This window comes from Homo sapiens, chromosome 6, assembly GCF_000001405.40.
Source record: "Homo sapiens chromosome 6, GRCh38.p14 Primary Assembly".
Lineage (NCBI taxonomy): Eukaryota > Metazoa > Chordata > Mammalia > Primates > Hominidae > Homo > Homo sapiens.
In genome coordinates this window covers 57,866,182-58,010,360 of record NC_000006.12, presented here as the reverse complement: position 1 = coordinate 58,010,360, position 144,179 = coordinate 57,866,182, and the positions used below count along the sequence as shown (strand labels likewise).

General features: G+C 39.4%; 3 long non-coding RNA genes and 3 pseudogenes across 16 annotated transcripts in view, besides 3 other annotated features; 5 read left to right on the top strand and 1 right to left on the bottom strand.

Annotated features, from left to right (window-relative positions):
• Nucleotides 1-36,673: 36,673 nt before the first annotated feature.
• On the bottom strand, nucleotides 36,674-48,813 carry LOC101927293 (uncharacterized). Of its 4 annotated transcripts, NR_187654.1 has the most exons (5): nucleotides 48,619-48,813; nucleotides 48,113-48,180; nucleotides 44,618-44,844; nucleotides 38,705-38,766; nucleotides 36,674-38,267 (listed from the first exon to the last, which is right to left on the bottom strand). It is a non-coding gene; the product is annotated as an uncharacterized LOC101927293 (long non-coding RNA). The 4 variants fall into 4 exon arrangements; NR_187655.1 differs by lacking the exon at nucleotides 44,618-44,844; NR_187657.1 differs by lacking the exon at nucleotides 44,618-44,844 and having other exon boundaries at nucleotides 36,674-37,222.
• GAPDHP15 (glyceraldehyde-3-phosphate dehydrogenase pseudogene 15) lies at nucleotides 41,623-42,765 on the top strand (annotated as a pseudogene).
• Nucleotides 48,844-48,893: an enhancer, noted in NCBI's record as "active region_24711". NCBI's record gives its function as "activates an Ori minimal core promoter by ATAC-STARR-seq in GM12878 lymphoblastoid cells {active_cell/tissue: GM12878}" and the evidence as "EXISTENCE:reporter gene assay evidence [ECO:0000049][PMID:35858748]".
• Nucleotides 48,914-49,013: an enhancer, noted in NCBI's record as "active region_24710". NCBI's record gives its function as "activates an Ori minimal core promoter by ATAC-STARR-seq in GM12878 lymphoblastoid cells {active_cell/tissue: GM12878}" and the evidence as "EXISTENCE:reporter gene assay evidence [ECO:0000049][PMID:35858748]".
• On the top strand, nucleotides 48,915-64,527 carry LINC00680 (long intergenic non-protein coding RNA 680). 6 transcript variants are annotated; one of them, NR_132995.1, is made up of 6 exons: nucleotides 48,915-49,040; nucleotides 49,137-49,209; nucleotides 51,250-51,333; nucleotides 60,350-60,502; nucleotides 61,293-61,443; nucleotides 63,184-64,527. It is a non-coding gene; the product is annotated as a long intergenic non-protein coding RNA 680 (long non-coding RNA). The 6 variants fall into 6 exon arrangements; NR_125727.1 differs by having other exon boundaries at nucleotides 61,293-61,488; NR_132994.1 differs by having other exon boundaries at nucleotides 60,350-61,003; nucleotides 61,293-61,488.
• Nucleotides 48,915-90,480, top strand: LINC00680-GUSBP4 (LINC00680-GUSBP4 readthrough, transcribed pseudogene; annotated as a pseudogene). Of its 3 annotated transcripts, NR_132997.1 has the most exons (9): nucleotides 48,915-49,040; nucleotides 49,137-49,209; nucleotides 51,250-51,333; nucleotides 60,350-60,457; nucleotides 61,293-61,443; nucleotides 80,070-80,257; nucleotides 83,851-83,935; nucleotides 85,770-85,944; nucleotides 90,442-90,480. The product of NR_132997.1 is annotated as an LINC00680-GUSBP4 readthrough, transcribed pseudogene, transcript variant 1 (transcript). The 3 variants fall into 3 exon arrangements; NR_003660.2 differs by lacking the exons at nucleotides 60,350-60,457; nucleotides 61,293-61,443; NR_132998.1 differs by lacking the exons at nucleotides 49,137-49,209; nucleotides 60,350-60,457; nucleotides 61,293-61,443.
• Nucleotides 71,849-72,757: an enhancer, noted in NCBI's record as "H3K27ac-H3K4me1 hESC enhancer chr6:58263882-58264790 (GRCh37/hg19 assembly coordinates)". NCBI's record gives its function as "activates a minimal SCP1, AML or CMV promoter by ChIP-STARR-seq in naive H9 embryonic stem cells {active_cell/tissue: H9 hESC(naive)}" and the evidence as "EXISTENCE:reporter gene assay evidence [ECO:0000049][PMID:30033119]".
• GUSBP4 (GUSB pseudogene 4) lies at nucleotides 73,432-101,808 on the top strand (annotated as a pseudogene). Of its 2 annotated transcripts, none has more exons than NR_132999.1 (5): nucleotides 73,432-73,474; nucleotides 80,070-80,257; nucleotides 83,851-83,935; nucleotides 85,770-85,944; nucleotides 97,319-101,808. The product of NR_132999.1 is annotated as a GUSB pseudogene 4, transcript variant 1 (transcript). The 2 variants fall into 2 exon arrangements; NR_133000.1 differs by lacking the exon at nucleotides 97,319-101,808 and adding an exon at nucleotides 90,442-90,480.
• A 41,842-nt stretch (nucleotides 101,809-143,650) lies between these two features.
• Nucleotides 143,651-144,179, top strand: part of LOC101927268 (uncharacterized) — a 10,820-nt gene continuing 10,291 nt past the window's right edge. Inside the window, exon 1 of the long non-coding RNA XR_007059623.1 lies at nucleotides 143,651-144,179. This exon is cut by the window's right edge and continues 134 nt beyond it. This is a non-coding gene — a long non-coding RNA (uncharacterized LOC101927268).

The window sequence follows — 144,179 nt, the reverse complement described above, 5'->3', positions numbered from 1 at the left end:
GAGATTTGGGTAGGGACACAGCCAAACCGTATCGGACAACTTGGTTTTGGGCTAACTTGGGGAAAGGTCTAGTCCTCAGAAAGGTAAAAGAGCACATTATCAAAACATCCCATTAATGGCTCAAGACAAACTTAGATTGCATTTGAAAATCATTGGGCTTATATTCTAACTGTCTTACCTGATTATTAGCTTATTAAGTTCAAAATGCATCTATTACTAGTCACTTGGTGGAGAATGATGTAGCTAAAAGAAAAATCAGAAGAAGAGAAAATTCTTTTCAGAGAAATAAAATGTATTCTTTAGCAGCTTATTTATTATATGGAATAAAAATCATATAAACAGTGATCTTCCAACCCTGTCCAAAAAGTTACAGGAAAGAAGATTGCTGAGGACTAACCACCTTCCTGTAGGCTTTCTTAGGTTGAGTCTCTGCTAAAAGCTACAACTATGGAAGGTCTCCTACTCCACCTTCAGCCAGGGAGGATTGAGGCAGCACCCATTTACTTCTATTTAACTACAGGCAACTTTCCTCTAGTTCTCTGAAGCATCAGTACCAAAATCAGAAAAGCAGTGAAATTTTCAATGTACCTTGTAAAATAACTTTTTTGGAGCTTTGTCATAGTGATGGTTTTTTATACAAAAACCACACTAGGAAATAGTATCACTTGAAGTGATCTAACATCCTAACCACAAAGCTGCAGTATTAGAAACTTCTGGTTTGCCAGGGACAGTCAATTCACATTAAGCTGTTGAAAAGTATAGAAAAGATCCCTGGGGCCCACAATACCTTTACTCTTCTTCTAGACACCCCACTAAACTACATATCTGGCTCTCTTGCAGTTAGGTTAAAACTGAATCATTGATTTCTGGCCAACAGAATGAGTGGAAGTAATATATGCTATTTCTATATCTGAATTATAAATATATCCCAGACAAAATTAGTCCAGGCATCAGCAAACTATAGCTGACAGCTAACTCTAGGCTACTGTATGATTTTGTAAGTAAAGTTTTAATAGAACAAAACTACAGCTACAACTGCTCTTCCATGACAATGGCAGATTTGAGTAACTGCAACAAAACCACATGGCTCACAAAATTAAAGAAATATTTACCACCTAGCACTTTATGGAAAAATTCTGTCAACCCTTCCTTATTACAGCAATAAGCAATATCCATTTGCAACAACCTTTGAAGCCATATTTAAAGACGATGTCCTATATGAAAGAAGCTTGAATTCTTAAATGACAGTGTGGAACAAACTTCTCCTACCCTCACTTTATGTGAGTAAAAAATGATATTTTGTCATGTAATGCCATAGAGATTTTAGAATTGTCTGTTACAGCAGCAAGCATCACTTTCCCCAGAAGATCGCAAGGCTATATGAATATGCCTATGTGCTCTTGACTAATCGTTCTGATTGTTAATTGGCCTGCAAACTGGAAATATGTCTCCTTATAATGGAATCATTCTGAAAACATCTTCCTTATCAATGCCCATGAAAGTATACATACTCCCATAATCTTTAACTACACAGGACCCAAACTAGCAAGTGATTTGAAAAGATACAGTCACATCTGTATTCTCTGCCCCTGCAAAGGCCAAAAATTCTACTGGCTTAAGACAGGACTAAGAGAGCAAATGACTATCAAACTCTCTAATTGTCAGTGTGGACTCATAGTTTCTGTACATTGAACAAGACTGTGGAAGTGAATAACTTCAAACAGGAACATTTGACACCACATTTCCCAGAACAACTGTTGACCTGGAAAGGCCACAGAGAAAAGATGTTGATGGCTGTAACCAGGCCATAACCCGTTACTGCCTGCATAAAGCTCAAATGTGATAGGTAAGGACAGGACCTTTGCCACTGTGCATATGGATTTCCCTATTCAGAAGAACACCTGTTCCCCTTCTACAAGGCAAGAATTCCAAGATTGTTAGACCCATTGGCTGTTGTACACTTTAAAACTGTAATGTGGATCCTAAGGGTAGAGAAGAGAACATTTTAATCAAGAGCCAGAGATTTCTTGACTTGGGGAATATGGAAGGGTAAAACACATAAAATGCTTTTTAAGACTTTCACTACCTCACTTCTGTGCAGCAACTGTAGCAAGAAAAAAGCACAAGATCACTTTCAATGGAGCCAAGTAACTCTTCTGACAGTGGGGCCCCAGTAAGAGGTTATCCCTGAGAATGAGTTCTCAACAGGACAAGTGTGTCTTGATGATGAGAACAAAATCCCTTCTGTAATCTGGTGCCAGGAAGTTGGAAGGTGAACCAAAGCAGTCAGGAGGATAAACACATTTTAGATTTTAAGTTGTCCCTTACTGGGTGGTTTTGGCAAACAAAACAAGACAGAAAAATGGGAAATATGGCAAAACAAACATGAAATTGTGCAATCCAAAAAAGAAGGAAGCAATTCCAGATGCTCCACAGCCTGTACTATTGAATACTGTTAAATTATTTACAAACTCTCTCCAAGCCTGGTTTTCAGCAGGCATGGTATATGTTATGTACACATCGTTATCTCTGAATTGGAAATGCTAATGCAAGCATATTGGATTTTAACTAGAATTGTACTTGTTAAAGGACATATGAAATTTTTTTCTGTGTACAAGTGTCCTTATAGGAAATCTCTTTAAAATGTATTTTTTGTAGAGAGCATACATAGAGAAAAGTAATATTTTATCTTGACATGGTTTTGTGGTGATTCATGTAAGAAATCGTTTACAATCTTTTAATCTTACTAGGAGACTGGTCATAAAATCATGGCAACGCAGAAAACACACAAATAAACTAGCACTTTATATCAAAGTATGCCCCCATCATCACCCTCCCCCTTGCAAAGATCACTTCCCACTGCTGTACAGGGAAAGAAGAGGTGGGGTTTCTGTGAGTTCTTCCTATACTGCCTGCTCCACGGTCTTTGCTTACCAGTGGGGCTCCCCCTGACAGTTAGAGCACCACAGAGGACTGACATCCCTCAGGCTCTTGAGACTGAAGTAGCTCCTTTGTTGTCTCTGGGGAGCGGATGGGGGCCAAGTCACATTCTTCTTTACTCTCACTTTATTCTTCCTTTTTTTTTTTTTTTTTGGGGGGGGGGAACGGAGTCTCGCTCTTTCGCCCAGGCTGGAGTGCAGTGGCGCTACCTCGGCCCACTGCAAGCTCTGCCTCCTGGGTTCACGCCATTCTCCTGCCTCAGCCTCCCGAGTAGCTGGGACTACAGGCGCCCGCCACCATGCCCAGGTAATTTTTTGTATTTTTAGTAGAGATGGGGTTTAACCGTGTTAGCCAAGATGGTCTCGATCTCCTGACCTCGTACTCTCACTTTATTCTTAACAACACTATTACACATGGCTGTACAGGAGAATTCAACATTACTCAAGGGTTGGAGAAATGAAAAGGAATTATGCCTACAGGAAAACTGAAAGTGTATAGTAAACAACTTTTCCCATAATCCAAAGGAAAGACATCTGAAGAAGTAAACCTTCCCAGGACTCCTCACACAATCACATCTCACTTGTGACCTTTCTCTGCTGCCCTGACATCTGTACCTTACCACCTCCTTCTTTCCATTCCACTCCCAAACCCACACGTGGCTGGAGACCTATCTGATGGGAAGGTCCTTCACTGTATGCCCACAGCCATTGTTTTCAAACCAGATGCACCTATTTCTCCCAAACAGTGTATTAATTCAAATCAGATTAATTTGGTCTAGAATAAAGTCTTCGAGGGCCTCAGCTGTGCAGTAGGTGGTGGTATCTGGCATTCTACGTCTGAAGAAAAGGTTTGAGGAATGAAGGACTTGATACAAAGAGGACACTGCAAGTCTCATGCCCTTCAAAATTTCCCCAGCAAATGAGTTTCAACTACCCCTTTTTTATTTTTCCACCTATTTAAGCACTTGTTCACCTACACACACAAACACATACACAATCACAAACATACACAGACCTCTTTATAAAACAATCATTCACTCTCTGAGAAAGTACATGCTAAACAGTAGAGTCATTTTTTTCTTTCCTTTTTAAAAAATATTTCCCCTTGATGTCAAATTGTGTCTGCTCAGACCTGCTGAGAATATAAAGCAGCCATTGCTCTACTGTCCTTCTCTTAATAGCTGCTTCCTTAATAGTACAAAGACTGGCCTTGGATCAATTTTGAAGTTTGACAGCAAAAAGCAGACTGGGCCTGATCCACCTTCATCTGCCTTCCAATCAAAAGACCCATGAAAACAGAAAAAGATGTGAAGTCGTGACAGAATTTAAATAAAGGATATCAATGAAGGAATTTCCCAGTTTTGGAAAGAGTTTATATCTAAATATAAAGCAGATGAATAGACCTGAGAAATGATTAGCACCTAAGTCACATCTACAGCACTTTCACATCTAGAGATAAGAGGTGGGAAAATGCTTCTAGACATCCCTAATTTGTATAGTTGAAACTGCAATTATATTCCACACAGCCTGAGAATCACTGCCACTCCCCACCTCCACTTTATTCTACAAAGAAGCTCCTTGCCCAAAGGAGCTTTTATATCCAATCAAGAAACCACAGCCCTCAGTAATACAATACAGGGCAGTGTGCAGCGTACCTCAGATATGATGCCAAGAGTACAGCTTTGGTGGTCAAGAACTGTCATTCCATCAGTTGACAATTATAATAAAGGCAGTATGACTTAGCAGTTAAGATTATGAATACTAACGTCAGAAAGATGAGAGTCCTAGTCCTAACTCTTCTACTTAGTAGTTGCATGATGTTGGGGAGATTATCTAAACTTCCAGAGGCCCTAAATTTTTATTTGCAATATGTAGATAATGCCTCATATGACTGTTTTGCAGATAAAACTATTTAAGAATTTATCACAGTGTCAGCAAACGTTAAACAATAAATAGTAGTCAAGAGCAAGTAGAATAATGAAATAGAGCACAGAATAAAAGTAGAATAATGAAATAATGAGCACAGAGTCAGGAGCCTGAGCTACCCTTCCAGTGAAGTGTGACTAGGTTTTGGCCAATAGGATGTGAGCAGAAATAATGTGAACATTTGGATCATGTACTCAAAGGAAGGCCCACCTCTTTCCTTTTTCCCTTTCTGCTGGACATGGTAGTGAACCATTTTGGATCATTCAGATTAGGATAACACACTACAAATAGTAAATCAACAAGATCTCTATCATTCTACTCCAACTTGATTGCTTTTTAGACCTAATCCTCAGTTGTCATTCTGAGACCACCTGCATTTCTCTCCTTAGTTGATTCCTTTAATTCCTAGATCTCAAGTTCTTTTCTTTAGTTCATGCCCTCAATTTACTTCATTAAAAAAGGGTACATGGAAGGTAGGCCTTCTGTGACCTTGTATGTCTAAAAATGTATTTTTTTCTTTGTGTCAAATGATAGTTTGGCTAGGTATAAAACTCTAGGTTGAAATTCATTTTTTGTCAAATTTTTGAACATTATACTTCACTGCTTTCCAGCATTTGATATTTCCATTGAAAAGTCTGATACATTCATTTAATTTAGCAGTTAATAGTCCTCTTCCATTAGAAGAGTAATGCCATTCTTTAGCTGTGAGAAACTACGTGCTTTTACTCCTTTTTTTCTTTTTTCTTTTTTTTTTTTTTTTTTGTGATGGAGCCTCACTCTGTCACCCAGGCTGGAGTGCAGTGGCATGATCTCCGCTCACTGAAACCTCCACCTCACAGTTTTAGCAATTCTCCTGCCTCAGCCTCCTGAGCAGCAGGGATTACAGGTGCCCGTCACCACGCCGGGCTAATTTTGTACTTTTAGTAGAGATGGGGTTTCACTATGTTGGCCAGGCTGGTCTTGAATTCCTGACCTCAGGGGATCCGCCCACCTCAGCCTCCCAAAGTGCTGGGATTACAGGCATGAGCCACCACACCTGGCCGCTTTTACTCCTTTTCTAATGTCCTCTGTTAAGCTTTTCTGTTCTCTCTTTCTGAAAGCCTATTATCACAGGAGTTCCTGACAGTATTGTCTGTAAGTCTGGCCTTTATTATAGCTCATATTTTCCAATTATTGTCTTTTTAGTTTGTTTCACATTGTGATATTTTTTGAACTTTACCTTTCAATTCTTCTCGAAATTTTATATTGATAACATAACTTTGTTTCTCAACCATTCTTTATTGTTTATAAGCATTGTTTTTCATTGCATGTGGTTCATATTTATGGATTCAGTATCTTCTTAAATTATCAAGTTGTGCCAAACTCTTTATAAGGATTATCATATTATTTCCTGCAATCACTCTCTGAGGAATGAAAGATAATTTGCATTATTTTACAAATAAAAAATAAGTTTAGCAAGATTATGTTAATTTCTTAAGATCAAAAAAGCAGAAGTGGTAGAATTGGAATTCCCCCTTAGGTAGTCTGACTTCAGAGCTAACAACTTCATCTTTAACCATAACATTATAATGCCTCCATTTTCTTCATATATCCTGTAGCAGGTTGAATAATGGGCTCCAAAAGGTTTTTATTTCCTGATCCCTGGAAACCATGAATATGTCACCTTACACAGCAAAAGGGATTTTACAGGTGTGATTAAGTTAAGGACTTTGAGATGGGGGGATTCTCCTGGATTATCTGGGTAAGCTCAATATCATCATAATCCTGAAAAAATGAAAGAGGGAGGTAGAAGTATCTGAGAAGAAGCAGAGTTTGAAGTAATGTGACTGCTGGCTTTGAAGGTAGAGGAAAGGACCATGAGTCAAAGAATGCAGGCACCCTCTACAGGCTGGAAGAGGCAATGAGACATATTTTTCCCTAGAGCCTCCAGAAAGAATGCAGACTTGTGAACCTATTTTGGACTTCTGACCTCCACAGCTGTAAGCTAATAAATTTATGCTGCTTTAAGACATAAGTTTGTGCCAATTTCTTTCAGTGGCAATAGGAAACTAATACATAGATCTTGCACATTTTTTGTTAGATTTATTGCTAGATGTCCTAAGCTTTTTGGCTATTTTTTTAAAAAAATCCTTTCATCAATTACATTTCTAAATTCCACCTCTAAATGATAATGTTTGAAATAATTTGAGTTTTGTATGTTGATTGAATGGCAAGTGTCATAGTCCACTTGGGCTGCTATAACAGAATACCATAGACAAGGTAGTTTATAAACAACTGAAATTTATTTCTCACAGTTCTGGAGGCTAGGAAGTACAAGATCAAGGTGCCAGTAGATTCTGTATCTGGGGAGAGACTACTTCCTGATGCATAAATGGCTGTCTTCTCATTACATCCTCACAAGGCAGAAGGGCAATGGAGCTCTCTGGGGTCTCTTTTATAAGGGCACTCATCCTATTAATAAGTGCACTAATCCCATTTCACCAATATAACCTAATCACTTCCCAAAGGCCCCACTTCCAAATACTATCACATTGGGGTTAGAATCTTAATATACAAATTTTAGAAGGACATAAATATTCAGTGTATAGCAACAGGACGCCTTCCTTAATTCTTTTAGAAGCCCAAATGATTTTTGGTTGAAATTTTGTTATTAAAAATTAGGTCTAAAATTACTCATAAATTTTTATCTTTCTAATACTCATACTTTTTTGTTCCTTTGTGTCTTTGATCTAGTTATTGATTACTTCTTGTTCTAGTCTTTGGTTAGGATCACCTGTCTAATGTTAATAGTGATAACTTCTGATTTTAATAACAATGCTCATGATATTTCAACTTTAAGTATATTTGATGGACTTGGTTTGCTTATATATTATTTAAGCTATTTGTGCTTATGTTTGGAAATAAAATGAGTCTTTCTTTTTTTAAGTTATTCTCAATCAGTTCTGTTATTATTGATATTCAAATCTTACTGAATGTAAAAGCTTTCTATCTCTTTCTATGCCCTAAAAGAATTCATTAATATAAATTACCTGTTTTCCTATTTTAGGAAAAACTTATTTTAAATACTTTTGGACCAGGTTCTTTTTATATGAATAAATTTCTGACTACCTTATCAATATTATCAAATATTAATTTGTTTTATGTGGTTTCAGTATGACACTGGTTATTCCCTTATATTGTTCTTGGGTTCTTGGAGGTGGGTAAACCAACTAAAAATCTATGGACACAGGAAAAAGCTAGGCATCCTTCATCACCACTGCACTGAGAATTCAGTATCTATATAATATGAATCTAAGTGTCTTTAGGTAAAACTGATCATACCAGATTCTATTCTCAACATGTCCAGCTGAAGACATCTGCTTCCTAATTTTTTTCACCAGTTCCAAAGTTTTGTAGATAGGCAAACCCAATCAGCTGTTGTTCTTTTTTAGATCAACTGTCAATTCTATCTCTGGCATCTCTGGCTCCTTCCTTCTATCTCCACTTTTTAAATTGCAACACTCCCATCACCTGCAAAGATTTTTGCAAGCCCCAACTTGATCTCCCTAATTGCAATCAATCCACTCTTTACACACAGCCTAAGTGAGTTTTCTAAAAAATTAACTCTCATAATACTTTCCTGCTTAAAACTCTTGGTGGCCCTCCCATGCCAAGATTGGGGTAAGAGAAACCCCTAGCCTTGTCATTTGAGGACTAAATTTCCAAGCTCATCTCCTGCCTTCTCCCTGCCATAAATCCACTTAACTTTCCCTATAGGCAGATTCTCAGCTTTCTAAACGCTACAAACATTTTCCTACCTGTTGGCCTTGGTTCAGGCAGTTTCCTCTGCTTGGAAGGCTCCTCTTGCCAAATCCCATTTGGGAGACTTCCATTTATTATTCAAGGTCCAAGTTCAATGCTTATCTTCCCTGTGAAGCCCTATTAAATCCTCCCTCTGACCCCTCCTGAGTGAATCTGTCCTTTCGCCACTACAAAATATCATATATTATTATTTATTAAGTGCCTCACTCTACCCCTCTCCTACAACACCTTGGAATGGAAGCTCTTCAAGTACAGAGCGGACCTTACTCCTGTTTGTGCTTTGAGGCCTAGCACAATGTTTAGTATATAAAGGCAGGTCAATAAATATCTGTACTGAATATTGTTAACACTTATTTGTCATGTGTAACGGGGTAGGAGAAGGAGAATAACTCAAAGTTATCATTAGAACAAAACAACCGTCTTCTCTGAAATATCTGGGGGTAGATTACCTCTGATTTCTTTAGGCACTCTCTTCCCCAAGGCGGTTTAATATTAAGATGGTAGCTCACTGGCGCAGCCAGGCAGGGGGAATGGGGAGTCAGGAGGAGAGGAGTGAGTCTTGGAGCCAGACAAACACAGAGGAAGGAAGCAGAAGGCCTGGGGAGGACTCAGACCTCCCGCCACACAACAATAAAAGCTCCTGGAACAAATTACTCCTGTCCTCCCTACCCGTCAACCTTCCCAGCAATAATTAAGTACTATTTAATCTCTGAGTATCACTGAGGAAGTAAGACTCCCAAATTATTACTAAACTTCACTTCAGTTCCAAATGTTTACTTCTAAACATTTGTCAGAGTTGCTGATGTATGAAGTGACAAGTTGTTCTTCATCTTCTGAACCTCTGTTTATTAAAAAATAAAAATAAAAAACCTGTCTCAGTAAAAAGGAGACCTAAGATAAGACAAATAGCAGGCATTGATTGGGAGAGACCAGGGTTTACAATTTACTCCTTTTTGAGTTGTAACTCATTATATGATGGGAGATTGAGATAGGTCAACCTCAATATACAAACAGCTATAACATAAGAGAGACTGTGAAGGTTTTAATATAAAAACTATTGCACTAGATTCTCCCCTTGCCATGCCAAATGGAACACACACATTCTCACAGAGCTCCCGTGTTAGTCTTCTTGGGCTGCTATAACGTAAACCCAGACTAGGTTGCTTAAACAACAGAAATTTATTTCTGGCAGTTTTGGAGACTGGGAAGTCCCAGATCAAGGCGTCACGAAGGTAGTTTCATTCTGAGGCCCCTTCTCATGCATTGTAGGTGGCTGCCATCTCACTGTGGGCTCACCTGACCTCTTCGTTGTGCATGTGGCAGGGAGAGAAAGAGAGCAAGCTCCCTGGTGTTTCTTCTTACAAGGGCACTAATCCTATCCCAAGGGCCCCACTCTCATGACCTTGTCGAACCTTAATTACCTCCCAAAGTTTCCTTTTCCTAATGTCACCACATTGGGGTTTAGAATTTCAACATATTGATGTGAGGGGGACAAAAACAGTCCATAATAGCCCTTAATCTGCAAACAGCATCTACCACCTTACCTGACTTGAGCACTGTGGATCACACATTCTTCCCTAAAGTACTTCCATTAGTTGCATTACTTCCTTGATTTATGAGTATATAATAAGAGATTAAAGAATTATCTATAGTTCTTTTCCTACCATATATTGTCTTCGCTCCATTTGAACTGTTTGCTAGGCCTGTCACACTGCTACTAGCACAGAAGTTTCTTTCAAATTAAACAATACCACTTCTGATTCCTAGAGACCAGTACACTCTACCTACTCTGTTTATTCACAATTATCAGCATGCTGGTTGAACTGGTTCAAATGATACAACAGTGGCTATTTCTACCCTGAAAAAGAGAAGCCAAATATTTGCAAACACTCTGCATGTAGATATATAAAAAGTCTACCTGTGGTAGAATGCACCATCTTCCTAAGTATCACAGAAATACATAGTATTCTTGGCCATTAAAAAGCAACATGTCAAAATATTCTTATGGAAAACAAAAATGGATTGTTAGAGATTCTACAGGAATCATATTTTTATTAGTATTTATATGAAAGTTTTAAATTTCCTAAAGCTGAAAGGTAATTTATGTTTGGCTTATTTTTGGAAAGGAAAAAATATTCTTAGCTCTTGTAATGAGCCGAGAAGAGACAAGATGGAAGGGAAATTGGTGAAAACAGGGATGAACAGAAGTGCAGCCCTTTGAACTAAGCAGAGAAACAAATCCCACAGTACTGCAACATAAAAAGAGAAATCCATCATTGACAAAAGAGACTGTCTGAAGACACTGGTCTCCTTTGAAAGTCTAGAGGAGCGGTTTAGAATAACAATCATGGCCATTGCAATGACTACAATTTGTGCATTATAAATGCTATGTTTTTAATAAGTTCTTACATTGATATATCTCTTTGTTAGAAAGATCCCATTTCTCCCCAGGTAATTTTTCATGTTCTTCTCCCTGAACATAGCTCCTTTTTCTAACAAAACAGCCATACCCATATTAATGGTGCAAAATGGATCAGAGTAAAAAATCAAATTGTGTAACTTAGCTATAATAGTTCTGTCCCTGTCAACTGAACTACAATCGACCTTGGAGGGAAAAGGGGAGGTGTTACATCCCTAAGGACGATCATTCAAGCTGGAAAATATCGATGGTAGAGGTGACAACACACTGAAGGAGACAGAAGGAATAACAGCTGCTTGTTCTACCAACATAGATACCGGGTAATTCATGGTTCAAACAGTAATGTCAACCTCCCAAGACAACCATGAGACATGGCAAGCCATCCCCTTGCAGAATGAGAGTAAACCATCTTTATTTCCAAAAGCTTTGTAACTAGAAGTCACTGTGACTGGTTCTTTAACAAACCCGCAACTTATCTACCCAAACGTGTGTTGCTTTTCAGAGGAGTCCATTGGGAGCTTTATATGTCTACTGTATTAGAGACACCATTATTCAAATAACTTTGGGATAAAATGGGCGAGACATTTCAAGTGGAAGGGAGAGCAAGTGCAACATAAGTAGTGCTTAAAGAACGCCAAGGCCAATACAAGCAGGTGAGTGGGGGGAAATTGGTAAAAGAAGAAGGCACGGTAGCAGCAGTAGCACACCTGTGTGGCCTGTTAGGTTATGAAATAGAGTGGGAACCCACAAAAAATGTTTAACTAGGGAAGTGGTAAGACACATTTAAAAATCGCTCTGGCTGCTGAGTAGAGAATAGATGGTAGGGGGCAAGAGTGGCAGCAGGGAGATCATTTGTAGCAGTGCAGGTGAAGTCATGGTAGCTTCAAGAAGGGGAGCAGTGATGGAGGTGGTGGAGAGTGTTAGATTGAGTTACACTGGGAAGAAAAGGAACAGTAGATATGAAAGAAAGTAAAGTGTGTAAAATAATAAATTCATCATTATTCTTTCAAACATTGAAGATATGAGGTTAGAAGACTCTGAATCTTGCCTTTTTTAAAACAAATATTTGCCTCTACCCCACTTAAAGTAATAAAGTCATAATTTAAAAAATACTGTTTTACATTCAAAGTTAGTATGCTTAGCTCCAATTCTCTTAAAATTCAGAGTATCCCTTAATTCATTTATTCTACAATTACTGGCCACTTACTATATGTATGATGTTATGCTGAATAATAGAAATTAAAAGATGGATAAGATACAGTACAGTTCCACAGCAGTGCCAAAACCACACAATTGTTATACCACTCAAAAGTTTAAACATACATAAACTCACAAAGATCTCTTCGTGTCAAATTTTATCCCTCCAAACATATATATTTTCCATGTAACAAATCTATATACGTTGCAGTAAGGAAGATAATCATGTGAACTATTGGTTCAGGTTCAGTGTGATCCCATAGCCTTATGAGAAAGGAACAATTAGGGGCACCAGAGCAGGTATGATCAGCTCCACTTGAGTGGCTGGCAGAGGTATATCTTTGAAGAATCCATTATGTTTCTCCGAAGACTTCAGTGTTCTCATCTTTAAAACTGAGATAATACCTGCCTACCTACCTCAGGAGGTTGTTATATGGTGCATGTCATCTTTTCTATTTCTGTATGATCATCCAATAGTATTCCAATTGTAGAAATTCACCTAATTTATCTCCTCTCATAACTCTCAATAATTATTCCTTTCATTATTACTTAGTAGCTTGACTCCCCATTTAAAGAAAGGTTGAAAAGGGAAGATTAAAGTTTCAACCTAGTGCATTTCCACATTAGCTATCCCTGTTCACTTATATTTTAATTCTATATTTGAGTTCCAATATTAAATATTATATACATATATGTAATGCCATTAGATTTCAAGTTCCTCGAGGTAGGAATTTGATTAATTACCATACAGCAATGGAGTCCATATCTAGAAGGCTTAGCATGTATTAAATAATAAAAATTTCAATATCAGAAAAAATTAAAAAGGGAAGCCCAAACTATTAACACTGCACCTCAGAATAAATTTTCTATATAAACAGAAATGTTGCATTCACTTTTCTCCTCATTTACATCTTTCAAATATTACTTATTCCTGTCTTAAAAAAAAGAATATAAATGTTTGGAAAATTAGTCTTTGGAGACCTCCATTTCTGGCCAAGATGAAGTAATGCTTGCCTGAAACAACCCCCACAAAAAAATCCTAGATTAAATAAATGAAACAAGATTTTAAAAACACTGGACAGGAAGGAAAAAAGGACAGTGATCCCTGAGAGACAGCAAATAAATGAAGCCCTGCAATTGCCTCCAGTTTACTGACTGAAAGAGTTTTCAGGCCTCAGTAGAGGGAGGGGGAACCTAGCTTGAACCTGATATACTCTGAGTTGAAGAGACATAGTTGAGAGTCCAGGGAGACCAAAGAGGCAAGAGTTCATAGGACAGAATATCAGAAAGGAGAGAACTATATGGAAAGAGAAATGCAGACATCCACAGAGGGTGTCCTGGAGTATTCCACTAAGTATTGATCAGCACTTGTGTTTGAGAAGACTACCCAAGGCTGGGGAAAGAACCATTTGAAATGATTTGAAGGAATGTGCCAGGTGCTAACATAGGACTGGGAATAGTGCCTGTTCACAACAGCCAGATCCCAAAAAACTCACAATTCATGGAGCATTAGGTAGAATATTCAGAAGGGCCTTGATTCAGTGGTGGGAAATAGCCCTAGGTTGAACATTAATCCAGATCCATTTAACAAATCATAAAAATAAGACTTGAAAAGATCAAATTGTTTCCAAGTAAATTAACTGCATCTCAGAACAAAGCTCAAAAAGAGTTATAAAAACAAAAAATATATATCCCACATCTAAAAAGACAAAATTTACGATGTCTGGCATCTAATTCGAGATTACCATGCAAAGAAGCAAGGAACTACATAACAATGAGAATCAATTGGCCAGAATTGACACAGATGTTAGAATTATTAGACAAGGACACTAAAATAATTATTGTAACTCTACCCTCTATGCTCCAAAAGTTAGAGACATTGAAAATATTATAAAATCAAATCCAAATCAACCTTTTTCCACAGATGAAAACTACAATGCTGAAGTTGAAAAATACAGTAGAAGGGATTAAAAGAAAATTCAATATTGCAAAACAAAGGAACAGTGAACATGAAGATATGGCAATAGAAACTTTAGAAAATAAAATACATAGAAAAAATATTTTTAAAAAGTAAATGAGTGAACTTGGGACAACTTCAAGTAGCTTAATATATATGTAATTGGAGTCATGAAAGAACATAATAGTGAAGGGAAAACAGGAAATTTCTTTGAAGAAATAATGTTTGAAATTTTTCTCAATTTTATGAAAACCATAAACCCACAGATTCAGGATCTTAACAAGCTTCAAGAACAAGAAACATAAAGAAGACTACAAGCACATCATAATAAAATTGCTCAAACCCAAGAATAAATAAGAAATCTTAAAAGCAGCTAAAAGAAAAATACACATTACTTATAGGGGAACAAAAATAAGGATAACAGCAGATTTCTCTTCTCATAGTCACAAGAGAATGAAAATGCAAACTACAAACCAGGAGAAGTTATTTGCAAAGCAGCTCTCTGACAAAGAACTTGTATCCACTATATATATAAAATATTCAAATCCAAAAAATATTTTTTTAACTCTTGAAACTCAATAATAAGGAAGCAAACTCAACCTGAACATGGAAGAAGATTTTTGCATACACTTCACCAAAAAAGATATATGGATGGCAAATAAGCAAATGCAAAGATGCCCAACATCATTAGTCACAGGAAAATGCAAATTAACCACAATTGGAGACCACAACCCACTTATTAGAATGTCTAACAATTAGAAAGACTTCTCATACCAAGTGTTGGCAAACATTTAGAGGAACTGGAATTCTCTATTACCACACTATTGGTGGTAACGTATAATGGTACCACCATTTTGGAAACAGCTTGGCACTTTATTAAAAATACATGTACCATATACTCCAGCCATTTTACTCCTAGGTATTTTTCAAGAGAAAAGAAAGCATATGTCCATGCAAAGATTTATACACAAATGTTCATAGCAGCTTCATTTGTAATAGCCATAACAATCCAGACAACCCAAATGTCTATCAACAGGTAAATGGGTAAACAAACTGTGGTATATCTATACAATGAAATACTACTCAGCAATAGAAGAGAAATAAACTATTGTGAATGCAACATGGATGATTTTCAAAATAATTTTGCTAAGTGAAAGAAGGCAAAAAGATTACATACTGTATGATTCCATTTATATAAGCTCTAGAAAATGCCAACTTAACTACAGTAACCACAGAATAGCAGTTGTCTGGAGAATTAAATAGGGTGGGGCAGGAGAAGGGATTTCAAAGGGGTATAAAAAAGCTTTGGAAAATAATGAAAATGTTCACTATTTTGATTGTGCTGATACTTCCATGAGTGCACATATATGTGAAAATGTACCAAAATGTTTACTATAAATATGCGCAGCTTATTATGTGTCAGTTGAACCTCAAAAAAGCTGTTAATATAAAAGTAAACATAAATGAAAGAATTTTTTATTTAACTTATTTTAATACTTTAATTTTATGTGTATCTGATGTGATGATGATTCTAAAATAGCATTTTAATCTTTTTGATTAACTCAACTCTTTTGGAAAATAAGTAAATGATTTTATATATATATATGTATACTTGAGACACCTATCTTTGAATAATATATGCTTAAATATATTATGTATAAAACCTTATATGCAAGAGCTCAGGAGTTTGTGTTTCTTTTTAAGAATTTTGTCATTGCTTAGTTGATCTCCTGCATGCTTTAGGATTTTTGACTCGTGTTAAAATTATTCTTGATATGAAAAGGTTTCATACTGAGACTCCCTGGTGGACATAATAATGAAGTTTGTTTAGTTGATATGTTTATTTTTTTCCAACTTTACCAGTGCACTGACCCCCAAGTATTAAATCTCAGCATGAATATGTTTCTAAGTTACATTTATACAACATAGTCATCCATAACACTTCAGGGATTTTATATTATAGTGTCAAGGTTATTTTCTCTTAGCCACTGTAGTTTTTCATAATCACTGAGCCCTAACATTATGGTTGCTGCTTATAAAAATTTTCTCATCAAGGTTACATGCAACATGAATATTATTAGTGCAAAATATTTCTTGTAACAATCCTTTGTTACCTTGTCTTTCCTTGACCAATGAAAATCTATACATGATCTGTTTCTAGCTCATAAAATTTCCAAATACAACATTTACAGATTTAAAAACTTCAGTGAGAAATTTTCAAAAAAACATTTCTCTGAACTTTCAGTTGTATATTAATCAATATAATACTAACCTCATTTAAAAATTAGATCTTATTAGTATTACTTATGTTTGTTAAACAATGGCTCTTCATAATGCCTCACCTAATTAAAAAAAGGAATGAAGGTATTATTTAACAAACATCATATCACAAATTATAAGGATAAGCCACATTAAAATTCAGAGGATCCTAGACAAACACTCAAAAGTAGAAAACCACATGCTATAATGCTTTTTATTTCTTGTTAGAAATCAGACAACACAAGTTTTCAGGAGTCCTGAAAATTGATGTCTTTGCCTCAGTGTTCTTATAATAGTTCCATTTTTAAAGTTTTGGTAGAGTTTGTAAAAGGTAAATGATCCATGTCTTTTTGTCAGCGGCAGGGGAGGGTATATAAAAGTATTGGTATGATTAGAGTTGCAGTGGCAAGAGGGTCTATTGTTGAAGATCATCTTTGTGACATTATTTTATTCTTGCTATGAGGATTCTGAACTTTGTGCATTTAGATTTCATCTAACAATTCAAATAATTAATTCTAACAGGAAATATCTATTTTACTTTCCAGCAAAACCATGATAGTTCAAACACATGAGTTTAATATATGTAAACATTTTTAAAGGGGGAGTTAAAAGATCTCCTGAAATACGATTAACTAGGAAACATCACAACGGATTGATATTAATTTTTTTTTTTTCTTACGGCAGAGACTCACTCTGTCACCCAGGCTGGAGTGCTGTGGTGCAATCTCAGCTCACTCAACCACCACCTCCCGGGTTCAAGAGCTTCTCCTCCCTCAGCCTCCTGGGCAGCTGGGACTACCGGCATGCACCACCACGCCCAGGTAATTTTTGTAATTTTAGAGATGGGGTTTCACCATATTGGCCAGTCTGGTCTCGAACTCCTGACCTTAAGGGATCCGCCCACCTCAGTCTCCCAAAGTGCTGGGATTATAGGCATGAGCCACCGTGCCTGGCCAATATCACTTTTTAAATTAGACCCCATTATATATCAAAGCCCTGGTATTTTTAACTTCATTATGGTAAGATGTACTACTTGATGTTGATATTCCGGGTGGCACAGACTGAGGTCCCAAATATAACCTAGGAGCAGGAGAATATTAAATTCATAAGGTAAAAGGAAAATTAGATAGATTTCATTGCATAAGAAATCTAGAAGTCAAAAGCAACTACAAAAATCCCTGATTTGGCCGGACGCGGTGGCTCACGCCTGTAATCCCAGCACTTTGGGAGGCCGAGGCTGGCGGATCACGAGGTCAGGAGCTCGAGACCATCCTGGCTAACACAGTGAAACCCCGTCCCTACTAAAAATACAAAAAAAATTAGCCGGTCGTGGTGGCCGGCGCCTGTAGTCCCAGCTATTCGGGAGGCTGAGGCAGGAGAATGGCGCGAATCCGGGAGGCGGAGCTTGCAGTGAGCTAAGATAGCGCCACTGCAGTCCGGCCTGGACGAAAGAGCGAGATTCCATCTCAAAAAAAAAAAAAAAAAATTCCCAGATTTTGTCAGTCAATGTTCAACACAGATAAATTATGACTCTTCCAGAGTCAAGCAGGGCAGATATTAGGCAACTTCTGGTATAAGAGCATAAGCGTCAGGAAGATCTTTTGGTCTTTGAAAAAGATTCAGTGAAAATACTTCATATATGTTTAGTCATCATAAACAGCTAAAGAGTTTTGGTAGTGTATGCACATCACTCATAATAGAGAAATACAAATTATACCTAAAATGAGATACCGTAGGTTATATCAACTGATAGCAAGTTTGATGCTGGTGAAGGTGTGGGTACACTGCTGATAAAAATATAAATTTCTACAACTTCTAGGGAAAGCTGTTCGGCAACATGTGTCAAAATTAAAAATGCCCACATCCTTTAACACAGCAATTCCACTTCTAGTAATTTTTCCTACAAATCTACTCACAAATGTGTAAAATGAACTATTCATTTAATAAATGCCTAGTGAACACTAATGGCACACCCGCTCTTGTTCTACACACTTGGGATAGAGAAGCAAACACAGTAGAGAGACTCATGAAGCTTACATGTGTTGGGGAAAGAGCCTTTAAACAAATAAATACATAATATGTCAACTGACGGCAAGTGCTATGAAGAAAAATAGAATAAGAGGAGTAGGGAGTAATGAGGAAGGGATTCTGCTTTATGTAAGGTAGCAAGGAGGTGACATTTAAACTGAAACCTGAGGGAAATAAGGAAAGAAGCTCCACAGACACCTATGAGAAGAGGTATTCTAAATACACCATCATCACAGGATTGTTGGTAAAAGATTGAAAACAATCTAAAATTATCAATAGATGCTTGATTAAATAAATTATATATTATATACATCACATGTACATATAGGGATATAGTATATAATATGATATATGCATTTTGTATATTTATGTATAAACATAGAGAATAAAATGATAAAATGGTGATGGAGATGCACTGACTGGGTAGCTGGGGGCCCTGAGTAAAGGTTTACTTTTCACTGAATCCTCTTTGCACCTTTCAAATTTTGTATGTCATGCACACTCTCAGTTTCATATACAAAACACCATCTGGCATGGTTCATGTTAAATAAATGCCTAATATGATTGAGGTAAAGACATCTATCCTGCTTAAAATATTTCTAGGAGTTGTGGAAATACCAAATGATAATATTCTACAACCAAAAAACGCCTGGGGAAATTTATATACAAATACATGTCACATGTATTACACTAAAAATGTATCTGGACTTTCTGATAAAGACAGACCCTCTGATAAAGACAGACCCTTAACAAGAAAAAAAATGGTACACTTGGAAAGAGCAGTTCAGATAACACATCATCATCCATGTCACTAAAAGGGACTGAATCTCACAAATCCATTGTATTTTGTCAAGTTTGTATGAATTCATATTACCACTTTCTCACAAGAAAAGAAATTTTATGTATTTCCTTTTTCTACATTTTAATGTAAAATGCTTATAAAACAAAGGCCTAAAACTGAAAACAAATTCAGTTTGTTTTGTTTCACCATGTGTACCTACATCTGCACGGAAAACAAAAAGACCCAGCTCTGCAACAGCTTCCAAATGCTGAAACATTTTGTGAGACTCCATAGAAACAATGTTCTTACAATCCAGCTAGATCTGTTTTTCGTGCTGTCATTTCCAGGAGCAACAAGCAAGACCAGGGATCTCCTTGCCCTTGCTCCCTCATGTTCAGATCTGCTAACTGCGGTGCAAGCTGGGAAGGAATTTTGAGGATGAAAATTTTGGATATAATGTTGATTTCATCATTGAAACTGTCAGGATAACAGAGGGATGCTTTCAGCAAGCCAAAAAAAATAGCACAACAAAACAAAACAAAACAAAGACACCGACACTGAAATCAGGGTCCTCATGAAAACCAATGCTAAAATAAACTCAAAACATTCAGCCTGTTAAGTTCAGCCTAAAGCTACCTCCTTACATATTTTATGTTTGGCCTAAAGTTTTTCCATATATAGTGCACTGTAACCTAATTGGATGTATAAACAGACTGTAACCTACTCTTGTACCAATCACCAAGTTTCCGACAACCAAAGGCAACCAACTGTTCAAACCATGTTCAAATATGACAAATGCCAAGTTGTAACCAATCCAGCTGTTTCTATACTTCACTTTTGTCATTTTCCTTTTTCTCTTCATAAATTTTCTTAGACCATGAGACAACACCTGAGTCATTCTGAGCCTCTTCTGGTTTGTGGGGGTTACCTGATTAACCAATTTTATTCTTTGTTCAATTAAACTCTGCTGAATTTAATTTGTGTAAGGTTTTCCTTTTAACAAATTTCTCTGCCTTTTTCTTGATTTTTTGTAGAATTATTAATTTATAGGGAAATCATGGATTTGCTATAGACAGATAAACAACATAACAGAATATAGCTTTAGTTATAGGACAGATTTTCAATATTTAACTGATAGAGCTTGCTCCGCTGACTTCTTAATGAGTGGACACACCACATCCTGATGTCTGTGATCAAGAGGGCAACATGACCAGAGGCCCATGTTGGGGAAAATGACAGCATTCTCAAGAAATGCACCCTAGTGGTGGCTACAAACCAATGGACTTGGATGCCACTACACTCCCCAGTACACTTTACCAGTGTCTGACTCATAGGTCCCCCTCCACTGCCAATAAATTCAGCCTAAAGAGACTCCTCTACTCTGAACATCTGTAGTAAACAGAATTTCTGAGATTCTATTCATCTTAATTATTTTCATGTCTCGTGTAAAGAACTGTAAAATGTATGAAGGATATCATGGCTGGGGTGGTGGTAAGGGGATGATTTTGCCAAGGTATGCTATTGCAGTTTGGAGCAGCATTAGCCCCAAAGTTATTCCTTGTAATGCTTAAGGGTGATATTAAATTTAGACTCATGAGACAAGCATTTGGAGGCAACCTCAGAATTTTCTGCCTTTACCACTTTTATACTGTTGTTATGTGTATATTCATCTTTCCTAGTGTTTTAGCAAACAAAACATGCCTACAGAGTCTTCAAATCAGTATAATGAGACACATACATCTTAAAACATGTTCATCTTCCTTCAGTTACTGCAAGCCACATGAAAATAAACCACCAAAATCAGTCTGATATTTAAAAAATAGTGTCCCTTCCATCTGTTTTTCAGAGAACAAAGCATAGTCGTGTGATACAATTTTCTATAGCCTGGAAACCAGAGAATATAGTCACATGAGTAATATGTTCTAGTCCAGATCTAACCCCAAGTCCTTTGCAGATATCAGAAAAGTCAGTGAATTGTGAATGGCATATATCACCGTCAACTTTTACAGATAATGAACATTACTTTATAATAGTATTAGCCAAAACTGCTATAATATTTTTATTTCATTGAATCATTACATAAATACAAAGATACATGGGATTTGTATGTGAAGGGAGTGAGGGGACAGAGAAACTGACAGGAATGAAGGGATGCTTTGCCTAGGAACAAATAGTTGAAGATTTAAAAGGCTTTACGAAAGTATTCCTCTGTTATCCTGACAGTTTCAATGATGAAATCAACATTATATTCAAAATTTTCATCCTCAAAATTCCTTCAACAGCTTGCACTGCATTTAGCAGATCCGAACATGATGCAGCAAGGACAAGGAGACCCCTGGTCTTGCTTGTTGCTCCTGGAAATGACCCCACGAAAAACAGATCTAGCTGGATCCCAAGATCATCATTGCTTTTATGGAGTCTCACAAAATGTTTCAGAATTTGGAAGCTGAGGCTGTGCTGAGTCTTTTTGTTTCCTGTGCAGATGTAGGTACACATGGTGAATAGTAATAATCCCCATGCTGTAAAACTAAAGTTGTAGCTTTTTCCAGACTCTACTCTGTACAATTTGTTTCCAAGACAAGTGGAGTTTTATACCTTAAAAGCCAAGAAGATATAGTGGAATTTTTATGGATGATGATTCGTCTTGGGTGCAAACTTTGAGATCCTACAAAGCAATTGTAGGATACTTATTAATAAAAGATCAGGATAAGCTTGTTGGATAAAATTGGAATATATTCGTATTAAGATCTAAGCATGCTTACATCCTTATTTTCAATTAGAAACTACCTGGAGGTGGGTGGAATAGTCAAGCCTGGTTTAAAGCTGCTAAATACAATGTCAGTTTTTACTTAATGTCCAAATGTTCAGATTTTAGGGTAAATTTGTTGAGAGGATGTGGAGAAGAGAAAGGTGGCCTCATCTCTTTATTTGAGAATATGAATAGTTTTTTAAAAAGCATTAAGATGTAATGACTAAATGTAACAATAATAATGGCTATCATTTAAAATTACTATGTGCCAGGCATTAAAAGAAACTTTATATACTTGATCTCATTGAATTATGCAAGATGTATATTATTAACCTTGTGTTACATGTGAAAAAAAAATGCCTTTTAAATATTAACTAGCCCAAATCCATGTAACTTCTAAATGACAGAGGTAGACTTAAACAAGGCCTTCTCTTTAAGCACTCTGTAGGTGTCATTGGGAACAATTATTAGAAGGCATGGCATTTGGTAAACGAATCCAGGCACTATTTTGGCTATTTAAAGAATAAGTCTTACATCTTGGAGGAAATAAGCCACTTATTAGGTATTATCTGTATCAGTCCTACTTCTTCATCTCCAAAATAAACAAGAACAACTTCCTGGATGCATATTAATGTTAATTTAAGGAGATTCTCTATCTCTATGAATGACATCATCTGGAAGTCATACTGACCTCACCCCGTGTTTAATGAGGCCATCAAGTTCAGTTATTTTCCCATGCAAATGTTCTCATAATCATCTTTTTATTTCTATCTCACTGATAATCATCAGTTCAAATTCTTATCATTCCTCATCTAAATTATTCTTACCATTCTTTCATCCATTCTTTTCACTGCTGTGAGAAAGTCTTTCCGAAAGCCTAATTTGATTAATTACTTTTTAAAACTTCTACAATCAAGCATACACATAATCTAGCAACTCCACTCATAGAGGTATGCATACATATGTTCATCAAGTGGCATTTACTAGAATGTGAGTAACAACTCTCTTCATATTAGCTAAACATTACAGACTGTGTAAATGCCCAACCCTAGAATGGATGAAAAAAATGGGATATTATATAGCAATGAAAATAAACATACTAAACTACATACAAGCAAAATGTTTGTACATACAAACATTTAAATAAAGTTCAGAAACATGCAAAGCTAAGCTAGGCTCCTAGAAATCAAAGCTGTCGTTATCTATGGTAGTTGGGGATAGAATCTGAAGGTGGTGCTGGCAATACTGCATTTTCCTATCCGGATCCGGGTTACCTGGGTGTGTTCATTTGAACTTTTACATACAGTATTCACACTTGTAGTACATTCATTTTTCTTTATGCATGCCATAGGTAAATAAATAGTAAACAATAAAATTTTAAAAATTATTTTTTAAAAAGATCTAAGCTTGCTCTCTTTATATCAAAAAGTTTACAATGGTGATACAGGAAAGGACAATTGACAACAAAAAGGAAGTGAAACTTATGACAAAGAACAGTAGCTACCGGTGAGAGATCATCAGCTGGGTAACTATGGGCACTGCCGTAAATGTGGCTACTGTGGATTAAAAAGCCAGACACAATAGAGACAGTGGCTCTCATCAACAATTAACTGTTAAGTGACTGCAAGGAATGCAATGAAAAATCACTGTGTTGTGTTCAAAGAGAACACAGTAAATTCTGACCTTATACAAAACAGCCTACTTTTACAAAGCAGAAATAACATGTGGCCATGTGCAGAGAAGAAAAGTACAAGGATCTGTCAGAACCCAGATTACACAATGCCCATCATAAATTCAAAACCTGTTTATTGTTCTGTGAAGAAATCTCTTCAGAATTGTTTAAATACTCAGGATCCAACTCAAACAATGGTGCTTAGGGATGTGAGTTATAGAACCAGGCAATTCTCACTTTATTAGTAAATCATTACAGAAAAAGTATCAGTCTGTTCTTCTAGGTTATGGTATCTGTTTTGTGCCAGACAAACACAAAAATATTTTAAAAGCAATCAAAACAGTTAATGCCAAGTATTTCACCTTTCACCTTCTCAGAGAACAATTTTGACTTCAAAATAAGATTTACCTGCTGTTACTATATCGCAAAAGGCCATTACTACTTCAAGATTTTTCTGAACAGAGCAGCAAAAGAAAAGCATCCACAGAGCAAGATGTGCCTTATTGTCCTCCCAACACATTCTCTGGGCTTCTCACTTTCCCGTCCATGAGAAGTTTTCATTGATTTGTCATTGAGTGCTCCCTGGACTCCCATGAAAGCATGGAAAATGTGACCATATGTTTCAGCTGTGCCCTTGGTCGGGGAGCTGCTGACACCTTCATTGTCCAGCCTTCAAGATTCTTTAGTACATTTTGTATCTTAGAGACAGATGTTATTTTAAAGTGATTGACTGAAGCAGAGCTTCTGGGACTAGAACAGGTGTGATTTGTGTACACATCTGCTCGGTCATAAAATATTGGCAAGTGAGTGGAATATCCAGGTTCAACGCTGCTTCCCAAAAGCTCTACACTGCATTTAATACCCTTCTAAGACAGCAAGATCAGGGAGTGAAATATTCTCCCGTTGTAGACAACAAAAATTAAATCATCCATGTTCTGCTTACAATTTATCCTATATCCCGAATTTTTAATAAGATTAAGTCATCTAAATTCATCTATTCTAATTTATTCATTTATTTAAACATGCTCATTCTGTTTTCTTCTGGAACCCATAGGCAGGGATGCAAATATTTAACAAAATTAACAACTCAAACCACACATAAATGTTCCCATTTGCTTTCATCATTCCCTTAGAATAAGCCTCTGAGGAATAAGTATAACATTTCTTCTTAAGGAGGAAGAGTATCTCCAGAGAAAGCACACACATGCACACACTTGCAAACAATGAGAAGTCCATTCTATTGATACTTGTTTCTCTTCTTTGCTCTTCAGCCTAAAGATATGTTTTAATAAATATTGACCAGTTTTGAGGTGGGGGGTCTAGGAATACTTCAGTATTGTATTCAGACAACCAGATCTTTGCATTTCAATAGTATTATATTAACACGTATTCAGAGAAAATACATTTCAGCTCCATTTCTATAATTTTCCTTACATATTTATATGCAAATATTTTCTCAGGCCAGGAAACAAATTACCAAAAGAAAAATCACCATGACTTTTACACTGAGACATAAGTTCTCCTCAGTTTCTCTCTCAACAAGGACAATATTTCCACTGAGATAGGTTGTTTATGGAAAGACTTCCTATTCATTAGAAAATCACTCCTTGGAGGTTATCTTCATATTTGGCACCTCCAAGAAAAGTCCACACATAAATCATTTTATTTTAAGTAGTTTAAGGCAAAGAAAATGACCTAGCTATCACCAAATTCCTCAAATGTTATTCTTTCCCTAGACCCACTGTAAATGTTTGTTCCCCAACTGTCAGCCAAATCCCCAGTGGGCTTCAAATTCTAACTGAAATTACCAGGTGTTTCACATTGTAATTCCCTAGCAGTTTTGAAACGTATATAAAGCACTGAGCACAGTAACACATGTAAGTTAAGCCAAGAAAATGTTGTGGACCAATGCCCAAACAGAACTGTTGAAAGATAAGGCCCTCCCCTGCCCTCTCCCAAGGGCAACGTAGTACTGTCGCCCAAGAGAAAAGGATGCCTTAAAAGATCACAGGTAAGAAGGTAGGAATATGAAGGCTAGGGAGAAGCTGTTATGCTCAGATCTCCATCTCAGACTTCAAATGGTGTAAGGATCAAGAAGCCGCTGAAGACTAAGAGTATCTTCTTTGGCACTTCCCCAGAGGTCCAGTGAGTATTCTGACCAGGACTGTGTTAAGATTCACTGTCCAGGCTGTCACAAGAATACTAACTGGGTCAGGTTGGTTACCAAATCAGGTGGCAATCATATCCCTCTTTCCCCAGCCGACTGAGAAGAGTCGCCCTTCCCTTTATGTCCCCATTTCCATGTGCCCCTGTGGGTGATAATTTGCTTTTGACGAAGCCACTGATCCATGCCTGTTCACAGCTGCAATAAACTTGGTGAGCCAGCCTTGCTCAGTCTTCGCCTGGATCCAAGAATGTGCAGCCCTAAACTTGGATTTCAGGACATTACACCTAATGCATAGTTGGCCTTCGAAAAGTCAAGCTCCTTTATAATCCACTCCCTCTCCTATACTAACTTTGATATGATCAAAGTTTACCCACAAAAGCTCACATGACTCTCCACCAAACCTTCTGCTTTCACTATTTTCCCCCATTGACTTCCTAATTAATCCACCTGTCACAAATAAAGAGCTTCTGTGGTCTTTCCATTTGAATCTAGAATATTCTTTATGATCATAAATTCCCATAATATTCATTCCAAAGGTTAAAAATAGCATGTTGCAAGGACATTGAACATGAACCCCTTTAAGTTACTTAGGCAGCACATTTAATGCCTTATCAAATGTTTTCCAATCCAGAGTCATTAGGCAAAACAGATGGTGCTATGATCCTTCACAAAACTATGTCTGGCATTTGGGCCCACTGAAATGGTTATATCAGACAGCTTGACCTCTGAATAATAACTCAGGCTCTATCTGCAGCCCTGAATTCCCGTGTGTGTGTTCTACTATTCTGGTAAATGCAACATGTCCAGCATCATCTTCCTTGGGAAAACTAAATGCAGAGCATATTTTTATCAGTTTTCTCTGCTCCCAGCTTCTTTTGCTCCATCCTCTTAATTATACCAACACATTTTAAATTTCCATAAAATATTATTTCATCAGTTATCCCACTGCTGAATATCCTCTAAAGCTTTCTGTTTCCTTCAGGGCAAAATACATGATTTCTCTAGCTAAGATGCTCTGTAATATCTCTCTCCAATACCTATCTCTGATTACTCCAAAAACCTTTCCTACACTCTAGATTGCTTATTATTTCATTATTTTGACAACATGTTGAGCTAACTCTCCATTTTTTCTTTTTTTTTTTTTTTTTGTGAGACGGATTCTTGCTTTGTCGCCCAGGCTGGAGTGCAGTGGCGCGATCTCTGTTCACTACAAGCTCCGCCTCCTGGGTTCACGCCATTCTCCTGCCTCAGCCTCCCCAGTAGCTGGGACTACAGGTGCCCGCCACCATGCCCAGCTAATTTTTGTTGTATTTTTAGTAGAGACAGGGTTCCACCATGTTAGCCAGGATGGTCTCGATCTCCTGACCTTGTGATCTTCCAGCCTCGGCCTCCCAAAGCGCTGGGATTACAGGCGTGAGCCACCGCGCCTGGCCTAAGTCTCCATTTTAAGTCTTTGATCATGCAGTTCCCCTCACATAGAAATACTTCTCCCTTCTTTTCCAGATAATTCTTGCTCATTCTTTAAAAAGTAACTCATTTAACATAAGCCCACGGGGGTCTCTTCCTGACCATTTCTGGCTCTTTTGACCTTCACCCACCTACACCACTCATTTTGGCCATTTATATATTATCATCCATTCTTATATACATGTTTATGTGTATAATCTATATTTCTAATTATATCGGTTGTTCCTAGAGAAGAGGTACTGTTCCTTACATTTTTCCCCTTAACACTGAACATAGCAGCCACTTGACAAATACTTAGAGAAGAATGAGCAAATTAGCCAACGTGCAGTTTGATTTTATATGAAGTAAAGAAATGGGAAGAAGTCAGATTAATAGTGATTCTTGTTGAACCCTAAATCTTCATTGCTGAATGTCCGTGTTTAACTCCAAATCCTTAAACATATTGTAAAAGCCAATCAAATATGAAATTACTCCACAGAAAAAATGTGAGAATAAAAGCATTACTAGCACCAGTTTCCATATAAAAGTCTGAAAAAAAACCCTAACTTTGGCTTATATATCACAATAATATTTCCTATATATTTTATACAGAAATTAGATTCAAGTAAATATAGAAAGTATATAGTAATTTGTATATTAAATTACTGTGAACAAAATAGACAAAATGGCGTTGGGACAACTGGATAATTTTGGAAAGAGTCCATATTCATAGCATGCATTATAATAAACTCCAAATGGATCATCTATTTCAATGAACTCATGACTTTAATAGATTCTATCTATATATAAGAAGAAACATATATTAAACAATTGCACATGACCAAAATAAAAATTCTGGAAGCATGGCAGACAGAAATTATTTTGTTAAATGTATTTTCATGTCAAAAATATAGTTTCAGCAGGGCGCGGTGGCTCATGCCTATAATCCCAGCACTTTGGGAAGCCGAGGTGGGCAGATTGCCTGACGTCAGGAGTTCAAGACCAGTCTGGCCAACAAGACCCATCTCTACTAAAAATGCAAAAAAATTAGCCGGGCACAGTGGCAGGCTCCTGTAATCCCAGCTACTTGGGAGGCTGAGGCAGGGAAATTGCTTGAACCAGGGAGGTGGAGGTTGCAGTGAGCCGAGATCATGCCACTGCACTCCAGCCTGGGTGACAGAGTGAGACTCCACCTCTAAATAAATAAATTAATTAAATTAAAAGTTTCTAGTTTTTATGGGCGACAATTTCTAGTTAAGTCATCATAATATGTAAATGTGAAAATAGAAAGGTCAGAGAGATCTGTAAAACAGAAACCATTTAAATTTTTTCTAGTCTTTTGAGAAACATCTAATTAATAATATAGAGCTTAATAAAAAAAAAAAACTACATGTTTACTATATACAAGGCCCTGTGCTATGACCATTCTCATTTAATCTTCTCAACAAATCTGTCAATTAGATACTGTTATTTCCATTCAGTTTCCCCGGAAGAAACTGAAGCTAGAGAGGCTAAGTAACTTGCTCCAAGTCACACTGCCAGTAAGAAGCAGAGCAAGAAATGGAGCCAGCACTCCAACTGCACTGCTGGAACAATCAGTGGTGTCACACAGTTTCCTTGTCCAGGCAGGTGGTAGTGATAATGATGTATGATATCATGATCCGTGACGATCCATGGTTGGAAAGTGAATCCTTGCTTAACTCAGAGGAACAGAGGACCATGTACATTTTCAAAATATTAAGTTTTGACTAGAATCTATTTTAACATCCTGGCTTTATTGTTCGTTTCAGCATCTCTATTACTTTATTCCACAGATCTAATGGACTTCCAACCACCTATGAAGAAATGGGTTAAGAACCACTCTATAAAGAACTGGGTTGAGAAACAGAAAGCATCCCTACTGATATTTCAATCCCTACTGAAATGTGAGATAAAAATAGCAGCTATAAAAAGAAAAACAAAATCCTCAAAAGGCCTGTTCTCTTTGATAAGGTGTAATACAATGTGCTTCTTCAAACCAACAGATTGAAAAGAAAATTTCAAGTATTCAAAGGACCATATTTGATGTTCAGTTGCCATATAAAGCTCCCAGAAATGGAATCTTACACATATTAGAGGGTGACCTTAGGGGAGATAATTTATTCATGGATCTGTGTCTTCATCTACCAAGTAAGAAGACAGATGGTTTCTACTTACATCATTTATTCCTTTATATGCTCGTACATTTATTTCTTACATTTGCCTTAATTTATAAAGAATCTGACATAATAGCATGATCTATGAATATTATTTACATATAAATGGTAATTTAATTATTTAATAATACTATTTATTTTTATTCTCTACTTTTTATTTTGAAGAATTGCAAAGCTATAGGAAATTGAAAGAACAGGTCAATGAACAGCATATATCCTCACTTAGATGCACCAGTTGCTAACATCTTCTCACATTGCTTTGTCTCTTGGTATCCCTCTCTTTGACAGACATGTACACTTCATGAAAAAACCACTTGAAAGTAAGTTAAAGATATTGTAACACCTCATCACTACTTACATCTCATGAAAATCTCAAGAACATTCTTTTAAATAAACACAATACCATTATCATACCCAAGAAATTTAACATTGATACAATATTTTCTAATACACAGTCCATACTCAGATTTTCCTGATTATCTACAAAGATATCCTTTATAGCTCTGTTTTGTAATCTAAGATCCAATCAAGGTTCACACATGCTGTTTAGTTTTTATGTCTCTTTATTCCTCTTTAACTTAAACAGTGTCCTGCCTTTAACTTAAACAGTGTCCTGCCTTTTTGTCATTTCAGTGACTGTCATTTCAGTGACTGTCATTTCAGTGTTTCATGACGTTGACATTTTTTGAAGAGTTCAGATCAATTGTCTTAGGAAATGTCCTACAATCTGGATTAGTCTGAGGGTCCTTGTCATTATTTTCTGGATATTCAATGTTCTATAATCTATCATTGTCGTTTTTTTTATTTTCACATTGTCTCAAATTTAGCCAGTCAGGTGGTCGTTCCTATGTTCTTTTGACATCTTCCCATCACTCTTTCAGCAATTCCTTGCTTTCTGGCACAAGATGTTTCATGTTCATCTAATGCAAGACCTGGAATCATGTAATACTCCAGGGAGTCCTGCCCTTTTGATGGGAACAGTATTTGGAAACTAATATAACCTTGTTTGCAACGTGTCACTGCATCCTGGCCCTTTCAGTGGACAGAGCTAGGAAAGAGAATCTATTAAAGTCATGAGTTCATTAAAATTGATGATCCATTTGGAGTTTATTTAAATGCATACTATGAATATGGACTCTATTTTTTCCAAAATTATCCAGTTTTTCCAAAACCGTTTTATCTATCCTGTTCACAGCAATTTAATATACACATTTATATTTACTTTCTATATTTAATTCATGTATATACTGTTTTCTGTATATACTGTCTCTGTTTCTGAAGTTCCTATCTCTTTTTTTTTTTTTTTTTTTTTTTTTTGAGACAGAGTCTTGCTCTGTCGCCAGGCTGGAGTGCAGTGGCGCAATCTCAGCTCACTGCAACCTCCGGCTCCCTGGTTCAAGCGATTCTCCTGCCTCAGCCTCCCGGGTAGCTGGGATTACAGGCACACACCACCACACCCAGCTAATTTTTGTATTTTTAGTAGAGACGAGGTTTCACCATGTTGGCCAGGATGGTCTCAATCTCTTGACCTCATGATCTGCCCGCCTCGGCCTCCCAAAGTTCTGGGATTACAGGTGTGAGCCACCATGCCCAGCCCTGAACTTTCTATTACTTACAATGGTCTATCTATTCATGTGCCAGTATGTTCCGTTTTTCAATTTAAGTAAACTTACTCAAAAAATATAAAATTACTAATAATTTATACTGTACTTTTGCTACCAACATTCAATCTGACATTAAGACTGAACATGTGAAAACTCGAATTTGCAAATTTGTGAAAACCAGCTATTGCAGAAGGAAATATGTATGGTCTAAGTAGTTCAGTGATTCTCAGGATGTGAGCCTAGGATTGTCATTATCAAGAGTACCTGGGACTCTATGAGAACTGTAGAATCTTCTGTCACACCCCAGGATTCCTGCATCAGAAACTACAAGGAGCTGGGGCCAAACAATCTGTGCTTCAACAAACCCTCTGCGTGATTCCAATGCACATTCAAGTTTGAGACCCCTTAGTCTAGTTTCTCTGGACTTTTCTCTTCATTCAATTCTATGCCATCTTTCTGTCCAAGCCTTGGTGTCCCTTTGTGGACACCCTTTATAAGAATAGTCATTTCCTGAGTCAGGAACTAGATGACCATCTATATTCTTGATTGACCAGCAAATTTAAACATCTCCTCGATATCTTGATATTGTATGTCCCACTCTCCCAAAGTAGATTTATAAATACTAAATTTCTCACACTTTCTTCTCCCTAGTAAGTGGGCAATGTGGCCCAGGTTATGCCAACTAGATGCATTTGAATGAGAACTGCATGTGGAAAGGGCAGCCTGAAGCAATGACCACTTGGGAAAGCACAGTGGTGGGGATATCCAGGACTTAGGGAGCTGTGACAGAGCTTCTGTAGCCTTTTTAATGCCAAGTGATTTTTAGTCACTTTTTAGATTCACCTAAGAATAAAAAAAAAAAAATCCAAAGACTGTAAGTATTAATCTGATAACTCAGTCAAAATCTGAATAAACTGTCATTCAGAACTTTTACAGCTCAGAGCCACTAAAATATGTGAAAGGTCTGAAGCAGCTAACTTGAACCACCTTGAGACCAGTAGTCTCACCAAATGGTTGGGTATAGCTCCTGATTCCATTGTTCCCAACTGAGTAGCAAGCATCAAGTCTAGTTATTTGCCTCCAGTATCATATTCTTTTGATGACAGAAGCTTTAAAATATGTTTTAATATACATTTCAATAATTCTCACTGCTTTTATTTTTTAGAATATTTACTCTGTATTTACTTTTTCCACATGAATATTTTAGCATTTTATTTTTAAATTTCAAATTGATATAAAAGTTGCTTAAATAATACAATCTGCCATATATACTTTATCCATAACAAAAATTACAGGTGCTTCAGTTAGCTCCTTCAGACCTTTTGCATATTTTAGTGGCTCTGAGCTGTAAAAGTTCTGAATGACAGATTATTTTGATTTTGATTGAGTTATCAGATTAATAGTTATAGTGTTTGGAAGTTTTTATCTGATTCTTAAGTGAATCTAAAAAAAGATTAAGAATTGAAAAATGATATATCAAAATTAAAGATAATTTTTATTAATCAGACTACTCTAACAGAATTATTTCCATTTTTGCTTGATACCTTTCAACCTTCATCTACATGCGCCTGCATTTTTTAATGTAGCATAATATACATATCTCTAGTTTGCATTGTTTTCATTAATTGTATCAAAATTTTTCTCCAGGTTGATGTGTAATCTACATAATTGTCATTTGGAAAGATTGAAAATATTCTGAAATGTGTCAACATTTATTACATTCTTACCTATCACCAGTCACTAAATTTTGTTCCATGTTTTGTATCCACAACAACCTGACCTTCCCATGGCCCCACCCAAGATAATAATTTTTCTAAATGCATCTATTAAACCCATCCATTTCTACTTTTTCCTACAAATAGAAATGTATATACTTCTGAGCTGAATTCAGTATTATTTTGCATGTTTTTAAACTTTATCCCTATCCAGTACCAAAGTGTATGTATTTCCCTACAACTTCAATTTTTCACTCAAAATTATGTTGTAAGGATAATCTGGGTCCTCTAGTTTCCTAATTTTCACTGCAATATGTCATCTACTATTTGATTATATCATAATTTATACATTCTTTTCTTGTTGAATACTTCGGTTGTTTATAATTTTTTGCTATTACAAATGCTATTATTATTCTTGTAAATTCATCGTTGTGTGCTTGTATAGGAGTTTCTCTAAGGTATGAATGTAGAAATAGATTGATGATTCATAGGATATTGTATCTTTAATTTTCTAGTTATGGCCATATTATTGTGCAAGGTAGTTGTTCCATTGTATTCTCCCACCATAAGTTCTGATACTCTAATAATAGGTATCCTCTGACCTGTAATGGTTTGCCAATCTGACGGATATTTCATTTTGATTTTACATTGCAATTTCCTAATTACTAGGGGAATTAAGCCTGTTTTGTATACTTATTGGCTATTCATGTTTCCTCTTCTGAAAATTGCGTGTATTTTTTCCCATTTTTCTGTTGGACTATATCAGGGTTTTCTGATTAATGTGAAGAAGTTTACATATATTTAATTTTCCCCCTCAGGGCCAGTCTGAGACAAACAAGTGTCTTTTTCATCTTCCTTAACTATCAGTTGCAGATGTTTAGCACATTCTTTCACAGAAGATCTACCACAATGAATCATTTTATCGTGAAGCCTCAGTTCCAGCTCCCCATCCCACACAGGCCCAAGAATTTGTCACCTATTCACTATCTCCAAATTCCACTCTAAACAAATGTCTTCAGAACATTCTGGGCTTGCTTAACATTCTGGTTTTCTAATTCATCTTTTTGGCCCCTGTGAAAATTTCCTACTTTCTTCCAAGTTCAACTATGCCTTTCAATGGATAGTTGTATTTTATCTAGCAAAGGGTCTCGTGATATCTGATTTTCATTTTGCTGTAATTTCAATTCCTGCCTTTTACATGTGTATCCCATGGTGTAGATGTACCATAATATAATTATTTTCCTGTTAATGCACACTTAGATTGTTTTTAATTTTTTAGTATTAATAGAAATGCCTCAAGAATTCCTGTGAATATATTATTGTGCCTACATAAAAATCCTTCTATTGCATATATTTCTAGAAGTGGACTGGCTGTTTCAAAGCATATGTGCACTTTTAGTTTTCTCATCAAAAAGCTGGATAAATTTATATTTCCAGGAACACTGAATGATAGTGACAGGGTTTTCATAACCTTAACAGTGCTAAATCTTACCAATCTTTATCTGGCATTTCTATTAATATTAGTATTATTTCTTTTTCTTCTTCTTCTTCCTCTTCCTCTTCCTTTTCTTCTGCATTGGCTATTGATAAGCTTTACTTGTATTTTTATTGTATTGTATGTATTTTGTTGCTTTGATAAGGTAGTTTTATTATCCAGGTATTAATCCTTTTCCATAATCTGATTGAAATATTTTCTTCCAGTCTATTTTGTCTTTCAACTTTATCCATAATAAACATCTTTTTCATACAGAAATTTCAAATTTCTGTCACTTCAAATCTAACATTTTTACCTTTATTTCCTTTTATTCCCCAATATAATAGAAATATTACATTATATTTTCTTTTGATTTTTTTAAGCTTTAAAAACCAATCCAGAAGTTGATTTTGTGTGATATAAGACAAATATCAAAGTTGTTTTCAAATCAATAATGAAATGCCCCAATATGACTTAACGCGCTGTATTTCCCTCACTAGCTTGAAATAATAGTCATATATATATACACACACATACACACACACATATACACACACTTATATATACTCATATATATCGATATATCTATATAGATATAGATATAGATATAGATATCTATATCTATATACCTATATCTATATCGATATATATGAGTATGTGTGTATGTGTGTGTGCCTGCATGTTGTTACCGGCGGTTCTTTGTCCTTACAGCTCGCAAGATGGTGGCGTGCCGCTCCAAAGATGGTGGCAAGCCTTTTGTTGTCTGACCTGGGGTTCTTGGCCTCACAGATTCCAAGGAATGGAACCTTGGGCCATGCGGTGAGTGTTATAGCCCTATTAGAAGCCATGGGTCATGGAAGAGAACAGTGGAACCCAGCGACTAGTGTTCAGCTCAATTAGGACGAACCTGGGCACTTAGCCGTGCAGGAACAATGGCGAGCCTTTAGCCTGATCTGGAGTTGCAATGGGCACCTCACTGGATCAGGAGCTCAGCGGACATCCTGCTGGATCCAGATGGGTGGAAGTCAGTGGCGGGTCTGCGACAGCAGCAAACAGCAGTGGTGGACCGTGAGCAAAAGCTCAGCTCGAGCCATAACAAACACAGACCAGAAGAGTGTGCAATTGCAAGATATAATAGAGTGAAAACAGAACTCCCATACAATGGGAGGGGACCTAAAGGGGGTTGCCCCTCCCTGCTCGAATGCCTGGGTTGATATCCTAATCAGTGCCCCTCCTCCTGTGCTCTCAGGCAATACATGATTTGACTATTTCTTTACCTCCTGCTTTTAGCCTAATTAGTATTTTAGTGAGCCCTCTTTCCTACCTGACTGGTGGGGTGCGAGCTGAGTTACAAGCCCTGTGTTTAAAGGTAGGTGTGGTCACCTTCCCCAGCTGGGCTTAGGAATTCTTAGTCAGCCTAGGAAATCCAGCTAATCCTGTCTCTCAATGTGATATAAAATTTTTTACTCTGGTCATTTAATTGACTTACATTTTCCTAAACCAATACCATGCTGTTTTGATTTTTGTGACTTTATAACATATTTTGATTTCTTGTGACTGTTTTGATTGTGGTAAGACTCACATCAAAAGAGGTGCCTCCTTTCAAAATTCTCTTGACTATTGTTTAGCATGTCCAGGTAGATTTTAGAATCTATCTGGTCAAGATCCTCTCAAAAGGATTTCATTTTCTTATTTTCTAAACAGACACACAATTTCCTTAACCAAATTGGATGCTTGAAGGATCCTTTATGATTCAATTAGAAGTTCTAAAAATTGAGTCCTCAGGAAGAAATAAAAAGTAATAACAGCAAAACACCCACCATGATCGCTTTTCTTTCAAAGGCTTAATAAACATTATATAATTTCTTCCTTTAAACAACCCTGCTAGGGATGTTTTAATAAACTCATTTTAAGAGTGAAGAAACTGAACTTGGGGGAGCTTTATCTGCTGAGAGACTACCCAGCTAGAAAGGCAGTGAAGCAGGGATTACAACTGACCCTCAAGCTAAAACACTTAACCTCTAGTTTCTCTTCTCTCTAGAGCAGCATTTCCCAAAGTGCTGTGCCTGGACCAGCAGCAGCAGAATCACCTGAGAATATGTTAGAAATGCAAATTCCCTGGCCCACCTGGACCTAACAATTAATAAACTCTGGGAATGAGATCCAGCAATCTGTGTTGTACAAGCCCTTCAGGTGTTCTGATGCAGGCAGTTTGAGAACCACTGATCTAGAATCCAAAGGCTGAGGAGTAATAAGAGGGTGCAAGAAATACTGCATGGAAAAAAAAAATTAAAAATAAACACAGAAAAGAACAGCACTCACTGAAACGAATGAGAAGAAATGCTACAGACATTCAGGGTTTATTAAATGACTGCTGTGTTGGCAGTAACAGCCACTACATGGCATTATAAGAAATAAAACAGAAAGTGCTTAGCTAAAAGGTGTCCTTTATTCTTTTCAGATCAGAAAAGCTGAGAAATCATTGAAGCAGAGTGTATAAAAATCTAAGATCTTTCATCCCATTTCTCTGAGACTTATGATCAAGAAATGCATTAGCAACTCTTGGCTAATACACAAATGCCTGTCCATATGAATTTTGATCTCCTTCAGAAGCCAGACCATAAAAACGTCTGAGCACCTGAGTGTGGAAGAAGCTTGGAAAACCCCTGAGAAGAAGAAACATCCTGAGACATCACAGAAAATAAGAGGAGATTGTCGAGAAAGAGCAGCCTACAATAGCAGTGCAGCTGGAAGGCTGAGGAGACAGGGTGAGGGCCAAGGGAATGAGGAAAGACTGCCAGGGTGGACGCTGGGAAGGCTGGGCCAGTAGCACCATCTGGGGTGGTGAGGTGAGCCATATGCCCTGTGCATTTGGGGTCTACCACAGCTGCCTCTGTGATTAAAAAGGGAACAAAAAAATAACCTTTTTATTACTATTTTTTGAATTGGATACATTTACCATTATTTGCAGTAACATAAAATTTGTCCAAATTTTCATTTAGTGAAATTAGTGCATCAAACCAGCTGGATTTGCCCATGCAAAGAGGACTTGGTGGGTTCAGGTGTTGGGCTCTTTGTAAGAATTATCTATTAATTAAGTGACTAAAAATAATTAGCCTTTTGGTTGGGTATCCTGTCAGGATTAGGGATAAATTCTTGGAGAAAACTGACTGTGAAAGGCACAGGCTTGGATTGAATGCATTCAAAATAGTCCCTGGGTCTTTCACTGGATAGTGAGATGCCTGCTTGGCTTGGAAAAATTCAGCCCACGAGATTTTCAAAATCACTCTATGAACAGGAAGACTGTTACTGACGCAGATCTTCGCCATCCTCTTGGAATTTAAAGCAGCATTTTCAAGGTTTATTATTCGTATTGGTTTTAATAGGATTCTTTTATGAACCTTTTTAATGAGGAGTATTCAATTATTGCTTCCTGAAAACATTGCTATGATATCAGATTCCACGCTGTGAGGCCTCATTTGGTTAATGTGTATGTGATCTGAATGGAAAATAAAAGAACTGTTAAATTGCCATTTCTTTCCTTTACTGTATCAAGCTTTCTTTCTGCTGATGTTGGTGGTTGGTGGATGTATGCAAACACTCCATCTTTCTAGTTTGGGAAAGCCACCGGATTTAAAAAGAAAATGTACTTAAATGTAAAAATCCATATAATGTGATGTTTATCAGATAAGGCCTTTTTCAGACTAAAACCTTCTCTCTTTCTTTTAACAAATCAGAAAGGATTGGGCAGAAGTTTTCTAAGCCCGCGGGATGATTAATTAGAGAGGGTGCCACTGGCAAAGCTCAAAAATGTGAAAACAAATGTGCACATTTAATATGTAAAGCTCAATCTGGAGTTTAAAACTGGATGCAGCAACTTGAAGTATGTGCCTCAAGGCATGGCTCAAATACTCCGCTGAAGAATCCAACTCATAACCCTGAAGAAAGAAACTCAAATTGTTAATCCACTTTTAATCACCAATCAGGAGAATCTTTGCGAATAGTTGATAAAACAGACCAGCATGTGACTTGAGTTGAAAGTGTTACATGCCTTTTATGCATCTTTAATTACAGCTATGAAAGCTCTCATGAGCTCATGTACTAGTATATAATATTTCATTTTTAGGAATGATGACTAGGAATGTTCAAAACAGAATTAGGAGGTTCTAGAATAAGGCCATCCTTGGCATAATGGTTGGAGCAGGGAGAACACATTTATCCTGACAAAATCAAAACTAGTCATCCACCCTGATATGCAATGCATAATAATCAAACTTTGAACTTTTATGTAGATGGAAGCATATTAACCCCTTATCACCCAAATATGTGCTACTTGCTACCAAACAACTTCCTATGTAACGTAAAGTGCACTCACAGAAATTCATTAACTTCCACGGAGGACTTTGGTGTTTCAGTCTTATATATGCTAGCACCATCCTGTGAGAGAATGACATAACAAAAATTAAAGAACAAATAATACTTTATTTGAACAAAGACTATACAGGAATTATATCTGCAATAGGTATATTGATGTAAGTAAACTATTTCAAGTTCTGAAATGGCAAAGCACCATGCATCAGCCATAAAGAAGTAGTTTGTGGGGAGTGAGAAGAGGGTTCAGGCATTAAATTTCTTGTAGGAATTAATTAACTAAGTGACCAAAGATAATTAGTTGGGTATCCTGTCAACATTAGGGATAAGTTCTTAGAGAAAACTGACTGTCAAAGGCACAGGCTTGGATTATATGCATTTTAAATCATCACTGGGTCTTTCATTTGGTAGTGAGGTGCCTGCTTGGCTTAGAAAAGTTCAGCTCACACGATTGAGGTAGCCAGATATGTGCCACCCCCATCCCTATTCCTCACCTCCACTCACCTGCCCCATCCCCATTCTTTTCTTTTTTCTTTTCTTTTCTTTTCTTTTTTTTTTTTTTTGAGATGGAGTTTCACTCTTGTTGCCCAGGCTGAAGTGCAATGGCATGGTCTTGGCTCATGCAACCTCCGTCTCTCGGGTTCAAGTGATTCTCTTGCCTCAGCCTCCCAAATAGCTGTACAGGTGCCCACAAACATGCCCAGCTAACTTTTGTATGTTTAGTAGAGACGGGGTTTCACCATGTTGGCCAGGCTGGTCTCAAACTCCTGACCTCAGGTGATCCGCCATCTTGGTCTCCCAAAGTGCTGGGATTACAGGTGTGAGCCACTGCACCCAGCCCATCCCCATTCTTTGATCCTAACAGTTGTCGTCTTCTCAATCGAAGGTAAAGTGCTATACCAATTCAACCACAAGGTGTCTCCTAGCCTCAGTACCTCCTTCCAACTAGGGTGCCACCCTCCTTCTGTATAGAATTTCTGGCTCTAATGTAATATAAATGGCAAGTACTATTGGGTTTTTTGCTATTATTATTGTTATTATGGTTATTATTGTAATTGTCCCCTGATGGGGTTGAAGAATCTCAATACTTCCCATTGTAGTTCTCTTCCTCCTACTGAGCTGGAGATTACAACCTCATTATACCAACTTTTTATTAATCACCAAAGGGATTCTTTCGTATGGGGATATTTTTATTAAAATATGTTTTATAACAGCCTGATGATTTGGTTAATATGATTACCCTACTTAAATTGAAGGAGAGGGATCTGAGGCCAAGAGATGCCATGTACTCTCCTACCGTTAAAACCAAGTTAGAATTTATATTCCCTGAGTTTCTTGCTAGTAGTCAAGACAGCTATAAAATAAAAAAACACTGCCAGCCAAAAAATACTTATTCTGGAGTAAGGCAAATTTATATCAATAAACTTCCCTTATTAGTTTCCCAGAACATTGCACCTTAGCACTCATTCTTCAGCTACTAGGCAATTCTATTGCCATTGAAAAGCCTCAACAGGAAGGGAAATGCTCCATCATCAAGAATGTGGCCCAGTTTAACCAGCCTTTATTGAACACACACCAGTAAAAAGGTACCAAGCCCATGGATGTGCAATTTTTTCAAAGATGAACAAAGCTTATCTCTGCTCTTAAAAACTTTTCAAGATGGCCTCATGTTTTCATTTTTCCCAATATTGGAGCAAGTCCCTCAAATTACTCACCCAGTCTGTTAACACCTGGTACAAGCACCCTTTCAGGTAAATAGGCTAAGGGATTGCTATGATCCACCCATCAGCCTCTGGGACACTGATCTTTATCATATTCAAATCTCTGAGCTCATCCTTTATTTTTCCCACTTGGTCTAGTGACAATAGGAGCAACCAGTCAATCTCATTATACTCATTAGTTTGCCAAAAATGTTAGAAAGTCTCATATAAACAGTCATTCAGATCTTTACTTCCTATAAGTGGTTCAGAGTATCAAATGGTGCTATTTTGTATATCGCTATCACCAGAGTACAACATGTACTATCAATGCTCTCTTTACTGCTGGAAATAGAGTTATGAGAATCTCTAAATCTAATTACATTACAGAGCCAATTACAAAACCCCAGAACCAATTCAGAAAGCTCATTCTTAAGATTTTGTTCCTCTAGACTCCATACCAAAATGTGTATTAGGGTTCTCCAGAGAACAGAACCACTAGTGTGTGTGTGTGTGTGTGTGTGTGTGTGTGTATGCGCACGCATGTGTGTGGGGAGAGAGAGAGATTTATTATAAAGAATTGGCTCATGCAACATGAGGGCTGACAAGTCCTAAGATCTGCAAGCTAGGAAAGTCAGCAGGCTCAAAGAGAGCTGATGGTATAGCTCCAGTCCAAGTCTGAAGGCCCAAGAAGCAAGAGAGCTGATGGTGTAAGTTTCAGTCTCAGTCCAAGTCCAAAGGCAGGAGGAGACTGATGTCCCAGCTCAAAGGGAGTCAAGCAGAGAGAGTGAATTCTTCCTTACTCAGCCTTCTGTTTTTATTCAAACTTCAACTGATCGGATGAGGCCTGGGGACATTGTACAGGGCAATCGTCTATACTCAGTTTACTAATTCAAATGTTAATCTTATCCAGAAATACCCTCACAAACACACACAGAAAAAATGTTTAACCAAATATCTGGGCACCCTGTGACACAAAATCAACCATTACAAAAGATTCATCCACACTAGTTTACAGTTTACCAATTCTATCATCTCTGTGTTCTATTCTCTGAAGAGCAGCTGAGCATAAATTCCCCCAAATGTTAATATTACAAAAAAAAAAGTTTTAGATTGAAACGAAATCAAATCAAGCAATAGTTTTGGATGCCAAATATGCAAGATGCATACTAGGCACCAACCGTTCTTCCGTGCTGTTGCAATTATATAAAAATCATAAATATAGGCTTTCTGCTCCTCCCATTCTATAGACAGTAACATCTTGTGCAGTGCCAGCCATGTCCCTGAGACACGAAGGTTGAAGTGAAGGCCAGAGTAAACGGATTTGGCCTTACTGGGTGCCTGATCACTAGTACAGTTTTAACTCTAGCAAAGTGATTATTGTCACCATCAATGACCTCTTCATTGACCTCAGTTACATGGTCCACATGTTCCAGTATGATTCCACCCATGGCAAGTTCCACGCACCATCAAGGCTGAGAATGGGAAGCTTGTCATCAATGGCAATCCCATTACCATCTTCCAGGAGCAAGATCCCATCCAAATCAAATAGGGGGATGCCAGTGCTGATTATCTTGTGGAATCCACCAGCATCATCACTACCTTGGAAAAGACTAGGGCTCACTTAAAGGGGTCATGATTTCTCCCCCTTCTGCTGATGCCCCCATGTTTGTGATGGTTGTGAATCATGAGAAAAACAAAAACAACTTCACAATCATCAGCAATGCTTCCTGTTCTACCAACTGCTTAGCACCCCCAGCCAAGGTCATCCATGATAACTTTGGCATCATGGAGGGATTCATGACCACAGTCCATGCCATCACTGCCACCCAGAAGACGAAGACAACCTCTCTGGGAAACTGGGATGACAGCTATGGAACTCTACAGAACATCACCCCTGCAATTAACTAGTGTTACCAAGGCAAAGTCATCCCCACACTGAATGAGAACCTCACTGGCATGGCCTTCTGTGTCCCCACTGCCAACATGTTGGTTGTGGACCTGACCTGCCATATAAAGAAACCTGCCAAATATGGTAACACCAAGAAGGTAATGAAGGAGGCACGGAAGGGCCCCTCAAGAACATCGTGGGGCTACACTGAGCACCAAGTTGTCTCCTCCAACTTTAACAGTGACATCGACCCTTCCACTTTCGACGTTGGGGCTGGCATTGTCCTCAGTGATCACTCTGTCAAGCTCATATTCTGATATGACAAGGAATTTGGCTACAGCAACAGGGTGATAGACTTTATGGTACACATGGCCTCCAAGGAGTAAGAGCCCCCTAGACCATCAGCCCCAGTGAGAACACAACAAGAAAACAGAGGCCCTCAGCTGCAGCAAGTCCCTGCCACACTGTCCTAGACCATCAGCCCCAGTGAGAAAACAACAGGAAAAGAGGTCCTCAGGGGCTAGCAAGTCGCTGCCACATTCTGTCCCTGACATGCTGAGACTCTCCCTTCAACACAGTTTCCACATCAGACCCCCTGAAGAATGGGAGAAGCCTAGGGAGCCCCACCTTGTCATGTACCATCAATAAAGTCCCCTGTACTCAACAAAAGAAAAAAATCATAAACATAGTGGCATTTTACCTTCAGCCTGATGTTTTACATCCTTTCTGTTTAACTACATATCTACTCAAATAACACACTGAGGTAGCATAAATATATGCCCCTTCCAGGAAGTCTGTACATCCAGTTTTACTCCAGATGCATTTTCTTATGACTGGATTCTCTTTCTCACTGTTCTATAAACTCTTTGAGTTCCTCACTCAATTTTAATCACTTTTAGATAGGTATTCAATATGCTAAACAGAGATGGGCAAACACTAAATGCAAAATTAAATAAATAAGTAGTTTTATTACTTTTATGTATATTAAGTGTGTAAAGATATTATTAGTTTTTTACTTCATGTTTCATGTCATGAAGAGAATGTGTCATCCATGAGCTTAGGCTTCAAACAGCTTTCTTGTTTCTGTTGTTGCTTTTGGAGCCCAGTCAATGTCATGAGCAATGTTAGCCCACAAAGTTAATTACAACAGAGCAGATACCAGTAGTCTCAGTACAGACTGACTTCCACTAACCTATTGTTATTGAGTTCTCAGATATATAAGCATAGATCAGCCAGATTTGGCTCAATCATGAGAAATAATAAATAATTATTGTTTTAATCTGCTAAGTTTTGATGTGGTTTTTACTCAACAATAGCTGATTGATGGAGTATGTCTTATTGATTCCCCCCATATGTACACTTCTTCCAAAAGTTATTGTAGGGAGTCATTACATACTGAAATTACAGAACTACATTTATGTATTATCATGTTTACTATGGCTAACCAACCTATAAATTATAGGTAAACTTAATGCATTCTAAATTATTCTTATTAACAAGATGTATTATACTATATTATATATTATCAAGTTATTAGATACGTCTAATTGCATGTTGCATAGAAAGATTTTTTTCATACTTTATGTTCATCTCCACTTGACTTCTTTGTAGTTAAGTTTTCTTCTGTCTGGAAGCTTATTTTTTTGTCTTTAACTTCCTTAACATTAACATCGATAATGTAGAGGCAGTTTTGTTTGTTTTATTTTAATCCATTGTCTTTTCATCATTTTTATTTAATCATTAAAAATTATTGACTATTATTTCTTTAAGTTTTAATTCTGAGACTAGCAAAACATGGGATGTGTCAACACTACTTCTCTATGTCTTCTGACTTTACTATGATAGTATCAATCATTATACCTTCTCAATACTTTCTAGATGGTTTTTCCAACTGGACATTCCAGTTCATTATTCACCTCCCCTTCCATGTTCTCTCTACCTTCATATTGTTATTTTTTTCACGTTACCATATTCACTGATATCAGTGAAGGATGATTTGCTCTTAAATAAGATTTTGCTGAACAAAGATGCAGTGAAGGGAGATGCAGTCAGGGACATCTTTTCCAAGCCACCTCTGAGCCCGAAGCTTATACAATTAAAAAATATGTGGAGAATAAATACACATATTTTACCTTTATGAATTTATTGCACACGAATGGTCATGAGAAGACTTTGCTAATGTCGCATCCGGGTCTTTGGAAAGCACCAGTGCAAATGACGAATATACTAGCCTAAACTTTGGTAAGTTGATGTCTCTGAATAGAACTTGAGGCTTCTATTTTTCCTCTATGACTGACTCTAAGCATGTCATGCCCGAAAGTTTACTCACAGTTTTGTTCTGAATGCTGAGTAAGGCCCTGCGTTCATCCCACTTCTGTATCTCTAGGCAGCACGTTAGTATTCCATTCTGAATTGATGAGAAATTGAATCCATGGGGTGCTTTGCAGACAGCATGTAGCCGAAGAAAACAATAGTTTTCTTTCCTTGGTTTCCCTTTGCCAATAAGGATTATTTCCTTGCTGAAACAATGTTGCTAATGATGTTGTTCTGTGTAGCCTATGTATTTTGGAGTAGAAAAATAATGTAAGACCCCCTGGGGTGAAATTTTCCTGCACTGAGGTCAATAAATAAATAAATAAACCTGACAAACATACATTAGTGTACAAACACTAATGCTTTACTGAAACTGAAAAGAGTCTCTCCAAAGACTTTAAAGATGCTGATATTTAACAGATAACAAAACTATTTGTTAAAATTTCAGAAGAGGCAGTAAGAGTGATCTATTTTCTGATTAATTAACCCTATCTAAAATATAAAATCCAGATTGAAACAACAAATCCAGGGTTACCATATTCAAAATGAAATTTTGCTCTGGCTTAACACTCTTAACATCATATAGAATATAAAATTATCTTATCTGTTTTTACTTACAAGCATTTGCTCGCACATATTGATATACATATCTGGGGAAATTACACCACCAAAACCTTCCACATATAGAGTAACTACTTTTATAATGAAATGATAAATTATATAGTATTTCCATTTTAATTACAGAAAAGTTTCTGGGGATGTGTTGCCATGGCTAGAAATGCAACATCATCTAAGGCATAAAACTATAATCATTTCACATCTTCTCTGGGTCACCATAAGATTTTCTGTATACTATTGAATCTTTGTGCAGACAACAATCTTGGTGCAAATTAAACCCCGGGGATAAGTAGAAGGGAGACTAACATCGCTCACCTGAATGATGCAAAGCACCGGTGACATTGTGGACAGTATTTAGGTAAGGATGTTTTTTTCCATCCTTGTTTTTATAAACGAAAACATTTCCATCTTTCCGTCTTTGTGAATTGATACATATTGATTGTACATATTTATGGGGTTCATGTGATGTTTCGACGCATGCATACAATGCATAATGGCCAAATCATGGTAATTAGGATATCCACTACCTCCAACATTTATTTCGTGTGTATGTGTTGGGGACATTTTAAGTCTTTTCTTCTGAATATTTTGAAATAGGCAATAAATTATTGCTAAGTATAATCACTCTTGTGTGCTATTGAACACTAGAACTTATCGCTTCTATATAACTCTACATGTGCACCCATTAACCAATATCTATCTTCATCCTGCCTCCTTCCCAGCCTCTGTTAACCATCATTCTACTCTCTACCTTACTGAGATCAGACTTTTTAGCTCCCACAAATGAGTGAGAATATGCAATATTTGTCATTCTATGCTTGGCTTGTTTCACTTAACATAAGGACCTATTGTTTCATTCATGTTTCTGCAAATAACATGATTTGATTCTTTTTATGGCGCTGTAGTATTCCTTTGGGTATATATACCATATTTTCTTTATCCATTTATTTGTTAATGAACACTTATGAGCCACAATTTTTTTAATGAGTGATTTAGATGACTTGCATCGAAACTACTTGGAGTGTTTACTTTTACAAAACCATATTGAGTCTTGATATAGACACGGTAAATCAGAATATCTGAATGTAAGATTTACAAGTTAACTTTTAAACATTTTTTAGTATTTTATATGTGTATATACATGTGTCTGTGTATGTATATATATAATGTGTATATATATATATATATAGAAGGGAAAACTATGAACCCTAGAATATGAGTCCTTGAATATGAGTCACTAATGTATGTATGTGTGTACATATGTATATATACCGTTTCTATAATTAAATATTTGTCTTTGAGAATTATGTAAATATAAATGTGTGCAAGCAGGTTTGGTTCACTATTTTCTTACTAAAAAGTCATAAAAATACCCATTCATTTTTATTATAAAAGGTATTAATATCTCAAAGAAGACTGTATGTCAGGATATCAAAGCTGACTCTTAATTTTTCTTTTATTGTTAAATTTTTGGACTTTGGGAGACAAATAAAATTTCTGTGTTCTAGAGTTTTAAAAATGAGGAACACTTCTAATTCCACCTACTCAGGTGGCTGAGGCATGAGAATTACTTGAATCCTGGAGGCAAACGTTGCAGTGAGGCTAGATTACACCACTAAACTCCACCATAGGCAACAGAGCAATATTGTCTCAAAAAAAAAAAAAATGAGGAAGGTCAGTTTAGAATCTAAATCAGACAGGTCTCTGTAGATAGGGATAGAAAGGACAGGTATATACTACCAAAGTTCCAGGATGATAATATGGTATTTTCTTGGAGGATACTAGAAACTTGATAATAGTGGAGAAATGCTAAGAACAGAGTTTTGCTCAGAAGGACTCATATTCAAGGGTTCATAATTTTCCCTTCATTTTTTCCTCTTTTGTCCTTATAGGACATTTCTAGAAAGATATACATATATAGATGTGGATAGATAATTTTCCTGTTTGTCATTCTACTTTCTTTTAATAATTCTTAACTGTTCAAAATGTTTTAGATCTCTGTGTTTCCTTATTATTTAAACTCAAGCGATGGAGTGGCAGAAAAAACCAACCCTTCCATTATGTACTTCAGTACACTCTTGTACTGCAGTGTGTGCAGGCATGGGGCAATACACTTTCCAGGGGATTTATAAGACAGTATAAAATAAATAGCAACCAAACCAAATTAGCAGTGTTTGGAGGCAAAAATGGAAACATTTAGGGAAACATACAACATAAATAGATTGCTGTTGAATGAATGACTAGCAGGATAGTTGAGACAAAGCCCCCTTTCACATAATTCTAACAACGTTACAATGTTACGGGAGGAATTCAACCCCATGTTTAGGAAGAGGTTAATATTTGATAAATTGCCTACACATCTCTCCATCTCTCTATGAAAATATTTTATTTTACTTGAGATGATAATATAAACAATTATTTTCAGGAGTTACAAAATACATTAATTGTATAATTTTTTTGGTAGCAACTTAAGGTGAAACTTTCTCAACAGGGGAAAAGTAGCTGTCATAGGAGCCTAAATAGTGGAGTAGGCTTCTGCTGCCATAAGCCACCAAGATTTATAAAGAGAAGAAATAGTCATGGCATCTGTTTGCTCAACTAACAACATTAAATTTCTATGTGCAATATTGGTAATGATGCATCTAAACCTTATGTAGTAAATAATTTATGAATCTTTTAGGGTGTCAGAGTTTTTTGGCTTTAGTCTAGGTAGAAAGGTCATAGAGTAAGTAGACAGCCTATACGTTTAATGAATATTTGTATTTGCGATGGCTCACGCTTGTGATCCCAGCACTTTGGGAGGCCGAGATGAGTGAATCAGGAGGTCAGGAGTTTGAGACCAGCCTGGTCAATATGGTTAAACCCTGTCTCTATTAAAAATACAAAAAATTACCTGGGTGTGGTGGTGCGTGTCTGCAGTGCCAGCTACTTGGGAGGCTGAGGCAGAAGAATCTCTTGAACCTGGGAGGCAGAGGTTGCAGTGAGCCGAGATCACGCCATTGCACTCCAGCCTGGGCAACAGAGTGATACTCCGCCTCAAAAAAAAAAAAAAAAAAAAAGCAAAGGGTGTCGCCTGTAATCCCAGCACTTTGGGAGGCCGAGGCAGGCGGATCACTTGAGGCCAGGAGTTCGAAACCAGCCTGGCCAACATGGCAAAACCTCGTGTCTACTAAAAATACAAAAAATTAGCTGCGCCTGGTGGTGGACGCCTGTAATCCCAGCTACTTGGGAGGCCGAGACAGAAGAATCGCTTGAACCCGGGAGGCGGAGGTTGCAGTGAGCCGAGATCACGCCGTTGCACTCCAGCCTGGGCGACAGAGACTCCGTTTCAAAACAAAAACAAAAACAAAAAAAACAAAACAAAACAAAACAAAAAACCAAAAATTAGCCGACGGGCACCTGTAATCCCAGCTACTCGGGAGGCTGAGGAAGGAGAATCGCTTGATCCCGGGAGGCAGAGGTTGCAGTGAGCTGAGATTACGCCACTGTACTGCAGCCTGGGCGACAGAGGCTCTGGCTTTAAAAAAAAAAAAAAAGGGAAAGGATGTTACAGAAACTCCAGATACTACTCCGCTCCAGTGGTCTGAGTTGCGCGGCGTTTTCCCGCCGCCTGTCCGGTAGGGGGCGCTGCGCAGGAAGCCGCAGTCCCTCTGCGGAAGGCGCCGCTCTTGGCTTCGGCGGCGCCGCTGTAGCTTGGAGGCGGTACTTCCTCCAGCATTTGCCGCGAGTTATTGGCAAGTTCCCCTGCAGTTGTTTGGGCTGTCGCTGTGGCTGGTTCTGCGGTGTGCGGCCAGCCATGGAGCGCTCTGGGCCCAGCGAAGGTGGGTTTCATGAAGCGAGTCCGGGCGGGGTGGGCCGTGTCGGGGGAGCTGGGGCGCCGCACTAACTAGGCCGCCTCTCTTTTCCTCTTGCTCCAGTGACAGGCTCAGACGCATCGGGACCGGACCCGCAGCTTGTGGTCACCATGGGCTTCACGGGGTTCGGGGTTCGGTGAGTGACTGCCCCAGGCAGAGACCCTCTTCCTTTTGCAGAGGTTTGAAGAGCCGCAGAGTGGGAGGGGAGATCGAGCTGTCAACTCGGAATTACTGTAGCTCGGGTGCATACCTTGCAGTTTGTCAATATTCTTCTCCCATTTGTCTTCTATTCTGCGTATCCGTTGGAACCAACTCAGGTGACAGTTATGAGAGTCCTGGAGAGAGAGGAAGAGAAAGGATTTTTCTAATTTTAAGTCACCAATAATGCTAAAATGAACATTTTTGTAAATAACAGCATTTGTACGAGGATTTTTAAAAATATGTAATTCTGTAGGGTAGATTTCTAAAAGAGAGCCTAGTTTATTCAGAAGTATAAATACTTAAAAAGCTGAAAAATTGGGTATGTGCCTTTTAAAGCTTCTTGATGCTTACTGCCGTAATACCCATCAAAAAACTTGTTTCAGGTTATACCAAAGTTAACAGAATTTAAGAATGCCATTTTGACCATATCCGTACCAACACAGAGTAGGTATTATTATTTAAAAAGAAAATTATTTAAAAAATGAAAACAAAACTTTAGTAGACTGATACATGAGAAATGATTTCTCTTTATTTTGCATTTTAAAATTATAAATGCTGTTCATCCAAACATTGGGATTCTAACTTCCCTGAACCTTTTCTCAAGGTCTTCTTGTTCTCTTTTGACCAGCGTGTATTAATTCTATGATAGTAATTAAACAGTAGACTTACACATATTGGCCTTGGGTTGTGTTCACACATACTGGTTCTGTAGTTTTTCTATTCATTCTTTTTTTTTTGGAGACGGAGTCTCGCTCAGTCGCCCAGGCTGGAGTGCAGTGGCAAGATCTCGGCTCACTGCGAGCTCTGCCTCCCGGGTTCACGCCATTTTCCCGCCTCAGCCTCCCGAGTAGCTGGGACTACAGGCGCCCGCCACCTCGCCTGGCTAATTTTTTTTGTATTTTTAGTAGAGACGGGGTTTCACCGTGTTAGCCAGGATGATCTCGATCTCCTGACCTCGTGATCCGCCCGTCTCGGCCTCCGAAAGTGCTGGGATTACAGGCGTGAGCCACCGCGCCCAGCCTTTTCTATTTTTTTATTTTTTGAGATGGAGTCTCCCTCTGTCACCCAGGCTGGAGTGTACTAGTGCGATCTTGGCTCACTGCAGCCTCCTCCTCCCAGACTTAAGCCATCCTCCCACCTTAGTCTCCTGAGTAGCTGGGACCACAGATATGTGCCACCACACCTGGCTAATTTTTTATACTTTTGGTAGAGACGAGGTTTCACCATGTTGCCCAGGCTGATCGATCTCCTGAGCTCAAGCAATCCGCCCACCTGAGCCTCTCAAAGTGATTACAGGCATGAGCCACCCCACCCGGTATAAATCCTTCATTTTAGTACATCATTCCTTTACTCTGGAGTGAGAAAGGTGTCCATATGTTTGTGCCAAAGAGGGGAAATTTTTAAGAGTTTTGATAAAGTTACTGGGGGAGGAGGAGAATGTTTCCATGCTCATACAGTTCCTTGTTATAGGGCTGAGATTTCTGTTTCCCTCTTAGCTCCTTAAAGTACCTGCATTACTTCTCATGTTGCCCCTTTCGTCTTCAAGCCAACTATAATGCCTCAAATTCTTCTCAAACATTGGATCTCTCTGACTTCTTCTGCCATAGCTGTTGTGCATCTTTGCCTTTAAGGGCCAACTAGGATAGTTTCCCTATTTAAAAGTCCATAACCTTAATTACATTTGCAAAGGGTAACTTTTGGGACATTCTCCATTCTGCCTCCCACATTAGTGTTGTTGTTTCGTAGGGTAGGGATCTAGAGGAGGATGGGAAAGTTGCCTGGTTAATAGTACTTAGTGAAGGGATTGTCATCAGAAGTTTTCTGTGACTCAAACTCCTTCTGTGATATTTTATGGTTATATTGGAGCCATGCTATAAACTAGACAAAGTAAGTGTTTATTGATCAGTATTGATCACCTAAAGTTTGGCCAACTTACTGCAAGACAATCACAGTCTCCCATTTGTTCATGTTTTAGGTAAAAAAGCTCACACATTTGACTTGGAAGCAATGTTTGAACAAACTCAAAGAACAGCTGTGGAAAGAAGTCACAAAACACTGGGTAAGAAGTTCAGATATTTGTCGTTTTATTGGTTTAAGTACTATTTATACCTCATGCAAGTATATTAAAAAAGAGAAAAGAATGTTGGCTGGGCGCCGTGGCTCACGCCTGTAATCCCAGCACTTAGGGAGGCCAAGGCAGGCAGATCACCTGAGGTCAGAAGTTTGAGACCAGCCTGACCAACATGGTGAAACCCCATCTCAACTAAAAATACAATAATTAGCTGGGCATGGTGCAGGGGCCTGTAATCCCAGCTAGTCGTGCGGCTGAGGCAGTAGCTTCAGTTGAAGTTGGGAGGCGGAGGTTGCAGTGAGCTGATATCCCCCCATTGCACTCCAGCCTGGGGGACAAGGGTGAAATTCCATCTCAGAGAACAAAGAAAAAAAAGAATGTTGTTATGCTACTTGTCACTGTTGGGTTTTTTTTTTTTTTGAGATGGAGTCTCGCCCTGTTGCCCAGGCTGGAGTGCAATGGCATGATCTCGGCTCACTGCAGCCTCCACCTCCCCAGTTCAAGCGATTCTCCTGCCTCTGCCTCCCGAATAGCTGGGACTACAGGCACATGCCACCACGCCCGGCTAATTTTTTGTATTTTTAGTAGAGATGGGGTTTCACTGTGTTGGCCAGGCTGGTTTTGAACTCCTGACCTTGTGATCCGCCTACCTTGGCCTCCCAAAGTGCTGGGATTACAGACGTGAACCACCGTGTCCGGCTTTTTGGTTTTTGGTTTTTTTTTTTTTTGAGATGGAGTCTCGCTTTATTGCTGGGCTGGAGTGCAGGGGTGCGATCTTAGCTCACTGCAACTTCTACCTCCCCGGTTCAAGCAATTTTCCTGCCTCAGCCCTCCAAGTAGCTGGGACGACAGGTGTACGCCACCACGCCCAGCTAATTTTTGTATTGTTAGTAGAGATGGGGTTTCACCATGTTGGCCAAGATGGTCTTGATCTCTTGATCTTGTGATCTGCCTGCCTCCTAAAGTGCTGGGATTACAGGTGTGAGCCACCGCACCCAGCCCAATTTATCATTTTAAAACCAACAATGGGCCAGTTGTAGTGGCTCATGCCTGTAATCCCAGCATTTTGGGAGGCTGAGGTGGGTGAATCACCTAAGGTCAGGAGTTCGAGACCAGCCTGGCCAACATGGTGAAACCCCGTCTTGACTGAAAATAGAAAAACTATCCGGGTGTGATGGTGGGCACCTGTAATCCCAGCTACTAGGGAGGCTGAGGCAGGAGAATCGCTTGAACCTGGGAGGCAGAGGTTGTGGTGAGCTGAGATCGCACCATTACACTCCAGCCTGGGTGACAAGAGCAAAACTCCATCTCAAAATAAATAAAATAAAATAAAATGAAATGGGCGACAAGAGCAAAACTCCATCTTAAAATAAAATAAGATAAAATAAAATATAAAGTATAAAACAAAATAACTAAAATAAAAAATAAAATGTTGTACAGCAGCAATATCCAGTATTTGGCAGTGTGCCTGACAAAAAATATTTTCAGTCTTTGGAAGAAAACTTTTTTGTGGAGAAAAGAAAGCCATCTACATGTACTATTTTTTGAAAAAACCCTTCATTATTTGTTTTATTTGAGACGGAGGCCTGCTCTGTCGCCCAGGCTGGAGTGCAATGGTGCGATCTCAGCTCACTGTGACCTCCACCTCTTGGGTTCAAGTGATTCTCTTGCCTCAGCCTCCTGAGTAGCTGGGATTACAGGTGACCACCACCATGCCTGGCTAAATTTTTTGTATTTTTAGTGGAGACAGGGTTTCGCCATGTTGGCCAGGCTGGTCTCGAACGTGTGACCTCAGGTGATCCGCCTGCCTCGGCCTCCCAAAGTGCTGGGATTACAGGTGTGAACAACCATGCCAGGCCAAAACCCATCATTATTATTATTGTTATTATTGTTATTTTTTTGAGATGGCGTCTCACTCTGTCGCCCTGGCTGGAGTGCAGTGGTGTGATCTTGGCTCACTGCAAGCTCCGCCTCCCGGGTTCACGCCATTCTCCCGCCTCAGCCTCTGGAGTAGCTGGGACTACAGGTGCCTGCCAACACGCCTGGCTAATTTTGTTTTTGTATTTTTAGTAGAGATGGTGTTTCACCATGTTAGCCAGGATGGTCTCGATCTCCTGACCTCGTGATCCACTCACCTTGGCCTCCCAAAATGCTGGGATTACAGGTGTGAGCCACTGCACCCAGCAAAACCCTTCATTATTATGTGAAATTTCAAACACGGAAGTATAGTCACGAACTACCATGTACCTATCAATCAGATTTAACTACTGTAACAGTTCATGGCTAGCGTTACTTCTGTTTCCCCTTTCAGATGATTTCGAAGCAAATCTTGGACATCATTTTACTCATAAATATTTTTGTATATACCTTAAAACGATAAGGATTGTTTTAAAAAAAGCTTAGCCAAGATATGTGTAAGAGATAGGAAAAACCAAGTTGTTTCCTATCCTCTCACACTCCTCTCAGTACTTTCCCCTCCTTTTTTTTTTTTTTTTTTTTTTAAATTTGAGACAGGGTCTCACTGCTGTTGCTTAGACAGGTGCGCAGTGGCATGACCTTGCCTCACTACAGACTCCACTTCCCGGGCTCAGGTAATCCTCCCACCTCAGCCTCCCAAATAGTTGGGACTATAGGTTGGTGCTACCACACCCCACTAATTTTTTGTATTTTTAGTTGAGATAGATTTCACCATGTTGGCTGGGTGAGGTGGCTCATGCCTGTAATCCCAGCACTTTGGGAGGGGCGGATCACGAGGTCAGGAGATTGAGACCATCCTGGCTAACATGGTGAAACCCCGTCTCTACTAAAAATACAAAAAATTAGCTGGGTGTGGTGGCGGGTGCCTATAGTTCCAGCTACTTGGGAGGCTGAGGCGGGAGAATGGCGTGAACCCCAGAGGCAGAGCTTGCAGTGAGCCGAGATCTTGCCACTGCACTCTAGCCTGGGCGACAGAGTGAGACTCTTGTCTCAAAAAAAAAAAAAAAAATTCACCATGTTGTCCAGGCCAGTCTTGAATTCCTGGGCTCAAGTGATCCACCTGTCTTGGCCTCCCAAAGTGCTAGGATTACAGGTGTGAACCAGTACTTTATTTCTGACACCAGATATGTAGGAGTTTTCCCCCACACATCAACCAGTTCTCCAACTGGGTATCCGGTAACTCACTTTAATTCTGACACCGTCTGCCTGGAGACTACCACAAGACTGCCTTCACTCAGACACTAATCTCAATTCACAGGTTGTGACCAGTGCTTCTAATCTACTGGCTATAAGTCAGGGTTCCCATGACCACTCTTTTTGCTTTGATAATTAGCTAGGACGGCTCACAGGGAAACACTTTACTTATGTTTAACAGTTTATTATAAAGAATATTATAAATGATACAGATGAACAGCCAGATGAAGTAATGCATTGGGCAAGGTATGCGGTGGGAGAGGTGCAGAGCTTCTGTGCCCTCTCTGGGTGCACCAACTCCCCAGCATCCCCCTGTGTTCAACTACCCTGAAGCTAATCACATCTAGTGGTTCAGGAGTGTCTAGGCTGGGTGCAGTGGCTCACACCTATAATCCCAGCACTTTGGGGGACCAAGGTAGGAGGATCACTTGATCCCAGGAGTTTGAGACAAACCTGGGCTAACACAGTGAGATCCCGTTCAAAAAATCTTATAAAAATTAGCTGGGCATGGCGGCGCACACCTGTAGTCCCAACTACTTGGGAGGCTGAGGTGAGAGGGTCACTTGAGCCCAGAGGTTGAGGCTGCAGTGAGCTATGATCATGCCACTGCATCACAGCCTGAGTAAAAAAGCAAGAGCCTGTCTCAAAAAAAAAAAAAAAAAAAAAATTTCTATAGATCTTAATTTCCAGCTTCCCCAGAGATTGGTGGGTGGGGATGAAAGTTCCAATTATCTAACCCGTCAGTTTTTTTAGTGAGCAGCAGTCCCATCCTGAGGCCTAGGGATCCCACACTAAGTCACTTCAATAGCATAAATTTAGGTGGGATCCAAAGGGGCTTCTAATGAATAACAAAAGACAGCTCCTATCACTCAGGAAATTCCAAGGGTTTCAGAAGCTGTGTGGCAGGAACCTGAAACAAAGACCAAATATATATATATATTTTTGAGACAGAGTCTCGCTCTGTCGCCCAGACTGGAGTGCAGTGGTGTGATCTCGACTCACTGCAAGCTCCGCCTCCCGGGTGCACGCCATTCTCCTGTCTCAGCCTCCTGAGTAGCTGGGACTATAGGCACCGGGCACCATGCCTGGCTAATTTTTTTTTTTTTTTTTTGTATTTTTAGTAGAGACAGGGTTTCACCCTGTTAGCCAGGATGGTCTCGATCTCCTGCCCTCATGATCCGCCCCCCTCAGCCTCCCAAAGTGCTGGGATTACAGGAGTGAGCCACCGCACCTGGCCAAATATATTTCATATTATGCCACAATATCATCACATCAAAAAACAATTTTAATATCCTCAAACGATAGACAAAGACATGCTATCTGAGGCATTTACAAATGTTTTAAACAATTTAGTGAATGTTTGTACTATCACAGTATAGGTACCTTGTATTTGCCATTTTAAGCATATAATACAACATGTTTTGAACAAGGATTGTCTTATTTGGCTATGTCGGCTTTTTGTTGTTATTTACTTATTTATTTTTTTGAGTTGCCCAGACTGGAGGGCAATAGTGTAATCTAGGCTCACTGCAACCTCTGCCTCCTGGTTCAAGCAATTTTCCTGCCTCAGCCTCCCCAGTAGCTGGGATTATAGGCACGTGCCACCACCACCTGACTAACTTTTGTATTTTTAGTAGAGACAGGGTTTCACCATGTTGGCCAGGCTGATCTCAAACTCTTGAAGTCAAGTGATCCGCCTGCCTCAACCTCCCAAAGTGAAGCTTTTTATTTTTAATTTTTTTATTTTCAATTTTTGTGGGTACATAGTAGATGTATATATTTGTGGGTATGTAAGTTTTATAGCCCCTGGTACTTTGCTTTGTAAAATAGGTTCTCAGTAATATTTTGAGAATATTAAATTGAATTTAGACCTGTAATACTGTCTTGTTAAAAAATGAAATCTTGCTGCTTTGGAGAATGTTTTAAAATGGCACAATCTGGGCTGGGCACGGTGGCTCACGCCTGTAATCCCAGCACTTTGGGAGCCTGAGGTGGGTGGGTCACCTGAGATCAGGAGTTTGAGATCAGCCTGGCCAACGTGATGAAACCCTGTCTCTACTAAAGATACAAAAATTAACCGGGTGTGGGTGGCGGGCACCTGTAGTCCCAGTTACTCGGGAGGCTGAGGCAGGAGAATCGCTTGAACCTGGGAGGCGGAGGTTGCAGTGAGCCTAGATTGTGCCATTGCACTCCAGCCTGGGCGACGAGAGCAAAACTCTGTCTAAAAAAAAAAAAAATGGGCACAATCTGTTGGAAAGAGCTTGGGATTTGGAATTGGGGGACCTAGGTTTAAGGCCCAGCCCCACAGTCTACTAGATGAGTAACATTGGATGGGTTTTCCAATTTCTGATCCTTCATAACCCTGTTGTGTGTGTATCATCTACCTTGGACGTTTCTTGAAGAGATTAAGATGTTGGGTGTAGTAGCTTATAAACAGCAAAGTACTTTATAAATATTATTTTAAATTCTTGTAATTTTTCTTAGTAAAGCATGTATACATTTTACCTAAGAGGAACTTGGGGAGTTATTAAATTTTTAAATTTTTGAAAAATTGTCTCAAGACTATGATCTCCTTTGATTTTTGTGGACAAATTATTGAACTTTCTTGATTTACTATTACATCTTTGGACTGCAGTTTCTACCTCTGATCTAAACACATGAATCTAAATTGATTATCTCTTTGAAAAATCTACTTAGCTTTAGCACGTAAATAGAAAATACCATTGGGATAATTTATGGAAGTAGTATTCATCATTATATGGGAAGTTACTCATAAGAGATTTTTTTTTTTTTTTTTTTAGTGTTCTTCCAGACTTGGCAATTAGATTACATTTAGACCGTCGAATTAAAAGTGATTCCCTGTGAGCTGTCCTAGCAAATTATGAAATTGAAGAGAGGGGTTGCGGGAACCCTAGTTTCCTACCATGAGACAGTTTGACTTACTTTTCTTTAAAAGTTGAAAATTCTCATATGGGCATTATTTATCTCATGCTTGGTATTGGAGTCTTTCCCTGGGTATTCATAGTACACTTGAGGAAACTAAGACTTTGACCCTTTTAATAGCAAGTTTGTCTGTATGTGGGGGTATGAGCTGTCTTGGTTGCTAAGTGCACTAGTGGAAAGGATGAATTACTATAAAACCCCGATAAAATATGTGCTGTGAAGGGTCTGGAAATGATAATGGTACAAATTTTTTTTAAATGTTTTTTATGTTCTTGAAAGCTGTAAGTGTGTGTAGGACATATGAAATACAGATTTTTTTTCTTTTTCTTGAGACAGAGTCTCTCTCTGTCGCCCAGGCTAGAGTGCAGTGGGACGATCTCAGCTTATTGCAACCTCCGCCTCCCAGGTTTGAGGAATTCTTCCTCAGCCCCCTGAGTAGCTGGGATTACAGGCGTGCACCACCATGCCTGGCTAATTTTTTGTATTTCTAGTAGAGACGGGGTTTCACCATGCTGGCCAGGCTGGTCTCGAACTCCTGACCTCGTGATCTGCCTGCCGCAGCCTCCCAAAGTGTTGGGATTACAGGCGTGAGCCACCGCGCCCAGCTGAAATACAGACTTTTTTTTTTTTTTTTTTTAGAAGTGTTATACTAGGCTGGGGACAGTGGCTCATGTCTGTAATCCTAGTACACTTTGTGAGGCTGAGGCAGGTGGATTGCTTGAGGCCAGGAGTTGGAGACCAGCCTGGCCAACATGGTGAAACCCCATCTCTACTAAAAATACAAAAATTAGGTGGGCATGGTGACTGGCGTCTATAATCCCAGCTGCTCGGGAGGCTTAGGCAGGAGAATTGCTTGAACCTAGGAGGTGGAGGTTGCAGTGAGCTGAGATTGTGCCACTGCACTGACACCTGGCGACAGAGTGAGACTCCGTCTCAAAACAAAAACAAAAACTAAGGGAAAAAGAGGGAGGACTGGCATGGTGTGGTGGCTCACATTTGTAAATCTTGAGGCAGGAGGATTGCTTGAGCCCAGGAGTTCAAGACCAGCCTGGGCAACATAGTGAGACCCCGTCTCTATTAAAAAAAATAATAGTAAAAAAGAGGGAAATGGCAGCTGAGTAGGCAGCCTCAATATCTTTTCCTGATTAGTAATATAATTGACTGTAAGACCTGAGGGAGAAGATGAGCCTAGAGTACAAATGCTGCTGCCACCCCCTGAGGTCTGGAGGGATTGGCTGAAAAAACAGGGTGAACTAGGAGCTAAGCAGGCCCATTCTTTTTTTTTTTTTTTTTCTTTTCATGGAGATGGAGTCTCACTCTGTGGCCCAGGCTGTAGTGTGGTGGTACTATCTCAGTTTACTGCAACCTCCGCCTTCTGGGTTCCAGCGATTCTCCTGCCTCAGTGTCCCGAGTAGCTGGGACTACAGGTGCACACCGCCATGCCTGGCTAATTTTTTGTATTTTAGTAGAGACGGGGTTTCACCATATTGCCCAGGCTGGTCTCAAACTCCTGAGCTCATGCAAGCCACATGCCTTGGCCTCTCAAAGTGCAAGGATTACAGGTGTGAACCATCACGCCTGGCTTCAGGCCCATTCTTTTTTTTTTTTTTTTTTTTTGAGACGGAGTCTTGCTCTGTTGCCCAGGCTGGAGTGCAGTGGCGCCATCTCCACTCACTGCAAGCTCTGCCTCCCGGGTTCATGCCATTCTCCTGCCTCAGCCTCCAGAGTAAGCTGGGACTACAGGCACCCGCCACCACGCCCGGCTAATTTGTGCATTTTTAGTAGAGACGGGGTTTCACCATGTTGCCCAGGCTGGCCTCGAACTCCTGACCTCGTGATCCACCTGCCTCGGCCTCCCAAAGTGCTGGAATTACAGGCATAAGCCACCATGCCTGGCCTTGAAACCATCTTTCAAAATGTGGTCTTTTTGCAGTACAGCTGGGATGTCTCTGTCTTTCCCACCATGCACCTTTGTAAAGGGGCGGCTTCTGTCTCGCTGGTGTAACAGATTTCTTCCCTGTGTCCCCTTTCTCTTCTGTCAATGAATCATGGGTGGCTGTCGGCTGGGGACCACTCTCAGTGTCTCATACACTGAATGCAACATGGACACAAACTTATGATAGGGCCAGGTGGGGGACAGCAAGAGGTGAGCACCGGAAATTGCATGAGCTAGGAGTCACTGGCTGGTGGTGGGTGAGGGACACGTGGTAGGGACAGTTTAGCAGCTGGATCAGGGTGGAAATCCAAATCCTGACAGCTGAGAAGTGGCACAGACCTGCTTCTGTGAGGACAAGTGTCCCCTGGCCCTGGCCAACTGGCCTCCAGGGGGTATTGTTGGAATATGCGGTCATCCCAAAGCACTTCAGCTTGAAGAAGATCTAGGACACAGTTTGTTGTTACCACCTCAGAGCATTTAGATGGGACGTGATGGATGGAATTGAAGTTGAAAACCCATTCACCATTTCTAGTTAGTACAGTAGGCTCCTAATTTACAGAAATGCTTGTGAAATTGAGAATCATGATAAAATCCTCATACCTCCTCCTCTTTTGACCAAATCTTTCTAAAATGCACAATTATAATTTCTTATCTTTAGGAAAAAGTAATTATGTTATATGTGTTATATACACTATGTAAATATAGTTCATTAAATCATTCTTTGGTGTTTGAAGACTTTCTAATTCATTACTTCATTCCAGACATCAATGACAACAGCACATACCGAGCAGGTACACATATGAGCTACCTACTAATATGCCCTGATTTTGATTGTATTTTGTGAAAACCTTGGTATGGGTTATTTTTAAATGAATGTTTTCCCAAATTTTAAGCTGAAACTAGGATGCATCAAAATTATCTTGGTCATAATCTTGTCAATGATGTCATCTAAAGGCCACCAGGAACACACCTGTAGCCCAGCAAAGTTGAGGCCATCGACTGGCTCATCACAACAAGGAAGGCTGTGCACCACTGGGACCCAGCAGCAGCTCAGCAGCAGCAGTGAGAGGGCCTTGGGAAAGACTTGGAGGGTTTGGCTTATACAAGGTGATCTTGGGGAGGGTCAAGGAAACAGGCTGTGATGGTTAATATTGAGTGTCAACTTGATTGGATTGAAGGATGCAAAGGATTGTTCCTGGGTGTATATGTGAGAGTGTGGCCAAAGGAGATTAACATTTTAGTCAGTGGACTGGGAGAGGCACACCCACCCTCAATCTGGGTGGGCATCATCTAATCAGCTGCCACAGCAGCTAAAATAAAGCAGGCAGAAGTTGGAATGAGCAGACTTGCTGAGTGTTCCAGCCTTCATCTTTCTCCCATGCTGGATGCTTCCTGCCCTCGAACATCAGACTCCAAGTTCTTCAGCTTTTTTTTTTTTTTTTGGACTCTTGGACTTACAGCATTGGTTTGCCAGGGGCTCCCAGGCCTCTAGCCGCAGACTGAAGGCTGCACTGTGAGCCTCCCTACCTTTGAAGTTTGGGACTCAGACTGGCTTCTTGGCTCCTCAGCTTGCAGTCGGCCTATTGTGAGACTTCCCCTTGTGATCATGTGAGCCAATTCTCCTGATAAACTCACCTTCATATATACATCTATCCTATTAGTTCTATCCGTTTAGAGAACCCTGACTAATACACAGGCCATGCTCAGATGGAGTGCTGTCTGGAAATGGGAGTAATTCTGTGGTTGAATGTCTTAATTGTCCTGGAAGGTGGGAGAAATGGAATGAGGCTGGTGCTACAATTGATGTAAAAGCAGCAGCTGCTCACATAAGCCGGGGTGGAGGATGCCTAGGCGTATTTGTGGTATTGACCATGTTCTTGTTTTTGTTTGTGACCAGACCAGATTACAGAGGGGTATTGATTTGCCTTGCCCCCGCCCCCACCATCACAGTGTGTCCCTGTCCAGTGTTGGTGCTGTGTGGCATTGCTTGTGTCCATAGGAGTCCATCAAGGCAGAGCGGCAGAGCGGCAAGCAGAGCGGCAAGGCAGGTCAGCTTCCGGCTCTTCCAGGCTGCATGTCCCCCTCAATATCCTGTAAGTTCTGATCTGGCAGATACTGAATACTCAAGGGTTCACATTCTCTTAGCCTAGAGGTGGCTGCAAGAATGAAAGGCATTTGGCTGATGTGTTTTCAAAGGAGAGGGAAGCTGTCTGTGTTTGTTACCTGCGGCTGCATAACAAATGACCACAGCCTAGTGACTCAAAACATCACACACCAGTTACCTCCGCTCTCAGTAGGTCAGAAGTTCAGGCATAGACCAGCTGTGGCCTCCACTCTGAGTCTCAGCAGGCTACAATCAGGGCTCAGTCAGGGCTGTGGTCCTGTCAGAGGCTCTCTCAGGTTGTTGGTGGTTGTAGGACTGAAGTTCCTGTTTTTGGGGGGTAGTCAGCTGGTGTATTAGTCTATTTTCACACTAGTGATCAAGACATACCCGAGACCGGGTACTTTATTAAAAAAAAAAAAGAGGTTTAATGGACTCACAGTTCCATGTGGCTGGGGAGGCCTCACCATCATGGTGGAAGGCAAAAGGCCCACCTTACATGGCAGCAGGCAAGAGAGAATGAGAGCCAAGCAAAAGGGGTTTCCCCTTATAAAACCATCAGATCTCATGAGACTTATTCACTACCATGAGAACAGTATGGGGGAAACTGCCCCCATGAATCAATTATCTTCCACCAGTTCCCTCCCACAACATGTGGGAAATATGGGAGCTACAATTCAAGATGAGATTTGGGTGGAGACACAGCCAAACCTATCAGCTGGGGACCACTCTCAGCATCCAGGGGCTGCCATGGTTCCTGCCACATGGCCTCTCACAGTCCTTCCTATAGGACGGCAGCCCTTCTTACACAAGTCAGCAAGAGGGAGTCTCTCTTGCCCCCACTTGCTAAGGCAGAATCTCACATCAGATGTAACCATCACATTTGCTGTATTCTATTATCTAGAATTATGTCACAAGCCCCTTTATGCTCAGGGGAGTGGATTATCCAAAACATAGATCACCGGGGAGGGGTGACCTTAGGGTGTGTTGGCCACATCACCTAAGAGTACATGAAACATCTCTCTCATTTCTTCCATTTCTTGAGCTTTTAAAAAATTTTAAACGAATAAACATAGACAATTTAGGTTGCATGAATGAATACAAAGAAGAACATATTATCATTCCTAATTATCACAATTTCTACCACAAACATGATGAATTGTAACACTTGCATGTATGTACTGGACCAGTTTTTATAAACCATCCCAGCTATGGTCTGCTGCTCAATGGGACTGATGACTCTTCAGACGTATGGTCTGGGATCAACCACATTCTTGCAGGCCACCAAGAGGAGGCATCCATCTCCACAGAAGAGAGACGAGCTCTGGGCTCCTGCACCTTCACAGTGAAGGCTCAACGGGGCACATGGATCTCTGTGTTGCCCTAGATAGGACATTTTTACATTTTTGACTTTTCACCCTGTAGTGGGGGTTAAGGGCAGAGCTACAGGCATCTGGTAGGTATAGCCTAGGGACATTGCTAAATACTCTTCCACAGGGAGGACAGTCTCTGACCACAAAGAATTGTCCAGCCTAAAACGTCAATAGTGCCAGGGTTAAGAACACTGGCTCCAACCTTGCACAAGTCTGTGAAGTTCAAGACATTGTGGAGGTTTTTCTTGTTTTATTTATTTATTTTTTTGGCTGTTTACAAAGGTGTTCTTTTCTCTTCCCATCATACTTCACAGTTCAACCCAATGGAAATGGATTGAAAGAGTGAAAGTCACTGGTCTCAAAGAATCTACGGAATTTAGCATTTTGAAAATCACAGAGCAATTTTGGGTAGGTATTCACATGCACTAAAAAACCAGGCAAACATCTGACTCCCAGGATAAAGTGACTGAGAGCAGTAGAAGACTTGTTGAGCCTTAAGGAATAAGAGGAAAATTATGTTATGAAGTGCAGGAACAGCACAGACCCAGACGAGGGGATGCAGCCCGGAGCCAGTAACCCGGCGCCTCCTCCTCCCCAGGGCGCAGCGCTGGCTGCTCCCCGGATACCGTGATCACACGTCCCAGGTCCTGAGAGCGCCTCATAGGTAGACAGTTCTTTGGGACTTTTGGGACGCAGCACTTGAAGAGAGGTTTACCTAAACTTTCCTCCTGGGAGCCTGTCATCATTTGAAAGTAACAGAAGAAAGCTGTCAGGCTGAGGAAAGTTTCAACAGGCACTTGGTGAGAATGGGAAGCATCCATTCATTGGGAAATCACGGGGACAGAGGAGGAATTCACGGGATCAGAGCACTGAGAAACTCCAGAGGCTTCTGGTTCACCGCCCTGATTCCACAGATGTGGGTCAGAGGCAGAGATGGAAGTTGGAATGGACAAGCCTGCCCTCTCCTCAGCTCTCCATGGCTCTGTCCTCAGGCTGTTTCTGCAATTTGACATGAGGCCTGGCCCCAGGGAAACCAGTGGGGCCTCATCTCCTCCCTGTGCTGCTCTGAGGTGGAGCCTTCTCAGGGTCAGTCCAGCTCTGGAGCCCCTCTCCAGCTCGGTCACCAAAGCTGTCTGGTCCCAGGGCAGTGTGGAGTGACAGGCACGCCAGCCAATCCAATCGGCCATTTCATACCCAATGCATGTGACTGATAAAGAGATAACACCCTGTCTCCAAGACACAGGCTTTACATAAACAGCTTTAATGACTTCTTCACTTAGGGACAAGACTCCTTAGTGGTGGAACCTCAGGCATCCATGCAGGATGTAAGAAAGCTCCCGTATATACATGAACTGAGAAGTGTGTAGAAGAGTAAATACTGTAATAGGTAATAAAATGTATGTATTTTTATTTATGTGCTACTTTGTCTTTCTCCCTCTCTGTGTATATACACATACATACAAAAATGTATTCATTCTATGGAAAACATGAAAGATGTAATATTCTTTACATATTTAATTAATGTATTTTTTCTGATCATATGAACACCACAAATATAATTTTATAATTTTTTTACCTAACAATAAGTCTTAAACATAAATATACATGGACAATATCATAGTTTTTTTTTTAATCATAATTAAAATGGTTGTGAAACATTCCACTTTAATTCATTCCTCCTAATCCCTAGGGTGGTACATTAAGTGAGGGTTTCTCAGCCTCGGTACCATGGGCAGTTTGGGTTAGCCCATCCTTTTCAGAGACACTGCCCTGGACACTGCAGGATGTGGCTTCACATTCTGGTCTCTGCCCACTGGATGCCAGAAACATCCCTTCCCCTTAGCTGTGGTAATCAACACTGTCACTAGACATTGCCAAATGTCCCCTGGAGGACAAAATCACCCTAGGTTGAGAACCAGTGGCATTTTTTTTAAACTATCATTGTAAGACAAAGCCACCTGAACTTCCTTGCTGATGTCTCTTCACTTCTTTTTTTTTTTTTTTTTTGAGACAGAGTCTTGCTCTGTTGCCCAGGCTGGAGTGCAGTGGCATGATCTCGGCTCACTGCAAGCTCCGCCTCCCAGGTTCACACCATTCTCCTGCCTCAGCCTCCTGAGTAGCTGGGATTACAGGCGCCCGCCACCACACCTGGCTAATTTTTTTGTGTTTTTAGTAGAGACGGGGTTTCACCATGTTAGCCAGGATAGGCTCGATCTCCTGACCTCATGATCCGCCCACCTTGGCCTCCCAAAGTGCTGGGATTACAGGCATGAGCCACCACGCCTGGCCTCAACTTCTATCTAATTCTATTCAGAGGGAAAATTTCTAGAAGCGACATTCCTGTTGCAGAGAAGAGATATTCACTTGAGAACCTTGATATATATTTGCCAAATTTCTGTCCAAGTATCATTTTTAAAAAGTTAAAAACATGACTTTCATAGAAACACATACGGAGCATATGTCAAAGATGTATTTCTCTAATGCAATGAGACAGCCAGCAAGACAGTGAGGCTGCAGCAGCATGGGGACAGAGTGCAGAAAGAGGTCGCAGAAGCCTTGGAAGAACGTCATTCAGTCATACAAGGACACCCTGATGCTTGCGCTGCGGTCCTTTCCAAGTCCACGGGGCGTTGTTCCTTTGTGTCAACACCAGATAAGACTCATGGGGATTGCTGTCAGTGTTGTGTATGTTATAATACCAGGGACCCTCACATGGCTGTGTTAGATTCTAACCAATAGAAAATAATAAGTCAAAGCAAAGACCGTTACTGATTCCTTCCATTGTTTCTTTAGAGACTTTGGTTTAGTGCTCTAAACTTTCTGATTATCAGATCTTATGTGTTTGCTAATATATAAAATAACAAATTAGGCATAATGCCCTATAATTTTCTGCTTGATTAATTGCCTGAAATTTGATCTATCAGTCAGTGTTTGATTAGAATAGAGAAATCACATGTAATTTGAACAAGGAAAGATTAATACGAAGAATTGCTAGCTATAACAGGGTTTGGAGCAATGAGGATTGGCTAGTAAAAAGTAAAGAGAACTCTAAGGAATATAAGAATAACAGATAAAAGGAGCGTCAACCCCTGGGGTTGAGATACAACATCCAGGGCCTCTGGGATTCAGATCCAGACCCTGTTTGAGGGGGCATGGCTGTGGCTCACTGAATGAAGAGAAGTTGCTGTGGTAGAAATCTGTCTCATCAGAATCACTCTGCTGTAATACTGCCTTGTGGAGGTACTGGTGGAAGATACTCGGTGCTGCTGACTGCTATGCACTTCAGGAGCCTGACAATGGAGCAAACTGCACGGGTTCTGGATCTGGACACTGGAGAAGCTGTGTTGCAGTACAGAAGCCTGCCAAGAGGAGCACACAAGACTCTTGGAAAGAAGAGGAAAATCTCCTCTTACAATGTCGATCTAAGATCATGCCAACTAGCAAAGGAAAAATGTTTAAAGGGTCCAAGTTCATTTCTGCAGAGCAGACATGAAAGGTTGAATTCAGAGCTGAGAGACAATAAGTGGACAACTGGCACATTTGGTCAAACTTGTAATTTTATATCTTAGATGGACAAATTAAACACAAGTCCATAGGTGTTTTCCTTACAAGCTTACATTTAAATTTGGGATCCTGGTCAGAATTTTGCTAAGGACTTCATTCTTTCCCAGTGTTTCAGGAAGGATACCCTGGGGCCAGAGCCACTTTTCTTTATTGTAAGGTCCTGGGCTGTGGCCCCTTTTGCTTTTCTGGGCTCCTTTCTCATGGGCATCTGTTTTGGGAGCTTCATTTCCTCATCTGCTTTGACACTTTAATCTTGGACATTGTAGTGAAATGCTTCACATTGTCACACATTCTAATCTCAGAGACCACTCCAAATCTTTTTGAATTTTCTTGGCCATTGGAATTAGTACTCTGGAATCAGTACATTAAGAATGGTTTTTTAAAAACTATCAGCTAGAATTTCCACATTTTAGAAGAAATGGTCAGTATAAATTTGGAGAAGCAGTTTCTAGCTAGTAGTAGCTGTGCAGAAAAACAGTTTTATTGATAAGTATCTGATTTGGATTTAGGATCCAGCTAGGATGAAAAATTCAATTGAGGTCTGGCCAGATAGACATAAATTTTATTTTTCCTTTATATTCTGTGTCCAAAAGACAAATTGTCATGAGTTATTATTTTTTTCCTGAAGTATCCGTTTGTTTCTCAGCTTTGGAATTAGAGGTGTAGAAAATAAACGGGACTCAACAGCCTAAGATTTTGTTTAAAAAGATGTTCTTATTTATTTATATTTAAAAATTTCTAAACTTTTTTTTTGCAAGAAACTGTATGTCAGCATTTTCATTTTTGATAGATAAATTTTATATTTGGGATTTTGATTATTAAGTTGTTTCTCCACCAGAATTCCTTATGGATTTTTGTAATAATCTGTATTTAGTGTGTTTAATTATTTGCTTTCCATTTATATTTATTTTGGGATTTCTTTTTTAAGAGAATGGCACCTGTGACAGCATACTGTTAATATTACCCTTGTATCGTACTTTACCATGCCATCTCTGAAGAATATTACAGACCATTTTGGAGCATGGTGAATAACAAATTTTTACCTTAGGAGTTCACTTGAATAGTCATTTTTATATTTGTGACTGCAAGTCACTTTTAGGGGCTGTACTTCCTTAGTACTGGTAGCATTATTATCCAATGGACTTTTAAAGCTTTCATTAGGTTTTCTTTTGTTTTTGTTCTTTAAAGAACATTTTACTTAACTTAGTATTTCATTTTTCATCTATATTATGAGGCAGTAAGAGTCTTCTGTTTTTCCAAAGTTGAGACTGCTTTATATTTATTTCATATTGTCTACAGCTGTAGTGTTCAATACATTAGCCACTAGCCACATGTGGTTATTTAAATACGATAAAATAAAAACTGGCCGGTCGTGGTGGCTCACGCCTGTAATCCCAGCACTTTGGGAGGCCGAGGCGGGCAGATCATGAGGTCAGGAGATCGAGACCATCCTTACTAAGATGGTGAAACCCCATCTCTATTAAAAATACAAAAAATTAGCCGGGCGTGGTGGCGGGCGCCTGCAGTCCCAGCTACTCAGGAGGCTGAGGCAGGAGAATGGCGTGAACCTGGGAGGCAGAGTTTGCAGTGAGCCGAGATGGTGCCACTGCACTCCAGCCTGGGGGACAGAGCGAGACTCCATCTCAAAAAAAAAAAAAAAAAATTATTAAGTTCTTTAGTTGCACTAGCCATATTTCAAATACTTGATGGATACATGTGGCTAGTGGCTAACATAATGGATAGCACAGATATAAAACATTTCCTCCTCATATAAAGTTCTATTGGATAGTGCTGGTCTGTAGCTTATAGGATGGTATCTTAGTCTCCTTCAGCTGCTAAAACAGAATACCATAAATTAGGTAGCTTAAACAGTAGGTATTTTGACCAGGCGTGGTGGCTTATGCCTGTATTCCTAACACTTTGGGAGGCCGAGGCAGGTGGATAACTTGAGCTCAGGAGTTTGAGACTAGCCTGGGCAGCATTTCAAAACCTTGTCTCTACAAAAATTAGCTGGGCATGGTGGTGCACGCCTGTAGTCTGAGCTACTTGGGAGGCTGAGGTGGGAGAATTGCTTGAACCTGGGAGGCGGAGGTTGCAGTGAGCCATGATCGCACCCCTGTACTCCAGCCTGGATGACAGAATGAGACTCTGTCTCAAAAAAAAAAAAAAAAACAAAAAACAAAAAAAAACAAGAGATATTTCTCACAGTTCTGGAGGCTGGAAGTGCAAGATCAAAGTGTTGGCAAATTACGTTTCTTAAAGAGGGTCTGCTTCCTAGATTGGAAATGGCCATCTTCTCTCAGTATCCTCACATGGTAGGGAGAAAAGCAGCTCTAGTGTCTCTTCTTATAAAGGAAGTAATGCCACCATAGGGGCTCTATTCTCATGACCTCATCTAAACCTAATTCTCTCCTAAAGGCCACGCCTCCCAATATCCTCACCTTGGGGGTTAGGGCTTTATCATATGAATTTTTTTTTTTTTTTTTTTTTTTTTTGAGACAGAGTCTCGCTCTGTCTGTCACCCAGGCTGGAGTGCAGTGGCACAATCTCGGCTCCCTACAAGCTCCGCCTCCTGGGTTCACGCCATTCTCCTGCGTCAGCCTCCTCAGTAGCTGGGACTAAGGCGCCCGCCACTGCGCCCGGCTAATTTTTTGTATTTTTAGTAGAGACGGGGTTTTACCATGTTAGCCAGGATGATCTCAATCTCCTGACCTCGTGATCCACCCGCCTCGGCCTCCCAAAGTGCTGGGATTACAGGCATGAGCCACCGCGCCCGGCCTATCATATGAATTTTGAGGGAACACAAACATGCAGTCTGTAGCAGATGGTAATAGGCTGATATATTACACTTGTTGATGTAAATCTGATAAGTTTCTTTCTCTCCAAGGACAGCTTTTTAAATATTTAACAATACCAATAATTTTTCAGGTTCTGTGAGAATTTTATAATTTATAATTTGCAAACTTAAAATAATCTATAATCTATTTTGTCCTAACAATTACAAATATATTTTTTATTTCAGATTATATATATTCCTACCAGATGGAGATAATTACAGCTTTAAAAATTTTTATTTTTTCATTTTATTTCACATATTGACATTAAATTTTTATTGACACATAATAATTGTACATATATACGGGGTACAATGTGATGTTTTAATACACGTACTCAATGTGTAATGATCAAATCAGGGTAATTTGCATAATGATTTTTCTGTAGGGAGAAAATTCAAAATCTACTCTTCTGGCTATTTTCAAATATATGATACGTTATTGTTAACTATACTCATCCTACTATGCAATAGGACACCAGAACTTATTCCTGGGTTCTACATCTGTTTATTAAGCCAACCAAGGATTGGAAATATTGGGAAAAGAAATTGCGTCTGTACTGAACATGTACAGACTTTTTTCTTCTCCTTATCCCTTACACAATATAGTACAATAACTATTTGCATGACATTTACATCGGATATTATGAGTGATCTAGAGTTGATATGAAGTATATGGGAGGATGTGCAAAGGTGATGTGCAAATACTGTGTCATTTTATATCAGGGACTTGAGTATCCTTTGTTATCCTCAGGAGATCCTGAAACTAGTCCCCCATGGATACTGAGGGCTGACTGTATAGTCCTGTCCTCACGGAACTTTCATTCTAATGAGGGAAGACTGACTATAAACAAAATATATGTAATAGGTGGTGGTAAGTACCGTGGAGAAGTAACAAATGGGGCAAAGTGAGTTATACAGCTCCATTCTTAGAAACCTTGGAGTACTTTTCTTAGTTTATACTCATGGTGGTTTCCTTTTGTCTCCTTTATTACATGGGACTCTGACATGTGCCCATAGCTAGGGTGGCAGTAGGATCTACCCGAAAAGCATCCTGCTGATACAGGACCAAAGCATCCTGTTGTTCTCAAGCCTATAAAAAGAGCTAATGGTCTTGCTTCTCTTAACTGTGGCCTCCTACACTGTGTTTTGGATGATTGGTGATGTCTTGGATATTCTGTTTCTTTGGAACTTTGAATATACAACACTTTACTAGGGAATTAGCAATGGAAGCAGAGCAAAGATGTACAGAGGAAACAATGCATAACTCTGATGGAATTGAAGTCATGAGGCAGCAGAAAGCTTAAATTGCAGCTTTAAAAATTTTTATTTTTTAGAGGGAATTTAATTGGGAGTAACAGCAGTAATAGTTAACGGAGCCAGAATGCTTGAGTCATATAATTGCAAAGCAGAGTTGGGAGCAACAGATGCTAAAGAGTAGTTGCTGTAGTTCCTCTTTGGGTCGTAGGAGCAGTTGTCATATTACCATATAGCTACTGAATGAAGAAGAGTTCTTAGTGAGGCCTGGGTGAACAGCTCTTCTTAGTATTCTGTGTGACCCCATTTGACCTTTTAACAAATCTCTAAGTAAATAAATAGCCCCTAAGGTAAACTAAGTTTTTCTCTGCTATTTTTTTGCTTGAGAGAGCTATAACTGTAATAGACTTATATTTCTGAACATTTTAGTGCTTGCCAATATTTGGTAATATTTATGTTTCCTATATTTGTAATGAACATTCTTCTCCCAGTACATTTTTTGTTAAATTATTGTTTCATGCATAAAAGTTCACCTTTTATTGTATAAAATTGACTCAGGTTAATTTATACACATTGACAATGGGTAAATAGAATTTTTCAGATTATTAAAAGCTGAAGGATGCCCATGTAAGCAAAAAAAAAAAAACCAACAAAAATAAACCCAAACCCCTCAAACAATTTCGAACACAAAACATTCTTCTCATGCCGGCATCCTTTCGTTCCGGGAGGCCTTCCGTAGAGCTGTGGGAGCTCGAGCTGGCATTTTGTTTGCGGCACGATCTGGTCCGGGAGGTCTGGGATCTCTGGTTATATCTCACTTCTGACCTCTGGGCACCTGCTGCAGCTGTGGCTGAGGCCCAGAAATGTGAAGGGCCTCCATCCACTGCATTGAGTAGTGACCCCGACGTGGGGTTCAATGTGGAGGGGGGAGGGGCTGCCGCGGCAGCTGCAGGAGCCGACGTGCCAGGCCTTGTTCTTCTCATGCCGACATCCATGCTTGCAGCTGTGAAGGCCGCAGGAATCAGCGAGGTGACCTGGGCTGAGTCCCGGGAGTGGGAAGAGGTGGCAGGAAGGGGATCTGAGGAGGAGAACAGGGGTCCTGGTGGTCTGTGCTTCTTCCCAGACACGGGAGCTGTAGAGGGGATCTCTGCAGCAGATGCAAGGGGGGCCACTAGGCCCAGGCAGTCTTGGGACTTGGGTCTGTCCTGCTGTGCATCCATAGTGGGTGCTTTAGAAACGGGAGGCTCACCAGAAGCCCCTGTTGCAAGTGAGGACAGAGTGTGGGAAGGCCATGAGGGTCTGCAGTCCAAGATGGCCTTGTCCTCAACCTGCAGCGCACTGTTGATCCGCTGGAATGCCCCCTCTTTTTCCAGGTGCAGGTCTTCAGCCGTGACCCGGTACCCCAGCTCTAAGGGAGGTGGCAGCATCAAAGGCTCCCCTCACCTGTGTGGCAGCAGGGCAATCTTGCGTCTACGGGGCCTAGAGCCCTGGGATCTGGGGGAGCCACCCCTTGGGGCGAGTGTCTGCCCTGGTGCTGTATCTGCCGCCTTTTCACACCGTGTGTGACCCGAAGAGACAGCCTGAGGCCTGTCCTCACTCACTGTCTTTGAGTAACTGAGGGTCAGCTGGCAGCGGGATGAGGCTGGCCCCCTCCTCTGCTTTAGCCCCAGCAAGCCTCCCGTGGAGCTGTAGGAGCTGGAGATGGCATTTCGTTTGGTGCTCGAGCTCGTCCAGGAGGTCTGGGATGTCTGGTTATATCTGATTTCTGAGCTCTGGGCATGGAGGTCTGTCTGCAGAGGCCCGGGCCTGGGCACAAAGGGAGAGAGGCCTCCACTGTCCCGCAGGGGCCGAACTGTAGACCGTGCATCCCCGGTGACCTCGGGGACCGTTCTCTGATCATCAGGATTTTCTTGGACTCTGGGGTCCTTGTCCTGCTCAGGCATCCCTGCCCTGCTCTTTTGCTCCGCTGGCCCCCTCCTCCACTTTAGCCCCAGCAAGCCTCCCGCAGAGCTGTAGGAGCTGGAGATGGCATTTTGGTTGGTGCATGAGCTCGTCCAGGTGGTCTGGGATGTCTGGTTATATCTGATTTCTGACCTCTGGGCATGGAGGTATGTCTGCAGATGCCCGGGACTGGGCACAAAGGGAAAGAGGACTCCATTGTCCTGCAGGGGCCAAAATGCAGACCGTGCATCCCCAGTGACCTCGGGGACTCTTCTCTGATCATCAGGATTCTCTTGGACTCTAAGGTCCTTGTCCTGCTCAGGCATCCCTGCCCCGCTCTCCTTGAGGGCCCTTAACACTATCTTCCCTGGACACAAGTCTGGGGACAGCCGGGTGTTGTGGACCCCAAAGGGGTGACTACCTGCTCCTGGGCCCCACAGAGTCCTTGTGCTCAGTGTAGTGGCTGAGCTGGGGGATGCCCTGGAACTCGGAGCAGACAGCACTGGCTTACTGTGGTACCTGTACAGTGAAATTGAAGGCAGAATCACCAGGATGGAACACAGGTTTTGCAGGATCACGGAAAACCTTCTTAGAGTTGTCTTGACACCACTGATGTCGAGTGTCCGGGTGCTTGTAGGATGGCCTGCCACTCAGTCCAGGGGCAGGAGCAACGGGGAGATCCCACAAGCAAAGTGAACTCGGGGATGGGCTGAAGGGGCTCCAGGCAACTGAGCCCTACTCGGAGGTCCTCGGCCTTGGCCCAAACAGGAATGAGGGGCACAGAGTGCCCGGGTAACCGCTCCTGGGAGCAGTGGGGAACCGTCGGATGCTTGAACTCTCGAGAGCTGGGCTCTGAGCGTCCTCGTCCAGCTGCCAACTCGGCCAAAGGCTAAGCCAGCAGATTCTTCTGTTGCCGGGCAACACGCCTTCTAAACCTGAGGGAGTGGGCGCGTGAGCACATAATGGCACCAGTGACAGAGCGACCGTAATGGATTAATAAGTGCAGCCAGGTACCCATGCAAGGCACTTGCTGGCAATGACAGGAGGCGGACGTGGGGGGTCGTGCAATAGGTACAGGAGAGAGAGACACGGGCACAAAGGTCGCGGGAGGAACAGGTGCCCACAATGGCTGCAGATCTGCCCGTGGATCACTGAAGATTCCTGCTCTCCTGCTGAGGTGGAGACTGCAGTGAGCTGAGATCGCACCATTGCACTCCAGCCTGGGCAACGAGTGCATAACTCAGTCTCCAGATAAAAAAAGAAAAAGAAAAAAAAGAGGCCGGGTGTGGTGGCTTATGCCTATAATCCTAGCACTTTGGGAGGTCGGGGTGGACGGATCACGAGATCAGGAGTTGGAGGCCAGCCTGGCCAACATAGTGAAACCCCGTCTCTAGTAAAAATACAAAATTTAGTCAGACATGGTGGGCAGGAGAGAGCACGTGCAGGGGAACTCCCATTTATAAAACCATCAGATCTCATGAGACTTATTCACTACCATGAGAACAGCATGGGGGAAACTGCCTCCATGATTCAATTATCTCCACCTGGCCCCACCCTTGACACATGGGAATTGTTACAATTCAAGATGAGATTTGGGTGGGGACAGAGCCAAACCATATAATTCTTCCCTGGCCCCTCCCAAATCTCATGTCCTCACATTTCAAAAGCAATCATGCCTTCCCCAAAGTCCCCCAAACTCTTATTTCAGCATTAACTCAAAATTCCATAGTCCAAAGTCTCATCTGAGACAAGGCAAGTCCCTTCCACCTATGAGCCTGTAAAATCAAAAGCAAGTGAGTTATTTTCTAGATACACAGGGATACAAGCATTGGGTAAATACACTCGTTTCAAATGGGAGAAATTGGCCAAAGCGAAAGAGCTACAGGCCCCATGCAAGTCCAAAACCCAGCAGGCAAATCTTAAAGCTCCAAAATGACCTCCTTTGACTCCATGTGTCACATCTAGGTGATGCAAGAAGTGGGTTCCCAGGGTCTTGGGCAGCCCCGCCCCTGTGACTTTGCAGGGTACAGCCCCCCTTCTGGCTGCATTGAGTGTCTGCAGCTTTTCCAGGCACACAGTGCAAGCTGTCAGTGGATCTACCATTCTGGGGTCTGGAGGATGGTGGCCCTTTTCTCACAGCTCTGCTTGGCAGTACCCCAGTGGGGACTCTGTGTGGGGGCTCCAACCCCATATTTCCCTTTGACACTGCCCTACCAGAGGTTATCCATGAGGGCCCCCCTTCCCCCCCGCAGCAAACTTTTGCCTGGATTTCCAGGCATTTTCATACATCTTCTGAAATCTAGGCGGAGGTTCGTGAACGTTAATTCTTGACTTCGGTGCATCTGCAGGCTTAACACCACCTAGAACCTGAAAGGCTTGGAACTTGCATCCTCTGAAGCCATGGCCTGAGGTGTACCTTGGCCCCTTTTACCTATGGCAGGAGCAGCTGGGATGCAGGGCACCAAGTTCCTAGGCTGCACACAGCAGGGGTTTCTGGACCCACAAAACCATTTTTCTTTCTAAGCCTCCTGGCCTGTGATGGGAGGGTCTGCTGTGAGGGTCTCTAACATGCCCTGGAGACGTTTGCCCCATTGTCTTGGTGATTAACATTTGGCTCCTCATTACTTATGCAAATTTCTACAACCCAGTCTCCTCAGAAAATAGATTTTTCTTTTCTGTTGCATCATCAGGCTACAAATTTTCTGAACTTTTATGCTCTGCTTCTTCTCGAATGCTTTGCTGCTTAGAAATGTCTTCTGTCAGATACCTTAAATCATCTCTCTCAAGTTCAAAGTTCCACAGATCTCTAGGGAACTCTAGAAAAAAATTCTTATTTTCACTCTTTCCCGCCTATCTTATGCCCGTTTCTAATACAGGTGGACAATGCCTGCAGTGTCTTTGCATAGTAAGAGTGACTTTACTCCATTTCCCAACAAATTCCTCATCTCCCTCTGAGACCACCTCCGCCTGGACCTTATTGTTCATATCACTGTTAACATTTTGGTCAAAGCCATTCAACAAGTCTCTAGGAAGTTCCAAACTTTCCCACATTTTCCTATCCTCTTCTGAGCCTTCCAAACTGTTCCAGCCTCTCCCTGTTACCCATTTCCAAAGTTGCTTCCACATTTTCGGGTATCTTTACAGCAGCACCCCACTCTACTGGTATCAACTTATTGTATTAATCTGTTCTCACACTGCAAATAAAGACATACCTGAGACTGGGTAATTTATAAAGGAAAGAGGTTGAATTGACTCACAGTTCTGCATGGCTGGGGAGGCCTCACAATCATGGTGGAAGGCAAGGAGGTGCAAAAGCATGTCTCACATAGTGGCAGGCAGGAGAGAGCATGTGCAGGGGAACTCCCATTTATAAAACCATCCGATCTCATGAGACTTATTCACTACCACGAGAACAGTATGGGGGGAACCATCCCCATGATTCAGTTATCTGCACCTGGCCCCACCCTTGACACGTGGGAATTATTACAATGCAAGGTGAGATTTGGGTGGGGACACATCCAAACTATATCAGTAGGTTTTGACTTCTTGCTTGATTGCTAGGTTGCATAGAGGACAAACATGGAAATTAATGAAGTAGCTTAATATCTGGCTTCAGATCTTAGACAGGATCAGAGGGCCAGCTCAAATTTGCAAGGAGGGGAGGTAGATCCCACCATTTTATGGGTGAATGGCAAAATCAAACAGAAATTATGTGGGATGGGAGATACTGATGCAGGCATCTTTGGAAACATTCTACTTAGCTAATTTTATGCTAGGCTTTAGGTCAAGAAGGAGAGAGAGAGCTGACATGCTGTGGTACACACTTATAGTCCCAGCTACTTGGAAAGGTGAGGCAGGAGGATTGCTTGATCCCAGGAGTTTGAGGTAGTGTGCGATGATCGGATGATCGTTCTTGTGAATAGCCACTAGCCACTGAACTCCAGCTTGGGCAACATTGAGACACCCTGTCTCTTAATTTAAAAAAAAAAAAAGGAGGAAAGAAAGTGGTCTCAGTTTTTAATGTAAATATTTTTAATGGGATAATGATATTTTAAGATTAATGTATATTGTATGTCAGTTAACTATAGGTCAATAATTATATAAAACTTAAGGTACGAAAAACATTTATTTTTGCTAACATATCTGTGAGTTGACTGTTCTTGGCTTGGTGAGGCTGCAAGCTGCAGATAGAGTGTAGGTATGTTTTCTGTGTGTTTGTTCCCCCTTGGATCAGTGGACTACCTGAGAATGTGTTTTTGTCACAGTGATGGAATCACAAGGAAACTCCAGTTCTGGAAGTACATTTTAAGCCATTGCTTCTATCATGTCCACTAACATTCAGTCAGCCAAAGCACATACCTTGTCCATGGCTAACGTTGATAGTATAGATAAATATACCTGATCTCTAGCAGGAGGAACTGCATTGTCTTGGGGAAAGGTTGTAGATATAGGGAGGGGTGATGAGTTGGGAACAATAATGTAGTCTGCCACAAACATATTAAAGTGTAACTGGATATGGTTGATGCAGAATTTTGAACCTTTGTTTTAATTCTGATTTTTACTCTTTTCCCCCATGTAGTGCCCTTTTGTAATACAGTAATTCTCATGATTTTTGTCTGAATTGAAATCTTCTATGAGATTAGATTGTCTACAAAAATACAGTCGATCCTCCTTGTTTTCAGCTTTTGTATTTGTGAACTCACCTACTATTTTTTGTAACCCCCAAATCAGTACTCACAGCACTTTCATAGTCATGTGTTTGCGTAGAGTGTCAAAGAATTTGAGTTTGAACAGGATGATATTCTGCCTCCTTTTTCAGCTCTCATACAATAGTCAGGTATCCTTTTTGTGGTCTACTTAATGCCATGCTTTTCCTATTTTTGTGCTGTTTGTTGGTTGTTTTGCCATGTAAATTAACCCCCAAGCATAGTGCTGAAGTGCTGCTTAGCATTCACAAGTCCAAGAAGTCTGTGATGTGCCTTACAGAGAAAATACAAGCATTAAATAAGCTCCAGGCGTGAGTGCTGTAGTGCCATTGGCTGTGAGTTTAATGTTAATGAATAAACATTGTATATTATTTATTTATTCATTCATTTAATTAATTATTATTATTTTTTTTGAGATAGAGTCTCACTCTGTTGCTCAGGCTGGAGTGCAGTGGTGCAGTCTTGGCTCACTGCAACCTCTGCCTCCTGGGTTCAAGCGATTCCCCTGCCTTAGCCTCCCAAGTAGCTAAGACTACAGGCATGCGCCACCATGCCTGGCTAATTTTTTTTTTTTTTTTTTTGTAGTTTTAGTAGAGACGGGGTTTCATCACATTGGCCAGGCTGGTCTCGAACCCCAGACCTCAAATGATCTGCCCGCCTTGGCTTCCCAAAGTGCTGGGATTACAGGCATTAGCCACTGTGCCTGGCCAACAATATATATTAAATAAGCACACATACAACAAAAGTAGGTGTTGGTAAGCTTACAAAAATGTGACCAGTAGCTTGCTGAAACCTAACTTTTTATTTGTTCATGGAACTTTCTAGACCGTAACTACACTGAATAATGAGAATCTGCTGTAATCTTTTTAGGTGCTGTAGATGAGCCATTGGATTAAATTATTACAGTATGTTTCAGACTGCTCTCTGTTGAACCCTAGTGAAATGCCTCTCAAACCCTCATAAGGATCACAATCTCATGTCCTTTTTTTTTGTTATTAAATGCCCAGTATGTGTTAGCGATTTAAACAAAATTCAAATATTTTTTTTTTTTGAGACAGAGTCTCGCTCTGTCACCTAAGCTGGAGAGTGCAATGGCATGATCTCGGCTCACTACAACCTCTGCCTCCCGGGTTCAAGTGATTCTCCTGCCTCAGCATCCTGAGTAGCTGGGATTACAGGCACCCGCCACCACGCTGGGCTAATTTTTGTATTTTTAGTAGACACGGGGTTTCACCAGGTTGTCCAGTCTGGTCTGGAACTCCTGACCTCATGCGATCTGCCTGCCTTGGCCTCCTAAAGTGCTGGGATTACAGGCATGAGCCACCATGCCCGGCGTTGACTTTTTAATAATAACCATTCTGACTGGTGTGAGATGGTATGCCATTGTGGTTTTGATTTGCATTTCTCTAATGATCAGTGATATTGAGCTTTTTTTCATATGCTTGTTGGCCACATGTGTGTCTTCTTTTGAAGTGTCTGTTTATGTCCTTTGCCCACTTTCTAATGAGATTTTTTTTTCCTTGTAAATTTGTTTAAGTTCCTTATCAGTGTTGGACATTAGATCTTTGTCACGTGCATTGTTGCAAAAATTTTCTCCCATTCTGTAGGTTGTCTGTTCACTCTGTTGATAGTTTCTTTTGCTGTGCAGAAGCTTCAAGAAGAAAGGAATCCGATTGGTTCTGTGTCTGTCTCTTTTGGTATTCTCAGACTTATGTAGTCATCCATATAGAAAGATGATTAGGAAAATAGGACAAGAATAGCAGAAATGTACATAAAAATGTAGGAAATTAAAATTAGTTACCAGCATACAAAAAACTACTATATGTTATAATTACATACTATAACTCACCCCTCCTTGCCAAATATTCTCTCTCTTTTGACTTCAAAATCATGGCTTATATGTACTTTCTCTATTTCCCAGATGCAAATATAATTAATTGACTTTATTTATCTAGGAAATGTTACTGATATCTTAATTGTAGTCATTGGCTTGAGTGACAGGTTTTGGTAATTCAACTACTATTACTTGAAAGTAGTAGATTTCATAGGATACTGTTATAAAATCTTTTTAACCTCTTTTCTGATTTCAGGAGTAATTAGTAATTGTGGTTTACTGGAAAATTCAATGAATAGGGTGTTAAAGGAAGCAATTCATTAATAATATATCTAATCTATTGGGAGACTGAGGCGGGTGGATCACCTGAGTTCAGGAGTTCGAGACCAGCCTGGCCAACATGGCAAAACTCCATCTCTACTAAAAATACAAAAATTCGCCGGGCATGGTGGTGCATTCCTGTATTCCCAGGTACTCGGAAGGCTGAGGCAGGAGAATCACCTGAACTCCAGAGGTGGAGGTTGCAGTGAGTCGGGATCGCAGCACTACACTCCAGCCTGGGTGACAGAGTGAAACTCCATCTCAAAAAAATAATAATAATAACATAAAAAATTAAATTAAAAAAAAGCGGGCCGGGCGCATTGGTTCAGGGCCGGGCACGGTGGCTCAAGCCTGTAATCCCAGCACTTTGGGAGGCTGAGGCAGGCGGATCACGAGGTCAGGAGATCAAGACCATCCTGGCTAATGTGGTGAAACCCCGTCTCTACTAACAATACAAAAATTAACTGGATGTGGTGGCAGGTGCCTGTAATCCCAGCTATTCCAGAGGCTGAGGCAGGAGAATCACTTGAACCTGGGAGGCAGAGGTTTCAGTGAGTCCAGATCATGCCACTGCACTCCAGCCTGGGCGACAGAGCGAGATTCTATCTCAAAAAAAAAAAAAAAAAAAAAAAAAAGCAACAGAAGCAAATGAGAGTGCCTGGGAGTGGTCATTGTGGGGCATTCCCGTTTGTGTGACCCAGGTCATGTCCCTCCCTAAGCCCTGGTCTCTCTTGCCTCCTGCAGGGCTGGTGAATTACCAGATCTCCATCAAGTGCAGTAACCAGTTCAAGTTGGAAGTGTGTCTTTTGAATGCAGAAAACAAAGTCGTGGACAACCAGGCTGGGACCCAGGGCCAGCTGAAGGTGCTGGGTGCCAACCTCTGGTGGCCGTACCTGATGCACGAACACCCCGCCTACCTGTACTCGTGGGAGGTAATGGTGGTTTGGGACTTGCTTAAGGGAGGTCTTTTGCCCCCATCTGGTAGCCCTGGCTTCAGCAGGAGCCCAGGACAGGTGAACGGGCAGGTGTGGTCCTCTGAGCTTTCTGATGTTTCCCACCCTTGGTGGGAGGCCCAGATTTTTTATTTATTTATTTATATTTATTTATTTATTTATTTATTTATTTATTTATTTATTTATTGTGATGATCTCACTCTGTCACCCAGGCTAGAATGCAATGGCCTGATCACAGCTCACTGCAGCTTTGAGCTGCAATCCTCCTACCTTGGCCTCCTGAGTAGCTGGGACTACAGGCACATGCCACCATGCCTGGCTAATTAAACAATTTTTTTTTGTAGGCCGGGCATGGTGGCTCACGCCTGTAATCCCAGCACTTCGGGAGGCTGACGCAGGCGGATCACTTTAGGCCAGGAGTTGGAGACCAGCCTGGCCAACATGGTGAAACCCCGTCTCTACTAAAATATGAAAATTTGCAGGGCATGATGGTGCACGTCTGTAATCCCAGCTACTCGGGAGGCTGAGGCAGGGGAATTGCTTGAACCCAGGAGGCAGGGGCTGCGGTGAATTGAGATCATGCCACTGCACTCTATCCTGGGTGACAGAGTGAGACTGTCTCAAAAAAAAATCCTTTTTATAGAGTTGGGGTCTTACTCTGTTGCCCAGGCTGGTCTTGAACTCCTGAACTCAGGTGATCCTCCTGCCTTAGCCTCCCAAAGGGTAGGGATTCCAGGCATGAGCCACCTCGTCTGGTCAAGGAGAAGGCCTGATTTTGAAGGGCAGGTCCCAGGGTCAGCCAGTGAAGGGCAGAGCCTCTGATTGCTGCTTCTCTGCAGGCCCAGAGGCGACTGCTGGGGTGCATGCACGAGGGGTCTTCCTGCTGTAGGGCAGGCCAGATGGGGCTCAGGCTGTCGGGGCGCTCACACCTGGCGCTTTGGCTGTCATAGGTGCGGCTGACTGCACAGAAGTCACTGGGGCCTTTGACTTCTACACACTCCCTGTGGGGCTCCGCACTGTGCCCGTCACCGAGAGCCAGTGGGTGAGAGCCAGTTTCATTTGCGGTAGAGGCAGCAGAGGTTGTAGAAATGCTCCTTGAGGCAGATGCCACACCCCAATTTCATGGAGTGATTTGGGCTGAGCCGAGTCTGCAGCAGGCAGAAGGCTCTGAGATGTTGTCCTAGCCAGGGCAAAGGACAATTCAGAGCTCGGGGGAATAGGGGTGTGCTCAGCATGACTGGGTGGACAGGCCCTTTGTTGTGAATCGTACAGGCTTCCAGGAGCGGGTGCCTGAGGCTTCCAGACAGGCTTTGGGAGGTGGCCAGAGGAGATGCCTGTTTCCGGGGCAGGAAATGGAGGTAGCGCCCAGGCTGGAGAGGTTCAGCCAGGCTGTCACAAGGCTTTGAAGCTTCACATCTGAGAGCCTGGCTATTGGAGAATGTGGGTTTGGAACTTGAGGCTAGGAGGTTCTGTTCTGTCCTGTGCCAGCCACAGCCTTCGGATGGGCAGAGCAATGATGGGGGGAAGATGTAAAAGAAAAGAACTGAGGAAAGAAGAAGAAAACCAGCTTCAACAACAGTCTAGGCCGGATGCGGTGGGTCACGCCTGTAATCCCAGCAGTTTGGGAGGCTGAGGTGGGTGGATCACCTGAGGTCAGGAGTTCGAGACCAGCCTAGTCAACAGGTAGTGAATCCTGTCTCTACTAAAAATACAAAAATTAGCTGGGCATGGTGGTGGACGTCTGTAATCCCAGCTACTAGGTAGGCTGAGGCAGAAGAATCGCCTCAGGTGAACCAGGAGGCAGAGATTGCAGTGAGCTGAGATAATGCCACTGCATTCCAGCCTGGGCTACAGAATGAGACTCTGTATCTCAAAACAAAACAAAACAAAACAAAAAAACACAACAGTCTGTTCTGTGGAGGCCTTGGGCAGATGCTGGGAGCTCTGAGCACGGACTGGTCCCTCTGTTGGGAGCCTCTTCCCTTCATCCCTCCTGGTTAACTTGACTCAGCATAAAGGCCATTTCTTCTAAGAGCCTGTCCCTGACTCTCCAATCCGGGATGTGTCTGTTGTCTCATAGAGTGCCCAATTCCTGCCACCACTTGTCATTTCCATTCGCAACATTTCTTTCATTGTTTGTTTTTCAGAGTCAGGGTCTCACTCTGTTGCCCAGGCTGGAGTGCAGTGGTGCAATCATAGCTCGTTGCCATCTCGACCTCCTGGGCTTAAGCGATCCTCCCCACTCAGCCTCCCAAATAGCTGCGACCATAGACATGCGCTGCCTTGCCAGGCTAAATTTTAATATTTTTTTTCCCCACGAGTCAGAGTCTTGCTCTGTCTCCCAGGCTGGAGAGCAGTGTTGTGATCTTGGCTCACTGCATCCTCTACCTCCTGGGTTCAAACAGTTCTCCTGCCTCACCCTCCCAAGTAGTTGGGATTACAGGCTCACGCCACCATGCCCAGCTAGTTTTCTTCTTTATTTTTTGTTGAGATGGGGTTTCACCATGTTGGCCAGGCTGGTCTCGAACTCTTGACCTCGTGATCCACCTGCCTTGGCCTCCCAAAGTGCTCACAGGCTTGAGCCACCATGCCCGGCCCTAATTTTTAAATTTGTTGTAGAAACAAGGTCTTGCTATGTTGCCCAGGCTGGTCTCAAGCACCTGGTCTCAAGTAAGCCTCCCAAAGTGCTGGGGTTCTAGGCGTGAGCCACCTTGCCTGGCACTTGCACCGTTTTTCTGTGCATGCATCTCCACTCCCACTGCCCAGGACCTGTGGACTTAGATTTGAGTCATTACTGAGCACCTAGCACCCAGCCCCGTGCCTACCTCCCACCTCGCACTACCTGTTTGCTTGATGCATTAATAAATATTCCACCTGAATCCACAGCCCATTCACTCCTGTGTTCAAGAGCTATTTCAGGAAGCAAACCTCATTTTTGGCAGTGTTCAGTCCAGTGACCTCAGCACTGTGTACCTGGCAGGGTGGCTACGCCTCTAGGGGAATTGGATTCAGGGGTGGGGGAGAAAGAGTGTTGTTAGAGAGCTTGGTCTAGGACTAGAGGAACGTGCCCTTATGTAAAACACATCTCAAGTTAGGGAAGAAAGCAGCGGCTCTGTGCTTTGTTTTTTTTTTTCTTTTCTTTTCTTTCTTTTTTTTTTTTTTTTTTTGTTTGTTTGTTTGTTTGTTTTGGGGCAGGGTCTTGCTCTGTGGCCCAGGCTGGAGTGCAGTAGCGTGATTTCGGCTCACTGCAACCTCCACCTCCCGGGTTCAAGCAATTCTTGTGCCTCAGCCTCCCAAGTAGCTGGAGTTACAGATGCGTGCCACTATGCCTGGCTAATTTTTGTATATTTAGTAGAAATGGGGTTTTGCCATGTTGGCCAGGCTGTTCTTGAACTCCTGACCTCAGTGATCTGCCTGCCTCAGCCTCCTGAAGTGCTGGGATTACACATGTGAGCCATCATGCCTGGCCCCCAGTTGTGTTCTGGCAGGGGAAGATGGGACAGAGAGGATGGGAGGGTGTCTGAGCCTTTCCCGGACTGACGGAACCTGTGTCTTCTCTCTTTTGTGGACAGGATGGTGATTGCTCACACCAAAGCCTTGGACCCCTCCCAGCCTGTGACCTTTGTGACCAACGTCACCTATGCAGCAGACAAGGGGGTGAGCCTGGGGGTCCCCACCCCATTTCTCCCTGCCTTTGCCTGGGCTTGTCCTGAAGCCTGCTCATGGGAACAGCTGGAAAGAACCATGTGCTGCCAGTCTGAGCTTTTTATTTTGTTTTACTTAGAAAGATAGAGACAGGGTCTTGCCATGTTGCCCAGGCTGGTCTCGAACTCCTGGGCTCAAGTGATCCTCCTGCCTCGGCCTTCCAAAGGGCTGGGGTTACAGGCGTGTGCCACCGCACTCAGCTGCAGCCAGTCTGTTTTCAAAGATGGTCTTTGGGTTAATGACAATTCTCTCTCTGCTTACTCTCCAGGCAGTGTGGCTTTCTGAATCCAAGGAGGCTGGGTGTAGGGAGATGGGATTTGTTTGCTCAGTTTGGACTCAGCATTTTTTGTACTCGATTTAATAGACTCATAAAATGTCAAAGGTTTAAGTGAGCTTAGAGTTCATCTGGCCCAAACCTGGCTGATCAGAATCTCCAGGGGAAGTTTTTTTGAAATGCCAGATCTCTGCATTCTGAGATCCTGATTTAGTAACTCCAGGGTTGGAACCTGAGGTGTTTTTTCTGTTTGTTTGTTTTTTTTTTTTGTGAAGGCAAGGTCTTACTCTGTTGCTCTGGCTGGATTGCAGTGGTGTGATCACAGCTCACTGCAGCCTTGAATTCCTGGGCCTAAGCAACCCTCTTGCCTCAGCCTTCCAAGTAGCTGGGACTCCGGGTGTACACCACTGTGCCCGGCTAATTTTAAATGTTTTTGTAGAGATGGGATCTCACTATGTTGCCCAGGCCAGTCTCAAACTCTTGAGCTCAAGTGATCCTCCTGCCTTAGCCTCCTAAAGTGCTGGGAATACAGGCATGAGCCACCGTGCCTGGCTGATACTAGCATTCTTTTTTTTTTTTAAAGATAGAGTCTTGCTCTGTTGCCCAGGCTGGAGTGCAGTGGCACAGTCTCAGCTCACTGCAACCTCCGCCTCCCAGGTTCAAGCAATTCTCCTGCCTCAGCCTCCCAAGTAGCTGGGATAACAGGCACATGCCACCACACCTGCGCTTGATCGTGGGAGGCAGAGGTTGCACTATTGTGCCACTCCATTCTAGCCTGGGCAACAGAGCGAGACTCTGTCTTCCAAACAAAGCGAAAAAAGATTATCTGCGAGAATGACTGCATTGGCCCCTTGGGTGGGAGCGCTTCTCCAGGGCAAGGTGAGGGGATGCCCAGTGCTGGGAGTGCTGCCTGGAGAGGAGTCAGTTCCAGTGGCGGGGGCCCTGGGTTTTGGCTGAGGACTGCGTGTTGGCAGCTGCTCTGCCTCTCACAGCCCTTCCCAGCTGCACAGGTCGTGAGCGTCAGTGTGCAATCACAGGCCTGCCTCCTTTGGGCCACTTTGTGACCATGTTTTTTGCTTGTGGGGCAGGGTAATTTCAGGATCTAAATTGGTGCAGTTGGTGTTCTCAGCCCCGAGAGGCAGCTCTTCCCGTTCTAGGCTTTTTGTTTTGTTTTGTAGAAATGGAGTCCTATGATGTTGCCTAGGCTGGTCTCAAACTCCTGGGCTCAAGTGATCCTCCCACCTTGGCCTCCCAATGTGCTGGGATTACAGGCATGAGCCACTGTGCCATGCTAATTTTCTTGATACTATTTTTTGTAGAGCTGGGGTCTTGCTGTGTTGCCCAGGCTGGTCTCGAACTCCTGGCCACAAGCCACCCTCCTGCCTCAGCCTCCCAGAGTGCTGGGATTACATCCCCTTCTTACCTTCTCTGTCAGAGGAGCCCCCACAGCATGTGAGTACTGAGTCATGTGGTCTTGTGGTTGCTGAATGGGCTCTGCTGCTCTGGTCCTAGGCTCTGTATGTGGATGTGATCCGTGTGAACAGCTACTACTCTTGGTATCGCAACTACGGGCACCTGGAGTTGATTCAGCTGCAGCTGGCCACCCAGTTTGAGAATTGGTGTAAGACATCACAATCCCATTATTCAGAGCGCGTATGGAGTGGAAACGCTTGTAGGGTTTCACCAGGTAAGCGGTGTTGAACTTTCTGCTTGTGTATTCTCTCTGGGCAGAGATGCCACTTGCCTCCCCCACCCTGCCGTGCGCCCACTGCAGTGCTCCCCTCGCTTCAGCTTTGGGCTCACCACCCACTTCCCTGTCCACGTTCCCTTCTCACCAGCAGCCAGGCCTCTGCCCCACTCGCTTGGTCCTCAAAGGTGGACTCCTTACTGGCCTTGTTTCCAGACAGCCTCCTGTCACCCGTGCCCAAGTGGTCTTTCTAACAAATCCAAATTTTTGTGTGTTTTTGAGACCACCTCTCTCTCTGTCACCCAAGCTGGAGTGCGGTGGTGCGATCACTGCTCACTGCAGCCTTAACCTCCTGGGCCCAAGCGATCTTCCCACCTCAGCCTCCTGAGTAGCTGGGACCATAGGCACAGGCCAACATGCCTGGCTAATTTTTTTTACTTTTGTAGAGATGGGGCCTTGTTGTGTTCCCCGGGCTGGTCTTGAATTCCTGGGATCAAGTGATCCTCCTGCCTCAGGCTCACAAAGCGCTGGGATTACAGGTGTGAGCCACTGTGCCCGGCCGCAAATCAAAATTTTTGAGTCCTATCATTGGCTCCCCCAGGCCCATAGGACAAAGTCCTAACCCCTAGTCAGGACACTCAGTGTCCTCTGCTCTCTCCTGGGTTTTCATCCTCTTCTCTTCTCACTCCTGGCCACTGATCTGTTTCCACTGCCCTCATTTGCTCTCCTGCTCTTGCTTGAGCTATTCTTTCTGCCTGGAATGCCCATGTTGGCACCATAATCACCAACTAAAAGATCCTTTTCTTTTTATTTTTTTAGAGATAGGGTCTTGCTATGTTGCCCAGGCTGGTCTCAAACTCCTGGACTCAATTGATCTTTTTGCCTTGGCCTCCCAAAGTGCTGGGATGAACAGGTGTGATCCACTGTGCTAGCCTTTTTTTATTTTTTATTTTTTTCCTGACAGGGTCTTGTTCTGTTGCCCAGGCTGGAGTGTGGTGGTGTCATCATAGCTCACTGCAGCCTCGAACTCCTGGGCTGAAGCGATTCCCCTGCCTCAGCCTCCTGAGTAGCTGGGACTACAGGCGTGCACCACCATGTGCAGCCTAGTTTTAAAATATTTTGTAGAGATGCAGTCTCGCTATGAGGCTGGTCTTCACCTCCTGTCTTGGACTCCCAAAGTACTGGGAATACAGGCATGAGTCACGACATGTGGCCGAAAAGATTCCTATTTGGCGTCTGAGTCTCCTCATAGCTGTCCCCTCTGTGGGGAGGTTTACCCCGCCTGCCCCAGGCGGAGGGAACCTTCCCCGTGCTCTGCCCTGTTGCAGCCGGAACCTGGCTCTCCCAACATTCTCGCCAGGCACCGTTGTTATTTCTTTGGCTCTCTCTTTGATCGGACTGTGGGCTCAGGAGACAGGAGTCCTATTTATTGTTGTTTCCCAGGTACTCTGCAATAGCTGACACAGCACATGCTAAATAATACCTATTGAGGGCATGGGTGAGATCTTAGAGCCATGTTTAATCACTCACTTTGTCTTTTTTTTTTTTTTTTTTTTGAGATGGAGTCTCACTCTGTCACCCAGGCTGAAGTGCAATGGTGTGATCTCAGCTCACTGCAACCTCCACATCCTAGGCTCAAGCGATTGTCCTGCCTCAACCTCCCAAGCAGCTGGGATTACAGGCACCCGCCACCATGCCCAGCTAATTTTTGTATTTTTGTAGAGGTGGGGTTTTGCCATGTTGGCCAGGCTGGTCTCGAGCTCCTGACGTCAAGTGATTTGCCTGCTTCGGCGTCCCAAAATCCTGGGATTACAGGCCTGAGCCACCATGCCTGGCCTGTCCTCATTTGTTTATCCATCTCATTTTTTGTCCTTCTCACCAAAGATATGTTGCTTTGTCTTGTGGGGTTTTTTTCATGTGGATTCCTGAACCCCATCCAGCCCCTTGTCCCCTCCCCAGCCAGCTCACACTCTTTTGTCACAGCTCCTGGGACTCCCGCTGACACACAGGGAACAGCCACCCACAGTGGACTGCATTGTTCTGTTTGCACCCTTAAATTTATCGTGCTTACAGAATGACACTTCTGCAAACTAGTCAAGTAGGGGGAAATGGTTTGTGGATATGCACCCTTGTTCATTCTCTTTGAAAACGTAACCAGCTCTGAATTCTTTCTCCTTTGAGGAGTTTCACTTGTCGCCCAGGCTGGAGTGTAGTGGTGCAATCTTGACTCACTGCTACCTCCGCCTCCCAGGTTCAAGCAATTCTCCTGCATCAGCCTCCCAAGTAGCTTGGATTACAGGCATGCACCACCATGCTCACCTAATTTTTTTTTTTTTTTTTTTTTTTTTTTTTAGTAGAGATGAGGTTTCACCATGTTGTTCAGGCTGGTCTTGAACTTTTGACCTCAAGCAATCCACCTGCCTTGGCCTCCCAAAGTGCTGGAATTACAGGCATGAGCCACCATGCCCAGCCCCAGTTCTGAATTCTTAAGAAACTCGAGAGGGTCTAGGTGAGCATTGATAGAACCTCTGCAGTGCTGGGTGTGGTGGCTCACACCTGGAATGCTAGCCCTTTGGGAGACCGAGGTCAGAGGATCTCTTGAGCCCAGGAGTTTGAGATCGGTTTGCACAACATGGACCCCATCTCTACAAAATATTTAAGATGAGTTGTGGCTGGGTGCAGTGGCTGATGCCTGTAATCCCAGCACTTTGGGAGGCTGAGGTGGGTGGATCACGAGGCCAAGAGTTCAAGTCCAGCCTGACCAACATGGTGAAACCCCCGTCTCTACTAAGAAAACACAGAAATTAGCTGGGTGTGGTGGCATGCACCTGTAATCCCAGCTACTCAGGAGGCTAAAGCAGGAGAATCGCTTGAACTGGGGAGGTGGAGGTTGCAGTGAGCCGAGATTGTGCCACTGCACTCCAGCCTGGGTGACAGAGCAAGACTCCGTCTCAAAAAAAAAAAAAAAAAAAGTTGGGTATGGTCGTGCTTGCCTCTAGTCCCAGCTACTTGGGAGGCTGAGGTAGGAGGATTGTTTGAGCCCAGTAGGTCAAGGCTGCAGTCCGCCATAATTGCACCACTGTACTCCCACCTGGGTGACAGAGTGAGACCTTGTTTCAAAAAAGAACCTTTGCAATGATGGAAATGCCCCATGTCTGCACTGTCTGAAATGGTAGCCACTAGCTACATGTGGCTATTGAGATCTTGATATATGACTAGGTTAACTGAATTTATTTGGTTTAATTAAAAAAAAATTTTTTTTGAGACAGCCTCACTCTGTTGCCCAGGCTGGAGTGCAGTGGCATAATCACAGCTCACTGCTCAGCCTCCTGGGCTCAAGTGATCCTTCCTCCTCGGCCCCCCAAGTACCTGGAGCCACAGGCGTGCACCACGACACCTAGCAAATATTTAGCCTTTTTATAGAGACTGGGTTTCACTGTGTTGCCTAGGCTGATCTTGAACTCCTGAGCTCAAGTGATCCTCCTGCCTCGACCTCCCAAAGTGCTGGGATTACAGACCTGAGCTACCATGCCCAGCCTGGTTTAGTTTAATTTCATTTTACACTCATTCATTCATTCATTCATTCATTCATGAGATACGGTCTTGTTCTGTCACCCAGGCTGGAGTGTAGTGGTGCAAACACAGCTCACCACAGCTTTGACCTCCGGGACTGAAGCAGTCCTCCCACCTCAGCCTCCCAAGTAGCTGGGACCACAGGTGTGTGCCTCCATGCTTGGCTAACTTTTGTACTTTTTGTAGGCTAGTCTTGAACTCCTAGGCTCAAGCAGTCCTCCCACCTCGGTCTCCCAAAGTGCTTGGATGACAGACAGGAGCCAGCGTGCCTGACCTAAAGACATATTTTTCCTTCTAGTGTAGTTCAGCCTTAAGACTGTATCAGCAGATAGAGATGGAAAAGTAAGAAAAATTGAGTATCAGATTATATTTATAAATAAAGCAGTTACTAATTGATGTTTTTTTTTAAACTTCCTTTTTAATTCTGGGTTACATCATTCCCTGGCTGTCTTTTTTTTTGTATTTTTTTTTTATTATTATACTTTAAGTTTTAGGGTACACGTGCACATTGTGCAGGTTAGTTACATACGTATACATGTGCCATGCTGGTGTGCTGCACCCACTAACTCGTCATCTAGCATTAGGTATATGTCCCAATGCTATCCCTCCCCCCTCCCCCCATCCCACAACAGTCCCCAGAGTGTGATGTTCCCCTTCCTGTGTCCATGTGATCTCATTGTTCAATTCCCACCTATGAGTGAGAATATGCGGTATTTGGTTTTTTATTCTTGCGATAGTTTACTGAGAATGATGATTTCCAATTTCTCCCTGGCTGTCTTTACCCTAGCATCAGTGAGTCCTGCAGTCACTACATCCCCCAGTGAGGACAGATATTTTGGTCACCATCAAGTGGATCTTTATTTTTATCTAACATTTACAATTCTGCCAGTTCTTACTCGTAATTCTCTTTGCCTTGAATCCCAGGATCCACCTCTGATGTTCAGTGAAGAGTACCAGAAAAGTCTGCTAGAGCAGTACCATCTGGGTCTGGATCAAAAACGCAGAAAATACGTGGTAGGAAAGCTCATCTGGAATTTTGCCGATTTCATGACTAACCAGTGTAAGCAGCAGTTTAGCGCATGGGATAATGTACCCGTCCTCATTTTTTCAGGTTGCCTTGCCCATTCTGGACATTTTGGCTGTAAGAATATTGGAAACAAAGGGGGGAAGCTGGTTTAATCCATGTAGGTTGCGTTGAGAATTTCCTAGGAAAAGTAAGTTGTGCTTAGGAAGTAGGAAAGCAGTCAGGCCCCCGCTTCCCACATACGGTCAAAAAGCAAACATGAGAGTCTGCTATAGTGAGATGGAAATGGCTAGCTTGCCTTTTTCTTGTCTATTTCATAGCCAAGGATGAAGGAAAAACTGGACCTCATTTTGGATTTACTTTTGGGATACACTCATTATTCCAGAGGAGGGTAAAAGGCTGAGAAGCTTAAGGTATTTCAGTCTGTTTTATGTTACTCATTTGCGAAAAGCAGGCTCATCGAATACAAGTGAGTTTCAACGCGTCTTGAATATGGCAGCATTTAAAAGTCTTCAGACCAGGCATGGTGGCTCATGCCTGTGATCCCAGCACTTTGGAAGGCCAAGGTGGGAGGATTGCTTGAGGCCAGGAGTTCGAGACCAGCCTGTTCAGCATAGCAGGAACCCCATCTCTACAAAAACTAAACAGATTAGCTAGGTGTGGTGGTGTGTGCCTGTAGTCCTAGCTGCTTGGGAGGCTGAGGCAGGCGGATAGCATGAGCACAGGAGTTGGAGGCTGCAGTAAGCTGTGATTACACCACTGCACTTGAGCCTGGGCAACAGAGTGAGACCTGTCTTTAAAAAAAAAAAGGAGCTGGGCACGGTGGCTCATGCCTGTAATCCCAGCACTTTGGGAGGCCAAGGCAGGCAGATTATGAGGTCAGGAGATCGAGACCATCCTGGCTAACAGTGAAACCCTGTCTCTACTGAAAATACAAAAAAAATCAGCCGGGCGTGGTGGCGGGTGCCTGTAGTCCCAGCTGCTCGGGAAGCTGAGGCAGGAGAATGGCGTGAACCCAGGAGTTGGAGCTTGCATTGAGCCGAGATTGTGCCACTGCACTCCAGCCTGGGCGACAGTGAGACTGCTTCTCAAAAAAAAAAAAAGAAAGGGTCTTCAAAGACAATAAGATCTGGGCTCTCACGTAGGGTGGATGAGGGGCTGCCAAGTTAGCAATGAATGTTTCCCATTTCTTCTTAGTTTATGGACTTTCCATAAACTCAGGATGGCAGTTTGGTTGGTTGGAGAAGGATATGGTGATGGCGGGAGTTACAATACATTACTTATAGGGGAAGATAGGCTTTTGAAAGGTTAAAGCTTAAAAGTGAGAATGGAAAAGGGATGAATGAATGAACATGATGAGGTGAGAGGGAAGAGGTAAAGGGAAAAGGAGAACAAGAAACTCTTCTCTGCGTGGCACCTGGGATGAATGGTTTCTGGGGACATCCCTGATGGCAGTTTTGTGGAGAGGTGCAAAGCTTTATGTGGTAAGAAATGAGCTGTAGCCTCAGTGCAGTGGCTCATGCCTGTAATCCCAGCACTTTGGGAGGCCGAGGTGGGTGAAAAGAAAAAATGGGCCGGACGCAGTTGCTCACGCCTGTAATCCCAGCACTTTGGGAGGCCGAGGTGGGCGGATCATGAGGTCAGGAGTTTGAGAGCAGCCTGGCCAACATGGTGAAACCGTGTCTCTACAAAAAAATAGAAAAAAAATCCCTGCATGGTGGTGAGTACCTGTAGTCCCAGTTACTCAGGAGGCTGAGGCATGAGAATCGCTTAAACCTCGGAGGCGGAGGCTGCAGTGAGCTGAGATGGTGCCACTGCACTCCAGCCTGGGTGACAGAGCTGGGTGGTGGCTCAAGATATGTTTTGTAAACCTGAAGATTTGAGATCATATAAGCCAAATCGAAACTTAACTGGCATTCCTAACTTTTGGTTCTAGAGACTCCATGATCAACTAAGAGCCACCAAACATTTCCCATGTAGACTATTTTGACCATGCTGACTCTACTGACACTTTGGTTACTGAATTCACTTTATCTCTAGAAATTAATTCTTACTAATGGATGTCTGTCACTGTAAGATCCTTCTATCCTCTGAAATAAGGAGAACATTTTAACTTCAGTAGTTTAAACTAGTGTCCTAAACTATAGCATTCAAAATGAGATAATATGCTAAAGTAATACACAAACCAAAAATCCCAGTGGCTAACACAAAAAGTTTTTCTTACTCATTTTACTCATTCTTACTCATTTTACATATCCATACAATAGAAGTATATGTCTTTTGAATAGCTTTTATTTTATACTAATTATTTTATAATACATTCACTTCAAATTTTGGTTTAAAGTGTTTGTCATAGATATAGATAAAATAAAACAAATGGGAAATTGATTTTATGGTCTTGAATGAGATGATTATATTAATCTAGCAAATGAGTTAAATCAACAGAATTTTGAAAAATATGTAGTGGGTAATAGCTAATAATAATGTTTTTATGTGTAACTGATTTTATAACATTCAACCAAGTTTGTTTTTGTTAGGCCTGATAATATCAGAAGTAGTATGTTTGTAATTTCAGTGTTTATTACTAATATTATACATCCCTCAATTGGCATAATTATAATATTTTAACTAAAATATACTGTGAAATTATACATTCTAGGCACTGTGCTGGGCTTCTGGCAAAATTATAAAGTTGCTTTATTAAATTCATACATGCGGAAATCTAATATAAATTTTATACATATATTTTTTATCATAAGAGTATATAGTATTTCTTAGGGAATTTCAATGAACCTGGAAAATCTTATATACTTTAGTGCAACTGTAAGTTACTACACTTGGAGAAAAAAATTATTGATATTTTCATAGTGCAAAAGTATACATATGTGCTAGTCTCAGCATCTAGATTAAAAGTCCACCCTTGAACCTAAAATAAAAGTTAAAATATTTTTAAAAAGAATCTATCCTACAGAAGTAAAGGCATATATGTGATCCTCGATATACAAGAATGCTTTCACAGCATTGTTTATGATGGCAAAATAAACCGGAATTAAACATGAGTTTCTTCAACAGGTAATTGGTAGAATAGTTTTTGTATCCTTGTAATGGAAAAATTTTAAGATATTAAAAGATAAGTTAGTTTGCATGTATTTACCTGAAGCTATGTCTGCACCTATATGCAAAATAGGAGTTTGCAAAATAATATACATGATATCATTCACTTCATACAGAGTATTGGTTAACACATTAAAGAATTTTCTGTGTAGGACCAAGTTAAGGAATTTACATGCATTGGCTGATTTAATTCTCACATAAATCAGCTGATAGAGCAGTTTTATCATTCTCATTGCATCCCTGAATCTTAGGTGCATAGAGTTTCAATAAATTGCCTGGAGTTACACAGGGAAAGAATAAAGTTACTCAATTATTAGGATTTTGAGAACTTCAGAATAAAGAAAGCATGTTTAGTTCCCCCTGCCCCCCACCCCACCCACCCCGGGTACGTGGCTGTTTTCCCTGGTTTCAGTTAACCAGCATTCAACTGAGGTCTAAAAATAGGTGAGTGTATAACAACAAGATATTTTGAGAGAGAGTAAGAGACCACATTCATCTACTTTTATTACAGTACATTATAAATGTTCTATTTTATCATTTTTATTGTTGTTAGTTTCTTACTATGCCTAATTTATAAATTAAACTTTACCATAGCTATGTATGTATAGAAAAAAAATACATAGTACAGTATATATAGGATTTGAACTACCTACAGTTTCAGGCAACCACTGGGGGTCTTGGAATGTATCCTCTATGGATAAGAGGGATTACTATATTTCCTACGTTTCATAATGGCATTCTTTTGGAATAGATTAAATGTCATGCATGGGATTTGAGCTTATTAATTTTATTATAACATTTGACAACATCTCTTGAAATTCTGATGCACACATAGAAAATATCAAACCAGATGGAAGTATTATGTGCTATATCCTTGGTTGAATAAATATACCCACAATGATTAATCAATGGGTACGTTTATGGGTAGTTTGAAAGAAAAAATAATATACTTCTGGGTTCTATTGCTGGCACTATTGTGAATACAAATGTTATCAATCATGTAACTATTAGGCTGCTCACAAATACTTTAGTTTTTCTCATACTATACAAATAATAAGATGGCAGTATTTCATCCTGCTTGAAGGTAAATGAAACCACTTTACTTGTTTTGACCAATGTCATTTGAATAGAAGGAATTTTTACAAGGCCTTCCCATGGTCCCTTATGAGCTGTATTAGCATGAGTTGTGACAGAGTTTTTATCAGGTGTCTTCCTAAATGACTAAGTCTCCTTGTAAACTTATTATAGAGACTGAATTGGTTTTAGATGTGAAAGTTATTTATTACTGCAGTATAGTATAGGTCATCTTAACTGATACACATAACAAAATGGAATGTTTGGTTTAGAAATATACAAATGTCCCTACCAGGGGAAATTAGACAATTGACTTAATAATAAAACTAGTATTTAATTTCAGGAATTCAGAATTTATAGTATATAATATATTTATGTATATATATTATACTGTAGATATATTCACAAAGTTAATTTTTGATTAATAACTTACAGAAAGCTCTGCACTTGAGATTTATAAACTTGCTGAAAAAAATTCAGTAAGAAAACTCTATTTTAGTATATGCTTAATGAAAATATCTTGGTGGAAACCCTAAACTCTAAAACTACCCTGTGGTATTCAGAATGAGTCAAGCAAAACCCATAATAAATGACTTTATAGGTAGCTTTTGGATACAGCTCTAGGTTTAAAATTTGAGAATAAGGTTGGCAGATTCTATTCTTTACAAAGGAAGGGCTGTCACAGCAGTGTGTGCCTGGAACCCATTTTAAATAAAGGAAAAATTTAAGAGCTGGCATTTTAACCATCATATGTCTAATACATAATGATGCTTCATAAGTTATTGAGACCTCCCTCGATCTCTGGGATAGTTGGAGCAATGGCTGAATATAAACTATCAGAAAAATTGAATCTAATTCTGTCAATAAGTGAGAAAATATTCTAAGATTCTTTAAATTTTAATTCTGGGTTTTTGAACCCATTGATATGTAAAATATAACAAAATAAGGTGGACACTGTTTAACTGCAGTTGGTATCAATTCTTATGTACTGAATTTAAGGAGAGAGATGTTATCACCGTAGGAAATTATACCAACTAATGACTGCATACCATTATTATATTTTCTGAAGTTTGAATTTTCAGTTAATGCACTTTCAGTGATATTAAAGAGCACTTTATTGACAGCTATTTGAAGGGTAATTTATATACAGAGAACTGCACATATTTAACTTGTATACTTTAATGAGTTTAAACATCTGCAAACACCCCCGATACTGTCACCACACTCACTTGGATATGATTCACATAAACATATCCAAGACCCCCCGAAATTTATTTTAAACCCCTTATGTGTGTATGTATGTGGTGAGAAGACTGAATTTGAGACCCAGCCTCAACAAATTTTGACATGCACAATATTATAGTATAAACTATTGGCACTATATTGAACAGCCGCTCTCTAAAATGTATTTATCTTGCACAACAAAGTTCATATTCCTTGAAAAACTTCCCATTACCCCACAACAGAGCCTTTGGAAACTACTGTGGTCTTCTCTGCCTCTGTGAGTTTGACTATTATAGATACCTCATATAAGTGGAATTCTGCAGTATTTGTCCTCTTGTGACTGGCTTATTTCACTTAGCATAAGATCCCTTAGGTTCATCAATATTGTCACCAATGGCAGGATTTTCTTCTTAAGACTGAAAAATATTCTATTGTATATATATACCTCAATTTCTTTATCCATTCATCTGCCAATGGGCATAGACATGGGTCATTTCCATATCTTGGCTATTGTGAAAAATGATGCTATAAATGTGGGAGTGCAGATATCTCTACAAGATCCTGATTTTAATTGTTTTGGATATGTATCTAGAAATAAGAGTGCTGGATCGCCTGGTAATTCTATTATTTTTAGCTTTTGGAGGAACCTCCATACTGTTTTCATAGTTGCTGTATCATTGTACATTCTCAATGTACAGTGTATAGAGGTTCCAAATTCCCTACATCCTCACCATTTATCTTTTGGTTTTTTGAAAATCAACATCCTAACAAGAGTGAGGTAATATCATTTTGATATTACTATTTGCAATCACTTTTTGAATATGACATCAAAAGCACAGGAAACAGAAGCAAAAAATAGGCAAGTTGGACTATATCAAACTAAAAACAAACAAGAAAAACAAAAACCAAGCAAACTTCTACACAGCTAAGGATACAATCAACAGAATGAAAAGGCAATCTATAAAATGAGAGAAAATATTTGCAATCCATATATGTGATAATGGATTAATTTTCAAAATATATAAGAAATTCCTACAATTTAATAGCAAAACATGCATAATCTGATTTAAAAATGGGCAAAGGATTTGAACAGACATTTCTTCAAAGAAGATATGCAGATGGCCAACAGGTACATTAAAAAATATGCTCAACATCTTTAATTATCAGGGGCATGCAGATTAGTAGAACTTTCAAGTAAATAAATAAATAACTCTACTTCACAGACTAACCTATAAAATGCTGAATTTTGTTATGTAAAATGTTACAGAAATAATTTCCTCACAATTGTGTTAATTCGTTTGTGCTACTATTACAAAATATTTACTACCTGGTCATTTATAAAGAGCAGAAATTGATTTTTCACAGTTCTGCAGGCTGGAAATCCAAGATGAAGTCACCTGTAGTTCAGTGTCTGCGTCTAAGAGAGCACTTTGTTGCTGCACCCGCCAGAGGGAAGAAATACTGTATCTTCTCATGAAGGAAGGAACCGAAGGTGGGAATAGGGACCAACCTCCCTCTTTCAAGCCTTTTTGTAGTGACATTAATTCATTTATGAGGATTCCACCATCATGACATAATCATTTCCCAAAGGATTTCACCTCCTCCCACTGTTGCATTGGGGATTAATTTTCCAACACATGAATTTTGAGGGACACATTCAAACCATAGCAACTGGTATATAGTAACTAGGTGGCCTGATGGTCTTCATAATAAAGTTATATTTTACTTTAGTATAAAATAAAAGGTCAAGGCTTGTAACTGTCATGAGACTGCTTCATGTATATCTCCCCTAGTGACTATCACAGTTGACTGACAGCTCCTGGGGTTCATCTTTGTATCCATCACTACCTATAGTCCAAAATCCCCATCTCACAGCTGTTGTCAGCCAATGACAAAGCATAGTGAGGTGCTGTTCCTGCTCAATATGGAGGAAAACTTTGGCTTGATAACTCTCCATTGGCCTGCCAAAATATGTTAAGTATTGTGCTACTATCTGAAACTCATTTTACCTAACCTTTTTTATTTTCTTTCCTCCTTCATAAGGTTTACAAGTATTGTGGCTGAAGGCTGTGTCTATTCCTGCTTCCTCCACCTCACCTTGCAAAAGTGTTTATCCAAATAAATCCCTCACACATCTAATCCCATTTTGGCAAATTCAGTTTCAGAACTTTGCCTTCACTACTAGTCTCAAGGAAAATATATTAATACACACACACACACACACATGCATGCACACACACACACATATGTATATATTTCCCAATCTATTATAGGTAAAATATACTCTTATCACGAATAAATCCAAATTGTGAATGCTTAAAATATACTTTACAGAATATTAAAATTTAAAAGCATCACAGGAAAAATATTAATACTGTTTTCAGAATTTCAGTATGTGAATAATATTTACATTACAGTTTCATATGAACCTTTTACTTCTCTATTTAGTATGCCTTCATGTCACTGCAGAGGTATGAAAAGGAGAGCTCTCCTAGTTGTGAAAAAAGAAACATGTTTTATTGGGAGCTAAGTGGAAGGTTGAACATGTGGGAATATCTGGGCATGCACTGAAGACACCTTTTGCATCTCCCCCATCCACATAGCAAAGTGAATGTGGTTTGTGTCCATTTATGCAGGATACTCTGGAAAACCAAACTGAAGCAAGGTTAACATACATTTTTAAAAGAAAACTAAAGGAAAACAACACATACTTTATTACCTATCAAAGTAACCACTTCATTATATTTTAGTGGAAGCTATTATTTATTATCGAATTATTTGCTTGGGCAGGAGGATACAGGGTTTTTCCATTTGGGTTGTATATGTTCCTCATGAGAAAAGCTGAAGACAAAATCTTACCCTTCTGCCCAAAGTCAATTGAATCAACATGTTTACCTTGCTCCACGGAGCTGCTAACCTACTGGCTGGGTGTTGTGTGGCTTGGCAATGGAGTTCTGCATGACAGGAACAATGGTTTTTAAGTGGACTAATCAGAGCTATTAATGCATATGCAGTGAAGGCAGGAACTTTGCTACATGCAGGGCTTATCATTTTGCTAATAACAATGCCTGGCACAGATTAGCGATGTGTTGAAATAAAACATATTCTGGGAGATATAAGATAGAGAAAGAGAGCAGCATGTAGTAGAAATAGATGTCGAAAGATGAATTAAGATGATGCATTAAGCTTGAAACGTGAGGCAGAGAAAGCTGTACATAAGTTGAAGGCTTTGAGTTAAAAGACTATAGGAATTAGATGAGTGGGGGCTATGGAGAACAGAGAGAATTTAGAGTGTGGACAAGTGTTCTATGAGCAGAGACTGGGACTAGCCAAAACGTGATGATGGGCAGCTAGCTTGGAAAGAATGCTTACAACGTGAAAATTATATATTTATAAAAGGCCATTACTTCTGTTAAAGAACAATAGACCCCAGTGAAAAGAAAGGAAATTGAAAAATAGAGAAAATGTGGAGAAAACTAGAATCTCTATAGACAGCGTCAATGCAGCATCAATTATATGAACCACTTTTGAGCACAAAGAACTATTGTTTTGACCTTGGAGGCAATTTGGTCTTCATTAGGTTTAGCTGTAGGATAGTTGATGTTCATTATTCCCTATAACACTTGTGATGGCAAAACCTTCACAAATTTATATGATCTAGGTATGTTTTCAATCCTTACAACCCAAATAACCGATCATAACTCTCACTATGTCATTTGAAAAAAAAAATGATCATCAGAAGTGTAATTCAATTAGCAAGTATCAGTAGTGGAGTATAAATTATTATTGGTTAATACTAAGTATGATTGAAAAATCGTAGTAGATGGAAATATGGGAATCTTTATTTTGGATGAATAAACTTTATGCCTAAAACATATGTTTATAAAAAATACTTTGTGAATAAACCCATTGTCTAATATTTAAAAGAGTTGAAGTATGCTATTATAAGATCTTCCTTAATTGATGAAATGATGCAAAGCCAATAATATTGCTCCACTTACTGAAGTATAGAGATGAAGAGAAAACTTTTTCTTTATTCCATGTTCTATATAAGTCAAGAACTAGAGCTCAAGATTAAGATTTTTGTTTTTTGTTTTTTTTCCATTTCCCTGGGAACAGAGCAACAGTCTTTCTGGGTCTAAAACATCCTTTTTTCAGTACACCCCACAGCATCCTATAGAAATATGTTGCAATCAGTTGCCAAGTCACATCCTAGCTTAATGTCAGCAATTTTCTTTCTGAACCAATTTTGCACTCAGCATTAAGAGGAAATATTGAAGGGAGACATACCTTTTATGTTTGTAAAATTTATACTTCTTGAGATAAAAAAGCAACTATATCCATTGTCGTGGGATCTTGAGAAGAAATAAGAAAATGAAATATTATAGAAAATATTATATTATTTAATTGTCCTGTTCTAAAACACTTTCTAAGCCTGCCTGTTTTTTTGCCAAATTAAATTAATATTTGGATGTAGACAGCTTTTCAGAGTGGCAGTATCATAGTCAATGAAGATGACCTGAGGCACAGTTATTGCTAATTGGACATAGAAACCACCTTCACTCATATATAAAAATTATTATGTGCTACACTAGATATTTCAGGAGAATTGATAAAAGAAAGACTGTTGTATTCATATGCTTGTCTTCCTGGCTAGAGGATCTGTTTTAATTAATCAGCTCATGGAGTTTGGAAAATATTTATAGTATACATAGCTGAGTGTTCATGTAAATTTTGAATACATTCATACATCTTTTTTTTAAAAAAAGATTGAACTTCAAAACCATTTTCTTACATACTCAGTAGAAGTTGTTATGAGCCAACATTTTTTGTGAGCTATACTATTTTAAACATCTAAAGTAAATTATTTGACATATAAAAAGACTTCTTCATTTAAAAATATATCTTTTAAAAATAATTTTACAAGTGATGGCATCTCATTTTAGAAGAAGAGGCATCAATGACAGCAGTTACAGTAACTCGATGCTGAATATGTTTTTAAATACAAGATGCTGTGTTCAGCATTGTACATACATTATCAAATTTTATTCTGATAATATGCTGCATGATGTATTAGGCTGGGTTCTCTCAGACAGAACCTACACGTATACTTATATATATATACACATGCATATACATACACATACAGAGAGAGAGAAAGAGAGAGAGAGAGAGATCTCTACATTTATTAGAGGAATTGGATCATGCGATTATGGGGGCTGAGAAGTTCCAGGATAGGTTGTCTGCAAGCTGGAGAACCAGGGAAGAGAGTAGAGTAGCTTTCTCCAAGTCCTGAAGCTTCAGAACTAGGGAAACTGATGGTATAACTCTCAGTCAGAGGCCAATGGACTGAGAACTCAGACAGCCACTTTGCAACTCCTGGAATCCCAAGGCCAGAGAGCCTGGAGTTTGGATGTCCAAAAGCACCAGAAGGAGGGTGTCTTAGGTCCAGGAGAGAGTGAGCTTTCCTATGCATTTTTGTTTTATCCATACCCCTGACCAATTGGATGGTGCCCACCCGCATTGAGGGTGGGTGTCCCTCTATTAAATATTTTAACTATAATTTTAACTGTGATATAGGCACTGAATTCTTGTTGCTAATAATCTGGTAAGATCCATCTGAACTATGAAGTGAGTACCTGGAGGAACTCCTACATTTTAGGCTTTCAAAGGTTACAGGCTTTTCGTGTGTGTGTGTGTGTGTGTGTGTGTGTGTGTGCGTTTTGAGAAAAATGGAATTCAAACACTGTGATTAGAATGTATGTTTACTTATATAGAATTAATGAATGTATATAATAATAATTACTGTATATAATTTTAAAATATAATAAAGTCTCTTTATCCATGTGGTGTTAGTCTGTCTCTTCCATTTTGTTTTTCTTCCCTTCTTGAGCACTCCTTGCTTTTTTACCCATGGCCACTGTTTGATAATGAACATATTTGTAGCTTCTCATTTTAAGTCCCTTTCGACACTTTCAGAGACTTTATCCTGCAAATTTGGAAAGGTTTTTCTTTTCCATAATATAATTTTCCAAATGTTGGCTACTTGTTTAATTTTTTAAACATGCAATTGTTTTGCTTGTTTGCTTCACCTGGCAGCTCTCTCTAAAACCTGAGTCACTATTCCTTTTGAACTCTGCTAAAAACATTATCATCTTCTCCAGGAGCTGAGGTGAAAGATGATGTTTTATTCTACTGCTTTAGTAGGAAGGAATTATTGTCTAATTCGAGTGCAAAATATCTTGTACCATTGATCATCTTTCTGGCAATAGACATCACAGTCTGCTTCCTAACCATTTCATCTCAGGCATTGTGCTGATTACCCCTTCAGGACTCTGGAGTCCACCGTTTTGCTGTAATTTCTTTAACCACCTGCCAACTCACTAAGGGCATTTGCTTAGTGTTTAATGTTCACCTCCCAAATCAGTCTTTTTAATTGAATAGGCTATTTTTTTCACATTTCATATTCAAGCTTAACTTCCCTTTTGTAATATAGGCAGATGTTAAGATCACGTCAGCACTGCTGTGCAAAGGTTTATGGCATATATTATTTTATATCTTTGTTCCACTGTCTGTCCTAAAATAAAAATCAATTGGTTTTTTGTTTGTTTTCTTGTTTTTAACATATCAACACAAACCAAAGTATTCTGTATGCTCCATTGATACCATCTCGTTGTTTGGATAGGCAAGATAAACACGTCTTAAGTTTTTAAAGGTTACAGAAGGGTTGAGAATGATGGAATCCAATCACTGATTAAAAATGTGTGTTTACTAGGTAGTATTTAAGAATGAATGCATATAATAATTATTGCTATTTTTAATTTAAAAATATAATAGGGACCTTTTGTCAATGTGGTGAGAGTCTTTCTATGTCCAGTCTGTTTTTTTGCCCTTCTAGAGCACTCCTTGCTTTTTTACCCATAGCCTTTGGATGATAATCAACAACATATATGTTGCTTCTCATTTTAAGCACTTTTCAATACTTGCAGAAACTTTAGTATATCACGGACATATATGAAATTGTGAGGGCTTTGTTATTGAGATTTTTAATTAAAATAAAATTATCATAATCATAATAAAATACATTTTATAGTAAAATATTAAAATACAAATATAATAATAAAGCAAAACTATAGTAGCATCTTTCTCTAGATTGCAATTTAAAGAAGAAACATTGACTTCCTTATGTTGGAATCAATCTTTTTAAAAAGTTTATATTTTAGGTTTACGGGTACATGCGAAGGTTTGTTATATAGATAAACACATGTCATGGGGGGGTTGTTGTACATAACATTACATCACCCAGAAATTAAGCTCGGAATCTTTTTCTTTCATTTTTAGCTATATTATTTCCCTTATGGTGGACCATAAATCTAAAATGTAATTAAATGTCCATCCTCCAAAAATGGAAATGCAAGCATGTGCATGTCTTTAAAGGTAAGACACAGAAGCTGTCAATATAATTTGTACAGAATTTATATTTTTAATCCATGTGTCCACATACAAGGTGGAATGCCCATTGTATGAGGAACATTCTGTACATTGATTATGTGTAATTGAATGCAAGAACTTATACAGAGGTACATTAAGATGAAGAAACATGTTTATCTTGTTCTCTCTTCTCTGTAGCATTGAAATTTCAGCTGCAAAGAAAAGGGTAGGCAAGTCAGGGCAATGTCAATTTTTCTCAATTAAAACAATTTTAAAATCCAAATGAATACTAAGGGGAGAAAGAGAGCCAACTACCCATAAGTATTTATAATTTGATTAAAATTCTGTTTTGTTGAACTCTCCACATTATTTAATAAGAGGTAGTGAGCTTAGGATAGCTTACCCTGCTCAGATAAACCATTACAAGCTTTGCAATTTACTAATCATCAATCTGAAGCAATTTTCTGTAATATTTTAGCCCCTCTTCACTGATACATAAAGAGAACTTGCATATAAAAACAATAGAGGAATTCAAGATGCTCTGCATTTAAAATCTCAACTGTAGAAATGATTTTCTGCCATATCTAGTAATTCAGAGCTAGACAAAACCATTAATTTAATTATATACCTGCTATGGTTTGAATGTGTCCCCCAAAGTTTATGTGTTGGAAACCTAATTCTCAATGTAATGGTGTTGGGAGTTAGGGCCTAATAAGAGGTGATTAAATTATGAGAGTTCTGTCCTCATGAATGGACTAATATCATTTTCCTTGGAGTGGGTTAGTTATTATGAGAATGGGTTTGTTATAAAGACAAGTTTGGCCCATTCTTGCTCGCTTGCTTTTGCCTACTCTTGACCTTCTGCTTTCTGCCATGGGATGACAGAGAATGTAGGCACTCACCAGATGCCGTTGCTATGCATTTGAATTTCCAGTCTCCAGAACCATGAACCATGGTTCATTATAAATTTAACAAGTCTGTGAGAGTCTGTTATGAGTATAAAATGAACTAAGTCCCTAATGTGCAATATGAAAAAATGAATACCAGATTAATCTCTCAGACTACCTTTCACTATCCAGTGCAGAGAGAATCAGTCCAGGGTAAAACTAACTTTATGTAATGAAGGATAAAAGGAAGAAATCAAATTAACGAAAATGGATGCATGGATTAGAAAAAAAAATCGTTTAAAAAATCAAATGGTTGTACCCAAAGGAGACACAATGCATGGTTTAAGTGGGAAACCTCACTGACCATGACATTTATTTTTAATTAGCAATTCAACTAATGTATAGCATCAGTAACATTGTCAATAATTATCTCCCAAGCTTTGTCATTGTATATAATTTATAGAACTCTCCATATATGTTGTTGTTTCATACATTTACAATATTTTTAAAATTTAAACCAGTAGTCTAATGTAATAAGAACTATTTCACCATGAAAGATAAAGAGTGTAATAATTCCTGTCAAAAGTCCAATGGACATTGTCTAGGTAAGCAGAATCCAGATAGTTCACCTGAAAAATAGTAAAATGTCCAAACAGCTTCATAAATAAATAGACTATGTTTAATCTTAAAAAAACTGCTAATATACGTATTTGATATTAAGAATTTTAAAATTAATTTCACTGGAGTTTGAGACTCTTAATTTAGAGAAAAATATAACATTTTATATATACAGTTTTTGAATTCAATTTTTTTAACAATTGAAAAACCATACCATGCTAAGAATTTGCATTTGAACACTGAAATATTCTCTAAGTGGCCTGTTAGTGTATTAAAATTTCCTCTTAAACCTTTTTATTTTTATGTTTTTTTTAAAGCTCCTAGTGGAAGCTTTGGCTACATAAAACGTATTTCATAAAGTTTGACTCTGAAGCATAATGCCAATTGCACAGTTGCCCACATTGAGCTATGAGTGGGCAGCGTTTTGTAACCATGGATATGGTGAACTTAATGTGAGAGCCATATTCATCTGAGGCTTGCAAGGGTTGGACAGTGCCCTACCTAGATATTCTTTACTGGGTCAGTGAGCAATCTCCAGCTGCCAAGTGATGTCAGCTCACTCCAAAGAATTGGCCTTGTCTGACAGAAGTATGCCCAATCAAATGTATGCATATGAATCACTGTCTTAAATTCTACTTCTAGAAAATCCAAACTATGAGACTCTTATTAAGAAAAATAAGCAGTATTTTTCTGAAATTCTTATTCTTTCTTTTTTTCCCAATATAAAAGGTTTTTTTTTCTTTTGCTAGTATTGCAGATTTTGTTTCACATAGCATTCTTTCTCTCTCTCTTTCGCTCCTTCTCTCTTTGTCTGAGAGCGGTCAGGGATTATTATCAGTCTGTCATCGGTCAGGGATTATTTGATTTAACCTTCACAGTGGTTTTAGCAGATAGGGAGCATTATCATAACTGGTTTTGTTTTGACAACAGTTAGAGTAGCTGTAAATTGGATAATGTAAATATTGGCCAAGGTCACACATTTAGTAAGTGGTGCAGTTGAGATTGCAATCTGGTCTGTCTGACTCTAGAGTAACGGAACTCTTAACTGCTATGCCGCACTGCATCCCCTTATAATTTAGGGAGCCCAGTGTTGGTGAACGGTAGGACCTATCACCAGCTCCCTCATAGTCCAATTAGATGATCAAATATCCTTTTCAAATATTCAGGCACAGAGAATTGGGCAAATTATAATTATATATGTAGGGAGAATGTATATGAATATGCTTTACACGTCTATATAATTTAATGAAATTCATCCAGGTATGTTCATTTGGGGCAATATCCTTGTGAGGCATTGTGGAAATAAACTAATGATTTCAAACAGAAAGGAAAAGAAAAACGGGATGGTAGGAGTTCTGTTAGACAGGTATTCTGTCCTTTCCCCTACCTACTAACTTAATGCAACTTTGCAAATCTATAGTAGGTTTTCTTTAGGACTACACTGCTCTGATCCTTTGTTTATGTTTTTCTCTCATCCATTGTGGATTCTAATGCCCTCAGTACTGAATAATAAACACAAGTCTGATGGTAGGGGCTACCTAATGAACTCTACACCCTATATCTGCATTTGTATATTTTTTCTTAATTTATGTTAGCTTCTTTGGTCTAAAGGTAGGAACTTAAACTTCCTAATATTTATTTTCACTTGCATTAATGATCTTTTGTTTAGAATTATTTATGTACTCATAATATTGCTCCTTAATGTATTCTCAAATGTGTTACTTGGAATCTTTCTTACAGAACTTTGGCATGTTTCTATGTTTATACTTCTGGGTTTTTTTTTTAATTCTTTAATTATCTAAATTTTTAATATCTGATTTATTTAATTTTGTATATAACTTTTATTCTCATCAATGTTTACCTGGAATAGTACAGGGACAAATTCCAATATTCTTACTTATCACAGCATATTACTTGGCAAGTCCTCAGATTTATCAGTATTATATTTGAAGATAAAGAACTATCTAATAAAACAGAATAAAGACATTCAAAAGTTAAATTTTAAAAATTTCATCAGTGGATTTTAATTGGGAAATATGCATGTTTCAATAAACACTATAAATTGTTTCTGGAACCTGTGCATCTTTCTTCTGCCAAATTGCATTTGGAACATTTTTATGAAATTAATTGTTCAACCTTGTTAATGAGTATTCTTTTTGCAGCTCATCATAATTTTTAGAGGTCATTATGATTTTGTCACGTTATTTTAATCACTTATTTGCATATTATTTGTATAATTTGGTAAAAATGAGACACTAAAATAAATAATGAGGAGATGAAAATTAGTTTCTTGGAAAAAACATCTCTCATTCCTCTGGAATGAGTTGCATGTCTTTGTTCAAGTTTGCTATTGTTGTACGTTTTTAAAATCGTGATTAATACATAGTAAACAACATTATAGGTTGTTTATTAATTTCAAATACACAGAGTTTTTTCCTGAAATAAATATGATCAGATAGTAGACATTGATTTGATAACTTTAAACTGAAATATATAGTTATTTAATTTAAAATCAAACCTACAAAAATTGTAAAGAGATACAGAAGGTACTGACTTATTTGGTGTTTTTAAGAACAAATGTGAAAATGCGATTGATAAAATTATTATTTATACTCTATGTATGTGTTACACACATATGTATGTTTATAAATATATGTATATGATTGTTTGTGTATGTAAGTATATTTCTCCTAAATCCCTCACTTCAGTCTTATTTCTTCTATAATCTAGTGTTGAGAGGTGAACATTCATAATATATCCATGGTTGTAACCAAAATCTCTGATTGTAATTAATCCACATATTATTTCTTTGTTTTATAGTAGATTAACAGAAAAAAAATTCAAATAAATTAGATTATTCCCTAAATGGGTCAGAATTATTTATGTAGAAGGTCTTACGAAAAATATTTAGGAAATTCAGGTTTGGAATTTCTGCATTCTATGAATTTCCATATATGAAATCAGAAACTTAATTTTTCTGAAATATAGACACTAATTCCATATAGGCAAGGTTTGTATGTTTGTAAAAAATAAGAGAAATCACATCACATTTGAAAATTGCCTTGGCCACCTGAAAAAGAGCAGGCTTGGCCGGGCACGATGGCTCAGACCTGTAATCCCAGCACTTTGGGAGGCCGAGGCGGGTGGATCACTTGAGGTCAGGAGCTGAAGACCAGCCCGGCCAACATGGTGAAACCCCGACTCTACTAAAAATACAAAAATTAGCCGGGCATGGTGGCATGCACTTGTAATCCCAGCTACTCGGGAGGCTGAGGCAGGAGAATTGCTTGAACCCGGGAGGGGGAGGGTGCAGTGAGCTGAGATCACACCACTGTACTCCAGCCTGTGCGACAGAGGGAGACTCCGTCTCAAAAAAAAAAAAAAAAAGAAAAGCAGCCTTTGCCCAGATTTAGTATGCTCTTAGATTGATTAGTTCCCATACTTTGTTTTATCTGAACAATATATGAGTAGATGGAGAGGATATTGGTGGTAAGGTCCATTGACAATCTGGATCCTGAAAGGTAATAATACATTGAAATGTAGATTTTTGAATAGCTGAGGCTTTTGAGCTGTGTATTATTTTTGTATTGCTGGAGTATTGAATTACCACAAACTTGGCAACTTACAACGACAAAAGTTCATCATCTTACAGATCTATAAGTTAGGAGTCCAACATGGGTCTCACTGAACTAAAATCCCAATGTTGAAAGGGCTACAGTGTTCCTCTTTAGAGGCTAGAAGAAATAATTTATTTCCTTGACTTTTTCAGCTTCTAGAGGCTGTCGACATTCCTTAGCTCTTGGTCCCCATCCTGCATCAAAGCCAACAAAGTTTTATCTCTCTCATCATTCTTCCACAGTCACATCTCTCTTTCTGACCACAGCCAGGAATGATTCTCTGCTTTTAAGAACCCATGCGACTACATGCCAAACAGAATAACCAGGATAATTTCTTCATCTTAAGGTACTTAATCACATCTACAAAATCTCATTCAACATGGCAGGTAGCATATTCACATATTTTGGGGACAACAACGCAAACATCTTTGGGGGCCATCATTCAGCTTACTACAATGTGTGATGTCAGTAATAGAGCTACAGATTCATAGTAGGGTCTTTCTCAATAATGATTTTGTTCATACTGCATCTTCTAAAAGAGGAGAGTCATAAAACTTGATTATTTAATCATGATTAGGAAAGTTTGGTATATAACACAGTAGCCATATTTTATACAGTTGTGGCTACTGTGAAATAGGAAGCTCAGCAGCAGTCATTGGGAGCGTGCATGTCTTGGCCGTGAGTAATCTGAGTAAATTCTACAAATATGTTTCAGTAATTGAAAACAGAAGACGTTCATATGAAATTTGCCAAAAGTCCTATTCCCAGCGATTAAGTAATTATCTGTTATAAATCAAAATTACTCCAATAGTCATAAAAATTATATATTTATATGGCTAAACTCTAAAGTTTTGATTTGAATAATGCTAACCAATTGTAGCAAAAAGAGGTTTGGAGAGGAAATCAACAACTGGAACATAATTTCACTATTACCACTTTCTGAAATTGTGACTAGGAACAAGTAATTTAGCAACACTATTTCGGAGTTTACTCACAGAATGAGTTTCCTAGGTCAGACATGACTATCTCATTCAAACAATTAGAAAAAAGTGATATAAAAAGTGACTAAGACCATGTATATATTCCATATTTTTTCTCATCTTCAATTTCTTCCACAATGAGTTTTATTAAGTGTTTTGCTTTTATTTGGGTTAATTGTCAATAATTTTCCCCCACAACATATAATATCTAGTAACATCTATGTGGAAGACATATGTCTTAAATCTATATTAGTACTTAGAATTCCACAAATTCTAACTGTGCAAATAAAGTAGTGAAATGTCCATTTAGGTTTCTGTCACTCCCATAAATATATAGATTTATTTCTCATAATACAATTACATATTGGTTGGGAGAGCAATTAGTTAACCACATAGTATTGGACATGCTATTGCATTAACTGACCAGTTTTTCTGCATTTGAAATTACAGAGCAATTAGAATAATCACAGTATAAATACTATGATTTATTCTTCAGATTTTTTATGAGAGACTGTTACATAAGACTTGGAAGCCGGGCGTAGTGGCTCATGCCTGTAATCCCAGCACTTGGGAGGCCTGTAATCCTAGCACTTTGGGAGCACTTTGGGAGGCGGGGGATCACCTGAGGTCAGGAGCTTGAGACCAGCCTGGCTAACATGGCGAAACCCCATCTCTACTAAAAATACACAAATTACCTGGGCTTGATGGTGGGCGCCTGTAATCCCAGCCACTCGGGAGGCAGAGGCAGGAGAATCTCTTGAACCCGGGAAGCAGAGGCCACAGTGAGCCGAGATCATGCCACTGCACTCCAGCCTGGGTGGCAGAGCGAGATTCTGTTGCAAAAATTAAATAAATAAATAATTTAAAAAATTTTGGAGAAATCAAACTCCTCATGGTATAGTCGAGACATCACAACATGGGGATGGAGAGACATGATGACTTTGTGCGTGAATTCAAATGTCAGAGAAATTAAGTCTATTGCAATATCAAAAAGCAAAAAGTAAGCTAAATTAGTTTGACTTTATTATCATATATTTAAAAGTATTTTAGTACACAGGTTTGCTCATCCCTTTTATCTCTTCTTAATGTCACTTAGGAGCCATATTTGTTAATAATAATAGTTTAATATATTAGCCTACTGTACCATATTCATGTAAAACAACAGTCAAGATTTGTAGTTTCTTGAATAATTTGTTGATTAAATGAAAACCTACCACTTCCATATATTTAGCAAATATTTTTAGATTTTTAAAAATCTTCCTAAGAATAATTCAAAATCTCTTTGTCTCTTCCAATCAAGGCAAAGTGATGTAGTTCCTGCTCTTCTGACTTTTTTAAACCAACTTTTCTGCTGGAAAATTCTGTCAATAGAGTTCTTAAAAGGATTTGTATTAAGCCTTCCACAGATACTCTGATATTAAAATCAGGTCTAAGTAAACAGGTGCATTCTGTGTAGTTAAAATTAAATACTGCTATAAATATGCCCAGTGGGGTAATCCAATTTACTAGTCACTTCAGAGCTGATATGAAGGTCAAAAGGTACCTGGCAACATCGTTTGGAATCGGGAGTACTTGTAGGTTATTTATCCTTGAGAAGTATTTTAATGTCTGTGTATAAAGTGCATTATTCCTTAGAAACTGCCTCGGTCAAATAACACAGGCTTAAGATTCTCATTTTCCGTCCCTTTATGCTGTGTACATGTAGAGTCAATCTATTGTTATTACACAGCCAATTATAGGACCAAAACGTAATTTGCATTTCTTTTCTCCTTTTTAGTCATAATCTTGATGATTATAGCCAAGTTCTATTTTGTAATTTTAAAGAAATCCCCTAAATGTACTTCCACAAGCTATTTTAATTATTCTCATGATATCTGTGGTAGGTAGGTGAAAATCGTCACTAACAGCCATAAATGATAACTAAGAAGTATGTGACCATAGCAATGTGTTAGGAGACACATATTTATGGGATTTTTATTTAAATTGATTAGCATTGCTTCATGCGTAGACCAGTGGTTCTCAACTGTCCATCAGAGTAAGCTGGCAAGATTGTTAATAGTTTAGATACTCAGGTTCATGCCCAGAGATGGTTCTCATTTTCTGTCTGTCTCTATCTCTACCTGATGCCCAGAGATTGTTCATGCCCAGAGATAGTTCACTATCTGTATATCTATCTGTATCTCTCTATCTGTATCTCTATCTGTATCTATCTATCTGTATCTCTAGCTCTCTCTCTCTTTATCATGTCCTACTTCCAGATGATACAAATTTGCAGCCAAGGCTGAGAAACGCTGATCTAGGTGAGAATGTACCAAGCAGAAAGATTAAGTGAATTATTAATGCCCACAAAGTCATTTCAAACGTGTATTTATTTATTCAATTGATTTGACTGAAAACTAGTTCTCAGCATTTTAACAGATTTTCCTCTAAAGATGTAAGCCATTGGCTGACGACTTGGCTGAAAACTAGTTCTCAGCATTTTAACAGATTTTCCTCTAAAGACGTAAGCCATTGGCTGACTGACTTGACTGAAAACTAGTTCTCAGCATTTTAACAGATTTTCCACTAAAGACGTAGACAGAGTTTGCATTTTGAGACAAGGACACAGGGTAACATTTAATCAATCTAATTAACAGCAGGAAATAAATGGGTATTACCCACTAGATTGTGATCGTCATTAAAAAAGGAGTAATGCCTATTTTGAAAGCTTTACAAACATATTTGAGTGATTGAATAAGTAAATACACATTTGATTTTGTACATCCCAGATTCATTACATTGTGATGAATTATAAAAAGAAAAAAACTCATTATACTTTCCATTTCCAAAATATATTCAAAAGTAAAAATATTAACAAATTTCAATTTCCGATGATTACTACTACTTCACAATAAATGCAGGAAAAATTCCATAATAATTCACAAAAACTCTGTACTTAACAGGAAACAACTCTCATTGGTATTAGATAGATAGACCTTGCATTATTTATACCAAATGACATTTTCTTTTTTTTATTTTGAAGGTTTAATAAAGTATAATTCAAAAATTGTGTGATTAATGCATACTATCTAATTATTTGGTATGTGTATATTATGTGAAATGATAACAACGATCAAGTCAGTTAACACATCTATAATCTCACCTAGTTAGTTTGCTTTGTTTTGCTTTTGTTTTTGTTTTAAATTTCAACTTTTAGTTTAGATATGAGGGTACATATGGAAGTTTGTTACACGAGTCTGTTGTGTGATGCTGAGGTTTGGGGTATGCATCACATCACCCAAGTAGTACGCATAGTACATGATAGGTAGTTTTTCAGTTCACATCACCTGTTTTTTCTACCCCATCTAGTAGTCCACAGTGTCTATTTTTCCCATGTTTATGTCCATGTGTGCTCAGTATTTATTTCCCACTTATAAGTGAGGAAATGCCATATTTGGTTTTGTGTTCCTGCACTAATTTGCTTATTATTATGACCACCAAATGCAACCATGTTTCTGCAAAGGACCTGATTTCGTTCTTTTTTCTATGGCTCTGTAGTACTCCATAATGTATTTATACCACATTTTCTTTACCCGATCCACCACCACTAATGAGCACCTCAGTTGATTCCATGTCTTTGCTGTTGTGAACAGCATGATGATGAACATTTAGGTACATGTGTCCATGTGGTAGAATGATCTATGTTTCCTTTGGGCATATATGCAATGATAGGGTTGCTGGGACAAATTGTAGCTCTATGATAAGTTCTTTGAGAAATCTCCAAACTACTTTCCACAGTGGCTGAACTACTTCATATACCCAGCAACAGTGTATACGCATTCCCTATTCTCCACAGCTTTGCTGGCATCTGTTATTATTATTACTTTTTTCACTTTTTAGTAATAGCCATTGTGAGTGGCATGAGATAGTATCTCATTGTGGTACAGATTTGCATTTCTCTGATGATTAGTGATGTTGAACTTTTCGGCCACTTGTATGTCTTCTATTCAGAAGTGTCTGTTAACCTATTTATTAATGAGATTGTTTTTTGTTTCTTGATTTGTTTAAGTTCATTATAGATTCTGGATATCAGACTTTTGTCAGATACAAGGTGATTTGTATATATTTGTGAATATTTTCTCCCACTCTATAGGTTGTCTACTTTGTAAATAGTTTATTTTTCTGTGCAGAAGCAATTTAGTTTACATCACACCTGTCAATTTCTGTTTTTGTTGAAATTGCTTTTGGGGACTTAGCCAAAAATTATTGGCCATAGCCAACATCAAGAAGGGTATTTTCTAGGTTTTCTTCTAGGATTTTAGTTTGAGGACTTATTTTAAAAGCTTTAATCAATCTTGAGTTAGCTTTGTATACGGTGAAAGTTCGGGGTCCAGATTCATTCTTCTGTATGTGACTAGCCAACTATCCCAGCACTACTTATTAAATAGGTAGTCCTATCCCAATTGCTTATTATTGTCCACCTTGTTGAAGATCAGGTGATTGTGAGTGTGAGTCTTTATTTCCAGGTTTTTTGTTCTGTGCCATTGATCTACATGTGTGTTTTTATACAAGTATCATGCTATTTTTGTGACTGTGGCCTTACAGTATAGTTTGAGCTTTGGTAGTACAATGTCTCTGGATTTGTTCTATTTGCTTAGAATTGCACTGGTTATTTAGGATCTTTTTAGGTTCCATATGACATTGGTAGTTTGCTAGGAATAGTGTCGAATCTTTAAATTGCTTTGGGCATTATGGCTATTTTTATGATATTGATTCTTCCTATCCATGAGCATGTAATGCTTTTCCATTTATTAGTGTCATCTTCTTTTTCTATATGGATGCCTTTCATTTTTTTCTTTCACTTTATTACTCTGACTAGAACTTCTAGTATATGTTGAATAGGAGTGGTGAGAGTGGGCACCTTTGTCTTGCAGTTCTTAAGGGGAATGGTTCCAGCTTTGGCCTATTTGGTATGATGTTGGCTGTGAGTTTACCATAGATGGCTTTTATTATTTTGACCTATGTTTTGTGATGCCAACTCTGTTGAGAGTTTTTTTATCATGGAGGGCTGTTGGATTTTATCAAAAGTCTTTTTTTATATCTGTTGAAATAATCATATGGTTTTACTGTCTAATTCTGTTTATGTGGTGAATCATATTTATAGATTTGTATGGGTTGAAACAACTTTGCATCACAGGAATAAAACCTTCTTGATCATGGTGAATTAATTTTTTGATGTGCTGCTGGATACAGTATGCTAGTATTTTGTTGAGTATTTTTATGGCTATGTTCATCAGGGATACTGGCAGGAAGTTTTGTTTTTGATTTTTTTTTTCACTGTGTCTCTGCCAGATTGTGGTATCAGGTTGATGCTGGTTTCATAAAATTAGTTAGGAAGGAGTCTCCCTCAATTTTTTGGAATAGTTTCAGTAGGATTGATGTCAGTTCTTTTTTATACATATGAGAGAATTTGACTGTAAATCCATCTGGTCCAGGGCTTTTTTTGGTTGGTAGGTTTTTTGTTACTGATACAATTTCAGAACTTGATATTGGTCTATTCAGGATTTTATTTTTTTTCCTAGTTCAATTCTGAGGTATTATCTGTTTCCAGAAATATATATATATTGTCTCCAGATTTTGTAATTTTTGTGCATAGAGTTGTTCATAGTTGTCTGAGATGTTTTGTATTTCTGAAAAATCATTTGTAATATTTTCTTTCTAATTTCTGATGGGATTTTCTTCTTGTGCTGTTGTTGTTAATTCAGATAGTGCTCTATCAATCTTATTTGTTTGAATAACCAACTCTTGGTTTCATGTATCTTTTGTATGGATTTTTGCACCTCAATTACATATAGTTCTTCTCTAGTTTATTTTTATTTTATTTTATTTTATTTTTTGAGATGGAGTTTCACCCTGTCGCCCAGGCTGGAGTGCAGTGGCACAATCTTGGCTCACTGCAACTTCTGCCTCCCGGGTTCAAGCAATTTTCCTGCCTCAGCCTCCTGTGTAGCTGGGATTACAGGCACGCATCACCACGCCTGGCTAATTTTTTGTGTTTTTAGTAGATACAGGGTTACACCATGTTGGCCAGGCTGGTTTCAAACTCCTGACCTCGTGATCCACCTGCCTCAGCCTCCCAAAGTGCTGGGGTTACAGGCATGAGCCTAGTTATTTTTACTGATAATTTGAGAGCTTTCTAACTTCTTGATGAAGGTGTTTAGGGCTATAAGCTTTTCTCTTACCACTGCTTTAGCTACATCCCAGAGATTTTGATAAGTTTTGTCCTTATTTTCATTAATTCCAATGAATTTTTTATTTCTGCCTTAATTTTGATGTTCCCTGAAGAGTTAGTTATTCAGGAGTAAATTGTTTAATTTTAATGTATTTGTGTAATTTTGAGAGATTTTATTGATATTCACTTCTATTTTTTTATTGCATTCTGTTCTGAAAGTGTGCTTGGTATGATATCTAATTCTTTGAATTTATTGAGACTTGCTTTATGACTGACCATGTGGTCAATATTAGAACATGTTCTGTGTGAAGGTCAGAAGAATGTATATTCTGTGGTTGCTGGGTGGAGTGTTCTTTGGATGCCTATTAGATACATTTGGTCTAGTGTCAAGTTTAAGTCAAGTGTCAAAGTTAAGTTTCTTTGTTAGAGTTCTGCTTTGATAATCTGTCTAATGCTGTCACTGGGGTGTTGATGTCTTCCACTATGAATGTGTGGCTAAATAAGTCTTTTGGTAGATAAAGAGGAACTTGTTTTATCAATCTGGGTGCTCCAATGTTGGGTGCATATATATTTAAGACAGTTAGTTATGTCTTCTTGTTGGATTATATCCTTTATCATTACGTAATGCCTTTCTTAATTATTATTGGTTTTAAGTCTGTTTTATCTGATACAAGAATAGTGATTCTTGCTCTTTTTTGTTGTTGTCCTTTTGCTTGGTAGATCATTCTCTATCATTTTGCTTTGAGCTTGTGGATTTCATTATAGGTCTCTTGAAGACAAAAGGCAGTTAATTCTTGTCTTTTTATCCCGCCTGCCACTCTGTGTCTTCTAAGTGGGGTGTTTAATCCATTTAAACTCAAGGTTAGTATTGATATGTGAGATTTTGATCCTTTCATCATGTTGTTAGCTGAGTGTGATGTAGACTTGAACATGTAGTTGCTTTACAGTGTCTGCGGGCTATGTGCTTAAGTGTGTTTTTGCAGTAGCAGGTGTCATTTTTCAATTTCACGTTCAGCATTTCCTTAAGGCCCTCTTGTAAGGCTGGTCTAATGGAAACAAATTTCCTCAGTATTTGCTTTTCTGAGAAGAATTTTATTTCTTCATTGATGAAGTTTAGTTTGGTGGGATATGAAAGTCTTCATTGGCATTTCCTTTTTTTAAGTTGCTGAAACTAAGCCCTATCTCTTCTGGTTTGTAAAACTTCTACTGAGAGGTCCATTGCCAGCCTGATGGGGTTCTGTCTGTATATAATATATATGACCTGACTCTTCTTTCTGGCAGCCTTTAAGATTTTTCCTTTTGTGTTGACCTTGGTGAATCTAATTTTAAGCCTTGGGGATGGTTGACTTTTACAGCATCTGGCCAGAATGCTCTCTATTTCTTGAATTTGCAAGTCAATTTCACTAGCAAGATTAAGAAATTTTTCATGGCCTATGTCCTCAAGTGTATTTTACAAGTCTTTCATTCTTTCTCCTTTTCTCCCAGGAATTGCAATGAGTCATATATTTGATCTCCTTATAGAATCCCATATTTCTCTATGGTTTTGTTCATTTTAAACTTATTTTGTATTTATTTTTTGTCTAATTAAGCCTGGTTTAAAGGACCAGTTACTGAGCTCTGAGATTCTTTCCTCACCTTGGTCCATTTTGCTGTTAATACTTCCGATTATATATCTTGTAGTGAATTTTTGAGCTCTAGAAGTTCAGTGTCGTTCTTTCTTTTAAAAGTTACTAATCTTTCAGTCCTTCCATCATTTTACTATATTCCTTGCATTCCTTGGATTGGGTTTTAATTTTATCCTAAGTCTTGATGTGCTTTCTTGCTATACAAATTCTGAATTCTACGTCCATCATCTCAGTCATTTCAGACTGGTTAAGAACCATTACCGGGGAGCTAGTGGACTCTTTTGGAAGTAAGTACACACTCTGGCTTTTTAAATTGCCAGAGTACTTGTGCTGATTCTTTCTCCTCTGAGAGGGCTGGTGTTCTTTTAAAGGTGACTAAGTTGAGTACGGTCAGTTGGCTTTTCTTTTTGGGTGTTTTCAGAGGGCCAGACCTCCGTACAAGGTCTTTATTTGTGGCTGACTTCTTGCTCTTGGTTTCACGGGGAAGTATATTAGCAAAAGATATTTGATGTTTTAGTTTGGGCTGTGATCCACTAAATGACACATAAGAGACATAAGAGTAATGACAGTAGATAGGCTCTTTACTCAGTCACACAGCTCCTTTGTCTTTTCTTGCATTTGCAGCCATGCTCTGCAGTGTGAGAGGGAGAGAAGTGACCCCCTCAGCAGGTCAACTTCTGGTCCTTGGGGGAGCTCCTCTCATCATTGGCACTGTGCCTCTGTGTCTTTTCTTTCCTTTTTTTTTTGACATGGAGTCTCACTCTGTCACCCAGGCTGGAGTGCAGTGGCATAATCTCGGCTCACTGCAACCTCTGCCTCCCGGGTTCAAGCGATTCTCCTGCCTCAGCCTCCCAAGTAGCTGGAACTACAGGCGCGCACCACTACGTTCAGCTAATTTTTTGTGGTTTTAGTAGAGACAGGGTTTCACATGTTGGCTAGGCTGGTATCGAACTCCTGACCTCAGGTGATCTGCCCACCTCGGCCTCCCAAAGTGCTGGGATTACAGGCATGAGCCAGTGCGCCCAGCTGCCTCTGTTTCTTTTATTAGCTGTTCTGGACTGTGGGGCTCCTTTGGGCAGATGCTGTATTATGGGGATAAGCCACACACTTTTTGAACTGGCCCGGTCAGGGGGGACATAACCATTTCCTGTGCCACCCCATCAATCCCCACCTATTCTGAGTGTAGGCTCCTCCCCTGCTTGAGTAATGGCCACAGATCTTGGCTCGGCACTCCTAAGCTGCATGCTGAATTCCTGGGACAACAAGACTGGCTTGTGGTTCCATTCTCCAGATCCTTGGGTTGGCTTCTGGGTGCACTAGGAGATCTGAAATGCTCTCAGGCCACCAGGAAAGTACTCAAATGCAAGAAAGCACCCAGACACTCTGAGCTTTTGGTGTTATAACTGCAATTTATACCATTTGACTGACCCACCCTCTTTTTTATATGTCCATGCCCCTAGTAACCACCATTCCGCTGTCTACTTCTATAAGTTTAACTTTTTAAGATTCCACATATAAATGAGATTCTGCAATATTAGTCTTTTTTTTGTCTGACTCATCATCAGGGTAATGCAAATCAACACTACAATGAGATAACACTTCATACCTGAGATGATGGCTACTATCAAAAAAGATAAGAGATAACACAAGTGTTGGCAAAGATGTGGAGAAACAGCAAAGATTGCCAGAAAACCACTAGAAACAATGGTAAAAGCATGAAACAGATTCTTCCTCACAGCCCTTAGAGGGAGCCAACCCCGGGCCCGGGGCGGTGGCTCACTCCTGTAATCCTGGCACTTTGGGAGGCTGAGGGAGACAGATCACGAGGTCAGGAGATCGAGACTATCCAGGCTAACACAGTGAAACCCCATCTTTATTAAAAACACAAAAAATTAGCCAGGCCTGGTGGCAGGCGCCTGAATTCCCAGCTACTCGGGAGGCTGAGGCAGGAGAATCGCTTAAACCTGGGAGGCAAAGGTTGCAGTGAGCCAAGATCGCGCCACTGCACTCCAGCCTGGGTGACAGAGTGAGACTCAATTAAAAAAAAAAAAAAAAAAAAAAGAAGAAGGAGCCAACCCTGCCAACACATTCATCTTAGACTTCTATCCTCTAGAACTAAAAGACAATAAATTTCTGTTATTAAATCCACTCACTTTGTGATACTTTGTCATGCCAGTCCTAGCAAGTCAGCACACAAATGACATAATTCCTTTATGAGTCTATGTCCATTAACCAAAAATGGACATTTATGGAGGTCAGGAATTTATAATTGACAAGCATTGTAATTATGACCCAAGCAACATATTGATTTATTTGTTTTGTTTTCTTTAGAATACAGTTTTCCTAAAACATTATTAGAGTGCTACAAGTTTTCAGTTTGTGAAATCATTTGAGTCTGTGAAGTTGAAAGCATGTGTGTGTATGCATGTGTGTATCATCTTTCCAATCTAAAGCATGTTCGCTAATACCCTGCAGGTGAGAAATCTATCATGAAAGAAGAATTTTTTTAATTTTACCACCTCTTCAAAATGCAGACTTTCTAATCCCCATAGGGATGTCCTGAGAACACCAAATAAAGTTATCCATCCTAACAAGTGTTCACAATTTTGACCAACAAACAACCACCTACACATATTATCTCTAGTTGTCTGACTTATTTCTCATACGAATATTTATCAATAATTTATCATCTTGAACAAGTTTTATTCTTAATGTATTGGACAGTGTTAATAACTTTGGAATTAATAATATTTCTATATTCTCAAACAAAATTTATGTCATCCTAATGCTGTTTAATCTCCTTTCCTCTCTAAGAACTCAGAGTCCTCATGATTCACTCTGAGGACAATGGGACAGTATTCTTTAGAAAAACCCAGATGATTTCCCAGCTGGCTCAGACTGGAAGCACACGCATCTCCCAAACAATATTCATGAATTACTGATACAGTCTGCCAATCCTAGAATAAAGATTCTAATTCTTCCTTCTCCAGTGACATTTTTATTTCTCCTTTCATTTCATATAGCTCTGGTTCTCCCAAAAGAAAGCTCCTCAAATCTTCAACTCTCCGCTGAGTCATAGGTATTGCGCACAACTTCAATGGCTATATCCTCCAATGTGACAGTGTGCCCTGAATTCTTTGTTGAGGATGTGCTGGTGCAGAGAGTAAAATCAGTGGGTGTCTGTACTTCTAGATTAAGCTATAACCAATAATGAATATTGACATTTTGTTCTACTAGATTTATGTCCCAGCTTTGGTCTGTGGTGTCCAATTTAGCGAGTGTAAGCACGTACGTGATTTGCTCATTTTCTGACCAGAAATAAGATGGTACTTCAGATAAACATATTCTTTTCATTTATTAATGTTAACCCATGTCAACAGACTCTAATACATCACTGGATAATCAGATCTTGCTAATTTCTTTTAATTTTGGGTGCCTAGGATCTCCTAGATGATGCAGAGAGAAATAGTGATTCTAGGTCAGTTTATTGTACTCTTTAACTTAATGAGATTAGTTCTATCATTTTATTTCTGAAGCGATGTTAAGTTTTAGTTGATGCAGTTTGTCAAGTAAAAAAATATATATATTGTTTCTAGTAATCCAAACATTTTATACCAAGATCTGTATAGAACTTTATCAAAGGATATTTTCTATGATAGTTGAATTGATTGTATTTTTCCTTTTAATTGGTTAAAGTGGTTAAGTTCATTATTTCCTACTCTATCTATGAAAATTTCAAGAGTAATTTAGGGATTCTACTAATTTTGAGAGGGGAGGATAGGGTGATGAAATTTTGCTATGTTTTTTATGAAGTATACTTTAATGTGCTTAAAGAAATTGGGTAAAATACTTAAATTTACTTTTAATTATTTTTTAATATTCTATAATATTTTACTTTTAACTTACCACACTTCTCCAAAATGTATCATGATTACATAGAAAAATAAGTCCGTGTGTGTATGTGTAAGTATATATAAGCACACATATATGTATGCATATGTGTATATATACACACATATTTACATTCAAATATATGTATACATATGCTTATATATTATGAATACCTTCATATATAGAAATGTGTACAATGTGTTTATACAAACATACTTAGATACATACAATATGTCTAAGCTTCATCATTTGGGAATCCTCCTTCAGGCTAACCCTTCTTAAAAATATTGTGTGACACTTAGAAGCCTTGGTTTAGAATTTGAATAATCCCTAACATTGGTTTTGTTGATTACTAGTTTTGCAATCTTAGGCAAATTATTTAATTTTCTGAACCTTTTGTCTGTAAATTAGGAAGACACAGGTATGATGCGTGTGTTGTGATGCTTAAAACAATGATGCTTGTGTTGTAACTAGCATAAGACTTTATACACAGGAAGTGCTCAAAAAAAGTATTTTTTTCAAAAATTATGTAATGTGACTATTCAATACAAAAGGCACTCTATAAAACAAAATCAAATTGATTAGTGTACCTCAAAGATTCAGCTGTGTAGGTAATTTTTTCTCAGTTTTTCTTTTGGTGATTTTATTTATTTTAAATTCACACCAAAAAAATTCATGATGGGAAAAGTAAAATTGTCCCTGCCAACATCATAGAATTCAAATGAGAGATTAATTATGTCATATATAAAGCATCACTTTGAACTTCAGAAAGTCAATTAAATTTAAATTAAAAAAAAAACAAATACTCAAACCTTTCTAGGTTTCAAGTTTCTATCTAAGCTATAAGAAAAAGTTACAATATAGTCACTCATATGTTAAAGTACATGATTCAATGATAGTGATATTTTTCTGTAATTTATGGAGTAATTATTTTATATGTTGTATATATTATTATCTGTACATAAGGTAATAGGTACCAGGTGGAAAAAAAATAGTGTTCACGTTAGTATTACTATGCTTGTTAAGATCATTTTAATTCAAAATCTATTAAGCGCCACGTATTATTTTACCAGGGCTGCCACAACAAAATACAAGAGACTGGATGGCTTAAACAACAGCAATGTATTTTCCCACAGTTCTGGAGTTGAGAAATCTGACGTCAAGGTGTCAGCGGGTTTGGTTTTTGCTGAGGCCTCTCCTTGGCTTGCAGATGGCTGCCTTCTTGCTGTGTGTTCACGTGATTGTCTCTTAGTGTGTGCATTTGTCTGGTGTCTCTGTCTGTCTTTTTAAAAGGACACCAGATATATTGGATTAGAACTCATCTTATTGACCTAATTTTTACTTAATTGCTTCTTTAAATATCTTGTCTCCAAATGGGTTGCATTCTGTGGTACTCAGATTTAGGGATTCAACATATGAATTGGGGGGAACACAAATCAGCCAATATCACATGAATTCTTTTTCTAGCAAAGAAAGCATCCATTCTATTAGGAGTCTTCCTTTACTTAATAGAAAACCAGCAGAACAGTACTATGTTTATACAAATATAAATTAATTTACTTATTCCTGTATGAGAGCACTCATATGTGTGTGCATGTGAAAACAAAATGCATGTGCATTTTCAAAGACTTAGAAAATCATTTTAAGTTTTCAAATGGAGTTAGACTAGACTGCTGGTTGCCCACATATAGTGTTTTGTATTTTGTGATGAATTATTTCAGACTTTGAAAAAATACTGTGATATTCTCTGGGAGACCTGGAGATTGAATGATCCACAGCAGATAGGAGAGAGGACTTCACACATAAATAAATGGATATGTGTGCTGTGTCTAACTTTTGAGTGGTAACAATCCTTGAATTTGAAGGAAGATGACATTTTCATGACTATTGAAGCTTTTGGAATCAGGACGTAGAAATGAAGAATCTGGTGAACTAAGGCAGAAATCTGGTGAACTAAGGCAAAATAAAACCAGAAAATTTTGATAGATTGTGATTAAGTAGACCTCGAACATATGAAAACTTTCAGGGATCCTGATATTTGTCTTGGACCTTTGGGCCCTGAAAGTAATCACCTTTGTTACTAGGGGAAGTCACTTTTTTTTTTTAAATTATACTTTAAGTTCTAGGGTACATGTGCACAACGTGGAAGTTTGATAAATAGGTATACCTGTGCCGTGTTGGTTTGCTGCACCCATCAACTCGTCATTTACATTGGGTATTTCTCCTAATGCTATCCCTCCCCCAGGCCCCCACCCCCCAACAGGACCTGGTGTATGATGTTCCCCACCCTGTGTCCAAGTGATCTCCTTGTTCAATTCCCACCTATGAGAGAACATGCAGTGTTTGGTTTTCTGTCCTTGTGATACTTTGCTGAGAATCATGGCTTCCAGCTTCATCCATGTCCCTGCAAAGGACACGAACTCATCCTTTTTTTATGGCTGCATAGTATTCCATGGTGTCTATGTGCCACATTTTCTTAATCCAGTCTGTCATTGATGGACATCTGGGTTGGTTCCAAGTCTTTGCTATTGTGAATAGTGTTGCAATAAACATATGTGTGCACGTGTCTTTATAGTAGCATGATTTATAATCTTTTGAGTATATACCCAGTAATGTGATTGCTGAGTCAAATGGTATTTCTAGTTCTAGATTCTTGAGGCATCGCCACACTCTCTTCCACATGGTTGAACTAATTTACACTCCCACCAACAGTGTAAAATTGGTCCTATTTCTCCACATCCTTTCCAGCATCTGTTGTTTCCTGACTTATTAATGATTGCCATTCTAACTGGCGTGAGATGGTATCTCATTGTGGTTTTGATTTGCATTTCTCTGATGACTAGTGATGATGAGCATTTTTTCATGTGTCTGTTGGCTGCATAAATGTCTTCTTTTGAGAAGTGTCTGTTCGTTTCCTTTGCCCACTTTTGGATGGGGTTGTTTGTTTTTTTCTTGTAAATTGGTTTGTGTTCATTGTAGATTCTGTATATTAGCCCTTTTTCAGATGGGTAGATTGCAAAAATGTTCTCCCATTCTGTAGGTTACCTGTTCACTCTGATGGTAGTTTCTTTTGCCATGCAGAAGCTCTTTAGTTTAATTAGATCCCATTTGTCAATTTTGGCTTTTGTTGCCATTGCTTTTGGTGTTTTAGTCATGAAGTCCTTGCCCATGCCTATGTCCTGAATGGTATTGCCTAGGTTTTCTTCTAGGGTTTTTATGGTTTTAGGTCTAAGATTTAAGTCTTTAATCCATCTTGAATTAATTTTTGTATAAGGTGTAAGGAAGGGATCCAGTTTCAGCTTTCTACACATGGGTTGCTAGTTTTCCCAGCACCATTTATTAAATAGGGAATCCTTTCCCTATTTCTTGTTTTTGTCAGGTTTGTCAAAGATCAGATGGTTGTAGATGTGTAGTATGATTTCTGAGGGCTCTGTTCTGTTCCATTGATCTATATCTCTGTTTTGGAACCAGTACCATGCTGTTTTGTTTACCGCAGCCTTGTAGTATAGTTTAAAGTTGGGTAGCATGATGCCTCCAGCTTTGTTTTTTGTTTGTTTATTTTGTTTTGTTTTTGCTTAGGATTGTCTTGGCAATGCAGGCTCCTTTTTGGTTTCATATGAACTTTAAAGTAGTTTTTTCCAATCCTGTGAAGAAAGTCATTGGTATTTTGAGCCTACCAACCAAAAAAAGTCCAGGACCAGACAGATTCACAGCTGAATTCTACCAGAGGTACAAAGAGGAGCTGTTACCATTCCTTCTGAAACTATTCCAATCAATAGAAAAAGAGGGACTCCTCCCTAGCTCATTTTATGAGGCCAACCTCATCCTGATACCAAAGCCTGGCAGAGATGCAACAAAAAAAAAAGAGAATTTTAGACCAATATCCCTGATGAACATCAATGCGAAAATCCTCAATAAAGTACTGGCAAACTGAATCCAGCAGCACATCAAAAAGCTTATCCACCACAATAAGATTGGCTTCATCCCTGGGATGCAAGGCTGGTTCAACATACACAAATCAATAAACATAATCCATCACATAAACAGAACCAATGACAAAAACCACGATTATCTCAATAGATGCAGAAAAGGCCTTCAATAAAATTCAATAGCCCTTCATGCTAAAAACTTTCAATAAACTAGGTTATTGATAGAACGTAACTCAAAATAGTAAGAGCTATTTGTGACAAACCCACAGCCAATATCACACTGAATGGGCAAAAACTGGAAGCATTCCCTTTGAAAACCGGCACAAGACAAGGATGCCCTCTCTCACCACTCCTATTTAACATAGTGTTGGAAGTTCTGGCCAGGGCAATCAGGCAAGAGAAAGAAATAAACGGTATTCAATTAGGAAAAGAGGAAGCAAATTGTCCCTGTTTGCAGATGACATGGTTGTATATTTAGAAAACCTCATCGTCTCAGCCCAAAATCTCCTTAAGTTGATAAGCAACTTCAGCAAAGTCCCAGGATACAAAATCAATATGCAAAAATCACAAGCATTCCTATACACCAATAACAGACAAACAGAGAGCCAAATCATGAGTGAACTCCCATTCACAATTGCTACGAAGAGAGTAAAATACCTAGGAATCCAACTTACAAGGGTTGTGAAGGATCTCTTCAAGGAAGTCACTTTCTGTATTGTACTTCGCTTAATACTTAAGCATCCAGGAAAGTTTTGTTAGATATTGCAGTCAGGTCTAGGCTAAGTATTTTAAATTTTTTATTTTTATTTTATTTGGTTATAAGCGGTGTTCTGATCAGTGACAGAAGTGACTTGGTTCCACCTTTAACAGAACGTTGGTGTAGAGCAAATCAGCACAATCTTCTCCTCTATGAACATGTGTGTTGACTCATGCATACTCAAGAAACCCTGTGAAGCAGCCTTGAAAAGAGATTTTTCTGGCCAAGGTAATAAGCAAATACTTGTATAGATGTTATGACTGTGCAATTGGTTTGCAAGAAGACCTCAGAAATGACTTGCAGAAGAGAATTTTGAAAAAAAAAATTTAACTGGCTGTAACACAATAGAAAGCCAGTCATTAATTGTAATAACTCTCTAGTGTTGATACTCTAAGGTATGAGCATACCTCAGTATTAGGACCAGTTCATATTATACTAAAAAATAAATATTGTCTTAAATGATATGGTGTTATTAGGTCACATTAAAATGAGGAACACTCATTTTGCTCTATTATAATTATTATCAAGACATTCACAGCTAAAATATCTGGAATTGGTTCATACAGATATTTACATTAGTCACCAAACACTCACTCATTTGGATAGTCAGCTGGGCTAAAGAAAAATACGTATTATAAAGATTACCTTAATTACTGAAAACACATCCTGGAGTATTTCTGCTTTCGTGAAACAAACAGCCAATAAAAAGTTTCTGGATTTTGAAAGGCCCAATTCACTATGGTATTGTAGTCCATGGAGAAAAGAAGCCTCTGGCATTTCCTTCTTTATCATAATTATGTTGCATTTCAATTATTATTCTAATTAATCATTAAACAGGCACTTCAGGCTTTGCTATGATGGTAGAATTGATTTCCACATTGCTTTGATGTCCCATGAACATGACCTCGTCAGTGTAACTCTAACCTTGAGATGCCTCTTTGTTTCCTTTTAGTAACTAGAGACTAAATCCCTCAGACACATTCTGGAATCCGATGCTCTATATGTCTAATGTGTTAGAAGCTCCATTAGGATGTAACAAGATTTTAGCCACATTCCCCACAGCACTTTGGAGTACTGCTGCTTCATGAGATTTTTCTCTAAAGTAACCTTTCAAAGTCAGCCACAAAACCTCTTATTCTAGATCATACTGGCATCTGACCTTTGTAAACTTACAAGAAAAAATAGGAAAAAGGAAGATGCTAAGGGAGACACAGTTATCTTTTTCAAAATGCAGCTAAACCCACAAGCTACAGAGATATCATGACCTATAAAGTTCAGAGCTGTGTTGATTCTTTCTAACAATTACCCACAGCTATTATGATTTCCTCCCATCACTAAAACTGTCATTGCTAAGATAATTGCTCCAGTTTGAGAAGGTAGAAGATTTAACAAGTAACTAATATGTAAAGGATAGAGAGAAGAAGGGGAGAGGTTGATATGATCCCTGTCCTTTCACACTGTTAATATGCCAGGTGATAAAATGTCTCATTCACTCTGAAACATTATCACTATACAGGCACTCCTTACAGTGTTTGTTCTCATATATGTCCTCGTATTTTTTTTTCCTTTTAAAGTGGCTCTGAGAAATGGCTAATGCACAATCTAATTATGTGATAATAAATGTTAATGACAGTATTATCAGATGATAACTAGGCTTCATTAATGTGTCTCATTATGATTCTCAGTCCCTTGTGGAAGATTGTGAAGAAAGGACCTTAGATATTCCAGATTATATTTGAATGTAGTAGTTACAGAGCCCATATCCAGGGAGAAAGGAAGATATCAGAGACACCTTTAAGCTCTTTCTCTAATTTTGCTTCTTCAAACCTAAGCATCCATCAATCACATCTCAAAATTTATCATATACCTTCAGCATAATAAAAATAGTAATTATAGTAATAGTAATAGTCCTGATATGACAAATAATATGGAAGATCATTTTAATTGTAACTGCTGATATATTTTGGTATAAGTATATAGGCATTTATGTCCCAAACATTATGACCTTGATTATCCATAAGCAAGTTCAAATCATTTAGAGAGGATACACTTATTTAAAGGTTTGCACCTGTTAAATTTTGGTTCTGCTACACCATATATATATATTTTGTTGTTGTTGTTGTTGTTGTTGTTTTGTTGTTGTTGTTGTTGTTGAAATGGAGTCTCCCTCTGTTGCCCAGGCTGGAGTGCAGTAGCACAATCTCAGCTCACCGTAACCTCCGCCTCCTGGGTTCAAGTGATTCTCCTGCCTCAGCCTCTCAAGTAGCTTGGATTACAGGCATCTGTCAACATGCCCAGCTAATTTTGTATTTTTAGTAGAGACGGGTTTCTCCATGTTGGTCAGGCTGGTCTTTAACTCCCGACCTCAGGTGATCCACCCACCTCAGCCTCCCAAAGTGCTGGGATTACAGGCATGAGCCACTGCACCCAGCCAGCTACACTATTCTTAATATTCAAAGTAGCACTGTCAAGTTATCACCAAGATTTCATCACAATTTTTATTATTTTTCTACATTTACCCTCTATTTTAACTATGTAAATTTATCGAATGTTTTAATATTTGAGAGGGCAAATCTACTATCACCGTTATTTAATGTTTTGTATTTTTTCTTAATTATTATATTTTTTAAATTGACATGTGATAATTGTACATATTTATGGGGTATGTAGTGATATTTCGATACATACAATGAATAGTTAACAGATTCGTGTAATTCACATATCCATCATGTCAAAATTTATTATTTCTTTGTGATGGGAACATTCAGTATACCCCTTCTAGCAATTTGAAACTATATATTATTGTCAACTACGGTCATCCCACAATGCTATAGAACACTAGAACTTATTTGTCTCTAGCTGTAATTTTGTATCCCTTGACAAATCTCTCTTTATCCTTCTCTCATCCCACCCTTCCCTGTCTCTAGTATATTCCATTCTACTTTTTCCTCCTCTGAGATCAACTTTTTTTTAGTTTCCACGTATGAGTGAGAACATGCAGTGTTTAACTTTCTGTTCTTAGCTTATTTTACGTAACATAATGTCCTCTTGATTTGTCGAGGCTGCTTCTTATAGTTTCTATTAGAAATATGTGTGTGTGCGCCTGTGTGTGTATAATGTAGGATATTTTAGGTAAACAACTAAATAGTTGTAAATAAGGCTGAACTGTATTTTTAAGGTTTTATTTGTGACTAATAATTTGTCTTATTAATAAAGCCTAGGTTAAAAAAATAAGTGGAAGACATATCTGTCACACACTATATCTTGGGAGTTTTGAAAAATAAAGTGTTGATTTCAGGCAAAATACTTAGTTCAACTGTAACTAAATCAGCAAAGATGTCATGATTCCATAAGGGATCCACTCTAAATATAATGTTAAATGGAATATTTCATTATATTTTAGAAGTAGGGACTACTAGTTTGACATTTATGTTTTTGAGTATATGTGGTTGCATTCTTATATCTAATAAAATATTCAGTTGTCTTAAACTTAACATTCTTAAGGCCTAGGGCAAGAATAATAATCAAAACCTATATAGTGTATGTTTGCATATTTAAAAGTTATAAATCAAGTTAACAAACTGTTAAATAAAGTATGCTGTGTTCTCTCACTTTGACACATATACCTTCTCAATGAAATTCAGGTTTGGAACTAGAATTCTTGGGCCGTCAACATCCAGCACAGAATATGACGACATAGAGAGAGCCGGTGCCCTGATCTGGTCTCACACCATGAGAGGCCTTCTGTGTATACATTTTGGGTACCTCTGTTGATATGTTGAAACTCAGTCTACCACTGTAGCTCTAGCAAAAAGCTTCCCATTGGCCCACAGGGCCTCTAGTTGTGCACTCTGTATACGTGGTTCACCATGAAAGACAGAACTGGTGGAGAGGACCATGGACGCTGGAAGCAGTCTCAAAACCCTTTGAAGACAGAATTCTAAGTCTTTATGTTCTACAGCATGATCTAAAAGGTGGTAGGTCAGGGTGAGCAGCATCACCTCCAACTAACCTCATCCCCTTGGACCTGGTAAACTCCTTGTACTTTGGGGAGGAATGTGGCCAGAGAGAGGACCATAGTGGAGCCCTTGAAAGCACAGGCTCCAGGGCAAAGTGTTCTTTTGCTCAATTATATGGGCATTCTTCTTATGGGTGTAGTTATTTGCTTATTGCTATGTAATGATTTGGATTTAATAATGCTATATTGAAAGTGCAATGGCCTACAGAACTGAGGGATCACGTTTTAGCTTAAATTCAATAGAAAAAAATGACTCTTTTATAAAAAAAAGTATTTAAATTTGTAAATTGTCATCCCTATCCACTAAGGGATATTAAATGTATTAAATGCTGGGAAATATATATGCACATATATATTTATATATGTATGTATGTGTGTGTGTGTGTATATATATATATAATAGTGATCAGAGAAAAAGACAAATGAAGACAAACAGCAATGAGGATAAAAATAGTCCAATCATATGAACTCCCAGATGCCATCTTGGAGGAAAATAAAAATTTCCATAGAAATCAATAGATAAGGAACAGATATTTAAGAAAATGTGCTTGGAACAAGTGCACATAAAATAACTAAAATTTAGTATAATGGCCATGAAGGAAAAAAATGTTATGCATGAAAACAAGACATTATGGAATATGAGAAAATTAGATGCTGAAGAAAATAATTGATTGGACTAAAATTATTCCATTAGGCACTCTGATTAATACTCATTATTTAGTGGGGAGAAATATAGAGGTTGTTATTAGAAGACCCAATAGGCCCACTATAACCTTTATATATCATTATATATATTTATATTGATCAATTTTACAGCTTCCAGTTTAAATAAAGGTTCAATCAGTCTCAGTAGATGCATTTTCTATATATTATAGGTATCTGTATATAATTACATATATGTGTATATATATTATATTGAATATTGACAGATTATAATCACTTACATTTATGGGGTATAGAGTTATGCTTTAAAATATGCATCCAATTTGGAATGACTAAATCAAGTTCATACCCATCGCCTCTAATAATTACCATTTATTTCTCCTGTCTCACAGAAACATTGTACTCTTTCAACAATATCTCTTCATTCCTCTCACTCCTAAATCTCTGGTAACTATTCTGTTCTCTACTTCTAGAATTCAACTATTATAGAGTCCACATAAAAGTGAGAACATATGGTATTTGTCTCTCTGTGCCTGGCTTATTTCACTTAGCATAATGTCTTTGTATTAGTCCTTTTACACACTGCTATAAAGAACTACCTGAGACTGGGTAATTTGTAAAGAAAAGAGGTTTAATTGACACACAGTTCCTGAGGCTGGAGAGGCCTCAGGAAAGGTACAATCATGGCAAAAGACAAAGGGGAAGCAAGATACATCTTATATGGTGGCAGGAGAGAAAGAGTGTGAAGGGGGAAGTGCCACCAGATCTTATGAGAACTCACTCACTATCACAAAACAGAAAAGGGGAAGTGTGCCCCCATGATTCAGTTACCTCCCACCAGGCCCCTCCCCCAACATGTTAGAATTACAATTTGAGATAAGATTTGGGCAGGGACGCAGAGCCAAACCATAGTGTTCTGCCCCTGGCCCCTTTAAAATATCATGTTCTTTTCACTTTTCAAAGCCAATCATGCCTTCCCAAGAGTTCCCCAAAGTCTTAACTCATTCCAGCATTAAACCAAAAGTCCAGTCCAAAGTCTTTCTGAGACAAACAAGTCCCTTCCACCTATGAGCCTGTAAAATAAAAAACAGATTAGTTACAATGGGGTTACAGGCATTGGGTAAATACTCCTGTTCCAAAAGGGAGAAATTGGTCAAAACAAAGGGGCTATGGGCCCCATCCAAATCCAAAACCCAGCAGGACAGTCATTAAGTCTCAAAGCTCTGAAATAATCTCCTTTGACTCCATGTCTCACATCCAGGGAATGCTGATGCAGCAAGTGGGCTCTCAAGGCCTTAGGCAATTCTACTCTTGTGTGTCTGCAAGATACAGCCCCTTTGATTGCTTTCATGGATTGGCATTGAGTGCCGACAGCTTTTCCAGGCAGCCAGGGCGAGCTATCGGTGAATTTATCATTCTGGGTTCTATATGACTGTGGCCTTCTTCTCACAGCTCCACTAGGCAGTGCCCCAGTAGGAACTCTGTGTGAGGGCTCCAACCCCACATTTCTCCTGTGCACTGCCCTCATAGAGGTTTCCATGACAGCTCCATTCCTGCAGCACACTTCTCCCTGGATATCCAGGCACTTCCCTATATTATCTGAAATCTAGGTGGAGGTTCCTAAACCTCAATTCTTGTCTTCTGCACACCTGCAGGCCCAGCAGTATGTGGAAGCTGCCAAGGCTTGGGGCTTGCACCCTCTGAAGCAGTGGCCTGAGCCATGGCTGGAGCTGGAGCTGCTGGGACACAGGTCTTCACGTCCCAAGGCTGCACAGAGGACCGAGGACCTGGGCCCAACCCAAGAAACAATTTTTCCCTTCTAGGCCTTTAGGACTGTGATGGGAGGTGCTGCCGTGAAGATCTCTGAAATGCCCTGGGGACTTTTTCCTCACTTTCTTGGAGATTAACATCAGGATCCTCTTGATTTATGCAAATTTATGCAGCCAGCCTGAATTTCTCCCCAGAAAATGGGTTTTTATTTTTTTAACCACATGGTCAAGTTGCAAATTTTCCAAACTTTTAATGTCTTCTTTCCTTTTAAACATAAATTCCAATTTCAAACCATCTGTTTGTGAATGCATGTGACTGTACACTTTTAGAAACTGCCAGGTCAGGGCGTGGTGGTGCATGCCTGTAATCCCAGCTGCTTGAGAGGCTGAGGCAGGAGAATCGCTTGAACCTGGGAGGTAGAGGTTGCAGTGAGCCAAAATCACAACACTGCACTCCAGTCTGGGTGACAGAGCGAGACTCCATCTCAAAAAAAAAAAAAAAAAAAAAAGGAAAAGAAAAAGAAACCACCAAGTCAAATCTTGAATGCCTTTCTGCTTACAAATTTCTTCTGCCAGATGCCCTAACTTATCTCTCTCAAGTTCAAAGTTTAACAGATCTCTAGGAGAGGGGCAAAATGTCACCAGTCTCTTTGCTAAAGCATAGAAAGAGTGACCTTTACTACAGTTCACAATAAGTTCCTCATCTCTATCTGAGACTACCTCAGCCGGGACTTTATTGTCCATATCACTATCAACATTTTGATCAAAACTATTCAAGAAGTCTCTAGGAAGTTCCAAACTTTCCCATATCTTCCCGTCTTCTTCTGAGCCCTCCAAACTCTCCCAACCTCTACCCGTTACCCAGGTCCAAAGTCACTTCCACATTTTCAGGTATCTTTGTAGCAGTGCCACACTTTCCTGGTACCAGTTTTCTGTATTAGTCCATTTTCACATTGCTATGAAGAACTACCTGAGACTGGGTAACTTATAAAAAAAAAGAAGTTTTAATTGACTCATAGTTCATGGCTGGAGAGGACTCAGGAAGGTTACAATCATGGCGGAAGGCAAAGAGAAAGCAAGGTACATAGTGACAGGAGAGAGCACAAAACGGGAAGTGCCACACACATTCAAATAGTTCCTTCTCATGTCACTTCCTTCTAATCCTCTGTCATTTAATTGCTCTCTGAAATGGCAGAGAGAGGTTGTTTACTTTTAAGGATTCATGTGATTAAATTAGGCTCACCTGGATAATCCAGGATAATCTCTCTAGCTCAAACTCCTAACTTTAATCACATTTGCAAAGTCATTGTTCCCATGCAAAGTAATAGATTCACAGGTTCTGAGGATTAAAATACGAATATCTTGGAGGGGGGCATTATTCTGCCTATGCAGAATTTTAATTATACTTTCCCCATTTTCCTTCTTTCTTGACTGATTTTTGTCACGATTTGGAAAATTATAAATTTCCCAAGAAATGCCAGGAAGGAATTTCCATATGGAAACATGGCAATACAGCCTGGAAAGCACTATGGACAGTTGCATGGACCTCACAGTAAGGAAATCTAACATAGGCTTCAGGCTGGGGAGAGCTTTATAGACAATGGATGTCATAAATAGGTTTTTGAAGAATGTGTAGTAGTTATCTTTGTGAAAGTTAAGGGAAGAGAGGATTGGAGTCATTAATTCACAGGACTGTGATTAAACTGAGACATACAAATTTCATTTTTAGGGGGAAGTTAAAAATAGTTTAGTATGAGTTCAAATGTAGGAGGAGAGGGATATAAAATTTGAGAGTTAAGCATTGGACCTGTGTAAGTCTTTTCTCATGCTGTTAATAAAGACATATCTGAGACTGGGTAACTTATAAAGGAAAGAGGTTTAATTGACTCACAGTTCAGGATGGCTAGGGAGGCCTCAGGAAAGTTAGAATCATGGCAGAAGGGGAAGCAACCATGCCCTTCTTCACATGGTGGCAGCAAGGAGAAGTGCCAAGCAAAAGGAGAAAAAGCCCCTTATAAAACCATCAGATTTAGTGAGAACTCATTATCATGAGAACAGCATGAGGGTAACTGACCCCCATGATTAAATTACCTCCCACAGGGTCCCTCCTGAGACATGTGGGGGTTGTTGGAACTATAGTTCAAGATGAGATTTGGGTGGGGACACAGCCAAACCATATCAGACCAAACATGAAAGTCTAAGAAGCTTTGACTTTTAAGACAACATTAGGAAGTGCTTGAAGGGTTGTAAACAGTGGCACCACAAAAAAAAAAAAAAAAGCTGTGTTTTTAAGATAACTTCAGAGGCTACAATACAGAGTATACATTTAAATACAATCAATAGATTAAAATGAAATAAACAGGGAAATGGTTTGAGAACATGCATAGTAATCACAATGAGAAACATTACAGTGACTTCAACTAAGTAGAGCAAGAAAAACACTAATATACAGCTACTGCGAGTGCAAGCGAATGCAGTAAATTTGGAAAAGAGTGTGGCAGTATCTAGTTAAAGATACACTTTTCTTACCAGCAATTCTGTAATCACTTGACAGGTTCTTCTTGTCTGCCGCGCAGAAAAGCCAATGCAGTGAGAACAGCAGGTTTTGCAGCAAAGAAAGAGTTTAATAATTGCAGGGCCAGCCAAGTGGAAGGATGAAAGATAATGCTCAAATCCACCTCCCTGAGAATTTGGAGGCCAGAGTTTTTCAAGGATAGTTTGATGGACAGGGGGTAGGGACTGGGGAATGCTAATTTGTTGGGTAAGGGATGAAATCATAAAGGGTCAAAGCTGTCTTCTTGCACTGAGTCAGTTCCTGGATCAGGGGTTCATGAGACCAGCTGAGCCAGTTTTTTTTTTTGTTTGCTTTTTGTTTTTTTGTTTTTTTGAGACGGAGTCTCACTCTGTCACCCAGGCAATGGTGCAATCTCGGCTCACTGCAACCTCCACCTCCTGGGTTCAAGCGATTCTCCTGCCTCAGCCTCCTGAGTAGCTGGGATTACAGATGAGCACCACCATGCCTGGCTAATTTTTATGTTTTTAGTAGAGATGGGGTTTCCCCATGTTGGTCAGGCTGGCGGCTTTTTGTTTGTTTGTCTGTTTGTTTGTTTGTTTTTTAATGGGTTACCTGTCCAGGTGACATCAGCTGGTCCATCAAAATACAGGGTCTAAAAAATACATCAAGCACCAATCTTAGGCTTTACAGTAGTGATGTTATCTATAGGAGCAACTGAGGAGGCTACAATCTTGTGACTTCCAGCTACATTATTCCTGAACCATACTTTTAACCTTATGCCTAATTTGTTAGTTTTACAAAGGTAGTTTCAGTCCCTTAGCAGGGAGGGGTTACTTTTGGGAAGCAGCTATTATCATCTTTGTTTTAAAATTAAACTATGAATTCCTCCATAGTTAGCTTGGCCTATGCCCAGGAATGAACAAGGACAGTTTGTGAAGTTAGAAGCAAGATAGTCAGCTATGTTAGATTTTTCTCACTGTCATAATTTTTGCAAAGATGGTTTCAATTCCACTCATTTTTGCATAGAAAATGCATGCTTATGTGTACCAGGATACACATTCAGGAATGTTTAGAGTGGCATCATTTGTAATAACTGAAGGATAGATATAATGTAATAGCTATCAATGGCAATATGGTTATACGAACTGTGATGTGTTCATACATGGAAGTCTGTATTGCAATGAACAGTATCAGGCAAGTGGTCATCCAACAACATAGATGGAATTTAAAAACATAATGAAAAGTTAATATCAAAGAAGCCAGATCTAATAATATCCTAAATGATTCCATGTGTATAAATATTGAAAACATACATGTATACATGCATGCATGTATACATACATACACTCAGAAGAGTTTGGAAAAGGAAGACTTGCTGAGTCTTCTGGCCTCCATCTTTCTCCCATGCTGGATGCTCCCTGCCCTCAAACATTGGACTCCAAGTTCTTCGGCTTTTGGACTCTTGGATTTACACCAGTGGTTTGCCAGGGGCTCTTGAGCCTTTGGCCACAGACTAAAGGCTGCACTGTCAGCTTCCCTACTTTTGAGGTTTTGGGACTCGGACTGGCTTCCCTGCTCTTCAGCTTGCAGACAGCCTATTGTGGGGCTTCAACTTCCGATTGTGTGAGTCAATACTTCTTAATGAACTCCGCTTCATGTACACATCTATCCTGTTAGTTCTGTCCTTCTAGGGAACCCTGACTAATACAGATCTAGGTGTACATACAAACAGATTTTGTGTACACACATACATGTACACACATACACGTATACAACATACATCCCTACACATGCATGTGTGCACACATACATGTACACGTGCATGCAAGAATACACGTGCCCATACATACGTGTGCACATCCACACACGTGCCTACACACATGCATGTGTGCACACATGTGCACACACAAATATGTATGCAAATACATGCATGCACACATAAATAACGTGTGCATACATGCATGTACACACATGCACACACGTGCACATACATATGTGCATACACACATAATGCATGTACAATATATACATACATGTAGGCACACATGAGCACAATGTATACATGTACACATGCATATATGTGCATACACATGCACACAAACGTACATGTGTATACAAATGTGTATACACACATGCATACACACACATGTATACATGTGTAAACAAATGCATGCAAACATGCATGTGCACATTTATGCATACACGAATACCTACACACAAACATACAAACATTCTGTGTACACACATACATGGATACACATGCATACATGCACACACACACATGCATCCATGCCTGCAGGCATGCATGTGCAGACATATGTGTACACAAATGCATACCCGCAGATGCATGTACACATGGGTACACACACATATAGTTATACAGATATGTAGAGGCATGTGCACACAGGTGTACATACATGTATACATACACGTGTATTCACATGTACATGCATGTATGTACATATGCATGTGCAGATACATGTGTACAAACATACATACATGTACACATGTATAATGCACATGTTCATGCCTGTGCACACACATTTAGGCATACACATGCATATGTAGATGCATGTGTACATGCATTTATACATCTACACATGCACAGACACACATACATGTACACATGCATACTGTGTACATAATACATGTATACAGATACATGTGTGCATGCACGTGTACACACATGCATGCATACACACATGCATTTGTAGATATATGTGTAGGTGTGTACACACAACATACACATATGCATCCACACATACACATATACACATGAGGTGGCACGTTCAGCTTTCAAGAGGACAATCAGGGACTTTGTCACCTTGACAACTTTAGCTTTGCCTTCTAGTCATCTTGCCGGAACACTTGTGCCCGTGTTTTTCTAGCACTGTCATAAGAATACTTTTACCTATCAAGGCAACTGGGGGTTAGGAGAGCTTTTTGCACAGAAGGCTACTTGGCTTTGTTTGAAAACTGATGATACATGAGGATTGGGATGGTGAATCACTCACATGTTTCTTCATATGAAAAATGAGGACTGTGGAATTCTCTGGCTGGATCTCAGCACCTAGAAATGGATCTGGGCAATAGGAACTGCTCAGTATTAGCTACTGCTTTGGTTGCCTTCTCCTTGCAGAAAGCTGGCCTCTCACACTGAATTTGTATCATAGGCACTCATGAGGGTCTTGACTGTATCAATATCTGATGAGAGATTTTAGTGCAATTCTGTTATCGTGGCTGATTTGCTCATTTGGTAGCTAGCATCCAGCTTCTTGTGAACATTAAAATAAAATAAAATAGATTATGGAGGAATAAAATACAGATACGTAGTAAGGTATTATTTTCCAGACAAAATGGATTTGGATAAAAGAATCTAATTAAGAACTTGTGCATGATTCTTTTAAAATTCTTTTGAATCCATTTTTTTTTTTTTTTTTTTTTGGCCTGTTTTCAAGTCTCCGATTTTTGTCACCCTTCTCACACCCGGTCAGAGAGATAGCCAATGGTCAGAAGGAATCTTGCAGCAATGACCATAGAGCGCTTTCTCCTGCCTGCAGACGCCTCTTTTTATTCAGCCTTTATGGGAAGTAGCAGCACCATCCAGTTCTCAGAGAGCAAGCTCTGGAGTAACTGAGCTAACCCGGGTTACCCCAGTGGATTTACAGATTGAGGTTAGAACCCAGCAGGGTTCTCTTCCTGGAAAGAATAGCCTTCCCTCTAAGGTTTCAAATAGACCCTGGGTGAGGAAAGAGCCCTAAACAGCTTGAAAAATTGAATGCTCTTTGGGCAAAGTAGGAAGCCCTCCTATGGAAGAGCATCATTTGAGCATATATCAGGTTATCAGGACAAACAGAGTGTTCAGGAGGTCAAGATGGTTAAGCAGAGAGCCTGACCAGAATGTCCGTGGCGGAGAGAAACAATCTTGTTGGGAAAAGGATGACAATAATTGGGGACTTAGAATAAAGGCTAAAAATGATTCAAAGAGAATGCAAAAAGAATCAGGCACAAATCGTTTACTATATTCTATTATGCAAATCTCACCTTACTATGTGTTTGTATTCTATTCCTCCACAATCTTTATTTTATTTTAATGTTAAAAGAGACTTGTAGGTGCCAATTAAATGAACAAAACAGCCAGAGACAACAGAACTGCACTAAAAAAAGTCCCGCATCAGCTCTTGAGAGCAGGTTCCTTAAAGGTGAACAATATTCCACATACAAGGACTTTTTCAGCACCATGCATTAGAAATGGAAGTGAATGTTTATTATTTTTTGTATAAGTTGGTTGATATGGCTTTTCAGCTTCCCTCAGTATCATTATCCAAATTTTGTAGATGACACTAAAGCTCAGAGGAGTTAAACCATTTTTCTCAAATCACATAGCTTTAAATAGGAAAACCAGATATGAAAAGCAGATTTTTTTCTAAATTAAAAAAACAAAAACAAAAACACGTGAGCTCTTGCTTTACCCTAGCACATAGTCTTGCCATCTGTTTTCTCCACACCAGGTCATTCCTGTAACATTCATTCACATAACAAATACAAATAAATGAGTGGATTCATTCATCAGATATTAATTCAGAATCCCTTTTGTGTCTACCACAAATCTGGACCATCTCACAACCTTTTGTGCCTTCCAGAAATCTGGACCATCTCACAACCCCCAGAGTCTCAGCTACAAGGAACAAGTGATAATGCCATCCCACTTTTATAAACACACACACACACACATGCAACACACACACAATCATTTAATCATTTTTAATTAATTATTTTTTAAAAATCAGTGACACTTTAGCTGGGCAGGTCTAGGTAGGTCTTCTTTGCTGGGACGTGTCTTTTTCTGTCCCGGAATACCCTAAACTTGACATTTTGGCAGCGTGAGTTTTCCCTTTGTGACTTTCTCCTTCTTCCCTTTTTTCCTCCTTCTTTGCAGAGAATGAGTAGCCACTGTGCCTTGCCCTGCGCCATCAATGAGAAGATCTGTCTTAGTAGAGCCCTGCTTTCCCGCTGAAGGCCCTGAAATTACCTGTGTTCCAGGCCACCCACTAAGGATAAACAAAGCTTCCCTGATATGGGGAATTAGCCCAAGTGGTAGAGCGCTTGCTTAGCATGCAAGAGGTAGTGGGATCGATGCCCACATTCTCCAAGCTTTATTATTTAGGTACCCAAACCCGAGTCAGTGTCTGAGAGCAAGACACTGCTCTCAGTGTCTTTGGTTCAAGACATAGGAGCAGCAACAATACAGGACTGGTGACAGCTTCCTGCTGGCATTCAGTATAGTGTAGATCTACTGTGTAATTCATTTGCTGTTTCTTCAAGGAGCTGTGAAACCAAGGGACATATAAAACTGCTCTTTTCTCCCTGATTCTGCCTGCAGCTTGGTCCTAAATGTGAGACAATTGTGAAAAGTGGAGGACAGAGCCACCTGGTTAAATACAGCCCCGGCTTTCTGGTGAGAGGATTGAAACCAAGATGTGTCAAGTAACTAGAATGTGCCTGGACAGATACTGTAGAAAGCAAACCCATAAAGTTGTTCATGAGCTTGTGGACACACCTGCCAGCTGTGAATAAGTGGCTCTAATCCCAAACAACTTACCTAAAAAGAGCCTGAGAGCTGAACTGTGCAATGGCCCACTTTCCAGTCCTCACTGACCACTGGGTTGCACACACTTTGGAGATCTCTGAACAGCAGTGTCAAGCCTTTCAAATAGAGTTATCTTCGAAACGACAACACATGGAAGTCTGGTTGATACTTGGAGCTTAAATACAAGGCAATTGTGTACCTGCAAAAACAAAAATAGCAATATTATCCTTAAGATTTCAGCAAGACACAGTGTCTCATCACATAATCCAAAGAAGTCCAGGTTACAAGCCCCAAAATATTCAGCATTATGAAAAAACAGGGAGATCTTAATTCACATGGCAAAGAGAATCCTCGAATAACAATATTGAGAGGACACAGATGTCAAAATCATCTGACACATACTTTAAAGCAGATATTATAACAATGCTCCTAGAATCGGGGATAACATTGGTGAAGTGAATGGAAAGTTGGAAAGTCTAACCAAATATTTCGAATATATAAACACCAATTTAAACTTAAGAATTAAAAAAATGTATTAACCAAAACTCTTAGGGGAAATAAAAAGCTTAATTGGAGGATCTCCATAATAGAATGCAGAAGACTAAGGAAAAAGTCAATGAACTTGAAAACAGAACACGAATACCTACATAATCTGAACTATAGAGAGAAAGGAGGATTTTATTGTCTCTGAACAGAGGCTCAGGGACAAATAAAAAATAACAAATCCAACATTCACATTATTGTAATCTGGAAAGAAGAGGACAAAGTGGTCTTTGTGGGATAAAACTTTGAACAATTAATAGCTGAAAATGGTTCAAATTTGTCAAAAGATATAAACCAGATTTTTAAAGTTCAGTAAATGTCAATCAGGATAAACCCAAAGAAACCCATAGCAAGGCATATCATAATCAAACTGCTGAAAACTAAGAAAATACAAAACAATTTTGAAAGCAGCCAAAGGGAAATGAAAGAGAAACTACCATATGAATGATTGTAGATTTCGCATCAGGAACCATAGGGGCCAGAAAAAATGTCATAACATTCGGTAAGTAACAAAAGAAAAAGACATATCGACCCAGAATGCTATGTGGAGCAAAAGTATCTTCCAGACATAAAGGCAAATAAATGCATTCTCAGTGGAAGGTAAGTAAATACATTCTCATTCTTAGGAAGACTGCTGGAAAAGAATTGGCAAAGATTTGAGATAAGAAAAATGATACCAGAAGGAAACTTAGAACATCATCAGTGAAGGAACAAAAGCAGAAATAGAAAATGTCTGGGTAGACATAACAGACTATTATTCTTCCCTTGAGTTCCTTAAGGTATGTTTGATGATTGAAAGCAAAAATTGTAACTTTATCAGAAGCAGTTGTCATTATATCCAGATGTACTACATACATAAGATAAAAGGGTAAGTGTAATGGGACTAACTCTTGATGAAGTTTCTTTATTCAACTTGAATGGTAAAATATTGATTCTAAGTACACTGTGAAAGGTTATATATGTATATGGTAAACCCTAGACCACCTACTAACAAGATTTAAGTAAACCAAAACAAGATAGAAAGAGGAACATAGATGAATTAAAACAAAGGGAAACAAGGTTAATAAATTATTAAATAATAGACCTATCTAAAAACTTATCTATAATGACATTACATGTAAATAATCTAAATGCATTAATTAAAAACTAGAGATCATCAGAATGTGTTAAAAATAAATATGCTGACTAAAGAAAGCCACCTGCTATACACTTATATATAAGAATAAAAGTTATAGAGCAGATTGAAAGAAAAGAGTGGGAAAAGATACCTCATGCAAGCACTAATCAAAGACAGCTGTGGTGTATATATAAAAAATCAGGCAAAGTAGATTTGAAAGCAGAGAAACTTTTCAGGAATAATGAGGGCTGCTAAATAATTACGATTGTCAATTTTCCAGGGGAATATTGTCCCAAGTGTATATGAGAACACAGAGTTTCAAAACTCATAAAAAAAATTGGATACGCAAGGTAAAAACAGAAAAATCCAATTATAGTTGCCAACACTAACACTCCTCTCTCAGTAATTGGTAGACTTAGTAGAAAACAAATCAGCAAACATATTGGAGAATTAAACCATACCATCCAGTAATGGACCTATTAACTTCATAATGCAAAATAAAAATTTAGGTAGAAGGCAAAGACAAAAATTAAAAGAAAAGTAAGATCATGTCATAACCAGGAAATTAAGAGTAGTCCAGCATATAGAAGAGTGCTATTATTGGAAGAGTTATTTAGTTATTTTGAGACATTTTTTGAAAGAGTTATTTAGCTGGAAATGACAGAAAGACTGAAAATGGTGCATCTGGAGGTGGATCTTCCCTTGTCCATATTTATTTTGTCTTTTTTTGAGGTCTAGGGTGTCTATACTTCCTCTGAATTACCTACAGTGTCTGACACAGAGCATCTCCCCAGTGAATATGTACTAAATGAGTAGAAAGTAATTTATAGATTCAGAAGAGTTGTGCAAGAATAATGTTCATTATTTGACAAATCCTTGAATGTAGTGTTTGAAGGAAGACAATAAGTCAAAGTTGACTTGAAAGGTAAGCCCAAGTCCAGACTCTTTTCTGTAATCCCAGCACTTTGAGAGGCCAAGATGGGCAGATCCCGTGACACCAGGAGTTTGAGACCAGCCTGGACAACACAGTGAAACCCTGTCTCTACAAAAAATACAAAAATTAGCCAGGTGTGGTGGTATGCATCTGTAGTTCCAGCTACTCAGGAGGCTGAGGTGGGAGGATCACTTGAATCCGGGAGGCGGAGGTTTCAGTGAACAGAGATCGCACCGGTGCCTGGACAACAAAGTGAGACCCTGTCATAAAATAAAATAAAATAAAATAAAATAAAATAATAAAATAAAATAAAATAGTTAAACCCAGGCCGGGAGGGGTAGCTCACACATGTAATCACAGCACTTTGGGAGGCTGAGGTGGGCGGATCACCTGAGGTCAGGAGTTTGAGACCAGCCTGGCCAACATGGTGAAACCCCGTCTCTACTAAAAATACAAAAATTAGCTGGGCGTGGTGGCAAGCACCTGTAGTCCCAGCTACTCAGGAGGCTGAGACAGGAGAATTACTTGAACCCGGGAGACAGAGGTTGCTATGAGCCAAGATCTCACCAGTGCAGTACAGCATGGGTGACAGAGCGACACTCTGTCAAAAAAAAAAAAAAAAAAAAAAAAAAAAAAACTCCAAAAAGTAAGTAAAGAGGAGGTTTGGAATTAGATATTTGGTGTATGAATGAATGGGCTAAAGTGCAAAAGAACAGGCAGAATAACTGAGCTGGTACAGAGGAAAAAAATCACACTTAAAATCTAAAAATATCTGCTTCTCAATTTGGGCTTTCCCACTTAGCAGCTTTGGCACCTTAGAAAGAACACTTAACTTACCTGAGCTTCTATTACTTCTAAAAAGTGCATAAAGTGCAGGCTAAGACATAGTTTTTTGGCAAAATTCAGTCAGACTACATCAAGTAAACTCCCTAAGTCTCCTAGTATAATTCATGGCACAAAAACTGGGGAAAAAACAGGGAGGATATGATTATAAGTTCAGTTTGTGTTTTTTGTTGAGTGAATGTCTCCAGCCATAGAGATGCAAGTGTAGATACACAGTAAGAGTAGTATGAATGGCAGACACCTTGGAAGGCTATTTCTTCCTTCATTCATTCAGTTGGTCACTCAATG